This window comes from Nipponia nippon, unplaced genomic scaffold, assembly GCF_047370975.1.
Source record: "Nipponia nippon isolate SJK-2023a ecotype South Korea unplaced genomic scaffold, ASM4737097v1 scaffold_7, whole genome shotgun sequence".
NCBI lineage: Eukaryota > Metazoa > Chordata > Aves > Pelecaniformes > Threskiornithidae > Nipponia > Nipponia nippon.
This window is the reverse complement of record NW_028262391.1, coordinates 8,567,868-8,687,277: the sequence shown is the minus strand read 5'-3', so window position 1 is coordinate 8,687,277 and position 119,410 is coordinate 8,567,868. Positions and strand designations below refer to the sequence as shown.

At 43.5% G+C, this 119,410-nt stretch overlaps 2 protein-coding genes across 18 annotated transcripts; one reads left to right on the top strand and one right to left on the bottom strand.

Annotated features, from left to right (window-relative positions):
- Positions 1-17,807: 17,807 nt before the first annotated feature.
- VEPH1 (ventricular zone expressed PH domain containing 1) lies at positions 17,808-116,243 on the bottom strand. 17 transcript variants are annotated; one of them, XM_087739902.1, is made up of 21 exons: positions 115,932-116,243; positions 113,311-113,381; positions 110,312-110,533; positions 109,689-109,873; positions 107,635-107,731; positions 107,032-107,323; positions 104,779-104,994; positions 100,718-100,892; positions 86,565-86,731; positions 84,798-85,007; positions 76,157-76,377; positions 69,245-69,454; positions 67,930-68,324; positions 52,105-52,244; positions 47,992-48,126; positions 42,505-42,622; positions 30,501-30,637; positions 24,316-25,726; positions 21,960-22,496; positions 20,114-21,442; positions 17,808-19,587 (listed from the first exon to the last, which is right to left on the bottom strand). In XM_087739902.1, the coding sequence occupies exons 6-18, from the start codon at positions 107,167-107,169 to the stop codon at positions 25,490-25,492; spliced, it is 2,499 nt and encodes an 832-aa protein (XP_087596028.1). In that variant the 5' UTR covers positions 107,170-107,323; positions 107,635-107,731; positions 109,689-109,873; positions 110,312-110,533; positions 113,311-113,381; positions 115,932-116,243; the 3' UTR covers positions 17,808-19,587; positions 20,114-21,442; positions 21,960-22,496; positions 24,316-25,489. The 17 variants fall into 17 exon arrangements, with proteins under 17 accessions (XP_087596028.1, XP_087596031.1, XP_087596027.1 ...); XM_087739905.1 differs by having other exon boundaries at positions 107,592-107,731; positions 110,312-110,479; XM_087739901.1 differs by having other exon boundaries at positions 110,312-110,479.
- PTX3 (pentraxin 3) lies at positions 90,843-97,187 on the top strand. The gene is made up of 3 exons (XM_009463826.2): positions 90,843-91,624; positions 92,030-92,563; positions 95,643-97,187. The coding sequence occupies exons 1-3, from the start codon at positions 91,477-91,479 to the stop codon at positions 96,254-96,256; spliced, it is 1,296 nt and encodes a 431-aa protein (XP_009462101.1). The 5' UTR covers positions 90,843-91,476; the 3' UTR covers positions 96,257-97,187.
- Positions 116,244-119,410: the final 3,167 nt, after the last annotated feature.

Sequence of the window (119,410 nt, the reverse complement as noted above, 5' to 3'; positions counted from 1 at the left end):
CAGTGTAATAATTAACTGAGCAAAAGGTCAGAGTAGTTCGCTGCTGCCAGTGTTTGTTGTGCGGAGAGAGCCCAAGATAAAAGCACTTGTAGAGAGATACAAACCCAAGATTTTCAATCAGGGACAAGAAAAATCAGTGCAGGAGCCCAGTCTGCCAGGCTTTCACAGGAGTAGCCTTGCTGAAGGAGGCTGAGGTGCGCGTGGCCTGGTCTGCTCTTCCTCAGAGCAGCCAGCACGGGATGCGGAGCGGAGCAGGGTGCGGCACCTTATTTTGCGTCACGGTTACGACGATTAGTCAAACTTGCCTAGTTTTACAAGCAAGTCTTTTAGAAAGATCACCCAGTCCGCAGTACACAATGTTTGCTTTTTCGCCTTCCTTTCTGTTTATAGTTTGGGGTTTGAGAGCCAGTCTGTAACTTTCACTGAAATAGTGCTTTTTATAGAAATAGAGCATTTAATTGGGAGGTGCTGTACTGGCAGGTTCATGACTCAGCAGGGATTGTAGTTCATTGGAAGGGTTTAGTGCTCACCCTATCTGCCTGGTCCTTTCACAAGCTCCCTCCCTTGAGCCGTGTACTGTACAGCCACTGAGATTTGAAAAACAATTTTACGTAGATTAAAAAAATCCCACCACCAACCCGGAACGTCACTGGCCTTTTAGAAACCTGCAACGGTTTTCTGTGTTGCGTTAACACAGCCAAGAAAAGTCTAGTGAACCCCCAGCGCGAGCGCTAAGCATCTCTGCAATGGCAAAAGCAATTTACAGTCCATGGAACGTACTGAAGATTAAAGAAATAGTAATAAAAAGGGGAGCTGGGAAAAAATTGCCATGGTTGGCGCAGTTCTCTAACCCTCAAATTGTTCTGAAGGTGAAAATATCAGGTTCCTTGGTATTTGCAGAAGGCAAACAGCTCTTTCCGTTTCCATAGCAGTTAGCAATGTGTGCCAAACGGGCTGGTAAGAAGGGAAAACAAGAGTCATACAAGCAGCAGGTGTCACTCATGGCAGTGGAATTTGCCCACCTTTTTTTTTTTTTTTTCCATGCACACACCCATCATGTATTAGTTTTAATTTGCTCCGGTTCTCCAGGTTACACTTTGATGTTTTAAAAACCCAGAGAGAGGCTATTTGCTCCCCTTAGGTGGCTCAACCCGCCCGTACCGTTCTTACCAATTCTTGATGTTTTTCATGTGTGTATTTTTGAATTCAATAAAGTTGAGCAATGCGTCGTCCCCTCAGCTGTTACACTGTTTGCCGTAGAATGTTTAAAAATAAAGAGTGCAAATAGCCTGCAAGTAGCCGGTGAGCCGGTACCCGATGTCTCCAAACTGGTAAACACAGAGTTACATTAATCTTTTATTTTGCAAGATCAGTCCCCGGGAGGCCGTGCCCACCATTGTGGTCCCCTTGCTGTAGAAGCGTACCCAGGTGTAGTACAACTTAAACCTGTTAACAAAGCGACTTAAGCCTGCTAACGAAGCGGCATAGTAAATTCATGCTTTGTTGCCAGGACACTGTACGCTGCTGGAAAACAACGGTGGGCCGTAATTGCTGGTTGATTCATGAATGTGATTGCATTAACGAGCCTAATTCTCTTGTGCCCTTTGGCCTGGAACTGTACAGTTCACAGAAGCTCTTGAAGCCGACTGTACGCAGATTGCTACTGGCGTTGAACTGGGCACTAAGACACGTGTGTTAGGTGACATGGAATCATAGAATCATGGAATCATAGAATCATAGAATCGTTAAGGTTGGAAAAGACCCTTAAGATCATCGAGTCCAACCGTTAACCCAGCACTGCCAATTCCACCACTAAACTGTGTCCCTAAGCACCACATCTACCTGTCTTTTAAATACCCCCAGGGATGGGGACTCAACCACTTCCCTGGGCAGCCTGTGCCAGTGCCTGACAGCCCTTTCGGTGAAGAAGTTTTTCCTAATATCCAACCTAAACCTCCCCTGGCGCAGCTTGAGGCCGCTTCCTCTCATCCTAAATGTGTTCCCACATAACAGCCTACGGTCACGTACAGCACTTGCAACGTCGGTGTCCAAGTAGATCTGGCACCAGTGCCGTCTTCCATCCAGCCTTTCACAATCGTTCTTCCTCACCCTCTGTAGCACCTGCAGCTGCTACAACTCCCACACCGGGCAGCGCGGGGCTGGGAGCATGGGCCCTGCCGCGGGCCCTTCGGGAGGGAACGGTTCCCCAGCTCGCCCAAGCAGGCGAATACACTTGGGGCTGGGATATGGCTGCGTATCGCATCTCCCGAACCTGCGGTGCCTGTCCTGCTCCCCTTCAGTGTCCGCACCTTTGCGCATTTCTGCATCATCTGGTGACACTGTTTCATTCTTCCAGGCTTCTTGATGGCAGTTACAGGCTCCAAAGCTGAGCGATAAACTGCATCGGCAGAGGATGGCTGAGCTGAAGAGAAGGTAGCAGCAGCTTCTGAGTGAGCCTCGTGGGAAGGGCGTTTTAGGATATCCCCTGAGGATTTTACAGGTTTGTCAGCAAATGTTTCACAAAAGATAATACAAGAACAGGTTCTTAGCAAAAAAACTGCAAACTGCTATGTGCAATTACCTTGACAAGAATAGAAAGGATTTGTTTGGAAAAATAAGAATCTGTGGTGACAGAAAAAAATCTAATTTCCTTAAACAATGATAGATGTCAGTATGTAAGAAAACAACACGATAGGAAGTTAGGCGGTAAAATATTTTTACATGAGCTGTTAGCTGAAAATTTCTGCTGTCATACCAGATAGACCAGACTAAGAGAACGGAGACTATTGTTAGATCAATTTACTCATTGCATTCAACTAATTTTTTACTTTGGAGATTTTAGAAAGTTGATTTTTTTTTTTTTTTCAATCAAATCATTTAGGAGATTGACTTCAATTCTTCGTGCTGAATCTGATAAATTAACCAAAACTCTAGAATTATCTGCCATCTCGGTGATAAAAATATGTGTTATCAGCTCTAATAGGACTTCTGATCGCAAGTACAGTTCCCGTATGGGTCGAATACTGGGTCTGCATTGATACAAACGAGTTTGGCACCAGAAGACTTGGCAATGAAACTTACTCAGGCTGGAGAAATGGTGTTTTATTCTATCAAATCATGACTTGAAGAGAAATTAGTTAGGTAATTCTAGAAAAGATTTATAGAGACTTCAATTCTGGACTCTAAATTAACAGCTCAGAGAAACAGTGAAGACTTTTTTGCCAAGAAAGGCTGGACCAGGTGATCCTTGAGGTCCCTTCCAGCCTGGTATTCCGGTTTTCTGTGATTGTCTGAAATCGTTCCCAGAGAGTGGTTTCTCTAAACTCTTACTCACTGGTTTTGAAAGAGAAAAGAGGAATTCGGTAGCGTAAGTTGTATCCTGCAGTTTTTACCATGAATAACTTGGTGTGAAACCAGAAGTGTAATTATGAATACAGCCTTTTATGTAAGTGTTTCTCTGTTTCACGTTAACTGATTCTTTACCTTCCACTCCCCAGATCTCTCACTCTGTTGGTTTCAGTGGCATTCCTCCGCATTCCTCCTGGCATTACTCATTTCTTGCTTACTCCAGTGAAGCTACAGCTGGTGACTGGCTTTATGTCTTTATCAAGAAATGATTAAAACATCGTTCCCATGTGAAAACAAACTTTTTTTTTTCAAGGATGCTGTCATCTAGAATGTAAAAATATACCGCTGAACTGGAATATTTGTGTTCTTCAAATCTCCCATGCAAGATTTGTTGCCTTTTGCTTTCTCAGTAAAGCTGTGTTTCTGTAAAAGTGTTTTGTAGGTTTTTCAGAAGGCTCTAGTGCAGGCTCTGCAGCATTTGGATGCTAATTGAAGCCTGTCTCTCTCATTTTTTGAGTTTATGGACTTGGGGCTTCACGTTTCCCATCACAATACACACCAGTTGCTTAGCATTCAATCAAAAGAAGTATAAGGCATTTGGAAAATAAGTCTAAATAAGAAATGCTCACTGTATATTAAATCAGTAAGCTTTTGCTACGGACTGATGTTCACCAGCTCAACTATTTGCAAGCAGTAGTTTGATGCATTTGCAAATTGAACATCATGTTTAAAGTCATTTTCGTTCAAACCTATTTTCCAGCACATTTAAAACTCAAGCCTGTTTTTCTCATTAAGATGCATTGGTATTCAAGAAAACACGTGTGGAATTTGATTTATCAGACCTTATCATGGTCAGAAAATGAGACGGCAGCAGAAGTCATATTCAGATGCAGATCAGCAAGAGCCCATTTCATCTGCACACAGGTTATGTGCCGTAAATAAGCTGGTTTGACAAACAGAAAATGATAAATGTGTCCAGCTACAACTGACACTTGAAGTTCATGCACCGGCTTTTTAACTGCAGTAGGCCAACTTCTGAGAAAGGGCAGGGCTGGCAGCAGCAGTACCATCACCGCGAGGACAGCCCAGTCCTTCCTCCCCCACAGCAAGGTTGCTGTTCCTGTAAGCAGGAGGCCGATGAGCCCTAACCTGTTCAATAGCACCTCGAGGTGGAAAAGGTTACGAACGTTTGGTCCAACAGCTCCGATGGCGGGAGTGCCAAACCCTGTCAGGGGGTTGGGGGCAGCAGCTGACTGGACAGTGATGCCTTAAACCATGGCAACTTTATGCCTTAACACATGCCTGTCTGTGGCTCTAAATGTCCCAGTGGCCAAAATGTGAAGACAATGACCTTCAAGGCTAGACCCCTGTGCTTCAGCATCTTGTGAGGCTGGATGCAAGAAGCTGAGCAGGCTTACGTCTTCCATGGGTCATGTTTGTCTACGCCACGGACCTTGTGTGGTCACGAGCAGCTGGAGTTAGGTGTAAAATGCAGGCAGACAGATCTGAGAGGGTATAACGATTGCTTTGCACTAGTGCAGATAATTACCCAAAATGTGTGACAGCGGTACGATGGTGTCTCTGCTGCCATGTCATTCTGAGAAGCAGGCGGTTTCTGCTATATCTCAGGTTTGACTCGGCACTACTAGGTCATACCCATAAACATGGAGGGGTATTACATGAAAAAACAGGCTATTTCATGTCCCTGAGGTGTGCTGCAGCTAACAGTCCACTGCTCCAGGCAGAGCTGACACTGCAGGAGCAGGCTTGATGTTATCCCCACCAGGTGGTCACCACGCACTTTAAAGAATAGATGCACTCTGCGTGCATGCTTATACAAACCTCTGCCTCAGATCCGTCCTGGGGAAGTTACTGTGGGTCTGATAGTATTTCCATCTGGAGATAAGAAAACTGGGAAAATAGCAAATGGGAGAGCATGACATTGAGCACAGGACAGATTCCCCAAACTCATTGTACAGCCCCTTCCTTCAGCGAGACGCTCTTGCACCCTGCGTTCTCATTAAAAGACCTGAACTAGGAATGTGCCCGAGTTTGTCCTTCGTGTGCAGTCCTCCAGAGCTGACCCTCCCAGTGTGCAGGTGTGGTTCTGACAAATATATCACAGCTGAACAGGCTGGTAGCTGTAGGCTTATGAACAAGGAGGTACAGGGTCAAGGTGTTAACCTGGAATGAGTCACAGAGGGCCTCTAGCACAGAGCGTGAACAGAAGCAACCACGGACAGGATGGAAAAGAACAGGCTGTATCCTGAAGGGCACACATCAGAGAGACAGATTTAGCTCTGGTTCATGCAGGAGGATATTTGTCATTACCAGGAGAGGCCTAAATTATTTTTAGGGGTTGCATCATGAGTCTGCACCTTTAAAGGACAGAGGAAGAAAGATGAGGCTAGCTCGTCTGCTGAAGGCTTACCCCGCTCTCGCGGAGCGATGCACATGCAGCCCTGGGAAGCTGAGGAGTGCGTGTCGGTACATACGAGCCACCACGTGCTGCTGCAAGTCCAGTGTCTGGTTTTATTGTTGCTGCTGCGACGCTCATAGTCTGCAAACCCCAGCACCACACGTCCTGTCCTCATCCTGGGCCGTGCAAGCAGCAGCGTAACTAGCAGGCTGAGCCCATTAGATTGCATTAGCAGCTCTGGTCCAGCCGCAGCGAGACGCTCCAGTCTGGCAGCCACCTTGTTCCGCAGCAGGAGGGAGAGGTGACTTTCCCAGTCCGACTGCAGCATGGCTGTCAGCCTGGCCGTGCTCCTCGGGCACGGTGAGGCTGTCAAGCTTGTTTGTGAGCCCGAGAGAGGCTCCGTGCTACGGCAGCGAGTGCACGGAGGCCACGGGACCACATCCTGCTGCGGGGGACGGGGCTGGGGGGTGGCCATCGCCCAAAACATTATCTGATAGACTGCAGGAGCAGCTGCACAGTCTAGAAAACATCAAGCTGCAATCAGCCAGCAGTTTCACCAGGTGGTTCCCCTACAGACAAAGATATAGTCAGTACAGGAATGCTTCATCTCATGTAAATATCAAGCAAATCTTTCACTGCTTTATCCATTTGCATATTTGTATTTACTGAACTGTGGATGAGAGCAAAATGAGTAGGTTAGTGACAGCAGCACTATCTGCACGCCTGGCCTCGGGTGCACGCAGGAGTTACCAGAAAGGGCTCTCGGGCTGTTCAAAACTTCTCTGAAAGGGGTGTGAGGGTTTACCCGAGAGGCTGCACGCCCTCTCCTGCTCTGCAGCTGTTTTTTTGCAGCAAGAACTTCCACTGCTCCGTTAGCCTGAGGAGGAGGCCTTTGTGTATATAATATAAAAAGCTGATTTTAATATTGAACATATTGTTATTACTGCTAGCATCCAAGTATTAAAATAGCAGTTGGCGAACAGAGGAGGGCATAGAGCAGAGAGGCGGTAGTGCTGGGGGCAAGTTAAACATGTCAGCTGGACTTCTTTCACTGTAGGAATTGCTGTAATGGCCTGTGAGCTATTCAAGCATTTCTTCATGGTTTTGCAAGCTTTTTCTGCCTTTAAAACATTTTCAAGTATCTTATTAACCTCAAGAGGTCTTTTATTCTATTTTTTCCTCCCCAGAGAGTGATTCAAAGCAGAAAGATCAGGTTCATCAGGTCCTTGCCTCTTCATCTCTGCTCCTCTGTCAGGGACATTATTTCTCCTACAGCATCTAAGTGAAATCTCTACTGAGCTCTGAGTCAGTGGCAATTTTCCCACTGATTGCAGTAAAGTGTGAAATTTTGTCCTTATGGACAGAGTCAGGCAGCTTAGACTGGAGAAGAGCATAGCCTCTTAGAGTTTATACATCACGTTGCCAAAAGTAACTCGCTGGGTAAAGTGGAAACGTATTAGAAAGACACCTTTAGCGCTCCTGACAGAAGATGGTGCTAAATATGCTGCTGTTCATGGGAGCTCGCATCTGAGCTATGTGAAAGCTCATATCGTAGCTCATGATCTGAGTACGTGAAAGAGGTATTAGTAATATAGCTTGCTAGTGGTTATTGGACAAACTTCGCTATACTCTGTGAGGTTAACTATAAGCAGAAATTTAATTCCTTTAGCTATTTACCAGTGGTGAATTTGATGTGGCTATGTTTATAGAAGACAACTGTATCTGTGGGCTTTTGTAAGTGGTTGTTTGCCATCTAGTGGGTTGATGCGATTTTGCAGAAAAGCATTTGGTTATTTCTGTATCATCCCCGATCACACAGGGCAGGACGGGCAGAGAAGGGATGCTGAGATACGAAGAGCCTCACTAGCAAAGGGAGAGGAAATTAAATTGCTAATAGATGAGCAAGATTTTCTTTACTGATAGAACTAACAGCAATATTAAACACACACAGATATTGCCACTGGGAGACCACAAGTAATTTGCAAATAAAAGAAACTAGTAGCTTGAAATAATTAGTTATAGCTCTCTGTCCCCATAGTGCCGAGAGAAAACTGGCATATAAATATAGACAGTGTACATATTTGGGATACCAATATCCCAGAATATTTTCAGTATCAGTTAATTAGAAACAAGGGAAGACTTGAAAATTCAGGTTAGCAGGTCATTTGTGAGTGTAGGTGGACACATCTTGTTCAACGATTGACATAAACAGGGATTGCTATTGTTACAATCTGAGCTCCATCATACTGTACAGCACCATAAATTAGTCAGGGTTATGTTTAATATAATGCTCCTTTTAGTCAACATAAATGAATAATTCTGTCACTTGTTTTTGTAGCAGATCACAGTCTGAACTTGGAGATTCAGTAAAATGCTCTAAACCTTATCCAGGTGCATGAAGACCCACAATATCATTTGCTGGTATTTCCCTAAATTAATTAAAAAAAAGGTTTTGGCAAGTATATGTAACTTGATACTCGGTTAAACCTCTTCATCCCTCCCCCCTTTTATTTATTTATTTTTTTTAAATACAGGCAAGTTTTGACACAGCGGCAAGAATTCTGTGTGTGTTGCAAGGATTGCTGTGCAAGAGAGCCTGGAAAGGCCTCGGTTGCTGGTCTGGGAGACTGGCACGCTCCAAGGGGACTGCAGCCCAGTGCCAGTCCCCAGAGCACCCCATGCAGAGCACGGGAAGGGGCAGTCAGGCACCCCAGAGCCAGGGCCAGCGGGCACCCCCACCGAGGGACCTCAGCAGCCAGGACGCAGTACCCTGCAGCTTGCCAGCAAGAAGCCCTGGGCATACAGGTAAGCCCCAGGTCCCCTTCCTTTTTGCAACTTACTCATACCTGCTGTCAAGCACCCTCTCAGCCCTGACCCCTCTGACAACCCTACATAGCCTTTCTTCCCCCATAGCAAGCAGGGCTTGCTCTCCAGCAGTCACGCACCCAGAGGAGGTTTGGGTGCCCCTCTGGGATCCACCGCTAGAGAAGGTGCTCAGGACAGGCTCCATCCTCACCTTCATTCCTCTCGGATGCAGCTGCACCAGAGGCAGTGCTCCAAGAGCCCGCTGTCATGGCAGAAGGCATTCATCCCAGCCAACTGCCTAGAGTAGGTCCGGAGTACCCCCTCAGCAGGTGTACTGAGAACATCTGTCCGCAGCACCCGCTCCCCGTTACGAGCATTACATGCTCACTAATACAGACCCAGGCAGAGGTATACAGGATCACCAGTCCAGAAAGGCTAAAGAAGGGTGCAGGAGTGGGGGAGGACCCTGAACTTGCTCCAAAGCACATCTTGTACGTTCTCCAGCGACCACCTCAGCCTCAGAAGCAGCTTGACATTGAGCGCTGCAGCAGAAGCTCGCATTCCCCATTCCTTCCCCAAGGGATTCACCTTTCCACTTGCACCAAACTGGGCACAAGCAAAGAGGTTTGGCCTGAACCACAGCTGTTTGTTATAACGAGGGTAAGGCAGAAAAGCAGCTGCCTGGCCTCCTACCCCTGTGTAGGTGGCCCACTGACAGCATCCCTCTGCATTCAGAGGGATAAACACACTGCCTTGAAATATCAGGCTATTTTCTTGTGCAGCCCTCGTGTCCACAGGCAGTTTGTTTTCTTCTGTGCTAGACAGTTTGGCAATGGAATGGGATCCATATTGCAATGAGCAATCTCTGCAAAGCCCTTTCCTAGACTTCAGGCAAAAGAAATGTCTTACAGTAAATTAAATAAATACAGTAAATTAAATACAGTAAATTAAATAAAGCCTGAAGAAAGGCTTTATTATAGGGCCTTTTACCCAGCAGGAGGCAGCACTTTACTACAAAACCAACCAAAACTTAGGAACATTTGTGTTTGACCTTCAGTAAAATTAGATTTTGAAGTGAATTGAACTGAAAAATCAAAGTAACACCCATCATCTTATGCCTGTCTCCAGTAGCTTTGATAGAGGTTTGTACAGAAGTTACCAGTGGATCCTGCAGTACTCATACTCCACCTAGGCAGGGGACAGCAGCAGAAGGTGCTGAGCCAGCTACATGGGAAGGGTGGGAAGTTCAGAGATCTTTAGAAAGGAAATTCCACATTTATCCTGCATTAGTTGCAAATAGGACCGTATTAATAATGGATTACATCAGGTTCAAAATTTGCTAGTTTTGATTTTCGTGGCTCTTTTGTCCCTGGGGATACACTGTGGAGAGAAGGGGGCTTGATCACCCATGCAGAAATGCTGTTGTGGGGTGACATCTCTAAAGCAAGGACTTTGCGATGCAAATGCTACTTCAGGACAACATTATGCTGCAAGAATCATGACAGGAAAACACTGTTTTACACATTGCAGAGCCTGTCAGGAACTATGGAAAGCATGTGTACTTTTAGGTTCAAGTATGCAAGTATTACCAGCAGAGTTGGAAGAAAGACTTTTTGACTTTATTTTGAAGCAGAACAAGACTCATGCTGACTCTACACTCACTTGAAAAATGCCAGACATCTGCTTTGGTGTTACAGTGTAACCCACAGAAGTGGTCAGCGTAACTCAGTTGTTCCCTTTTAAGCCTATTTGCATGTCATTATTAAAAGAAAATTCACAGTTTACTGTAATTATAATTCTTACCGCACTGGAGCTTAATTAGAAGACCTAAATAATTCAATCAGCTGAAAGCATCAGAATCTCAACCACTTACCTGGACAGTTCTGATTCTCCCATGTCCACACCACATCAAGATAATCAATACACAATTTCAGATGAGATATTTTACAGGCTGTGCTCCCCCAAATATTTGTTTCTTCCCTCCAGTGACTCTGGAGCAGAATGAGGCCTCCCCTAAAGGTCTTTGCTCCTTTGAAATAACCCCCTGTGCATTCAAAGCTCAATACATGGTATGGCTAAAAAACAGCTGCTACACACTCTCCTGCTTCCCTTGTGCAGCCAGAGCAACACCTACCGCTGCTTAGAGCGTCTGCAAAGGCAGCCCCGTGAGGAGATGGGGGCAGCTGTGGTATCACCTCTGTAACTCCAGAATGGCCGTACCAGATCAGAGCAAACATCCATGCTGCTCAGCATCCTGCTCCCAGCAGCAGCAGGACTCTTTCCGACAAGTCTAAGACCAAAGCAGGCCACACGATGGCTTTCTTCAAGCGATCGTCCAGCTTCCAACAAGTTCAGGACCTTCATGGACTAGAGCTGATAACCTTGTACTTTCAGGTGGACTTTTCCTGCTGAACATTTTTGGTCTGTGAGCCTGCATGAAATTTCACAATCCAGCACACCACATGTTGCAGAAGCCCTGAGCCACTGCCACCTCACTCTTGACACCAGCAAACCCTGCTCACACTCCCCATAGCCCCAGCTGCCCATTTTATAGCTCTCTGACACCTGCAGCTTATTACCTAAACCCCAGCAGCTGGTTCTCTAAGCTCTGTAAGCCCAGGCACTCACCTCTATATACCCACCTCAAGGTCAATTGCTCCTTTGAAGGTGAGAAAACCTGGTTTGCTCGATCATTAATGGGAACTTTCCAGACAGCTTTGACAAAGTCCAGCTGACTGCTTTGCAATGCTGTTTTTTCCAAGTCACATTTTGAGATGCAGCTATGATTAATGGAGAGCGTGCTGCATAAGCTCACGCATCAGGCCAAATAAATGAATGGTGACTCCAATGGGCCGTCTCTGGGCCTGTCAGATTTTAGCCTGCCTAAACAATCTGTTAACATTTAACAAGCTGCTGAAATCCACTGGTGGACAAGAGGCATTTCTGGCATTTTTGGACTTCACGTGAAGCTGTATTTGTTAACCCAAAATGCAATCATCAAAACAATATGCATATTTCTAGACCTTTCCTAAAATTACCAGGCCTGGTGGGAAATGCAGGGAATCCATAGTGTTTGTTGACATTCTCTGCAGGAGGCAACTTGCTACGCCAGCAGCCTCGGGTGTGTAGTAAAGAACTTAGCGGTGCTTATGCCTCCTCGATGATTTACGATGTACACAGAGACACACTCCAACTAGTCACATCCCGCTGAGACATCATTTTCTTATTCGAAATTACATGAAGGTCCATGAAACTTCTTCCTTCCTCCTTTTCTCTCTCTGTTATCTCACTTACTTTCTACTGCTTCATACCTGTCACAGTGCTGTTCTGGGACACCTGAGATAACTTGGGTCCTAGAAGCAAGGAACCTCTACTATGGGGACCCGTTATCCCATGCAGACTGTAAAGTTGGTAGAAAGGAGCTGGAAAATTCAAACCACTGTTATAGTGGGAACTCCTCGCAGGCTGGTGGATCACAAAGTGCCATCAACACTTCAGATGAAGATGCCACACTGGACGAGTGTAAACTTTGCTTACTGCCAGTGCCCTTGCAGTCATCTCCTGCTTGGTGGTACCTTGGTGAAAAGCTACATGGCAGAAGCTTCTTTAAGATCTGTCCTAAAGAGCCTCCCTACCAAATAAACAGGCAGTGTCTGCATATAAATAGGCATCTCTGCCAATGGATTTGCTCTGGCAAGCCTGATCTTTCCTGAAACAAATAGGTGACCGCTATGTCGCACTTTAATCCCACACGTTCAGGTGCTCACTTTCCTGTTGCCTCCATTAATCACAATCCAATCTTTTAGATGGAAAGAACAGAGATGAACTTTTTCGAAGAAAAATGAAAAGAGGAGTGGACTAGAGAAAGTGACTGATATAGATGCAGAAGTGGAAAGAAAGGTCTCGCTATACCGATATTAGAGGCATAGATTTAAAGAAAGATTGAAAGGAAGAGGCAAAATGTAGTATGCCCAAAGCCCTCAAATGCCACTCACTGCTGTTCATCCAGTTGAGGATCTTGGGTAAGGGCAGGTTTACAGGACTGCAGCTGACAATATTTTAACTGAGATGGATGTACATGGCGAATTCTTCAGGAGCTGTGACAGTTTAGAAGGCCCATTAGCTGCCTTGAGGGGAAAAAAGACCTATTTTCCTTGTATTTTAATAGACTTGTGGTCTAGTTTGCTATTACACTGGATGGTATGAGATTCTGCTGTTCCTTCTTATGGAAAGGGTCAGAAGAAGTAAACACTGGAAACATCCTGAAGACCCTGTTGTATTTAAGTGCTTAGATACAACTTCAGATTTCAGATAAGCCTAATGATCTTGAGTCGTCTTCCCTTTGACTCTTCTGCAGTGAGTCAAGGAGCTCACATACCAGCTCCCATTTGCCTGCCCTGTGCATGCCTCAAAAAGCTTTCATAGTGCCTGCTGGGCTCGTGTGTAAGGAAAAGGAGGCAGAAAACCTCAGTACCAGGCAACTGAATTACTTAGGTGCTTTCCAGTGCCTTCATGCTGCCATTAGAAGATTTGCAGATGAGGACATTGAAAAGATCAAGCTACACACAATTAAACAGTAGGACTCGTAGCCACAGGATGTTATGGAGGCCAAGAGTACGGATGGCTTTAACAAGGACTGGGCAAAATCTCGTTATTAAAAGTAGTGTTCGGGAAGAAGCATCTGGTGTTAGAGGTCCCTGAGGCATCTACTGGTGATAGTAAAGAGGATGGTGCAGAGAGGGATTTACTCAATATTTGTCTCCTGCGTTCTTCTTAAACATCTGCTACTGGTTGCTGTCAGAGGCAAGATGCTGGGCAGCTGGCATTTGTCTGAGACCATTGATCCACCCCATCACAGCCTTCCCTACAGTTAACTGGCTTATGGGCCTTATAGTTTGGTACCAATACTGATATTTTACACATGGGTTTTATTTCTCATTCCATAATAGTATGTACAGGCTGTTGATAAAATCATAATGTTTTCCATCATCCTTCCCCACCCCCATTGCATTGCCCTTGTCAAAGACAATCAGAGCAGCAGGAGGCTGCGAGTGAGAAAGTGAGCTGCTGTGAAAACGGAGAACTAATAGATAGCAGAAAGGGAAGCCCCAAACCAGAAAGAAGCTTCTTGAAGAGGGCAACTGCTTTTCACATGCATTCCCCTTAGTGATTAAATGGACTGGGATACAGCCAGATGTGAAGCACACAACAGAGCTGAAACAGTCTGCAAAAAATAGTTTTGAATACTCAGCTTCTATTCAATTTACGGCTTTTTGTTCATCCACAAAAGTATCTGGAGGGCTGCAAGGTGTTTACCAAGCTATTGATGAATTCTGGCTGGAATAACTTTGCACAGGACAAATGTTTCTCCCTAGCCAACATTTAATATTTTTTTTCCTGTCTGTCAGCATCAGCCATTCTGTCAGGAAGCAGAAGCAACAGCAAGTAGCCAGTAGTATGTTCAGCAAAGTGAAGAGTGTCAAGTAATTTGTCCCCTAAAATTATCAGACACATTCAAGGTAGTTGCAGGTTCCCTGCACTGGGCTATAAACAGTTCTGCCACCCACGGATGCTCGTAGCATCCGAATGATTTTCGCTGATGCAATGAGATGAAGGCGGCTCCTGTGGCCCCTTCTTTCTAACCTTTTGCCATCGCCCCATGAAGCATCGCAGGGCTCAGACAGCTCTAACCTTAGTATAAACCCAGCAGGACACCTCGGTGGTGCATCAGTGAGCTCTGCTGGGGCTCAGGACTCAGACCTGTTTTGGGGGTGTAGTCTCGGTGATGTGGAAGACAGGATAGTCAGAGATTCGCAAGTAAGCCAGTGCTTAGGTTTTGGACATGCCTCTTTCAAAGTACCCAAGCTCCAGGCCTTGGGGGTAGATTTTTTAGTTTTTTCAGAGGTCTTGTGATATGTTAGACAAACAATTTACCTCTTTTATTAACGTAAGGCATCTGCCTGGTGCAGTGCCACCAGCACTAGTCTCTGGTCCCCCCAGCCGTGGAGCAGGAGGACTGTGGAGCTCCTCTGAAGTCCTGTTTGTCCTACTGATGGAAATCTCGCGCTGGCTGGGCCCAATTATCCTGGAGACATATCGTGCTGGATGCAGATCTGCAAGGCATGTGGTAAAGACACGGTGAACCCGATACTGTACAACCTCTGGCAGAGAGCCAGTGTAGCAGTCACAGTCCTGTACGCACATGGGATGTGTTTAGAAACCGCCTTTGATTCTTTGTAGTAGTAGTTTGTAGTTTGGATTGTAGTCAATGTTTTAAAGACATACCTTGTAGATGTTAGTGGACAATGTGCTTCCACCATTCTCTGATGCTGGTGTTGGTCCTGATCGCTTGCTGGTTGGGCAGTGGGATGCAGAGGGACTTCATCGAACCAGTGGCCATGGCAGGTTAGCCAAAGCATGGCCAGAGTGAAAAGGACCCTGTTTTTTTGTTTCCTTCTGAATTCCTGATGTGTTTTAGATTCACTTCTTCCCTTCAAAAGAGAAGAGCAGCCGTACTGGACTGCTCACGGGCAGCATGAGAGCAGGATGCTCACACAGCCCTGCCCGTCCCTGCTGCGTGTGTAACTGAACGTCAGTAGCACCAACATTCGGGGAGCACTGCGGGTCTTAATGAAACTTAACGAGTCAAGGAAAATAAAACAGGTGGATTCCTACACATTAAACCCAACACAGAACTGTGAATGTTTTAGCAACAGGAATGAGACACCACTGAAGTCTAACAAAGGTAAGAGAGCAGAATCGAGACCATGTAGAGGGGAAGACGTTCCTGATCCATCAAATGGGAAAGCAGAGCCTGGCAGGCTGTCTGAGTGCATGGCCAGGATTCAGCACTGCCCTCGGTGTGGCGCTGGGACCTCTGAAACCTGGCGGTGGCTTCTCCATGTCAGAACTGAGGCACAGTCATGGACAGCTGGAAAAACATACTCTGCTGTTGCTTAAACACCACCTGCATTGAAGCAAAGGATCTTCACACTTGTGTTCTTCAAAGGAAAAACAACACCACTTGCCATGAACCTTTTCCCTTGGGCTGGAAGCCCCAGACCACAACCAGGCAGAGACCTTTGGTTGCAGATCTGTTTTGCACCTTGTAACACATGGCCTTCTGCTGTTGTTTGCTCTTAAATGGAGTCATTCCACTGAATACAGGTTTGTAGCTATTGACGAGAGTGTTACGTGGTAAAGCAAAGTTATTTTTTATAAAAAAATAAGTAAAAACAAAGGACCTTCTTACAGGCACACATATTTTCCATGAAAACTGCCAGTAACTAGAAAACTTTTTTGCTCCTAACCTGGAGGCGTTGCCGTCCCTTCTGTGATCATGTTTGTTTGTTTGATCTTTAACCACCCACTGCACAGTGAAATCAGGGAAGGAGCAGCCGCTCAGCACCGCCCCGGGGGTGACCGTGGGCTGCAATGCCACCAGCCTCAAGGAGTGATCTTCTCTGAGGCTTACTGCCAGCAAAAGCATTGCCTGGTTTGTAAGGACCCCCTCAGATTCCGGTTTCCCCATGCTTTATCTGCAAGGCGGACAGAAATCGCATGTCCAGGTTGATTTCCCTCTTGAGGAGGAGCCAGAAGAAGTAAAGGGCAGGAGCAGAGGGCAGAGATCAGCGGGCAAAAATTGGCTCTTAAACAATAGCTATTGCTTAAACATATTGCTGCTTCTGTCCTAAAAAAGCCAAGTGATTTCATTGTGTACTAAAAGTTGCAGTTAATTGTGTAGTTAAAAGTTGCCAGGATTACCTTTTGAATGCCTTATATCCACAGAAGATGGACAGGGCAGTTATGTTATAGTATCTGCATTTATAGAAGCAAATAAATCTAAATCTTTTGATGTCCTGAGGTTGTGTGAAACCTGTCAGGGCTCCCTGGGGCCAGGGGGATCCCAGCAGGGCCAGGACAGGCTCCTACAGCATCGCTGGGGCAGTACGGAGGCCCCAGGCTGGGCTGGGGTCCTGGGCAGGGGCAGGGGTCGGGGTCCCAGGTGGGGCTGGCCAGGAACATCCAGGTCCTGACATGACCAACCCCAACACAAACAATTTAAAAAGCTCCAAGTCATTTCAGTGAAGCAGTCAAATGAATCAAGTCTAATTTTGCTTCTTTCTTCACCTAATTAGACAAGGGGGAGATTTATGGTATAATTGAGCCAACTCAATGTTGCTGTAATTTGACATCTAATTGATCAATGTCCAGTTCCTTCACAGGTGCAATATAAATACTTCCTAACCAGTGCAGGCATGTTTCTATGAAAAAAACCCAAACTAACAAAACCCATAAAATTTGCTTATTTCCTCCTTCCTCCTACCATTTCAGCATGAAAAGCTGGCTGGAGTACCGTCACTGCCCCAAAGCACGAGAAGCAATGTTGCAAGGTGGCCACATCCCATGGGTCCCACGGGGTGGCCACCGCATGAGGCAGCCCCGGTGCATGTTATTCAAGCCATGGGCGATGCTCGAAGCTGGTAGGAGTGAGAGAAGCAGCTTTTCTCACCAAAATACTCCTCGCTGCAAACCTGGTGCCTGAGGTTTGTCAGTGGGGAGGGAAGGGTTTGTGTTTGTGCAGCTGGACAAGTCCAGGGATCGTAGGAAGCTGTTAAGGTAACACCACAACAGGCAATGATCGGAGTAAAATTCTGGCCCTATTAGAGTTAATAGGAGTTTTGCGTTTGCCCTCAGTAGGGCCAAGGATTTTACCCAAGGAGTATTAGTCATCGGTATCAAGATGAATTAGACGACTTGTCAACAAGAAGCAGGCAAGCTTATTCCCATGGGCTGCTGAGCTCGGAATCAGAAAAGCTGGAAAAATAATGTCCAGCTTATTCCATTTATATCCACAATGCATGCAATGCTTGTATGCAATACCTAGGCATTTATTGCCTGTTTTATTCTGTTCCTGTCAAACCTGCTGGGGAACTCTTTGTTCAGGGAGGTGGGAGGGAATTGTAGGGTAAAATTTCCTTGGAAAACTTCCCAGAACTGGGCTCAGCTCTCATAAACAAGCTCTGGGAAGGCAGTTTCGATGTACAACCTATGGTTCATATTTCTAGGAAATACTGTCAAGCAGAGCTACTAACAGCCCCATGGAAGCGCACATGGCTCGGAGAACTTACAGCCCAGCCAGCCCTGCCGGCACGCTCCCGCAGCTCTTCCTTGGAAATCGTCGCTTGGTTGGTTTTGAGAATGTGATCCACTTGAGACTTAGTAAACACAGCAAAAATGTCCAAAATTTTAATTCAAATTTTCAAGCACAGGCACTTTAGCACTGGGGAGGAAACAACAATTTAATAAAGAGGTTTGTGGGAGACCACCGTTGTTTGTTATCTGACTCCAGAAGGTACGATCCTGCGGTCCAGGCACAGAAACATCCGTCTGGGCAGTAAAAACTGACCAGCGCAGCGTAGGTGTCAAGTGATCAGAAAGAGCCATTTGCAAAAGCTTCACAACAAGGAATACAAGAATTTTTCAGGGAATAATAGAATGAATATGTTTGAAACAAAGAATGATTTGCTTGTGAGCAACAGAAAAATAGATGAAGTAATTACATTTGTAAGAGAAACCAATGATTACGTATCATTTGCCTGGCTAAATATCACTAATCTTCATATTTGTCTTGCAAACCTTTTACCACGGAACTACCTTGTTCTTCGTGTTCCCCTGAGCTGTTGAAAACAGTGGTGTTAGTAGTGATGCAACTCAGCCTGGGTGGCAGCCGGAACCACCAGTGTGAGCTGCTCTTGTTTTACCCACTGTGCTAAAACCAGGGCTGGATGCAGCAGGGATGAGCCAGGAGAAACCGGTCTTCACTGCTTCTCTCCCTGCAGCCATGGACAGTCAAACCATGCAAGACACGAGTGGGAAATTGGAAGGTAAGAAATCTATAATATCTATATTCTGTGGAGAAGAGAAGAAGAAGAAGGGAGCCAGCAGCAGAAGGGGCCGCACTTTGCACACCTCAGGTGCCACTGCTGCCCCGAGCCCTGCGCGGCTGGCAAATGGGTGCTTGCGGGTCCCTGCTCTGACCCAGGCAGGGCACGGGTCAGCCCTCACGATCAGATGGATGTCTCGATAACAGGAGTCCGCACAGCGGCATGGGTCTGCACAGGAGAAACTCATCCCAGGCTTACAGAGATGCAAACAGCCATAACCAAAACAAGCACAGGAAGGAAGACGGTCACGACAGCACAGCTTTGAAGGAAGGAGGGAGATTTTCCCCATGAGAAAGTTTTTCACAGCAGCTCATCACTAGCCACTCTGCTTACGGAGAAGTCTACTCTTTGTTTGCTCTTCTTTTAGCAGTCATCACAAGAGGAATGCAGCTGCACCCATACAGCGCAGCGAGGCTGCAGGGGCTACGCAGTGCCACAGCAGTGCTTTCCAGTTTGTTTTAGAAGAAGTGATGGTAGCTGCTGATACATTTTTGGCAATCCTCTTGCCTCGCTATAGATCATAGAATAATTTATGCTGGCAGGGACCTCGGGAGGTCATCCAGTCCAACTCCCATTCACAGCAGGGCTTTGGTCCAGTAGATCCCCTGTGGGTTACATCGGTCAATGCTTCAAGCAACTGCAGACCGTTGCCATTGCACAGAGCTGGAAGCAAGCTCATCCCACCGCTGGACACCCCACTCTGCTCTGCGGGCGTTGGGTTAGCCTGCAGATGGGGCTCACGTTCCTGTCCTCTCCCCAGAAGTGCTACGTGACGAGGCTGGGCTATAGCCCACGAGGTGTGAGCCAGCCCTTCTGTGCCAAAACCCTCAGCTTGTTCCCCTTTGTTGTCGTATTGTCAGACGGGCGAAGAAGTGATGCTGAAGTACCAGTTGTTCTTGAGTGTAATGTGAGGCCACACACTCGCCCAGACTTGGATTCCTCAAAGATACATGTGGTGTAGCACAGAAATCACGGTGGACATCAACTCTTCCAGGAAAAAGTGGATTATTTTCCTTACATAAAAATGTTCATAGAAGCTGGAGCAAATATTTTGAAGAATTATGTTTCCTAGAGAAATTATGCTGATCTGTAAAACTTGGTTTAGGTTTGGAAATTGCTCGCATGCAGGAGGGTTCAGGTCCAGATTTTGGTCTGGTTTTCTAGCTGTGGGCTCAGGTTTAGATCCTAAACCTCAGTCTGTCCCCCCAAAGAGGACAGCTGTCCCTCCAGCAAAGAGGGCTGGAGGGTGTCGGTTTGGGCTGGGAGCTCTCCCCGTTGGCAGCCTGGGCTGCGGGCCACCTTGTGCCACGGCTCTGGGAGGTGATGCCTCGCCGTAACGTGGGGACCGGCTGGCTGAGCCCCAGCATCACAGCCAGGACCCCCCCAAAGCTTCCCTGCTTTCATGGACCCTGTGGAACTGGCATTGTTGCTGCCCCTGGGGAGCAGGAGGGAGCTCAGTACCTGATACACCAGGTGGGTTTAGTGTCCCATATGGCCAGGGTTGGGATTTGTCCCTCTCTTTACAGGAGAGAGGCTCCTTTCCTCCGCCAAACACTGGCTGAATAACAGGCTTCTTCAGCAAAGGTGAACTCACCCCTCTGCAGAGAGACGATGACATCTTTTGTACCGCAAGTTGTGCAGGACAGATTGTTTCCTGGCAGGGAGGAGCGGACAGAGTCCCGGCGCTGCAGCCGAGGAGGGCGTTTGCATCCCCTTTTCCGAGCGTGCTGCCACACACTTGCGTGCCCAGGGACCCTCCACCGTGGCTGCGGGGAGCTCTCGCGTCGTCCTCGCAGAGGGCTGGGATGGCTCCTGCAAGGGACGAGTGAACAGACCAAGAAAACGCAGCACAGCAGGAACTACCAACATGTTCCCTGTTCGGCAGGCAGCAGCTATTTAAATTTAGAATGTTTTGATACATGTTATTTTAAAAAGAACCAATAAAAACTATTTATATATTCGCTTGAGAAGAAAATCTGCAACAGTGGGATTTTTTTGTTTATTTATTTTTTAATCTCCCTGCTCTCATCATAACTAGATGGATAATTTCTCTGTTTCTCCTTTTAGGAGAATGACTAGAATAAGTTGCCAGCCGAATTGCTCTTTTATTTTATTCCAAGTTTTAATTTAAGACAGGAGAAGTGTGGCTAAGCTTCTTATTTTATGCAATTATTTTTTGGCACAGAACCCAGGGTCTCTCTAACTACATAGCTATGCATTCCATATTGTTTCAATCATGTTGAGATTGCAAGGAAGGACGTAAGCGACTGGTGACAGCCAAGTGCTGATGACAAAGCCTTGAGGCAGCAGGTGAAGCAGAGCCGCGTTTGCCCCACACACGAGTTTCACACTCAGACCTGGAACTCACTTGATGGTGAAGTGGATGCTCAGCCCCGATTTGCACATCCCGGTACTCTGTCAGATAGGTGACAATATGCCCTTGTACATACGCACACACGGATAATCAGGTGCATTAAATTGATGATGTCATGCATAGGTGGCAGACTGAAACTTGGCATCAAGCTTAAGAAATACAGACTATTTTGTCTGTAAAAAATGTTTGTAATGGCCAACTAACTGTATCACTGAACTCCAGTGACATGCCTCTCTGGGTGAATTCAGTGTTTAGTACAGGATGTAATTCTGGAACTTGAGTCCATAAATCCACAAGTTCACACCTATGAATTAACTTCATTCCCATTAGACTCAATGGCATGTCCTGTGGGTAAAGTAAGGATTTATTGGTCCAGGTATGGAAAATTAAATGGCTGAAATCTCCTTTCCTCATCTGCCAGAGAGGCCATGGAAATTTCCCATCGTATGTCTTCTTACCTTTGCACTGCTGCCTTTAAATCAAGGTTTGGCTCCACGGCTTCATTTACATCCAGAGGCAGCAGAGGAGGCGGCAGTCTGGTCTGCAGACCTGCATTATTTGTATGGACATAATATGCAATTTATTGTAGACTTCTTCCCTGCTCCTTACATGCTGTATAATATCGTGGAGCATAGGCTGTCTGCATCCAGCCTGCTTCATACTCTGAAGCAACTCATGAGCAACCCCAAACAAACTATCCTGTATCACTGAGGTAACAGTAAATAAAGGGTCACAGACAAAAAGGGTGCACCTTCCCCAAAACAAACTGCTTTTGGTCTCCAGCATCAGGCTTGAATGAATTTGAGAGGCATGAAGTCTAACAGAAGTTGTAAGTTTTATAATATTGTATTATTGGCACAAAGCACACTTTGCTTGATTCTGTGTAAACGACAGGGACCGGGAGGGAGCTCTGTACCAGGGAGCCCTGCCCGGCTGGGCGACCTACACAGATGCCTATAGGCTTGCCTGGATAGATTGGTCCCAGATGGGCTTTCCATATTTTCTGTAACTAAATTTATCTTTAACAAAGTTGTTCTGATCACTTTTTCTATGATCTAATACTCACCTCCACATTTTAGTTGTTGGAAGAATTTTCAGGAATATGAACATTTCAACATCTCTCCGGAGCACCGAGAGCATTGGAAGGCCTGGAGCTGGTTAAGGCATTGCATGGGCCATTGGCAGAGGTCTTCTCTTTCCCTTCTGACATTGTTAGCGTCAATGCAAATTTATCTTTTAGATCTACAAACGTACGGCCGGCTTTAAAGCCCTCCCTGATTTTCCATCATCCAGGAATGCTTCAGCAACCACTTTGTTCTCAGCTGCTGGCCACGTGGTGTGATCTATCGGCACTTCCTTCTCCAGTCAACATGGGAATGCTGGAAATAAAGTATTGTCGTTTCAGACCAGGGCTTGCTGACTTTCCAGGGCACGGGTGCCAGCTCAGTTGTTCGACGCGTGTTAGGAGCTCGGGCTGGAGCACTGGCTGAGACATGCTGCAGAGGTCCTTGGGGCAGGAGGTCCCCTGGGCAGGAGGTCCCCGGGGCTGGGCTCCAGCCCATCAGCGTTGGGAGGAACCAGGTCGCAGGAAATACTGGAGATCCTTGAGCAAAGCAAAACAAACAGACGTGAACTCCCACAGGAGTCAGGGAAGGAGCACGAGAGCATAAGGAAGGAATTACCAGTTTTGTTTCTCTGTCTCAAAGAGGATTTGGGGAAAACGTGGAGAGTTGGAAAAGAAATGATTTGGGGTTGGTCCAGCTGGTGCTCGTGGCCGAGGAGGAGGAGAGCTGGGCGGCACAGATGGGGGGACCTCTCCGTGCTGGAGGGATGGTTTGGAAAGTTGGTATCAGGGCTATGGGTGGGCAGCGTGGTGGCACCCTGCCTTGCTGACATCATCCCTGCCACCAGAAGGTCACCGTCAGGGCCTGCTCACCTTGGATTAATCCTGCCCCCAACCAATTTTGAGCTTATTTGCTTTTATTTCCCACCCTGTGCTCACTGCACCCTGCCCATGGGTGAGTACAGCAGAGCCGCAGCGCACAAGGTCTCGGCCTCTTTCTGCCAGTTCCCTGGTGCACCGCTGTGCCCTGGGGCCTCCATAAACATCATTGTCAGGTCTGGGAAATGATTAAAAATAATGAAAAAAGAGACCAGGAAAGAAACAGAGACATCCCCACGAGCGCAGGCAACTAAAAAGGGGGACACAGAAATAGCAAACAGCCTGTAAAAGTTTAGCCTAATTTTTATTTCACTGTAAATGGAAACTCATTGCACTGGTACTGGCCCAAGGTCCACGGTGTTTCTCTCCAAAAGGTTTGATGGTGCTTTGATGGATCAGGTTGAGGAATATCTCTCTGGAGCTGTTGGCTCCGGCTGCTGTGAGGGACCGGGCAGCCCTTAGCTCTGACCTGGCAGCAGAGCTCAGGAGCTCCTGTGGTACCACAAAGAAACTAATTTTTTCTCATTCTAGGTCAAGTAAATGCTCATTACCAAATGTTAGCATCTTACCTGTCAACATAACAAATTACAGAGCTCTGGCAGCCGGAGAGACAAACACCAGCAACACTCAGTGCTTGCAACTTATCAGACTCCAAAGATAAATATTCATATGGCATGCTACAAGACTCCAAGCTTTAGGCCATAAACCTTGCCGAACAACTGCATCAAGGAAGCGGGCACCAAACCATCAAGTTAAATCACTCAGGTCCCACTCCCTCCACAGCTCTTGCAGCCCTTGCTCAGCTTCGTGCCCGTCTCCTCCTCCCCGCGCACACCGCAGCAAGGACGGGGTAAGGGAAGGGAGATGGCCTGCCCCTGGCTGGGCTTCCCGGAGGCAGCCGAGCGTCCCCGCTCCAGCCCCGCGGTGCCAGCCCTGCCACAGCCGCTGTCGTGGCCCTGTTTTCCCAAAGCGAGAGAGGTTCAACGCAGGCAGAATAACATTTCTGAGCTGTCCTGGGCCCCATTTTCAGAGCCGCTGACCAGCAGCAGCCCCAGTGAAATCAAGAGAGTTGGGAACATTTAGGATGGTGGAAAAATCAGGCTGTAAATTCAGAGGTATGCAGTCATTCAGCCTCACCCTGACGGAGAACTGTGTCTGATATGAGACTTAGACCTCATGATGACAGCTGAGAACAGGCTTGACTCAGCAGTGCTAGTGCTAGTTTTACTCGATAGACTTTAATCTGAATTTATTTCCCAGGTCATTCCTCTTGCTCCCTGTTCCCCAAGCGCTTTTGATGACACAAAGCGTTGCTCATGTTTCTGATGGCTCTTCAGTTTTCTTGGTAATTCATTAAACTCTTCGAGCAGACCCCTGGCAGGTCCCTGCCATCACAGCCACCGAGCAGCACTGCTGCCCTCACCAGCCCCTGCTGCCCTCCTGCAGAGCCTGCAAAGTCAAAGGCGACAGCCAAACTCACCCAGCAACCACCACAGAAAGTCGACACGAGAACATTTCAGAAAGCAGATTATATTGCTGACTTTTTAATGTGCCATGCTCTTCAAGGAACTTGCAGAAATGCTGTGGGCTCCCTCTGCTACTGAATGGAAGATGCGTATTACAGTAAAAAGCACTACCCCTGCCCTTAACTCTCCCTTTTTAGTAACAACTTTTTGCAAAAGATGCATTTTTCTAGATTGGAAAATTGCAAATTTTATTTCTTCTCAGTCTTGAATGATCTCCAAGTTAATTTCTTCACCTGCAGACTTCTCATTAATTTTTTTTCCCTCTTTTCCTTTTTTGCTTTCAGTCTTTTCTACGGTACTTCCTCCACTTTGGAATCATTTGAGAGCGACAAAGAAAATCAAACAAACTGGGAATTTTCCAGTTTTGGAGAAATTTTGAAAAGATACAGAACAGAGAAGACAGTTTAAAAAAGAAAGGCAAAAAAAATTTAAAAATTACATTCAGTTATGAAGCGGTGAAAAAGCAGGAAAAAGACGGAAAAATCAAAATAGTTAAACATTTAAAATTATTTTTCAGCAGTATTCAATCTTTAAAATTGCTCAATTTCAAACCTGAAAGAAGCAGGAAATTTGATTTTTTCCGCAGACACATATAAGCAGTAAAAGGATAAAGTACACTGAGATTAAATAAGAAGGAAAATTATCTTTTTACAGACAGAAAGTGATTGAGGAAAGCAGAAAGCCCTTATGCACTTGAATGCTCTCGGCAATGTCTGCAGCCACCGAGACCTTGTACATCTCAGAAGGAAAGGCTGAGGACTTGGGGTCCAGGTTTGTTTCCAACCATGTCTCCTGGCTTGCAGGCCATTAGGCTGAAGAAAAAAACTGCATTTCACACGTGGACATGGAAGCTGCTTCCACACCAGCAATGTCCCAGTGCCAGGGAACGCTCCTGCATGGTGGCACTCCATCACCTGGTAGTCTCATCAAGGCATTAGACCTCTCGTGCTGCACAAAGCTCTCCTGGGCCCATGCAAACACATGGTCTTCCCCACAGTTTCCCACGGTCCAGGAGCTGGTGGGGCTTTTGGAGGTAAGAGGTCCACAGCATGGCAGCAGGATGCTCTGCGCTGGCATGGTCCCAGGCACGTTTGGTTTGCTGGCACGGCCACAGAGGTGCCAGCAGCTCTACAAGTAGGTGGTGGCCTCTCGGCTCTCCCGCTCTCTAGCCTGCGCGACGGCGACGTTGATGCACTGAAGCCACTCCTCGGCGTTCTTCTCATCTTTGGCCTTGAAAACATAGGTCTTGCTGTCGGTGAAGATCTCAAAGGCCCGGGGCAGGCTGCGGTCCCTGCGCTTCTTTGCCACCACTTTAACGCTCTGCACCTTGCTGAGCTCAATGGGGCAGTCGTCAGGGTCGTCCTTCTGAAACACAGGGAAGACAAACAGAACCAAGTTCATCTGGTAGAGCTTCCACTGTCTTAATAAACAGTTGATGTCTCTAGAGCTGGGCTTGTAAACATTGCCCATGCAGGCAAATGCACTGATTGAGACTTTCCAAAAGAGCCTTATGGGAGTTAGAAACCCCCGTCCCACGCAGTGCCACACTCACCTACTGAACACCATTGGGTTTCACAGGGTGTCATGGGCTACTGCACCCAATGGCCAAGGGTCCACAGCGATGCCCACAGGCTCTCCCCTGCCAGCATCTGCACTTTTTAGTTCCAGCTTCAGCTATTAACCTGGGCTTGGATTCTCCTTTCTCTGGCTTTTAATAAAGATGATCTTTGTTAACGGAGCCACGCACAACTTGTGCCGATGGCAAATGCTTCCTGGGTACAAAAATCAGCCAGTCCTTGAGGACTGAAGAAAGCTCTCTTATCTTAAGCAGTGATAAGTTGTTACCCTTCTCAGAGTCTCCACCCAAAAACAGAAGCAGCGGCTCCTTTTTGTGTTGAAAACAGAACAGATACCTTGAGTCTGACCCAGGAATGTGAGGGAAATCATACCATTTCTCAGTGGGGAATGGAGAATATGGGATAGCTCAGTTGCAATTTTGTTTGAAAACATATAAAGTAGGTATGTCTACGAAATCTTAGTGTCATTGTGCGAAATATGACACAGGGAGCGTAAGAGAGAGTTGTACAAAGTCATGGAAGTTTCCTGTGGGAGAAGAGATTTGTAAGCTCATAAAAAATGTACAAATTAGGTCTCCAGGGGAGAATTTTAAGCTCAAGGCCCTGATTCCTCAAGAATATTTGTTTCTCCTGTTGGTCTTCTTATACTTTTTACCAAGAGGAGCAAGGCAGATTTTCCAAAAGCTTTCTGCTCCTATCATACAGGAAAGCTCTGGACTGCTCTGAGTGAGAATTAGTGGTTAGTTATCTTGCAGGAGCTGAGCATGACTTGGGAGAGGCTGCGGTGTGGGAACTCCTGTCTCCAGAGCTGCTCTGCCTGTCCTAGCTTCATCTGCTCTCCCAGCAGGCCAGGTCTGAAAGGCAGGACCAGAACTGGGCAGGGAGACTTCTGCAATAATATCTCAGTCCTGGGAAAGAACCAGGAACATTTTACTGTTCTAAGGAAAAGCTTATATGAAAAGACCACCCAAAAGAAGTCCCAAGCCCAATGGCTGTGATTCCTCTCTGGGACTGGATAGTCCCTTACCCTTACTACTGATCTGCCATTTTTCCACATCCATAATGAATACCCAGGATGAGTTTCCCAACTTTTGGAGCTCTTCCATGTTGCCTACATACGTATTATTTGCAGTCAAGGTCTCCTGCATTCCTGAAGTGCCATAATCCCTGGACAATCCCCTCCTTTCTGACTCAAATCAGCATTGAAGTCCATCCCTTGACTTGAGCAGCTCTCCAGCAAGAGAGGCTGGCACGAACCCCTCGGCAGGGCCAGCAGCTGGGTGAGCAGACAGACCCCTCCGGGACATGGGAGGTCCCTGGGCTGTGAATGGCAGTGACAGCGCAGAGCCATCATCTTCCCAGCACATCTCCATCTTCTGGTGTTGCTGTGGCTTGTTCTAGGACATTTATTTGTCTGTCTCATTCCTTTTTTATCAGGGACCCAATTCCAGACTTCTGAGAGAAGTTTTCTTTCTTTCTGAGAAAACTTCCAGAGAAGTTTTCTTTAAATGGATAATTTCCCACTAAAATGTTCAGTTCTGACCAGACGACTTTCCACGAACAATCAAGTTCATCTCCAACTTCACATGGGAACAAATGTTTCCAGAGCCATCATTGATTCCCCGTGCATGACTACAGAACCACAGCAGTGGCCCACCCTCCCCTGCTTCCACAGACGCTGATTAAGGCTTTGTCAACAGTATTAAGCCGGCTCTGCACCGAAATCTCACCTGGGATAAACATTATGAAAATTTTATCACAGAAAATGCAGAGCAACGATAGACGCAAGAACCAAAACTTTGTATCCCATGAGCCAGACCCTTAGACTTAGAAGCCTATCTAGCAAAAATGATATATTCCCTTCATTACCACACAGTGTTTGACCTCAAGTTGCTAAAGAAAGTTGATTGTACCCTAGGCACATTTCTGTGAAGGCATTTACCACAATTTTCCAGGAGTTTAGGATGTGGCTTGCTTTCAGATGTCTTATAGCTTGGCTTTCTCCTGCCTCCCCTTTACCCACTGGCCATACAGTTGCTTACACAGAGTGAATATTGTCCACATGGTTGCTCTAACAAAGGGAAGGTTCATGGTGGGGCTCCAGGAATAAGCAGGCACAGCCAGCTGGCCATCTCACAATGCCTCCTCTGTGTTAGGTTTGTATTTTTAAGTGAGCAGCATGTGAAGTCCAAACACCCACGCAGCACCCAGCCCTGCTCCACAATGCCAGAGATGACGGGGCAGAGCTGTCACGCTCAGCCAGACAAGCACTGTCTGGCCTCGAAGAAAACAAGCACCAAGATGCAGCTGGGCAAGAGCCTCTACCACCGCTTTAGCCCACCACAGCCTGTAGCCCTGCATCTTGCAATGCTTTCGGCACCGGTACCTGGCCAGCGAGCTGCAGGGCTGGTCCTCCCGCTGGGTGCCAGAGGTGCGCAGGAGCAGACCTCCTGTGGGATCTGAAAGTCACACTTTTATTGTCCAAACGACTTCTGTGAGGCTTCATACCTCCAGCCCTGCTTAAAGGGCTTAAAATTGCCTGTTTGGTGCCTGCAATAGTCAGCCCAGGGCACGTGTGCAACCTAAACTGGTGGGGTCAGGGTTGCCCCAGGCTGCAACCCAAGCAATGGTTAATGGCAAATGACTCTCAAATTTAGGCCAAAAATGTAGAAGTAACAGGATATAACGCACCAGCTTGAAAGACTGATTACCCAGGCACAATAACCCCGCTGCTGTCCCTGGGGGGCTGGACGCCAGCCTGCTACGCTGACAAACCAGTCCAGGTATTTGTGTTCAACTTTAAAAAAAAGCAAAGAAGCCTTGAGTCTGCCAATTAGAAAAGGAAAGTTAATCTATATGAATTACACTGTTGAGCAAAATTTGCTGTTCAACAAGCTAATCTGCCAGCTTCACCCACCTGCCACGCGTTGCGCATTCCCCACGTGAACGCGGGGAGCGCCGAGAACGCAAATCCAAGGAGGGGATTTCTGCGTGCTAATTGCATCCCAGGAGTAATCAAGGTATTCTGATGTGCCTTATGCCTGGCTTGTTTGGAGAGCTAATTAAAGCCATTCCGTTAAATATGTTTCTATAAACCAATCGACTTGCTAAAAAATTACAAAAAAATTACTGGCACTCTTTCAAAAGGGAACATCAGCCAGTACCGAGCTGGAGCTATGGTACACCTATGGATTAAATTGTCTTCAGAATCTCAACCAAAACACCAGAAAAAGTCACTAGAAAGTAAGGAAAAGGCCGTTTCATGAACTACTTGCATTCAAGAGAATTGTATTGTCCCACAAAAGGCACATGTTTCTCCTAGACAGGACACCCTGTTGTATTTCTTATAGGAAGGGGCTCAGGAAGCCATTTAAGCAGCTTAAAGAGCTTTCCTAGGTTTCTATAACAATAAAGATTATTTACCAGAAATATTAAGGTTTGGCTATGTTTAGAAGATGCTGCTATTTTTGGATTATCTAAGAGAGAGGTCTTGCAACAAAAATAAATAGACTATTTGGCACAATATTTGATAATTCTTATTGCGAAAAGATGAAGAAAATTAATTTCTTATTTGTGTTGTTCAGAGACTGAGAAGTAATAACTAATGAGGCCTGGATTCAATTACCTGCTCTTCCATGCCCTGGGACACACTTGTCTCTGAGCCCTATCGGTACAAATTTCAATTTCACAGGAATTTCAGCAGAATTTCTCCCCATTTAGATGAGGGTAGAATTGAAAGCAAAAAAACCTCTGTTCCTTTGGGGGAAAAGCACTTTAGCATCACCTTGCATTAAACACACTTGTATTTCTTGCACAAATAACACTAATTATAATGCCATCATCTCAAGAACAGTTATTAATGTACAAAAGCAAGCAAGACTTTCAAAAAAGGTGAACGGTTGCTTGATTTTGGAGACTGCCCTGAGATGTCCAGAAGGGCCTGACTTTCCAGATATGCTGAACGTAACCATCTCCCCCCAGACACTGCTGGTCCCGTGAAAACTGGGGACCCAGAAATGACAGCTCACTTGCAGCACGTCGGTTGTGGCTGCTACGTACCTCGCTGTCCCATGCCATGCACTTTGCAAGTGGAAAAAATATGTTTACCTGAGCAGAATTTATTGAATTTGTGTTTTTTCAAGGAAACAAAGAATCACTGGTAAAGAGTGGAAACTATTTTTTAACCCACTGTAATTCCTTCAGGAACAGAAGCTTTTGCAATATTTGAGAAGTGACCCTGGGATGCCTCGAGGCAGAGGGGACGATGCTCAGGCACAGGTCACCAGCTAGTAGGTTATAAATTACTGAGACATAGAAGTCGCAGTGCTGAGCCTTGGGCATTTGTTGCCTGAACAAGAGCAGCACCAATCTAACACTCTTGAAAATCTCACGTTCTTGATCCAGAGAGAAAAATATAACTAAAGCCAGTGAGTAACCCCTTGGCTGAAGTTAGCCATGTGGCGTACAGAGACCAAGGGCAAAGCTGAGCAGTAAAAAACTCTGGGAAATGGTGTTGCGGAGTGGAGAAAGAGAGAAATCAAACTGACGGGCTTCTGACTTACGGATTTTCCTTTCCGAAAAAGCAGCTGGTTGCCAGCCAGAGTGAAGTAGCGAGTTTTCCACCTTTTGATAAACTTCCACCGGACTTGCTTCTCTTTAAGCTTGCCTTCAATCAGAGGTTGACCATCCTGATTTATAACTGGGGAGGTGAACACACAACGAGGGGGTTATTTTTGTCCTCCCTTTGCCCCAGCCAAAAGCCAGGCTTTTGCTGCGAAGCAGAAAAGTTTTTTTGCAGTTTAGCTGTGTCAGCTCCAAGACCACATTCCTCCCGACCTCAAGCATTCAGCTGTCACTTCAGAAAGACATTTCAGCCCTTAGTCATGTTTTGCTTGGGAGGCCTAACAGATGGAGCTGACAGCTCGGACTTTTCTGTCCATCACTTTTTCTATTCCCTTAGCCATCACGTACTTATCCCCACCATTACACCTCCCAATTGTTCCTCAGCCCTGCAATAATAATTTATATTTTCATGGAATTAAAAGTAGGCATTTATGTTGTCTCTGAGGCCTTAATCCACGCTACAGAGTTCAATACAGTTATATTCCTGCTGTGCAGTGTTTTGGACAGGACTATTTTGAGGATATCGCTCTCCATTAACTGCAATAGCTTGCTTCATTGCAGCAGCAGCCCTATGAAGAAGGAATTAAGAGCCAGAAGTGGGATGTCCATGTGGGGCTGCGAGATTTGGCACCATCCCACTGGAACGAGTGCCAACCTCTCATAGGTAATTCAAGCCCAGAAACATGACTTTTTGTTGAGAAAGGGGTTGGTGAGTCCCAGGGCTTTGTCTCCCAGGCATGACCCTTCCCTTCCTCACCCTCCCAAGACACTTCTTCCCTTGGGAAAGGGATGCGTTTATTATCAGCCCTCCCTTAGCCAGTGTTTGAGCAATAATCTAGCCTTGCATTTTGTACAGGTCACTCCCTGTTACAGCTTTATTATCTTTTCTAGTTCTCTCTTCAGGAATGTTTCAAAAGTCACTTAACATTAGCAATCCCTTTTGTAAAAAATAATCCTTACAACAAACCCAGAGTTACGTCCTGTAAATCTCATAGCACTGACCGGTTGGGAATGTGATGTTTTCTATCACTTTTGCATTTTTAAAATAACACAATTTATTTTGACATCTGGACTGCCAAAGGCCAGAGCAACTCACAGCTCAGCCCCCAGGGACCCAGTGTCTGTCCTGCTCCCTCAGGAACAGTCAGGGTCTTTTCATCATGTTGCCCACTGAGAACATCGGTGTTTTTACCATCTTGTGGCAAAATTAACTCATAAACTATTAGTGTGTCATTGGCCAATAACACTGCCTCGCCTGTACCCTGGGTGGTAAGAGCTAAACCGGCATTTCTGCCATGCGTGCATCTAAATGCCGTCCTTACTGAGCCTACTTTAAATACAAGATGGGTAACTCTGTCCAAGCCAAAGACAAGGAAGGAGAAGAATGAGAGACACAAAATCTTCTGTCCCCCCCGATGACCTGTGCTACAGCGTGCTACCCAAGAATAATCTAAAATGTAATTAAAAATACATAGTGTACAGTATGGAGTTCAATAACCCCAATGACTGTAATCCACATGGAAGCAGCAACACAGGCACGCTCAGCTACCTTACTTTCAACTCAGCCACTTTCCAGTCCGTTCATCTTCTATAGTGGTCTGAAAAGTGGCTTCAATTTGTCTTAGAAAAATAACTTATGTTTGTCACTATAGATTTTCCTTCAATTAATTCCCTTAAAAATAAAACCCAACTAAAGTCTCTAGGAAAGGGAAAGAAACCCTTTTTTTCTCTTATTGCAAAATTATTGCTATATTTAAAATTATTTTCAGAATTCAAAGCACTGCGTAAATATTGGGAAGCCTTGCACATTCATTTACAGTGTATCTATAAGGCCATGGCCACCTCTACCGCCAGCCCTGTGATCATGGTGCGCACCTGTGGTCAGTATTCACTGGCATTTACCTTGGCTGGAAGCACGTGAGGTTTGGGGAGCTGGAAGAGCATTCCTAAACCTTGCATGCAAAAAGGAATTTTCCAGCACAAGAAAAGCCCAGCAATCAAGGGGATCACCACGGGCTTTAAACCATGACTGCAGAGCAATCTTGAGCCACTGCCCTTCACGTATAGAGCAAACAATTTAAAAATTCTCTAATACCACAGCTGGGTTTCTTTTTCCTTTCTCTTCTATTTTTACACTGATAGACAGGACATGATGGATCAGATAGACTGGAGAGCAGTCCAAGGCATAAGCAGTCTGAGAATGGATGTTTTTTGATGTGATGTTTGATTTGGAGCCCTTCCCAGCATCTGTCAGATGGTCAGTTATCCTCTGGCTGGCCGTACTTGCATACCTTAGCATAAAAGTTTATCCAGTAATGTTTTTGCTTGAAAGTGTTTACTATTGTCTGTGCATGAGCCTTTCAGAGCCCGAAACGCAGTAGGTTGGTGTGATGCTGAGGACGCGAGGTGAGCAGGGTGGCCAGGCGCAGCCACCAAAGGTAGCACCTAGCGTTTCAAAGGCTTTGTAGCTTTTTGGACACATATCTCTCTTCACTACCTCCTGTCTGGTAGAGGAAAAACAAACAACGCAAATACAATGCATCAGATTTAGATAAAGAATGTATTTTTTCCTCAGCGTTGTTTATATTGGCAGAGAGGCAGGCTTTGGAGGTCTTCAGTGTGTACTATTTCAATTTCCTCAAGAAAGACTATAAATATTTCTGTCTCTGTAGATAGGGAGTTTTTGGAAGGAGATGGACTGAATGAAAAGGGGGGTGGCTAAGTTTCAGCTTTGATGGGGAACTGCAGCTGTGATTTCCACGATAAAAACTGGTCACACTCTACTCCCTCACAGCCTGCTGCATCCCTAACTTGATGCAGCAGCTCTTTTCTGTATATTTTCATGCCAGCGCCGATGCGATACACCACCCAACCTGGTGTGGGACAAAGTAAAAAAGAGGTTTGCTTTCTCCCTGCATAATTTTTGTCAATACAAAATGGCACAAATTTACAGGGAAGCTGGTTCGGGCCCGCACCCGTTTCACAACATGCCCTTTAGCCGGGACAGAACTACATTTTACAGCGTGCCCCTTAATAAAAACTTTGCAGTTGTGTTAAATATTGTTCTCAGAACTACTACGGGTACATGTTTTCACTTGTTTTAGAGATTTCCTCAACTGACAATCTTTTCTCCCCAGCCCTTCTGAGAAGCGTGGCCAGGGTGGGGACTGTTTTCAAATAAATATTCAGTTTATTTGAAAATCCTGGAAATAAGATGAAGAAAATGCAAAGTTGAGGGGATTTAAAGTCTTCCTTGGCCATGAGGACATTATGACGTGCAGTGACGTGGTACTCCTGCGATAGCTCTTTGCTGAGGGCGGCTGCGGGCAGCCTCTGTCCTGCCTCCTCACCCTGGTCTGCTGCTGGGGTCGTGCACAGGAATGACACTCAAAATGATGGATCTGGGGCTGGATACTACAGCTGGGGTGGGGTTTTTTAAACCCTCTGCTGAACAGGTTGTGCAGAGGGGGATGGAAAAGGCCACGGGGAATCTCCCTGCTCTATGGCAGGGAAAACCAACACAGGGCAGACCAAAACACCCAAACTCCATACATCCCTCCCTGACGTGGGTTTCTGAAGCACTGGGCCAGGGCAGATGTCTTTGTGAAGAAGCCTCATGCCATGCAGCCTACACTGAATTTACACTAATATAGCATGTAGAATTAACTGCCAATGAATCGATGGCAAAAAAATCCTGCATGGGTACACTCCCCATTTTCTAGACAAGAGAAACAACATCCTGTAGCAAAGCTTCCTAATAACAACTAACCCTGCTCACACAGAGCAGAAAGCAGATGAAATCCGGCTCACACAGGTAACAAGATGCACACAAGATGTCATCAAAAGCCACTGAACAAAAAAGTACTGGAGAAAATAAGAATCCATTTTGAGCAAGGAAAAAGCTGGGGTTTTTTTCAGCTAAATTTGTTTCTGCAAAAAAAATGGGTCCATCAGACTTGAGAGGAGCCTTGGCTTTTTCACCCGAGCATGACCGCGTGGTCATTTCTGCCTGTGGCTGCGCTGATGTCCTCTTAGAGGGGACACCATCTGCCAACAGCAGCTTCATGGGGGAAACATACTGGGAACAGAAGGGCTGGTTTTCTTCCTAAACAGCTTTCTAAGGCTGTATCAGGTGTTGTCTGCCGTTTCTGCAGCTGAGATTTGCTGGGATAACCACGATGGTTGTCCTTAAGAGTCATTCCTCTTTGGGAGCTCAGCAAAAGGGCAGTCCCATAGGGCCGGCAGCTGTCTGGCAGGTCTGAGAACAAGTCCTCGTGCTCTTGTACCAGCCAATTCGTCTTCTAGTGACTTTGTTCCCCATTTATAAAATCAGCATTATAATTTGTCAGATTCATGAGAACTGATAAAAAGTTTTACATTTTTATAATTATTTTTAAACAGCATCTAAGCTGACATTTTGCTTATTGTGCAAATGCCTCATCAAATTTCTAACTTAACGATGTACAGGGTAATATTGCTGTCATTCCCATAATTTGCCATTCACTGTGTACTCTCTTGGTGAAGGATGTTTTCTCACCATGAGAATATACAATTTGGTGTCAGGAAATTACCGTCTCAGTAGCATGTGGGTGATAATAACAGGGCATGGCTCCATATCGTCGCCCAAGATGAAGTGTCAGAACCGCTATGATAAAGTCTACCCAGTGAGAGACAGAGAGCAAAAAGCTGTGAATCTGAGAAACTCAAACCAGCAGCACCAAGAAGCAAGCTTTCCTGGAGCGTGCATAAAAGAAAGAGGAGAGAACTTCAGTTTAATAAAAAATGACAAAGATAGGACAGGGAAAGAATTTTTACTCCTACATGATAACAATAAAGAATTCATAATGTGCACAGTGACTTTCAGAGAATGATGACAGCTGTATAAACATCTAGATACAGCAAAAGAAGGACTTGATATGAAAAGACAATTGCTCAGTGGTTGGGTCTTGTGCATCTGCCTGGCTCCTGGTCCCATGGGAATGGCTTCGATACTGATTCCAGTGCAGTAGGAACACGGTTTAACCCAAACTAAGAAGGTGTAAAGCACAAAAAGTTTGGGGACCAGAAGATCGGGGAACAGAAGATACAAGATGATGGTTGGTGGTCAGGAATGCAACATGAGAAAGGAAGTGAATATGCAATTTTGGCCTAAAGTGGATTTTTATGGCCAAAATCTTTCAAAACCAGGATTTACTAAAGAAATGCTGATCTCTCTCTAAGCACCCGGTGGCTGGAAGCAATGCTAACAGAGCACTTCTCATGTACATCCACAAAGAAGCCCATGGGGAATTCTGATGTCAGCTTCCAAAGTCGTCATAATGAATCTGATGCCAGTATGTCTGAGGGTCTGATTAGGAGAAAAAGATTCATGGAAGATAAGAATGAAGCTCTTTTCCAATATTTTTGTAAGTCCTTTTGCTTATTTTCATTGTGGTTAACTTCACAGAATAACAGAATAATTCAGCTGGAAGGGAGCTCAAGGGGTCTTTCGTCCAACCTCCTGCTGAAAGCAAGGTCACCTATGGAGTCAGGCTAGGTTGCTTATGAATTTATCCATCCAGGACTTGAAAATCTCAACAATATCTCTAGGCAAGCTGTTCCAGTTCTTGATCATCCTCATGGTGGGAAAGCTTTCCTGTGTAGCCAGCCTGAACCTCTCTTGTTCCCATTTATGCCTGCTGTCTCTTGCCCTCCCACCACACACTACTGAAAAGAGCGTGGCTCTATCTTCTTGGTGACCTCCTTGAGTTACAGACAGACTGCTGTGAAGTCTCCCTTGAGCTCTGCCTGCACCAGCCCTTGTCCCTCAGGCCCTCCTCACAGGGCAAGAGCTTCAGCCCCCAAACATCTTGGTGGAGCCTGTCCCAATCCTTACTGGGACTTCACTCAGTCACCACTGTAGCCATTGAATGCCTGCTGTGTGCAAAGTAGGAGTAAGTGCACGGAGCTCTGTTAGCAAGGGGCATCATGAGTAAATCCGTACTGCCTTAGAAATGCAGAGCTTTACTCTTCTGTCTGAACTCTTCCCAAAACCAAATTCAGTAGCTGGTGACCCGCACTGCTTTCCACAGCAGAGCACGGTTCTATGAATGAAGCATCTGTACTTCTAATACAGTTAGAAGATTTTTTAAAAATGCAATCAACTGCCCACTGGGGTTTGCACATTCCTTATACACATATTAATTATTGGAAAATTATGTCTAGTTTTGATTTCTTCACCTTGCATGAATAAGGACAAATTAAAAGACTTCAGAGAAGTGATACAAGAATGATTTAAGACTGATCTTTCATATGATTATTCATATCACGAGAAACTAATACTGTGTGTATTCTCCTTAATTTGCCCAAGCCAAGATCAAGATGTGACATGATGAAGTCTACAAATAGAGATTTTCTGCATAGCAGGGAAGGGCATAATGTGATGCCGTGTTTGGAGATAAACACACACACATTTTAACAGTATGGTTAAATTACCTGAGCAACAACTTAGGCACATCATGGGTTCTCCTTCAATTGACTTTTAAAAATTAGGTTTAGACATCTTTAGAAAAATATGCAAAAGCAATACATTTCTTTGATATAAGCATTATTGGACTGGATTATTTGACTATTGTTTTATAGAAGGTCAAACTAGGTGATCACCATCATCTCTGGGTTTGAAATCACTCTGTGTGGTGGTATGCTGACATGTATGATGAGATCTTTATCTTGAAAAAAAGAGTTAAAGGATTCAAAAGGTTGTATTTACTATATATTTGTCATTACTTTTTTTTTCCTGCAGAACACACAATAAAGCTAAAAATATTATCCAAACTCAAAATGAAGAATTATTTACTATAATATCTATTGCTTCTTAAACCATGTCAATATAGAGACACTAACTCCAAAATCAATTCAACCCTGAATAGTACCCATTGATGTAAGTGTCCATTGGAATTATTTTCTATTAACTGCATCTTGCTTTCTTGGCAGAACTACAATTCCTCAAGGTTGAAGTAGTTTGGGTACTGAATAAAAAGCAAAAAACCCTCCAAACTCTTCCAAGATGAACTCAAGACAGATAAAAAACAAAGCATTAAATCTTCCATTTGACGAAACATAAAATCATCCACAAAAATTCAGTCCAATCATGAATGATCTCAATGATAATAAACTGCTCTTAACTTGAAAGAATGGAATGTGTGGGTGGCAAGCAGATGAAGATAAATGCAATTAACCTAAGGGAATATGGATTCACTCTCTCTCATTAATCATCACATTTGGTTTTGTTGAAAACCTGGAAAGGACACATTACTGAATGCCACTTTTTATAATTTTCAAGCAAGCATTATAGCTGGGATATTTCAGTTCACTCGGTAATCACCACTGCTAGCAAAAGATAAATGTATTCAGAAGTTAATATGGTGTAGGCTGAGTGAATTGCTTTCTTAGAGAGGAATTCATAAAAAAACCCCTCAGTTTTACCCAAATCATTGCCCATGGGCACAATGTCTCTTCTGCAGACCACGGGGATTACTGCAAATTCTTTGTAAGCTTCCAGAATAAGGAATGTACTGCAATTCCCTCTCCAACTATCAAGTGGTTCTACTGATTTTTTTTGTGCAAGAGCTTGTGAAGCCAGCTGTCAATACAGGAGGTTATGTTGAAATGAGGCTCTTAAAGGCCAGCTTTTCCTAACACGAGGCACACACTGCATTTACCAAAATTTCAAATGCCTTGTATCTGTGCTTGAATGGTTGTCATTTAAAAAAAAAAAAGAAAAAGGTAGCCTGGTTTTCCTAGCTCTGAGACCAGCTACACAGTCAGGGCACATACGTGTATCTGAGCAGATGAGTAGGATTTGTGGGAATGCTCTTCCTGGGTGGGAGGAAAAAACAATTTGGGATGATTTAACAGCACTTCTGGAAAAGTGTGGTTGTATAAGAAATGCTTTGCAATCAGAAGAATGCATGAGAAATATTCAAACTTTCTCTGGGTTAATTGCCACTTTGAGTACATCCACCACATTGCTTAAGCATAACTGCCTCTCTCCTCACAAACTCAGCCTCCAAGAGTAGTCCGGCTCCAAAAATCCTCCCAGCTACATCCCAAAAAAAACCATCATTGATCTGGCATCCTAAGGCAAGATTGAGGCTTTAAGGCATAATGCTTTCTTAAGTTTGGAGAATAAATGGCATCTTGCAACATGGCATCCAAAAAATGCAACAAAAGCCAACATTAACCAAAACCAAAAGACAATAATAGAAAAAGAATTTGCCTCTGAATTCCTTCTTAAAGAACAATTTGGTTGCTAAACAGCATTGCTGAGAGCGAAAAATTACTTTCTTGTCTTTCAAAAGTATTTGAGATCTCAAAGGGGCTGCCCCAGAGTGGAATGAAAATAAAACATGTTTTACAGCCTTTACATTTCTTACCAGTTCAAGGAGACCTCTGAATCTTCTTTCTTGTCTCAGATCTTATAAACCCAAAAAGACCCTGGAGCGTCTCCCACTCTGGTACGACTTTTCCCATCTGCCACAGGTCTACATCACCAATACTAAGGTGAATTTGTCATTCACCTGCAGATTTTTATTCCACTGAGCACCATCTTCCACGTTCTTTCCTACACCTGAGCTTTTTTATGACCCATACAATGTTTTATTTTCTTGGGCTTCTAAAGGCTTGTAGAGCTGAGAAGAAAATTATGGTATTCGTAATGAGCCTTTTGTAAAAAATTTTCTTTAAACTGAGACAAAGAGAGTAATTGCTCATAAAAAGGACAGTTGCAGTCCAAAAATATCGTGTGCCTAGTTCCTCCTGTTCCTGACCACATAATCATAGAATCCTTTAGGTTGGAAAAGACCTTTAAGATCACCAACCGTTAACCCAGCACTGCCAAGTCCACCACTAAACCATGTCCCTAAGCACCACATCTGCCCGTCTTTTAAATACCTCCAGGGATGGGGACTCAACCGCTTCCCTGGGCAGCCTGTGCCAGTGCCTGACAGCCCTTTCGGTGAAGAAGTTTTTTCTAATATCCAACCTAAACCTCCCCTAGTGCAATTTGAGGCCATTTCCTCTCATCCTATCACTTGTTACCTGGGAGAAGAGACCGACCGCCACCTCGCTACAGCCTCCTTTCAGGTAGTTGCAGAGAGCGATAAGGTCTCCCCTCAGCCTCCTCTTCTCCAGGCTAAACAACCCCAGCTCCCTCAGCTGCTCCTCACAAGACTTGTGCTCCAGACCCTTCACCAGCTTTGTTACCATCCTCAAAGTCATCCCTGAACTCTCAATCCTGGCTCTAAAATAAAGGGTAAATGGTGATTTTGTAGGTGCTGACATTTATTAAAAGCTTCTCCCTCCTCTCCTGGGCTATGGCAGCAGAGACAGCACGGTGGCTGGGCAGGGAGGAGGACAGGCTGGAAACCTTTCTAAACAGGGGAGAGGCAGGCAGCGATAACCCTGCAAACGCCAGGCACCACCCTTGGTGCCTTCAGTGCTTGAGGAGGGAAAACCTTCTTCCAAGCATCCAGGCAACCTCCATGCTCTTGAGTACCGGTGGTACTCGAGAAAAAGAAAGCAAAGTCTCAAGTTATTGCATCTGCTGAGAAGGTAGCATTTCACTTAACACCTTAGGACTGTAGTTGCATTTTTTCCATTGGGCTTTAGTTGACATCATACAGATACAAGCTAGAAAAAAGGTAAACCTAAAAAAAAAAAAAAAAAATTGTTTTTCCACTCCTAGAAGAGGCAGTATAATTTACAAGGGTCTATATAAGTACCAGCATATAGGAATGAAAGTCTGATTTGTACCTGGACCTGCTGGGCAAGCTTGATGAGGGCAGACCCTCCTCGCCCAGCTGGCCAAGTGCTCCTGCACTTGCACATCTCCATGCAGAGCAGATTTTGGCACTTCTTGGGAAGGACAGAACAGCTGCACTGCCGGGTGGACACTGCTCAGGCTGGAGGGCAGAGCTTTGAATGTATTAATCCCTTCTGTTGACCCCAGTGTGTAAATGGAGGACATGCATTTCATTGCAGCCTTTTCACAGCAGCTAGGGGAAATGGTGAACCCTTGGGAGCAACATGACCTTCTCCCTCATCTCTGTGGGATATTGCAACACCAAATCTACAACCTACAACACTGTGACGTGATTTTTCACCAGCCTGAAACAACGATGAATGAGCGAGAGGCGGCGTGCCAAACCCCCCCCCCCCCCCCCCCGCCACAGGCACTCCACGGCAGGCGTTACGCTCCCACTTCCCGAAGACCATTAGTGTCAGGCAAAGTATACAGTTTACCCTACTTGAGATGTCAGCTCAAGTGCTCTGCAAACAGACTCAAGAGCCTCTTGCCAGTGGTACAGAGATGGTCCCTGCTTTCGTAAGCTCTTGTATTAACCAAAGAGCACTGAAGAGCTCACTGGGAATTGCTGCCTGCTGTCACACTCTTTTATTGCTGTTTGCGTTGAGTTCAGACCCGTTTGAAAATGCCAGCTCTATACTGGTCATACCAGTGGGGTCTGGGTCCCAGTCCCTACACTGTGCTCCTGGCAGCAGAGCCACAGTGCTGTGTTGCAAGGACCTCCCCGCACCACGTCCTGCTTCCAGCCCTTCTTAGACCTCTCCTTGGAGGACACGGTGCTTTGGCAGGAGAGCACCAGGGAAGCAAGGTGTCAGCTGTCCTTTGATGTCTCCAGACTGGCATCGTCAGCAAAACCCATCATGATGATGATGCCATCATCAATAAAGAAATAGTGCCTTTGCCACCTTCATCTGGTCTGTTGGCTCTAATACAGCTGTCCTACCAGCATAATCAATAGCTTGCTATAAACACTCCCCTTTTTGGACTAGTTAAATGTCTTTGAAAAAGCTATTTCATTAAGCTTTGAAATTTTAAGCAAGACAGACTCCTTTTCCCCGTAGCTTGACATACGTCTATCACTGATGAGATGGACAAACTACAGCAAGACCACGGCACTGAGATGAAATTTCAGCTCAAAGCATGATTTCTTTTATGGTTGCTCATTCCCACGAGAGTTGTGGAAGGAAGAAGATGGTCAAACCCATGAAATGAGCACGGGCAGCCCAGCCTGCAGCAGAGGCTGTGCCACTCTTGCAAGACTTACTAAATTCAGGGTTGATGAAATATAAAGAGATGCTAGCTGTTAAAATAAATAGCTGAAACACCCAATTATTGAAAGGCTTGGCCAAAATATTCAAAATTCTTGGCCAGAATTGTGCAGGCTTTTACAGAGTGGCAAAAAACATCTAAGAAAAGGGCTGTTCCTCCAAATTTCAGTACACTGATCTAAAGCACATGGTCATCAGAAGGCTTCAAAAAAAAGGTCACTAGAATCTTTTACCTGGGAAAAAGTGTATTTTCCACTCACCCTGTTTGCTAATACAGTTGAAGTATTATGGCTGTTCTTAAGCATTGACTTGTTCCTATGAAGATGCGTACTATGGATTCAATTATTTTAAAGCAAATAATTCTGAGAACAAAGACGACATGAATCGGGTGTAGTATCTAGGCCAATGTCCCCTGACATGTGGCACCTATGCAGTCTCCAGAGAGCCTGGGACATGGTCCAGCAGATGCAGCTCCTTTATCTGGACACTGCAAGATGGGTGCAGACCCCCCCCACTCCCCAGGGGTTAGTAGTCATGCAGATTTGTGAGTCTACATTAATTTTGGATTATATCCCTCTAAGCATACACTGAATAAGGTTTGTGCTTGACATTATATCTCACCAGAGATGTTGAGACAAGAGGAGTTTAATGAAGAATTCCAGCTAAAATAGACAATGGCAGTGCTATGGTGGAAGGTTTGCTTTCTCTTTTCCCCAACCTCTGCCACCATCACCAGAGACACAGAGTTATCTGTGAGCTTCACTCCATCTTCCGCCCACCACAGCTCCAGCACCACACACAGCCCACCAGCAATGAAGGCAGACCACTTACCTGTTGCCTTTTCAGGGTTATTGCACATGAAGCACTGCCAAGTTCCCGTTTCCTCGCTGTAGCCAAATAAATCAAAGAACCTCACTTCTTCCAGGTGCATCTGCACATGGTCCAGGTCCTAGGCCAATAATGAGAAAAACCAAACTCACTCACCAGGTGAACTGCTGCATGGTTAACAGCTTGTAACCTGAAATCACAGAGGGGTGCACAGCAGGCGCTGATGAGTGTCCTCTTCCATGTGTCTCCTGTGGGCAAAAACCTGCCAGGGCAAATGTGCTAAGCAGGACATTCTCTCTCTCTCTCTCATCAGTAGCAGCTTATATATAGATAGATAGATATAAAATAACTCTGTAGGAGGCACAGGAATGCTCTGGGTTTTTTTTCTTCTTCAACACTGCTGTCAGCAGTGCACTCAGCAGTCCTGTCCAGCACGTTTCCCACCAGCTGAACCGCCTTGATTACCTCCAGCCCTCTCTCAGGATTTTTTTCAATGACCCACAAGGTAGTGGTCTCTGCTAACATGCTACAGTGCTGGGGACTTCCTCCTGTCCAACCGGATCACCCATCAGAGCAAGAGTTAGTGGCTGGGGACTACTTTATTTTCCTTTTTTTTTTTTTTTAAAGAAAGAATAGAGGCTCTGAACCCAGCTGCCTGTGAGAAACACTAACACAAATGTTTAATGTGAATGTTAATATGAACATTTCCAAAAACCCAGCAACAACAAGGCTGATTTCTCTCACGCAAAACACACCCAAGTAAATGTGACATTATATTGCCAGTGACAAGACAGGAAAGTAAGGATTATGCATCTGCAAAGTAAACTGAATGTCTAACTTGATCAAAGTAACCTACAGAAAGTATACTTGCAGCTTTGAGTATGAGAAAAGCCAGACGGTACTGGTTTTGAGGCAATTAATAACACTGTATAATTCTGTGGATTTAAAACCCTGTTATTTAATTTTAAAACAGATTGCGATCTCCCACTTAAACAGACGTTGGCATTAAATAACAGCAACCAAGTTACCAATAACAGCAAACAGAAAGGGAATTGCCAGGACCGCTCAGAAAACATTCCTATTTATTTGTGTGGGTTCTTCACAGATCCGCAACACCACACACAGCAGCCCAAAGAAAACACGGATTTACACAGTCAGCGCAGAAAATACCATCCCTTGCCAAGGGACATTAGTTCAACGCACTAAACAAGGCTGTGCAAAGGACGGAGTTGTTCAATTCGGGTCTTTTCAGGCAAGCTTTAGCGAAGAAGAGGGAGCAGGAGACTGGCTGGCTCAGGGAGACCCAGCAGCATGGTGTCTCTCCTCCCCGGCCTCTTTCAACCTGGGAAATGGCCAGGAAATGGCTGTTTTCCCAAGAATCAAAATGCCCAAGACCACGTCAGACCTCTGGCCATCGCCCCGGATAACAAGCTCAGCTGAGCCAAACGTCAAGTGGGGGCTCTCGGGTGCCCCCACCCTCTGCACGCCAGAGACCATCTCCTGATGGATTTTAGGCTGTCTGAAAGAAGGATAGCAAGGCAGAATGGGGAGCACGACTCACATCACCTTAGAAGCTCCAAACGACTAAGGTTTTCTTCCCTTTCCAGCAGGAACATGCAGAGAAATGGGCTTCACAACACACAGGAAGACAATGAAGACAAAGGTCCCGGACACACGTTGGCTTTGTTTGCAAGAGGGTGCTGCAGGGCAGCAGCCCCACAGCCCAGCTCTTCTGTCCATCCTTGCATGGGAGATAAACAGCCAGGCTGCAGCAGAGAGGTCCCCTGCACTCCCTGGCTGCCTTGGGCGGGCTCCCTCGTAACGCCTGGCTGTTCAATTCCTTATGCCTCCTGTGCCTGTTCGCTGGGGTCAGGGCTGCATCCGTACCTCTGCGCGGTCGGCTGCTGGGCTGCCCTGCCCCAGCACACTCGAACTGGCTTATACTGGGGATTGCAGGTAAAACTTGATTATTTTGTGCTGTAACTGCTCTTTATACATTGCTGAAGTTCTTATTTTCCTCCAAAGAGGAATGCTATACGTTCAAGGAGTTTAGCTGACTGCTGTGCTGTGTAGCAGGAGCACTGTGCAGCTTCTCTTCATATTTCTCCTGCCAGTTGGTGGCTCTGACAGTCTGAGGCTCCCTGCCTCCCTTCAGATACTTCGTGTGTGGTGTGGGATCCCGAGCAGACACCTCCCTGGGCAGGAGAGCCGAGCCCTCCGGAGGGACAGACTACACCAGCCCCCCAGGGTATCTTCTCCACTGCGGGCTCCCGATGGAGGGACAGATGTCCCAGGAAGCAGGGGACAGCAGAGCAGAGCATGGGCAGCAAGGCGCCCTGCCCCGATGCGCCTGATCCTCCTCCCGCTGTGGCATCTGGGAGGATACAAGATGGACAAAATAATGATGGTGCTGCTCTCAGTGGGTCTGTGCAGGACTTCATATGGGCACGCGGATTATGCTGAGCAAAAAGCCTAGGAGCTTCGCCATCCTGTGAAAAATCTTTTACTGGCTGCAATGAGCCAACTCTAGACTGAAAGAGAACAAATATCACTAAAATATCAATGCAGCAATCTTTCTTTTCCACTCTGTACTCTGGTACACTTGAAATAATCTGCAATAAGCCACTTATTTCAGGAGGAGAAGCACAGGGAAAAAGCCTAATTGGAGAGGAGAGATTTGTCTCATCCACATGCTCCATCACCTTGAAAACTTCAGTGACTCCATTGTGAAAATGCACTGCGTAAACTGAGATAGCAAAGAAAGGGAAGAACAGAACTAACAATGGCTTAAAAATGTTAATTATTCTCTTGCAAGGCTGCTCAACAAAAGACTCTCTTAAGGCATCACATGGGGCTCGTAAAGTAGTCACCATCTCACTGTTCTGACACAGCGTGAGTCAACACAAAGAATTCAGCAACGAGCTCAAAACCGGCTTAGTTTTTGTAATGTGGCCTGTGTGTACTTTGATAAAGAACTATGAAGCAACCGAACGGAAATCTGTAAGGATGTACATCTGGAAATGCTTTACTTCTGGCACATCTTAAGCCATGCTGTATAAATATTTTTTGTGGCACGAACAGGCTGCCCAGTGAAACACGACATGCTTTCTGTAAGCCAGGTATTTGCTGCAATTCCTTGCACACACATCCTGGGCCAAATTCAGAAATAGCTTACAGCGATGTAAATCTGAAACTATTTCTCAGAATTTACTCTGGAACAAATCATTGATGTAATAGATTTTTCTTCAGGTTTGCAAAATGCTTCTAAAGTCATGTACTCTGGATTAGCCACAGGGTCACAGGGCGAAAGCGGAGCAATTGCAGAGCAGTGTCGCAGCACTGACTCCACTGTGGCTCCTGTTGGCTGCTGGGGTCCGACCGTCCCCACATGCTCGCAGCCCAGAAATTCCTCGGTTCCGATAAAGCATTCAGACATTGCTGTCACACAACACATAAAACTTCATACAATACAGGATGCTGACACTGCATTTATATCAACAGATTTCAAAATACTTTTAATTAAAAGTGCTCTGCTTACTGAAAGAACCACACACCCATAATTTTGCTTCCTGCACTACTGGCAGAGGAATAATATTAACAACTACAACCATTTTGTCAAATGATTCACAATATTTGAAATTCTATTAGCAATGGGAAGAACTTCAGAAACGAAAATTTCAAATTACTGCAGAAGCTTAGTCTGTCAAGCAAAGTAAAGACTAGGTCATGCCAGGAACGTTCTGGCTGGATTTTTTGGGAACATAAAAGCTACAGGAAACACTCCTTATGGCAGGCCTAGGTCTCACTCCCAGAAAATTCAATGGGACTTTTCTCAGTAAACTGAATGCAAATTGCACTAGAAACAAACTCACGTTTTATATTAATAAGCAAAACCAAAACTGAGAAAGTAAATCCAGCAGCATACTGTGGAGACAAAGACTGAATATTAAAATCTTTTACCATTTCAGATGCATTACATCTGCCTGACTGTCTTCACCCTCCGAAGGCTGTTAGGTAATCTGCAGCTCCTGGAGTTTCCGAACTTCAACTCACTGCTTAATTCATTATATCAGTGAAGGTCAGTATCTCATTTTCCAGCTCTGCTATTTTGGGAACTCAAAAGATACTCTAATTGTCATGGAGTGACGAAAGTTCCCAAAATAGGCCAAATATTAGTATCTGAGCAATAGCAGGATTATGCAACCAATGCACTGGAGACTAATCACGTTTCTAGGGTGTTGGGCATGTTTTGTAGGCTTTGTGTGCACGATGCACTACGTCTAATCCTACCCATGAAGGCATGCTCTTCTCTAAGCTCTTTATTCCCCCCAAACTCTTTTACACTCCACCGGCTCCAACTTTTGACTAGTAGATCTTGGCACGGACTCAAGTTAAGCCAGTATTGAACAGAAAAGCAGTTCTAATGCCTTTGGATGAGTCAAGCTAGGATTTCAATAGCAGCTAAAATACTTAGTGCAAGCTCCACTGTGTGTCTAAGTAAAACTGGCCCATAAGATATGGGGATCCCCTACTCCTCTTATAAGCTGCAGCAGGAATTCCCACTTCAATGCAACATTATCTTGGGGGTTCAGAAGGTGTTTCTAACAAAACTCCTGCTTTTAAATCAGCCATAACCTTAGTAAATTAATCTTATTCAGTCAGACATCTTCATGCATACCATATTCTGAGACAGAGCATTTAAAAGTCATGTTTGACAGTTCATTTCATCCAATTGAGCTGGATGGAGATGTTCAGAAATAAACAGATATTTGTTTTACAATCCTACAGCATCCTTTTCCAAGAAGCCTGATTAATAGCTTTGAAATAGCATTTGCTGAAATCCCGGAGACAGTAAACAGCTTTGAAAGAGTAATCTTTTAAACTGATGGGGGTAACTAATGGTGCATGTACAAATGATCGTTTCCGTAAAATCCAAGTCTGTGTTTAACTAGGTGAATTTCCAAGTGGCTGCCAAACAGTCCATAGCGGCAGCTAATCTGAATCTAGAGTGAAACTGAGAGCAGGAAAAAATCCATATGTAGCACCACTAGTTTTCATCATGTCAGGAACAATCCACGTGAAGCGTGTAGGAGGGGATGAAGAACAAGCTTGGAGACCTTTCAAAGCACAGTACAAAACAACACTGTGGACCCTCTGCAGAGGTTGAAAATATAATGGCTGGTGAACGTTTTTCAACATCCCCACAAGCTGAGTGCTTCATAGAAAAGAGAGGTCAGAGGCACGCGCTATGGATCACCATATGGTCATCCAGGAGAAGAGGACTTGGCATGGCAGTAAGTGCAAATGCCCGGAAGACGACAGAGCTAAGGCAAAGAAGGGGAAGGGGCAGGGAAAGGGGTTTTGTTTTCCACGATTTGAGCACAGCAAAGACTTGCTGTAGCTATTGTAAAGGTCATTGTACAGCTGTTCTAAAAGTCAGGGCAAAGTTCTTCTACTATTTTTTTTTTCCTGAGAAAAAAAATAGCTTACCTTTTGGTGTGGAAACGTAGACTGGATCATGGCAGTTTCAAAACTGTGCATCCCCTTGAGCTGTGTCTTCTCCCACAGGGCCTTAAGGACTTGCACAGAATTACTCTGTATGGACAAAGGTTCTGCAAACAAGCTCTGAAGAAAATGTTGAAAACAGGATTTCAAGCATTTTTTACTTGGCCATTAACAAAGAACATCTTGTTCTTACAGTGGGACAGCCATGTGAATAACCAGGGATTAGTTCATTTTTTGTAAGGAGTTACAATGGATCAATATGCACACGGTTAGATAAATCCTCAAATATTTAATGTCCTCTGGGGCTTTTTTTATTGTACATTACATGTCTTCAAGGTCTGTGGCTCACCAAAGATTATCTGTCAACTACCACTATGCATAGCAAGTTGTATGTCGTTTTTGTATTGAAATGCTAGTTTATCAAAATGTTAGCAGCACAGGCCTCTGTGAACCAGGTGTATATCTCAGTGACGTGCATCTTCTTAGAGAAAGACATGTCGTTTACCAGTTAATGCGAAGAGATGCTTAGCACCATTGCACGTTTGTGTATGTTTATTTGGACCTGACTGCAGCTCTTGGTCCTTGTGCAGGGAAGAGTAACAGGGCAGTGTTTGCGACTGCACTGAACACACAGTGGGATGAAACGCAAGACAAAAAACTCCGCAGAGCACATTCAACACAGATTTTGGTGGCAGAGTACAGGAATTTTCATCCCCTGAACATTCATAAGACAAGATGAAACCTGGGCTGGGCTGGGTGCTCTCACCTCCAAAGCTCCCTATTTCAAAGGACAGCAAGGGTACAACCTTACGCTGCCTTGAATTTTTCTAGTATTTGAACAGTGTTAAGTACCTCGTTGTATAAACTGCGCACAAAATCAACGTTACAAGAACACTACTGCGTCTGAGAGAGCTTAGCGTTTCTGCCTCTACTATATCTGCTACATGATCTTGTAATTAAAAAATGCATTTGCATGCAGGAGCCAAGTTAAGAGTGCACAAACAAATCTGATTTTCCATATTTCAAGTATTTGATTTCGCAATGTGAACAAAGTCCTTTTAACGTAAGTTTCCTGGATGGATGTTCCTTCTTTTCTTTCTAAGCAGAAACCCAACAACCCTAATCCCACTGTCTGGCATCCAGCTGACACAGACACACTTCAGTAGGACACAACCAGGAATTTTTATCGTGGCTGAAGCAATGCGTTTTTTCCAGCTAAGCTGTCAGAAACAGCCGGATCATTTTGTCCAAATTAAAAGGGAGAAGCAGTCAGCTCCAGGCAGCCACCTGGCACAAGAAAATGGCAGCCCAAGTAGTTAGTGTTTGGCAAATTTATGAGCGGCTTTAGGGAAGGTGTTAGAAAGGGACGCGTCAGACAGCCCCTTACTCGCTGGTGCTACCACAGCGGCGTGACACTGTCCCACCTGAACAGGGAAATTAAGCCATAAATCGTATAGCATTAGAGGGTTATTTCAATGAATGAATCTGTGAAACTAAGCATCCTGTCTATTGAATAGCCTAACATCACCCCTTATTCTAATTTTGTTCCTTTCGTTAATCATCATTTAAATGTAAGACAATTTCTCAGATCTGCACTGACATACGCTTCTCTTCCTACTGCCCTGCACTAATAATTTGCCATTTCACAACTTCCATCCAAGGGTTTCGAAACATGACATAATTATTCACTAATATTTTAAAAATTCAATAGAAAGCAGGGTCATGAAATTAAGGATCTGTTCTGGAGACCTGAGAGAAAAAGTCTTTCTTCTCGCTTTTCCTTTTGCAGAATGCAATGTCAAACAGAATACAGAGCAACTGGCAAAAAAGGAATAAAGATACAGTAACTGGTATTGAAACCTTCAGAAACCGTATATTAGTCATCTGTCTGTGAATCTATGACAGATCTGCTGAAAACTACATTTTTATCACCAGTCTTTCATTTAATTCATTATTAACACACTATAAATATATTTTATATCAAATTTATCTCTTGTACAATTTCACAGGCTTAAATAACATCATCCCAGGGCTGAATTTAGTGCCCTGTATTTAATTTAATATTAGTTATATATCCAGTACTTAAAAGCTTTAGGATTTTCAACAAAAGAAAACCATAAATTATCTGACATTAAACACCATCCTGATGCACAGCAGGCTCAAACGCTTGGTGCAACACAGGAGGAACCTTTTTTTTTTCCCCATAAAAAAGCGTATTAAGTGCTGTGTTTACAGCATCTTTGCAAAGACACAAACTAAACCACGTTGCTTCGAGCCTGGCCCCAGCAGCATGGCGGGATTCTGCTGGGGGCTCCTTGGTGCAGAAGCCCGGGGCCGGGGTAGCACTAGCACAGCTGGAGCAAACTAGCAAGACTGTAGGGAATAAAAGCAAAGCTTTGGAAGGAGTAGCTGCAGTAGATAAATGCAGTTACCCAGCCTGGGGCAGGGAAAGCCAGGGAAACAGGGGGACCAGTGTTTGGGGGCAGCATCTGAAGGAAGCAGGACCCAGCAGGGGCATGTGGGGATGGGGAAGGGGGGCAATGGGCACCTGGGTGCAGAGGAATGGGGAAGGAAAGTAATATTGCCCCTGTGAGCTGGGAACTGTGCAAAACTCAATAGTCCTGGTGAAAGATGGAAATGGCAGAGCCAAATTCAGGGTAATCTGGGAAGGGGTTAAAGGGAGAGGTTTTTCAATGAAAAATGTATCACAAAAAGGCTAGGCACCAGGGGTTAAAGGTGGATCAGTGATTAAATTGTTGGTGCAACTGATTCAAACCATGAACCACAGACAGAGCAGAGGTCATTTAGTTAAAATCCAGCAGCAAGGGAGGCAAAGGCTGCGCAGCAGGGAGCGAGGTGTGCCAGCTCTGCCACCCGTCTCCTCTGCTTCTACTCCTCCTTTCTCGTTTTTGTGCATTTTAGTACTTTTGTCCATATTTTTCAACATCTGTTTTCCTCTTGCCAGGAATAAAATGATAAATTGGTAACATAATTCACTTATCCTCTCTAAGTCCTGTTAAAAGTTAACCTCTTTCTTCAGGTTTTCACTTACAGAGTAATTCAACTCCATTTTCAACCTTTCATGTTGTCTTCTCACCCCTGTCCCTGCATCTACTTTTCTTTGCTTTCTACGCTCTGCTCTGTCACTGTCCTCTCCTTCCCTGACCATCCTCATTCCTCATCCACAGCAAAGTCCAGGTCCCCAGAAACAGCTCACACAGGCACCGCTGGAGCCATGGCAATCACTTCTTGCACTGAAGCACCCAAATACTCCTACTGACCTCCATTTTTTAAAACCATTTTTTGTATTTGTTTCTAGGAGCAAACACAGGGAAGAGTGATTTGAGCTGTTAAATTCACAGCATAATTCACCATGCATGTTCTAAATTTCAGATAAACGCTTTTTATTTCTAAGGTTGCACTAGGGCGGGATGAACTGTGGTGAACAGCTCTGCGCAGGTTAAGAAACTGAACCTTACTATTTTAACACAAAAGCTATCTGCTTCATCTTGAAGTGTAAATGTAGGGTTTTCTCTTACAATTTCATACTATTTGTAACCTATTAGGAAATCCCACGTATGTCCAAATACTGGGCTGTATTTGGATACAGTATTAAACACGAGAAAATAGCTTTAGGGTTGGTAGGAGAACAGCACTGATCAGATTTGCAAATCCTGCTCAGTCAGAACTTCTACAGTAAAAATATCCCAGTGGGTGCTGCACCCTCTAACCTCCACCTGCAGCCTTGGCGTTGATTCTGGTCCCCTAAAATCCACTGCAATGCTCCTGCTCATTTGCAAGGCACCTGGGACTTACTGGAAGTTTTGCCTGAATAAGGACAATAAGTTTTGGTGCCACTTTTTTATTCCCAGACTTTGTAATCTCTCCAGAAAGTTTGAATTTGTTGTATTTAATAGAAATATAAAAACTTATAAACTGCAAAATCACTTCAACCTACTGTAATGACTTTCTGAGAAATCACAAGGGTCGCAAAGCACTGTGGATTAGAAGCGTGTTTAAAGAGATTAACCATTAAGACATTTTTTCTAATTACAAAGTTAACAATAGAGAAGTGCCACTAATTTGTATTGCACACACCTGCTGAAAGAGGAACATGATGTGGATCCACAGCGGAGGCTGCCGGCTGATGAGGGTAAAACTGGATTTACTGTACAGGCAGTAATGGCCCTTCAGGGGACAGCTGAAGAACAGCTTTGCTACACAACTTCTAACAGTATCTAGAAATAAATATACAGAATGTTAAAATCAACTACATAAAAGACAGAAACCTAACTGTCCATTACCAGTGTATGTGCAATCAAGCAGTGTGTAGGCACATATTTCCACTACGGGGGTATCTCAGTCTGGGTCAACTCCTGCAGCGTTCAGAAGAGCATTGCTGTGTCTGTGCCCTTAAATTAAACACAAGCCATCTGACGGTACTGGAGGAATTTAGTCTCCAGTGCTTTAAATCTTGCGTAGTAATCATTTACTCCCAAATGCAAAAGGTGCAAGACAGTGCACAGTCAGGCTGTTCATCTTCTTTGTGCTTTCTCCTGCATTCAGTACCATTGTTTAGTTTATTGAACCAGACAGATGTCAAAACTGTGCATCGCTTATTCTTATTTAAAGAGTTTGTTGGAAAAAAACATCCCATATTAGGAAACAACCATATGGGGGCCTGACATCTGTGGGATCCTTGCCGAGACTTTGCGCAGCTGAAAGCTGGTGTCTGTAGGGATGGAGGAGTGCAGCACACAGCTCCCAGCCAGGAATGGGCTCGTGCAGCTGCTGGTAAAAGCCCTGGTACTTTTCCTCTTTGCAATAGATCCTCCAGGAGCCAAAAGATGCATAAATCGATTTACAGCACTACTACACACACATCACGTTTGCTGTACAGGGCATCTTATAAATTCACCATCAGAAACACCGCAGTTTCAAAGAGCGCTACTGAGTATTCACTGAGCCCTGCAACACGGCGGGGAGCTGATGTGCCAGGTCCTGCCCCACACCACGAGAGCTCCCAGTTGCAGCCCCTCTCCCTGTCCACCCAGGAGCCCCAGCCCAAGCTCAGGTCTGCCTGAACCTGCCTGTGCAGAGATGCTCTGGCTACAGCCTGGCTTCTAGGGGCTCCAGGTTCTACAAACCCTGCTTCTCATCAAGCACATATGCTCCAGGTCTGCTTGTCACACCCAATTCCTTTACACGCTAAGCCAGGACGCTGGAACTTATGCATCCATTCGCCGAGAGGCACAACACACAAGGGAGAGGAATCACTGCTGCTGCCATACTGCAAGGGGCAACGCGACACAGTGACTTGCTCAAATCGGCAAGCCAGTACGAGGGCAGCCGCTGGCAGAACCTGCAGGCCACGACTGCTGGTGCAGCCACAGACTTCACGGCAAAAAAACACATAGAGAAAGAAAAGGCATGGAGCTCCAGGTCCAACAGGACAAGGGACTGCAAACGCGCATACAGTTACACAGCAGGAAAGGTGGGATATGTCTATTCACAGCTGTGACTCAGTGTCACGCACAGTCCCAGCTCCAGTGCACTACAGACAAAGCATCCCCAATTCTCACTGCTCTGTCAAACACCAACCATTTATGCCATCTGCAATCATGTCATCTGTTGATAAAAATCCCGTGGAGGTTACATGCACTCTGAAGGTGTCCTTTGGGATCAACAAGGCAGTTCAAAAGCTCTATGCTACGTAATGTTACCTAACTCTGAACTTCCCATGCTGGTTTTAACTGGAAATGAAGCCCTTGAGATGCATGATTCTGCTTTTGCAAAATATTGACCTTGAACCCTCGTTTTCTGTCTTTGGATGACTATTCATAATGATAACAGCATGTTAGGCATAACCTAATCAGACTTCTTTATTAACTTAAAATAGCGGTATTTCATTTTATAGCCCCTTTAAACGGGACCAAGTGGCTATCCAAGGTAAAAAGGCATGGAAAACAAAAGACAGAGATCCTTAGATGATGACCTTGATGCAAACACAGGGGAGAGCTGCACCCTCTTCACCCAGCTGGAGAGTTGAACTTGGAAGGGGAGGGGAACAACTGGCCCCACCAGCTGCTGCTGCCGCATTTGTTTCCTACCTAAAGACAGAAATGACACACAGACAGACAAAGTGCCCTGCGCTTGCAGATCAGCCTGCTAGACTGATGCATGCACAAAGCCACCGATGTTCACCTCTCCCGTGGCCCCGTCCTGCCAGAACCTGCAGAGTCAAAGCCAAAGCATTTTCAAGGAGAGCAGAGAGCAGCGTAGGCTCCTGCGGAGTTGGCCAGCCAGGTCTCACCGCGCAGCATCCACAAAATGAATCACGCAGTTGAGAAGGCTGACACGGGCCAGCTGTGCAGGGAACATTACTCAGAGTCTCGTGCTGTCCTGGTGAGTCACCGTGCAGTGAAGGTGTAGGAATAAAATGCTGTAATGAAATATCCTAACTGGAAAAATGAGTTGTAACGTTTTAGAAAATGTGGCTAACGGAAGACAGTTTAAATAGCACAGCCTTTTGAAGCTACTGACAATGAGAGCCAGCAACAAGGCAGACTAATATCAGAAGGCAGCCTTTCTGTCCAACAATAGACCATCTTGAAATACTTGTTTTTAACATTTTTCATCTAATCAAGATGTGAAAGCATAGGAGAGAAATGTACTAAATTCTGTATTTCACATAAAAACACCACATGCGAGGAATCAGTTTACCAGGGGTACAAAAGGATAGGTCCCTTGAGGAAAAGTATCAATGGATGAGATTGTCACTAAAAACACAGAAAATTCAAAACCGGGATGTTGGAACCTGCTGAAGATGCTACAGAGAGGCCAGATGGCTGTTAGGCTGGGGGAGAAAAACTTCAGAAGCTGGCAAGTGGTAACCACTTTATTATCCTTTGACAAAGCTGTTTGAATTTGCCAAGAAAAGGAAGTCACCAGTGTCAAGCTGGGACTGCAGAGCTCATTGAGACTCTACTGTAGCCCAAGAGAAGAGATCTGAGATGTAAAGGCACGGGAAGATTAAAGTTAGATTCCACAAAAAACAGTAGAGTCACTATGCATACTGTGGGGAAACACACAGGCCAAGACAATGCATAACATTTGGAAGTGAACACGAGGACCCAACCAGATTGTACAGACTGTAGAGAAAAGGATGATAACAGCACTCCTTCCTCAGAGGATCACTTACATGGTATAATCAGCAACGTTACAGCAGATGGAGCTTGGGTCATCTGGAAACCAATGGGGTGTTCATTAGTCTTTAATCATAGGCAGATGCATAAGCCAACATGGGGCCAGAAGGAAAGAGCAGAAGAAAAGCCACAGGCACTAGGAGGTCAGAGGGTCAGACCAGGCGGTGAGCTTTCCCCCCAGACAGGGAGTTTGTGAACCAAGTCAAAATGATGTTGAGCTGAACAGGACCTCAAACGTCATCCAGATCACTCCCCTCCAAAGACACAGGAGGAAGGACCTAGGCCAGCCCCAGCTCTCCTAAACCATGGGTGAGCCAACAAGAAAACCCATCCGTATTTGTCTCTAGAGAGTGCATTTAGCAGAGGACAACTTAGAAGATATTTCCTTTGCTCTGAGACAGCAATGGAAAGAGGAGCTTAACTGGGGCCACTGCTCTTCGCTTCACTGAATATACCAAAAAAAGAGGCACACTCATTGGTGTAAGGAAATATGGCACTCTTTCCTCTTACGTAGGCCTGAAAATGTGAATATATTACAGGAGAATGTTGCCTTGAGGAAGGGAAGAATCCGCATGAAGTGGTGGCTTGATGCCAAGCATTGGGCATCTGTAGGCTGCTCTTTGAAGATGACAATATTGATTTGTGCACATTGACTAAATCCCGTGGAATGTGGAAGTGCTGTTTGGGTCATGTCAATTGCCCGAGCACAAACATACTCCAAGATCTACAGCGGGACAATATTAGAAGCGTACGACCGTAAGCTTTCGGCAGTAGAAAGCCAGGGCTTAACATTAAGCCAACAAAGATGCAAATGCTGCTAAACTGAGATAACAGTTCTGAAAAGAAAACTAACTTAGCTGCAGATCACAGATACATCATGCCCATAAGCAACATACTCACCTTAGCATGAAAAAGATGGGGCATAAAATCCACAGCTCTTGGATTAGTGGCTATGGGGAAAATCTGAGTTTAACCTAATTACCCAAACCTACTGATTAATATCCAAACCTGCCAGTGTTCATGTTCAATATAAAGAAGGAGTTTCAGAAACTGAAGGGGTTAATTAGAGCAACCCTAAGTCCTGGGACATATTAAAGCACAAAACTAAATGATGTCTCCAAGGAGGCTGTTGACAGAATGCTCTTCCAACAGCACGGTCCAAAGTAAAGACCCCTCATTTATGCATCACAGATGCTAACAAAACTTTAACTTTATTGCACTCAACCAGAAGTAGAGGCTTGGCCTTGGTCCATGTGTGTGAAAAGTTTAATGCTTCATTATGGGAAATCACTCTTAGCTAAAAGTGACCGTAAGCCACGCACTGCCACTGTGAAAAGGAGCTGGCAGTCAATGCCTTCCTCTTCAGTGAGTACGGTGGTTACTTTTTCAGTTACAAATGTATGAATTGAAAAGAAACCTGGGAGGCATTTAAAGGCTGCAGGCAGACATTGGAGTGCATTGAACAACCATGCCAGGCAGCAGAGTCCAGAGCTAGATTTCTTGTCTCCCACAGTAGGTCCACATCAAGCTATTTAAATCCCATCTGGGCAGTCTCCCACAGAAGTCATTCTGGCTGTGAGCAGGGGGTGGCAGAGCTTCAGGACACCAGCCCCTGGTTAGCAATTAAGAAAGGGTGCTCAGTGCTGGGTGGGATTGCGTTTGATGGGACTGTGAAGGAGGTTCCTAAATGCTGCAGAACAAAAATTGCAAAGGATATATCAAGAGACACAAAACCCTAACAAATTGCTTAGCAGGACATTGTGGATGACAGGGAGAAAAATGCTGAGGCTGATAATACACACCAAAATAAATGTCAGCTAAAGCACTGGAGTCCATGCTGGCTGAGCAAAAAGGTAGTTCCTGGAAAGAAGCAGCATTCATTTGTCAATACCGACTGAAAAAAAGCCTCCTATTCAGACAATCTTCAAACCTCTGGTATGAGATGAGCGATTACTCATAGCTATTTCTGCTACATTTGAAATGCTGAATCTGGCAATGTCTGATAATGACCTAAAGTTTACTACGTGTGTTTTTCAATGGTTTGCAATGAACTAACAGTTTCAACGTATAACAGCTAATCTCAGTTATCCCAAAGTCAGTGGAAAGTGGTATTTAAATAATAAACCCATTCTGATGAGGACTAGGATGAGCCTGATCCATATAGCACTGTTACATTGTATTTCACTCAAGTGCAAACCAACACACCAGTACCATGGGAATTCATTTTTATGGTCACAGGAGACCTGTAAATAGATAGGCAAGGCAAAATTAGTTTCTTGTCATCATCTGGGCATGTGAAGCTGCCCAGGATGAAGCTGGGCACTTTTTCAGGAAAATTATATGTCAGAAAAATATCTACATTGTGCCATTTCACAAAATGTTTATAATGGAAAAATCCTGATCATTTTAATTAATGGCATCACCAGAGACTGACCCACAGCATGTGAGATTGGCACGCTGGATGTACACACATTGCAGAAAACCAGTGGCCCGTTGTATTACCAACTCCCGCACAGAGACAGACCTCTAGCTAAAAATACAAATTGTAATAGTCGCATAGGTTGAGTCACAGCTTTCCAAAATTCGGCAGCATCCACTGAAGGTGAAGGAGCAGGATTGGAAGCGCTGCCTTCCTGCAGTGCTGCCCACCAAAGCACTTCCCACCCGGGAAGGTACACGTCTTCTGCTCGCAAGTAACCAAGGGCTCAAGTGTCTGGCCAAAGTTTTGGGAGATCTTTAACCACTGCAGCTTTCTCTTACTAACGTTATGAATAATAACATAGGTTTAAACTTTTATTCAAATAAAACCATGGTAGCAGAGTTCTCTTGTACTACACGCCATAAAAAAACATTGCAGAAGTTGTAAATATTATTCAACAGGTTATCAGTCTCTATTGTGCTCAAAATATCCTCCAAAATGTCTATTATATATGGCAAGTGTTATCCTACCACCCAGCTGTTGTTAGACACTAACTTTTGTATGCTACGTTTTCATTTTTAAGAAGCCAAACAAAAGCATTAGGTGTTTCTAGAAGTGGCAATATTACGCTTCACAAATATTTCCCCACTCATGTAGCAATTTCGATTCAGAGTCTCTGCACTGTATCCCACTGTAGCAGAGTAATAACATTCACCATGGGTTTTGATATTTCTCGTATAATATTGCACTTTTATAATATCTTATTTGAGGACCCCAGAGAACCATTACTTAAACTTCAAAACGTCCATCACAGGAGGTCATTTTTGCTGTACCTTGTGGATAAGTCAGAAGCGTGGCAGGATCATTTAGGAGCAAAGCATGCGTGTAACACATTTGTGTTCATACTTGTGCTCAGACACACTCTAACCGAGAATGAAAAAGGTGCTTTTTGTAGTATTTATGAATTGCGTGTACTTATTATGTACTCAGTATGATATGCAGCTTAAGAAGATACATTTTGGGCTTTCCTAACACACACGTACAAAAATTGGCTGAGCTTTAGGTAAGTTCTTGCATACTTTTCCCAGTCCATCATTGCAATGTTATATAAAAAACTATGAACCAAATATCAACTTTGTGCAATCTCAACGGATTTCAGAGGAGTTAAAGCAGAGATAATAAAACATAGCAAGACCTATTGACACCTGTGAAACTTGAAGGCAGTCATTTCTAGGGAAAACAACTCTGCATTTGCACTTGGCAATGCACAGCAGCTGACAGAGGAGAATCTGATGAGTGAGCAGGGATCAGGTCTGCAGGTTTAGCTAGGAAAGGGGAGCATACAAAAATTTTTGCTAGGAAGAACAAAAATAAATCACTTGCAGGCTTGAGTTAGCAAAAAAGCTTTGAAGGTGAAAAGAAACCAGTCTCAGCCTACAAAGGTGGAGACAACTCAGTTCCCTAAATCTCTGTGTAATTCCCCATGTGGAAACACAGAAACACTCACTCTGACTTTGCCTGGTAAGAAAAGATGAATTTAGCCCCAAAGAAACTTTCTGGGTATCAGTACGGTACAACACACAGGAGATTCCTGTCAACAAAACCTACTTGCTCTGCAACAGCTCCCCCAGCACATGGCACATCTTGGTGAATGCTTGTAATCCAATGTTGACTAAAGGTCCTTTTGATGTGATTTAAAGCAATGAAGTCCAAATTATGGCAAAGATGGATCTGCAACTCTTTAAAATAATTGGTCAAAAGTATGTAAGGGGGAGAGGAAGGAAAAAATTAACTAATTTCCCTGAGGACATTAAGCCTATTACATTGGTCACATTTAAGCTACATATTTACAGACTCTAGAACTAGTTTTGTACTTTAAAAACTACTGTCACTTCTAAATGTGGAAAGCAAATTTGAAGCAGGGTGTTTATGCTAACTTCTATTTCACTGAGTAACCTGTCCCATCTGACCTAAATTAGGATTTATGGAAGCACCATTTCAATCACTAGATCTGCGACTCTAATAGCACTTCTATACTGCACGGGCTCATAGAGGCTTTGACTGTGAAAAAAGAAAAAGAAAAGAAAAAACCCAGAGACAGACTTGTCTTATGACTATTTAAGAGTGCTAGCTCTTGGAACTGGATGATGGATACGATCATTTTGCTTGGGCCAGGAAAATCCCTTGTACATGTCAACACGTCAAAAGATACTGCACGAGGAGGAAAGGGACAGTTCAGGGACAAGATGATAGGACACGAGGTATGTCTTCATTGGGGCACTGACTTAGGATAGGCAGTCACTAGTAAATGCACACACCGCCTTGGTCTGAACGCCAGTCAGCCCCATAGCTGTGCTGCTGCGGTATTACTTGTGTGAAAAATGAGCTTCTCATGCACCCGTGAGCTGCTGTCGGCTGGGCCACACTCTGACTTTCTCAGGGAGAATTACAGCACGTTTTGTACGTCTTGTCAGCGCTCCCTTTGGTAACAGCAGAGAAACCAATTTCTCAGCACTTGGGGTCTCAGCCTGTGCTCCCACATCCAGGTGGAAAGGTGGCCAGCCTGCATCTACCCCATACTCAGGGAGAGGCCAGCAAGCTCTGGTGCAAAGCAGGTTTATTAGGTGAGAAGTCTGTGTATGTTGATGAGAGTTTTGTTTGGGCTAAGCACCAGCTCAGTTAACTCAGCAAAGGAGAAAAGTTCATAGCTCCGCTTCATCTCATTAGCAGCAAAGAAATACCTACTGCTGCCGAGTGTCTGGGGTAACACACCGACCAGACAGAACAACTGCTTGTTTTATCCAGTTACTAGGAATTATCCCTATTGGCGAGCACCTGAGAGCAAAGCTAAGCCAAGACATTTTAAAGCTCTGTGCATCCCTCCACTCAAGCAGCTCCTCATCTCAGCCTCCCCCGGGCACCGTCCCCAGCTGCGCCCGCGTCCTGCTCTCCCGCATCGCAGGCAGCAGCAGCTGGTGACGCTTGGGCACATCTTTTCCATAAAGAAGGATGAGTTCTCCCCCTTCCTCAGCCTGGATTTGGCGTGGCTTGGAAGAAGAGTCCGAGTAACACAAGGAAAGGATTTTAAAACATGAAGAACCCGTGAAAGGCAATGCAAGGCACAAAACAACCCCACATAGTCACCAAATGCCCCAGATGGCAGAGATTGATCAAGATCCCAAGGAAACTCTCCTCTAGTCAAGAAATATTTCTCATCACATCTGTTGGCAAGTCTCAAACTTCTAGCAAGAGAATAAGCAACAACTTGTTTTTCCTACAGGAAACAAGAGAATATATGTTGCAATTTTAAAGTTCACTACTAAGTGGTTGTGCCTGGGGAAAAAGAACAAAATATAAACAGAAGAATGTCAGTAGAGTTAGTTGTTGTTTATTCCAGCTAAACATGCTGGGCTAAACCAGGAGGGACATAGGTAAGTAGGTACAGAGTCACCGGTTCTGGGAACAATTAATACATTATTTGATTTATTTTGGTAATCCTTTACTATTAAATAAAATCTGTTAATAGGAGTAAAAGTATGCTTATAAATTTCCCAGATAGAATCAAACCCACAAACATGAAACCAGAGAATAAGAAATATACAGAACTTTTAAAATTTCAGTTTTAAGCCCTTCTCAGCTTCCCCAGTTTCCTTTTCCTGATCTCTCAAGTTTGGTTTACAAGTAATAAGTTTATAAAACCCTTTACCATCAGCATAATGAAAAGTGTATGCCATTTGAGAAGGTACAACAGTAAAACATCTCTGCTACATTGTCCCATCTTCAGAAGCAAAAATGCATTTACCTTTCCGCTGCCTGTATCGATGACTGAAGTGCACAGAGCCCATAAGGTGTGCACAGGAAAGCAGGGTCCTGGGAAAACATCCCACTGCTGCCGCTACCTGGCTCCTCTGCATCCCAGCTGCATCCCTCAGCCGCCTCTGCCCAGCACCCCCAGGCTGGCAGAGGGCTGCTGCCTCACCCTGCCTGCACAGCAGGCACAGGCAGCTCCTGGAGGAACCGTTAGGTCTGTCCTTGTTGAACCCAGAAGCTCAGAAGTCAAAGTCCTCTGGTTTGGCTTTCCCCCCGGGAAAGTGATAACACCACCCCACCAGGAATCTCCCAGCTACCAGGTAAAGCACATCTGGAGACCAGCCTGTTTAAACTGATGCTTCCAGATGAGGTGTAAAGCACACATCATTTGCTATTATCACGTATGTGAGGGCAGCAAGTTATGAGCGTGTTCATGTTCCTATTACGCTCCCTGTTGCGCTGGGAGTTTCTCCATGGTCTGGCAACGCAGATGACCACAAGTGCGATGGCCATCCTGTGAGTTAGCGCTTCCATTCTCACTGCCAGCCCTCGCATTTGGGATGCATTTGAAATACCAGTCCTGTAGAATAAAATGCCAACTAATTTTTTTTTGTTTTCGCCTAGCAGCAGCAGAGTTCATCTCTGGAAATGCTGGCCTGAGCCTATGCAACTTTGTGGTCCCACTGAAGGAGCAGAGGTCCATCTGTTCCAAATCAACATTTGGCTTATGGAATGCTGGAATTTATCAGACCGGTGCAGGGGCGAGCACTGCAGGGGAGCAATGAGCTTTTCCATCTATGCCGTCATATGGTACCGATTATCTCTCAGTACAGCATAAAACATAATAAACAACCAGATTTAGGACCAGCGTACTGCAACCTGTTTCCCCTGCCACCTCCTCTTCTTTCAGCATTCTGTCATTAATCCTACAAAATGTTTGCTGTTTGTATTTCCTCCTGTAGGGCACCGAGGAGCCAGGAGTGACTTACTGCTATAAAATGGTTATAGTATTTTTCATTGGATAGCATTGCATTTTGAATGTGGCCTCAGTGACCAAGGATTGAATGATGCACTAGATCTCCCTGGGCTCTGTCCTCTTAAAAAGGAGGCTAGGCAGGCTGGAAATGTGCAAAGCCTTCAGTATCCTCTACACACATATATTATCAAATGCTTTCTTTCCAACAGCTCACTTGACACTCAGTGCTCTGAGCTGTAGGCATTAATGGTGGCATTTTTATCCCAATTATCTAAAGAGCAAGTAGAACTAGAGTGGAAAACGAGGACCTGCCCTCAAGTTATAACCAAATCCAGCAGCTGTACAGGCTTGTGTCTGGGAAGCATCTGACACCAGCCACTCCCAGAGGCAGGATACACAATTGCCATGCATTTGATCCACTATCCCTATGTGTCTGGGAAACAAGAAAAATAAGGCAAAAATCATCCAACGTGCAGGGTTCAAGGTGAGACCCAGCAAGGCTAGAGCAGGTGGAGCTCGCCAGCTGCTCAAGAGCCCTGTACTGCATGCAGGGGTAATTGGGGCTACACCATGTAAAACAGAGTGGACTCAGGTCTCAGCTGGATGTTGTGGCACTCCTGCAGCCAACTCTGGCAGGTCATAACACCAATAACGCCTAATACAGGAATGCCATCTTTCACCTAAGTCTTTCAAAGCAACCTATGCAAACCTTTGCCAGCCCTATCTCACCAGAAGGGTACACGAGACCTAGAAAAGCAGAAAGGCTGAAGGACCTTTCAGAGAGCACCTACTGCAGCCAGTAGAGAAACTACAAATACAATGTGGGGATCTTGAACACGGGCTCTTGTTCTCAATCACTGGGACCCCAGCCACACCAAGGCAGCGGAAATCCTGCCCAGCGTATGCTGAAAAGCAATAACCGAACTCGGGAGCATTCAGGAAATTATAGATGCACAAGTCTGGGCCACTGCCATCTGCAAGATCCTGGAGGTACAGATAAGATATAAGATCACAAACCATCTGGAAAAATATGGGCTGATGAAAACTACTTTGCTTAGCTCCATGAAAGCTAAGGCGCCTGACAAATATGGTGGTGCTCTTTTTTTTTTTTTTTTTTTTTTGAGGAAAAGATCCACAGGATTAAGAGGATTAAAGTGATGAACATGACATAAAAGAATTCCTCAAATTGCTTAAAATACAGCAGAGATGCGAATCTGGGCAACGTGGTTCAAACTAAGCAGGAACTGAACAAAACCATTAGCCCTAAACTGAAACAAGTGAAAATAAATGGATTTTTGTGGTTTTGGATGCCTTCTTTCTGCCCCAGTTTAAATCCCCTCTCTGACTGCAGCGTTAGTTCCAAAAGATTCACTTACGCACATACACACATGCATCTGGTAAGCTGTTGTAGCTTGTCTGTTCTTCAGAACACCTTCAACTTGACTGTTTTCTTAGTATAAGACATTCTGGCCAACAGCCCAGTCTTAACTGTGCTTCTGCTGTAGGATCATCACCCAGTTCACAACTCTCCTCTGCCTGAAGCACATGCAGCCAAAAATAGTAAATACGAAATGAGATAACAGAGCTGAGGACATGTCAATTTTTCAATGTGTACAGGAGGCATCTTCAAACTGTCACAGAGAGATCATGGATCCACCCTTACAGTTCTTAACCTGTATCCCTTCACAGATGTAAAATCTAAGACTTAAGTTAATATTACATAAATTTTGACATATAGTATAATTTGAATGAGCTTGTAAGTCAACAAGGAGACTGAAAAAACACACCCTGTAAAGCAAAAATATTTTGTGAGGACTAAGACCTACACAGCAAATGTCTGACTCAACAGCAAAAAAGAAAATTTGCAAATCACAGACAATGTTACAGAGCAGAGGATGCAATCAAAGACACGCCGGGGACCTGGAGTGGTGATCAGATCTGGCCCCTTACCCACACTCAGAGTCGAGTGCCTACGACATTGGGAGTTGTAGTAGCAGTACAACTGGCCGATGGTGTAAGGCAAGCTTCAGAAGAAATAAAATCTTATATTAAATCAACTGATATGTGTAGAAAAAACAGAAATATTTTAGGGAGCACCAACCCTTCTTCAGATCTGCCAGACCTCGCAGACTTGCCTTGCCTAGGCCGGCTTTCCAGGTTTCTTTAACGTGCTTTTGACCTCCACAACCTCCTCTGCCAGCACAAGCTAGAGAGCTTTTTCTACTGTTTAAGCTGAATCTTTTTTATTGGTATTTAAGCTCATTATTTCTTGCCTTGTCCAGCATGGACTGTTCCCTTAACTGTCTTGCACATAGCTGAAAATTGTTATCAAGTCATCCTTCAGTTTTCTCCTACTTTGGTTAAGAAACCAAATTTTCTCAATTTTTGTCCTTTTGAGGGATGTTGGAATGGCAATTCTGATTCGAGTCAAAGTCCCACCAGTACCTTATCCTGGTATTAGCTCGCAAAGGGCGAGTAAAAGAGCTGTAAGTGAGGAGTGCTAGAACAGAACAACCACGCAGCAGTAATTTCCTTCCTGCTCTCCTGGTACCTCCATCTGTGGCTCCGACGTTTCCAGAGTCAGGGTAGTATTTTGATAACCTTGAATGGCTCTAATTAACTTACCTAATCACTTTTGAAACCAACTACCCTTTCAGCATGCTTAATGTACTGTAGCAATCAGTTCTGCCATTTAATTGCAAGTATGTAATTACATGTTAAGAGGTGCCTATCTTGTGCATTTTGAATTTGCTTCCTGACAACTTCATTACGTGTTCTATAGTACCTGTATTAGAATAGACAGTGAGCCACCACTCCCAAATGATCTCCTCAGTCATTCATGATATTGCAAATCTCTATCAGCTGTCTCTTTTCTGGACCGTGGAGTCCCAGTCCATTTTTCTTAATATGGAGGTCTCTGATTATCTTCATACTCCTGCTACCTGTCTCCTTTGTCCTTCAAGATTCAGGCTCCAATTAATGCAGACAATGACATAATGATGTCATTTGATGTATCTGTTTTTCTTAATAATTCTTCTCTTGTCCATTTCCTTTTTTATCAGCTGCTGAGCACTGAACTGAATGTCCTCTATCATTCTGCAAGGCAGTGACTCTGTATTGGGAAAACCTCAGCAGCCCCCTGCTTTCATTCCTACTGCTCTTGGTATTAGTGCCCCAGATCTGGCAGGGGCCGTGCATGCTAATTCTGGATGTATCCAAAGGCACACAAGCTGCTTCTGTCCTCACCAGTACATCATCACAGCATCCTTTTGGGGATGCCACACAGTCTCAGTTTTAAGCAATAAGGAATTCACCATGTTCACAGTCTGCCCAAAGGTTAGACATCACCATCATTAGAAATGCAAGCAGGGGTTTGAATTCTGTTTAAGTGAAGTGAACAGAATTTAGCCCATCATTACTTAGAACTTCTTAAAACTGACGTTAACACTCTGTTGACCTGTGTGTGAGCTGCCACTTGAAAGCCCAGGAAAGGCATGACTCTAATGAAGAGGTTAAAGTATGAAATTTGCACTCTCCATTATTAGCAAACTGCAGTGCTATTCTACAACACATTTTGCCACTATTTCCTTCAAGTACTCTGTTTCATGGGAGATTGCCCTGAAGTGCCTATCTTTTCATATTTTCCCTGGTTTGCACATTAAATTTCCAGTTCAACAAACTCCTACATAACCGACATAAGATTACCCAACTATGTATATTAATATTTTCCAACATTTTCTTACTATTTTCTAAACATCTTACTTGAAATGTAGAACAGATACATTTTGAATGGGCAGGAATCACAGAAGTCCAATAACTGCAAGGTTTTTGGTGGAGTTGTTTATGTAATATCTGAGATATTAACAAAGCTGTCCTCTGCGTAATGAGCCAGGCTGCATTTCTTCAACATATTTAGAATGAGTCACATAAATCTCCTGTTCTGCACATGTGTCCCTACTCAAAGAATTTCCCTAAGAATGCTAGTCGAGGATTTTCAGGAAATTACAATAGTTTGAATGAATTTAGAAATAATCACATGCTTAGAACATATCATAATAGGTACTTCAGGAAGGAAACCGAGCAATACATTTAAAAATATTCAACATATTGTATTTGATTAATGCAAGGTCAAAGCATTCGGCGCTTCAAGCCAGATCGTTCGCTCTTTTGTTTCCGCTGTACTTTTAGGAAACAAAAGGTTTATCATTAATTCCACCAAATAACTATTTCAAATAGTAAAACTGGAAATTAAGATTTGTAGGAAATTCTTCAGAAACATAAGCTTTTAAAATATATATATATATAGTCATATCCCTTTGATGAGTGGAAACTGCTTTTCAACTTCTTGACCACTGAAAAAGTAAACAAATACTTTATCAACAAAAGTTGATATTTGATGGACCTGAAGTTATGTAGTATTAGAAGATGACATTTCAAGTGACTGCAAATTAATTAAATTTATTCAGTCAGCTACTTTTTGAAATCAACGCGGCCCATGAAGTGTTGAGCTGTAAATTGCTCACGACCACTAGCAAGTGGTTAGATGCACACAAATTCACATTAAAGGGAGCGACTGCTGCTCAGTGTAAGCAAAAGGCTCACAACCCAACCTAAAGAATACTTCAAAGAGGAGTATCAAAGACCCGTCTTGCAGTGTATTGCCAATCTCCTCCACAGTCTCACCAAACCAGCTTTCTCGCACTTGAAAACAAATATCCAGCCTTGATGAAAGCAGAAAACATTAAACAACCCCAGGGAAGTGGTGAGATAGGATCCAACCCAACCCAAAGCACTGGGGATCTCATTCTGTTGTGCCTTCAAGGAGCTTTGTGTCTGGGCTGGAATGTGCTGACCTGCTTCGTTTCTGGTGTATCTTATAAGTCAACTGATTTAATATTATCATGTTAATGAGGAAGGATACCCAGATTTGCAACCCCGCAAGCCAAGAAGGAGGCTTAAGTATTAGCATGTGCTTACCCATGTGCCTGTGTGGCCGAGTCCGACCCATGGCACGTGCACTCTGTTGCACTCAACTCTCCATGACCGTTAACACGGCTCCGTAACTTACAGCCTAGAGCTAGGTGACAGTCAGGAGGAGAAAGGCAGAAAGCCACATTCCCCTTGCGTGCCTGCCCTGCAGACGTGCCCAGAGGTATCGCCAGCTCTAGCCAACAGCCATGGCTCTTCAGCTCAGTCTGATGGGTCATGCCCTTTTCCAGAGAGCTCTGGGTTTGTTCCCTATGACAGTCAAAAGGCAATCCTCGCGTTAACCTTCATGGAAGTCTGGGGTAGGCAAGGGTTGCACTATATCCCTGAAGGAAAAGGACAACAGTCCTGGAAGATTTCAAAACGCACACTGCAATTTGTGAATGACATCACTTTATAAAACTAATGTTCCTCCCCATCCATGAGCTCTGCGCTGGAAGATCTCTGCTGCCCATCTGCCTGAACCCCGTGATGGCTTTCAGTGTAGTGGTAGAGTTCTCATAATCAGAAAGGCTCAGACCTCTTACCTTCAATTACACACTGATCAGGGATAGGAATTTTCCTCCCCATCTCCGTGACATATGCTTTCACTTTACCCAGGTTTTCCTTCAAGTGCAAGTAGAGCTTGTCCTGGTATTCCATGGGGCTTGTCACGGCCTCTGCACTTCCTTTGTGGGACTTTTCTTTAGCAGATTCTGGCAAATTTGCTGATTCCATGTAATCAATGCTTTGGTGTGAAACCAAAGAATTTCCCAGTTGCATTGCTTCAGTATCAGCACTAAAAGGCAATTTGTCATTTTCTTGGCTAATGTAGATCTCGGTGAAGGAGATAACTGCTGGTATCTCTCCGTTCTCCTCATCCTGTCCGCTCTCTGAGTTTACCCCCTTCATGCGGACTGCATGCAAAGCGAGGCTTTTGGACCTGGAAGGCGATTAAGGAAAAGGAAAAGTGTTTTGGAACAGAGGTAAGACACAAAAATCACCCGAACACATGATCTTCTGAATTACCTCTGTGCAGCTGGTTCAGACAGCTGAGCGTGGGGCTCACTTAGCCAGAGGCAAGTATCTTTTGGTAAATCTGCGTTTCAAAAGCAAAACTCAAGCCACATATTTAATAAGCAAATGAAACTAAATAATATCCATATATCACAACATCTGCATGCCATGGAGGGAGCTAGTTAACCTATCTGCAAGAAACTTATAACCCCAGCACTGGAGTATATGCTTTATTGATCACATCATAAAAATGCCATCCAGCAGCCATTTAACTGAACCAAGATTCCGCCTCCAGTTCTTCATTGCCCCATGCCGATATACTGAGGATGAAGTTCAGCTTCCATAAGAGTAAGAAGGGTAGAAGTGAAGTGACTGAAAGGGCAAATATTGGACCAGCAAAAGAAAACCTCTGCTGTGAAGCTGCGGTTCACAGGCAGCCTAAGGACACCATGGGTGCACATTGCTGTCTGAGCCCTTATCTCACCCAGGGTCCCGGGAGGGTCGTGCTCATCTCACACAGTGCACAGGCAAAATTTGATTCAAACATCTGATACTTATTGTTAGCAATAATACCCAAGAAAGGTCTCTGTATCTTCCTTTCTAGTAGTATCTGTATGCAAATATTTTCCTATCCCTTGTGCTGTTTTGGGGCACAGGAGAGATTAAATAAATAATTTAGAAATATTTTATCCAGCCTTTGAATTCATGGATATGAGACTTGGTTAAAATTAGACATATGATGCCCATAGGTATCATGCAAGCAGACCAAATTCTCAATGCTTAGATAAAGTTTTATTACAAAACTGATATTCATGAAAACCACTCACACGTTTTACAGAGCCATACCTGTTAAATCTCATATCCTTCCTTTCTTCTTTAGAAACCTGGCCTAAACTGTATCTCCTCACTGAGCCAGGAGTACTGTTGTCAACATTTATTTTCTCTTCAAAAGCCTGTATTTTAACTTGAAGCTTTTCATCATCTTCATTTCCATTCATAACAGATTTTAAATCATCCAGTGGTACAGGAGATTCTGTTTCGGTATCATTTTCCGTCCTAAGGAAGTAGAAAGCAGAGATTTAACTCTAGCACACCATGTTCATCGTGATGTTGATGCTGTGTTTCTGCCCGTGACCTGTATTATGTATCTGATAAATAGTTATGTTTCAGCAGAGATCCTCTTAGAGGTTGATTAATCATTTTCAGAAACATCTTCTAGATCAATGTCTCTATCAGGTGGATCAGAAACATTGAACATCTCTGACAACACTGGATTAGAAACTGCATGTGCTGTATCTGCATAAGCAAAACGCAGCTCTTTCCCTGATAGTCCCATAGCAAAAAGTTTTTCAACTCAACTCAAACCATTCTCTCAAGCTTGCTAAACAGCGATTTATTACAGTATTTTCATAAACCAAAAGTGGAGCTAATTGCAGAGTTTATAGAAGTCTGCGGTTTAAAGATTTGATGAAAGTACATGCAGTTCCTACTGAATTATTGTACTCTGAATAAGAAAAATATCTTTTAAAAGTCAGCACATGGATGGAAAAATTCTAAGCAATGTGACTGAAGTTCAGCAAAAGAAAAAGGGAAAATGAAAAGTTAAAATGAACTTGTAGGACTGCAGGACAAGCTGTTTTATTTTACATTTTATTGTTATGTTAGCCTTAGAATATGTAAACTTTTAATGCAAAATTTGAAGATAACTTTAAAATAAATTGAAGGGAAGCTGTTAAAGGACAAAAAGAAATCTGCTGTCAAATACACTGCTGGTAAGAATTTGCTTTCTAGTGAACAAAATATCCTCTGACCAGTGAAAAATGTTGTCTTTGTTGGAGGCCCAGCAGTGCTGCTGCAGAGGCAGTAGTCCCTACCAGCCAAAGCCCTAGGGCACAGAAACCCTCCGCAGAAGGGTCCTAGGATGAAAGATCCACCACCCCAAGCCAGGGCGAGGGGAGGCACGCCGATATCACACCCTACTCCAAGTGCAGCTGTTTCCATGCCCAAAACCACATTTCCTACACTAAGGTTTTCGGTCTGAGTGCTGGATTCCCCAAAACAGGGCTTCTGAAAACAGAGTTTGCTGGGTTCCTACAGAGCTCACAGTCCACGGTGAGACTCAGCTCCTCCAAATATTGGGCCATTCGCCAGAAACCTAAACCTTGGGTATCCACACTCTCCCGTGAAGAGGCTGCTTGGCCTTTATGCAGCCGCAGGACTGAATTTCCCAGGGCACCAACAGCATACTGTGGCAAAAGCACTGCTGCTCCTTCCCCTCTTCTTCAGCGAGGTGCCTTCTGCTGGGGATTTATACGTCCCCATCTTAGTCCTGCAACTATGGAGTAACAGGACCAAAAAATCATGAAGGCCGTACAAAGACGATCAGAAATCTCTTAGAGAATTAAAGGGTATTTGACAGTATTTACTTTTTAAACTCTACCCACAGCTCTAAAACAAGCTCATTTTTCTTCTGACCATTTCTTTGCCTTTTTTTTTCCTAACAAGGAATAGCTAAATCTGTAAAGTATGGATACGGAAAGCCACAAATGAGAGTTTTAACATAGCACTTTCAAAGCAGCAGAGTCTCAACAAGTCATGCTCACAGTCAGAAAACCTATTAAAAACTCCCAAATGCTGCAAATTACCAATTGTGGAAACAAAGCGTACTTAAAAAAAACAACCACAAATATTGCATCACAAAATGCACCTTTTCATTTGTTTCGATAAAGGCAGTTCAGGATACTTCTCAGGAGAGTTGGCAAGTTTTGTCTTGTTTTGCTCTTAATTTAGGCAAGATCTCCTATTAACAATGCAGAACACTTCGGGGAAAAAAAATATTCTTCTGTAATAAAGAACCTTTATGGTATGACCTTTGCTAACAAATCTTTCTGGGGATGTGGGATAAGAATTAATTTATTAGAAAGCTGTCACTCCAACACAACTCTCAACACTGCTCCCATTGTGGGAGCTAAGCACCGACAAAAACGTCTGTTACGTACGTATGTACATATAAAGCCCTCTGGCTACAGACTGGGGATTGATGGACTGATGGCGTTTATGAATGGGAGACCCAAACCAGCAAGCCTCGATGATGTTTGGAGATAAAAACAGCCTTTTATAACAGCACCTTTTTGTCCAGCATTCTCCCGTTGAGCTCTGATGGCTTTGTGAAGGAAATACAAGAAAATGCTTCTGCTAAAGAAACACATTAATGAATCCTATTTACCATACGTAAAGCAGCAGTAAGTTAGTGCATACAGGGCTCATTGCTGCCTACTGCTCCTCAAACCACCACCTCGGTTTTGGCCCTGTCGGTGCCTGGGATTTCAGCGCAACTGCAAGCGCTGTAGGAGGGAGGCAGAGCGCGCAGCCCTGGGCATGCCCCCAGGGGACCACTCGCTCTCACGTGTACCCGCTTTGCGCTCTCATCAACTCCCATGAAGCCAAAAGCACATACCCTAAGTGAAACGTTCAATGAAGCCTGCACCCCACGCCCAACGGGATGCCTGGCAGGCCTTCCTGCCGGCCTCCCCTTCCAGCAACAGTAAAATAAACTATTGTTTGAAATCTTGGCAAGAGACATTCGGTACATTGCTGAGGTTTCTGGAGCAGGATCAGCTTACACCAAAGCTCAGGCTGTTTTCGAGAGGAAAAAGGATGCGCAAACTTATTGAGAAATCATAAAGACCTGGCTTGCAAAGATAGTGCTATGCTGCTCATCGTTTTGCTGCTTTTAAATTCTCTGTAGAAAGAGATCTAAATATACAGGTCAGCAAGTCAAGAGTGATACATTAATTTGAAGAGCATTTCTCCAGACCACCAGCACCATTATCAACATTACCAGTCAGGTGCTTAAAATGGGAAAGAGAGCGTACACAAATAGAAATTGCTAAAAATACACTTGAGATGGGATTGCTTCCAGGGCTTCAACTCCATGTGGGTAGAGGCAACACGAATGGATCAAGCGTGGGTCCTTGTGGTTCGTCAATGTACAGACATAATTATCTCCTCAAATACGATGGAAGCACAGATTTGAGGAAGGCAAGTGGTGGATAGAGATCTCAACCTCCAGCTCATAGTTGGGAAGCCCATCAAGAGCTTCCAAATATTGCCAGGAACTGATTAGGGAAACATCATCAGCTAGATAATGTTCAAGGCCGAGGTGCCACGGGGAGCTGGAGGCTGCATCCCCCGGCACTTCACACGCAGTGCTGCTCCCAGCCCCTGCGCTCACAGGTACTGATGGGGGAGGCCAGAACGTTCTGGTAAATGCTGCTGCTGCTGGACACAGGCAGCAGCATGCGCTGCCTGGCCTGCCTGCAGGGCTGCTGCTCCCAGGGGCCAGGCAGGACGCACAGCGGCAAGGGGAGTGCACGCTTCATGCAGGCAGGCTTCTTGGTACCTGCACCGAATTAAATCACACCATCGTCCCTTACCAACACAGGGAAGTCTTAGATGCTGCTACAGATCTCTTCACCATTTCAAATGTTGATTTAAAGAAGGACCAATATGGTAGAAAATAAAAGGCAAATGAATGGTAAATGAATGGTAAATGAATGCTCAATGATGCCATGTGCTAGACTTATCCTCTCCTTTAAAGAGAAAGGATAATTTCATCCGGCCACTACAGTAAAATGAGTAGCACTGGTATAGCCTGTTATCCTCAGTTCTTGCCCAGAATGAGGGCTTGGAAGCATCATTAAATTTCCTTTCTTTCTTTCCTTTCTTGCCTTCTTTTAATTGACTGTGCTATACTTCTAGGTTGGATCAGTCCATTAAAACTCAGTATGTGTTCTTAAAAAGCACCTCTGAGACTGAATAACTTGCAATTTTGTGACAGTAAGGGGCAACAGAGCATCGCATGGTTTTAATTATACTCTTCACTAACTGCATGTAAAATTCCCTGTGTCAAACAACTCCAAGCCAGACATCGCTCTGAAGAAATCAGTTTCTTCTTATGTAAACACATGATTCTGGAAGGAATGGTTATAATCCAGGCACACATTTTAAAATCCCGTTTTTCTTTCACAGCAGAAATACTCTGGATTGCTGCTCTTTAAAAAACACTGCAGTTCACTAACTGCAGCAGCTCTGGAGCTAGGAGGGTATTTCCATTTTGACATCTGGACTGGTCCCACTTAGGCTAGTACAAGTCAGAAGAAACTCCACTTAAATCAGTGAAGAAGTCTCATTTTAGCCTTAACTGCTGCTTCATACTTGTTCTTGTCCAGTCTAGCTGATACTATGCTTGATTCAGGCCTGAAACGTAAACCCAAAGAATACCTAAAAATTGTAATTGTGAAAAATCAGTGTTTCACTCTGATCTCTCATGGCCGCTTTGCGATAATAAGACGATGGCAGCTGCAAGTGTACAGGGAACCGGGGTCACAAAGGATTAGGCAGATGAAGCAGGAAAAAATAAGATTTAAAAGAAAAAATAAAAAAATCAAGTAGCAGGTAGAGAATAAGGAATAATTTTGGAAAGGTTTGTTTGAAAGGGTCCAGGCCCTGCCACTGGCCCGAGACAGCTGTGCGCGGGGCAGACCCCGCTGCAGCAGACACATCCCGGGACACCCTTCCTTACCCAGAGGGGCATCAGGAACAGGTTTTCCTTCCCATCGCTTCTGGCTACGCTCACACCCCCCTCGTGGCGAGCGTGGCGGCATCACAGGGACTGTCCTGTCTCATAAAAGCAGCAATTTATCCACAGAAAAGTTAAAAACTGCTAACAACAAAACAGTGTGGAGGAATGTCTGTTTTAAGTTCCTTCCACTGCAGACATAAGGCCAAATTCTGCCCTTCCTTAAATCAGAATAAACTCTGAGCAGCTCCACTGCAGCCCTGGGATAAGGTGGGTGCATTTTCGTCATCTGCCCCTACATATTACCCTCCAGAGTCTGGCCTCCTGGCAACTTTCATACTCCAAAGACAGGAGTTACATTTTCATTCACTTATATGGATGGCTGCGTTCAAACTTGTCACTCGGCACAAGTTGAACGAGCAAACAACCAAAGCCTTTTCCTTTCATGCTCAGTACAATCAATAGATTTTTTTTTCCCTGAAGGAAAATAAGGATATTTTCTGAAAAATCCGCTGAAAAACATAGTTTCCTCCCTTCTCCTCCCCCAGACTCTCCACCCAAACAGTATTTTTGCATCTGTAACCACACATACACAGAAGAAGAAGCTTAACAAAGGGGAATTTTTGAGAGAAATAGAGAAACAGAGCAACAATGCTTTAATGAAAACCTTTTCTTTTTTTTTACCGGCTCTAGTAATAAATGTTAGGTGCACAAGGTAAGGAACAGGAATATCACAACTTTTTAGCAAATAAAGTAATTTTTCTACTGTAAATGAAGGCACATGGTGGGCTGCATGAATAATTATTATGCTTTGTTACTGAAGCCTCAACTCCTGCACTACTTCATTGCAGTTCCCAGAACATGACATCCTTCTGGTCCCCTTCCCTAAGTGACATCTGGCATACTCTTCTTCACAGTTGAACTTGACTAGTTTGGAAAACGCATATGTCATTTCATGCTCACTTTGCTATCTCCACTTTGGCTTTTTCACTATCTTCAATGAAACTTCTCATAAAATGAGTGCCAAGGGCTCGATTTCAGCAGAGGTTTCTGCCACGAGGTGAAGTTCAGATGTTTCTTACAGCCCTGTTGTAAAACGAGGGACTATATCAGAGTTCCTCTCCTTTTTCATTTTTAACTCTCTCCAGGATACCAATTAATTGTTTCTCAAATGACCTCAATGTTTTGGCTCCAACTCCATGAGTCTGTCTCCAAGGCTAGCCTTCATGGTTATGAGTTTTCTGACATCTGTGTTAAATTTTATCACAGAATTACTACTCCTTTGTGCCCTCTTGACCTATTTCAGTATACACAATGCTAATTATATGTCTCTTCCTAATTAAAAGTGACTACCACTATATATTTAAATAACACTTATATTCTTACTATGATGAACGCAGCAGTGCTCCCAATGCTTTAACCTTAGGATACACATTTAAAAGAAGCTGAGTGAGCAGAACATCTTTTTATACAAGCTTGAAAAATTTTTTTCAGACTTTTTTAGCAAAACTTTATCAGGGAGCTATGCCAGTCATTGTTCTCATCAGCTTCACTGGTTATCTTGTAGAATAAACTCAATGATAATTATGTAGCCTGACTTCACTGATTTATTTTTAACTGAAGCTTTTTAGATTGCCTGAGTCTACTTATCTAAGACATGGCTTTCTTCCTGTTCTTTAAGTGCTAAAACTTGAACAGCTTATTTATTCTTCAGTGCCAAATGACGCAATTTCTGTTGTATGATGTTCAGCAGTCATTCTGCCTGGTAGCATGAAGCTGGTGTCTGCAGTGCACCTACAGCTCTTACTGCCACCCTTTAATTACAGATTTCTGCTTTACTGTCAATCATCCCTACGCTTGCATTTGAAATGCATACCTCAGGTTACTTCTACAAGTAGGGATGTTGCCCATTGGGTGTCTGTAAACTATTTTGTATGCTTACCTGACCCTATGAATTGCACAGTCCAATGGTTGAGTGAGTATATATTGGGACGATACAAGAGGGATATTAATATTGATTTGAAAATGGCAATGTAGCAACTTATAGGAACTGCAGTACATCTTACTTGCAGCTGATTGTTCATTCGTTACAACTCAAATATATTTAATATAAATTTATAGTGCCTCCCACAGCCATGGAGATGGCTGTGGCTTTATCATACAAAAACTAGCTTTACCTGGCTGCAGATGTGTTGTCGTTCTCTAGCTGTCGGACAAGGAGCTTGGCTATGGCAGTGAAACTGTTGCTCATGCGGTAGATATCTCTGCTCTGGGTGCCCAAGATGCTCGAGAAGGTGTCAGTGAGACTTTTAATTTCCAGCAAAAGAATATGGTGAAATGAGTGCTCCATGTTGGCCAGCTCGTTCACCAAATACATCAGGCATATTCTGGCTCGCTCCTAGACAACACGAGGAGATAAAAACAATTTTAAACAAATTCATTGTTTGCTTGTGGAAGGGAGGTTTGTGTGCATGCTGCTGATTAAAACATTGTCATTGGGGAATAGTTGCTACCCCACGATAACTAACAAAAAGGTAACTGCATCAAACACAGAGTTTATTTTGGGGTACTACTGACATTACATTTATTCCTCTTGGTATTACCTAACCTGGCCTAACTTCAGTACACCTTGTCTCCTCCTCCTAACCTAGCGACAGAGTCCTTAAAGCCTCTTTGAAGGGCCCTGCATTGCTCTAGGGTGGTAGATCAGCCTGGCTCAGTGGTCAGAGCACCAGCAGCAGACCTAGCTCCCCTTTCATCTTTGATGAACCTTATGAGCCTGGCCAAGCTACTTCACCTCCCTATACCCAGTTTCTGTGCCCTGTTTTTGCTGTATTCTGTGCTGTCTGTGGCAGCCAAACTCTTTTGTAAGGGGCCAAGTGCTCACACATGCTGCTCCAGTTCACAGGGTCTTCTCCCGAAGGGTCTTTTTCCTCATGTCTGTACCCAACCTGTTGCACATTGAGCTTGTGGAGGCATTAGCACAGACACAAACACGTTATAACCTGTTGGGAGACCTCAGCTCAACAGACCCTGCAGCTCAGGCCTGCGCTGGTTTGTGGCACTGCATGACCCATGACCAACTGCGGTTTTGTGTCTTCGCTACAGCCTCATTGTATTAATGGGCTAACGTCCAGATTTTTGCTTTGTCCATGTTACTCTCCACTCCAAAACTGCAAATAATCAAGGGTCACTAAGCAATTACAGTGAAGCCTGTGTATGCCATTAGCTGTTAACAAATGCTTTGCCAGGAATGAAGACCTATTTTTCAGACCATAAAACGTTTCCCAATCATGAGTTCCTTTCTGGACATGCTGGGTGTTGCTGATTTGCTATATTTAGCAGTGTCACCTAAGAGCCTATCGTCACCAGTACTACCCAGAACAAGCAGGACTCCTCCGGCACAGTGTCAGCAGAAGAGCGAGGTGCAGCAGGCAGGAGCAGAGGGACTATCAGCATCTCTTCTTGCTAACGGTGAGAGGTTAAAGTACCTCGTAAATCACAGGGGTTCTCTCCTTTCATAGCTATTCATTTAGGAGCAACACTCAGATTAGACCCGTGACTAATACTGCAACAAAGAGAAGTTTAAAATGAGATTTTGTTTTAAGATCTCATCGCACATGATAAGGCGCTGTCTGGCAGCTATATCAATCACTGCCAATGCACTGAAGTCTGATATGCCCTCTGTAGCCAAAGTTTCGCTAGCCAATTTTTCAGGGGTATATGATCTCGCCAATTTATCAGTGAGATCACATCCCCCACAAATTAGGATTAAAGGGGCTGTTTCAGATTGTAATATTAAACATGCAAATATTTTCTAGCAAAGATACTTTATCATCTCTGCTTGGCAAGGGCACACAATTCCAGTTCCAACTATTTCTGTATGTACATGTACAAATTCACATACTAAACCAGAAACCCTGAAGGTGAAGAAATGCATTAGGGTTCTTCTATTTTGTTATAATTGTCCTAAGTGTATTAGGTTCCACAATCCTAAAAAATATCTAAGTGGGAAAAGCATCAGAGAAAGAAGCAGTTAACTCAGGAGCTCATATCAGATCCCCCCACTGGGGCAACCGGGTATGCCTGCACTCAGTAGAACTCACTTGGTACTCAGCAGATTTGTTACAGAAATTGGGAGATATTTTGCTTTTGGAGCCTGTGCTGAAATGCAAGCAAAGGCACTTTATCTAAATAAAAAATTCTCTTCTTCCCAAGGGTTAGCAGAAAAGGAGGGGAAACCGTGTGCCATAACACATCCTCAAACTGTGGGGCAATACCATTATTACCTCTTCTCTTCTGGGACCGTGTAACAGGAGAGAAAAAATTGCTGAAAGTTTGATTCCAAGTACAGCTGGGCCAAAAAAATACATGGGGGACTTTGGCAGAATACGGCCCGAGCACCAGCAGCAAGACATTTTTTGAAGAAAAAGTCAACTTATTTCAAACAAAAGAGGATCTTCTGCTACACCGTGCCATGACAGAGATAAATGAGAAAAGCGTATCAGACAAATTGCTTCCGTTCAGCCATATGGGGAAAAACTACAGCTACATCCTTGGATGGGCTGGGATGGTGTGACGGAATGAGTTTTTTTCTCAATGGCTTGAAAGAAGTTGACTTTTGGGCACATATTCACTAGTTTATTTGGAAGACAATCCTCCCTCCACCAGATAAACACAGGCTCAATTAACATTTAAAACACGTTCTTGTTTCCTAAACAAACTGTGCAGCAGACATAACTGGAAGAGAAGTTTTGACCATTTTCATGTCGCTTTGATCCAGCTGGAGTGTCTCCAGCCATGCTGAAATGCTGCTACTCGCCTGGAGTGAGGCAAAAGAACAATAAACTCTACTGAGTAACATAATATGTAATGTTATACAAAACAAAATTACAGCAAAATAGCTCAACATGAAAGCAGTCGTTATCCCTGCCACAATTTTTATCCAAAAATTTTCAGAAAGCCTATTTGGATATACATAACCCATTGTTATTTTAACAATGCTTATTTTATGTATTCATGTGCTTTTTCATAAGCATCCCTTGCATTTTATGGCATTACATGTGCCAGTAGGTGAAGAACTAAAATACAAGCAATGATATGTGGCAAAGTATTTTTCTTTATCTTAAAATCAGGCTCAGGAGACTACAAAAAGAGATCACAAGGCTTTCAGTAGTAACTCCTATTTCCAGTTGGTTCAAAACATGCAGTTATTGGAGAAAAAAAGTTATTAAAATATTCGATTGACCTATGCCCCAAGATGGTGTTTTGCTTTGCACAAATTTATGGTTAAGGGACAAGTTCTGATTTTAACTTCACCCATGAGACTGTCACTGACATCAACAGAAGTGGTTTGTATAAACAAGGGGGCAACCTTTAAAATAAAGGGATCTCTCTTCAGCCAAACCTCTCATCTCTCCAGGGGTCTCTGTCTGAGCTGCCAAGGTGGAGAGCGCAGTTCAGTGAAAGCACAAGGAGGTTGCTTCGAGAAGCCAGCAGAAAGGATTTTCTGCTCATATCTGCAATCTATACCATAAAGCCAAGCCTCAGTCCTTGACACCTCTTTTCCCCAAGTAAACCGCCCAGTGAAATAAAATGTCAACGAATAGAATTCCAACACTACCATTGTCGTTTCATTTCCCACTTGTTTTAAGTAAGAGCCAGCAGCATATCTGTAACATGGCGCCGTTACAGGAAAAGGAAGAGGGGGAGAAGTGACAACAGAGGTTTTCAGGAAGGCATTGCCACGGTGGGCTGCGAGGCGAGACCATCAGCAGTGCCCGCGCCTGCAGGGACCATTTTGCTGCTTGCACATTTCTACTTGGACCTGATCTAAATAAATTAACTGGTTTCAGTAATGCTTGTAACTCAGCAGTTACGCTTAGATCAGAGTATTATTTTAATTCTTTTTTGTGGGTGCAGTCATTGTTATATACTGAACCTTTAAGATCTGTCCAGCTTTTACAACGCCAGATGTGTTTCTGCTTATTTTATCGTGGGCTGATTGTCTGCATTGCAGTGAGTAACGCTCCATACATCAGTGAAATCCATGGCATTTTTTTTTCCTTTCAAGAAGCCTGATCTGCATGGGAACATCCAGAGACATGACCCGTCTCTTGGCTCTCGAAGGGTGGGGCAAAATCTGCACAAGGAACTGCCAAAGTAAAGCAAACAAAACCTTTACAAGGGAAAAGGACTATGAGAGACCCACCGTGTTACTAAACACACAAGAGCCACAAGGACCCTTCGGTCACCATGTCTGGTCTGATGCAACCCCAGGCAATTGTGGACCAACGAACGTCCCGCCAAAGTATCTCCTCATACCCCGACAAAACTGTGGGCCACAAAGCTCTCAAGGTCCCTAAAATAAAATAAAAAACCCTTAGGTTTTTTGTCTCTCCCCTCCTGAGACAAAACTCACAAGTAGAAGATGAGAGAAAGACCATCAGTTATAAGGTCTGAAGGAAGAGGGAACTTGTTATGTGAAAACGCCAAGGTGATGCGGGGAGCAGACCACATCCCACACCACAGAAGAGGCAAAAACCCCATGAAGCAAAAGTATTTGACAAGGAGAAAATGGGAAACCTTAAGCCCTGCGACTCCAGCATAAATTTTGCACCCAAAACAGTGACTAGCCTTGGCTCCAGCATGCAACACCCAGCCATCACCCAAGCACCTTTTAAGGCTCTTTCTGCACCATTTATACCAGAGGGAATAACTGAACTGGCAGTGCAGCACTGCCAGAAGTGCATCCAAACCCTTTGAGAGCACCAGTGACACAGAGGTACTGCTCCTCACCTGGAGGAAAGGCAGGAGGCACCACGTCTTCCAGCAGCAAGCAGCGGTGCTGGCAGAGGCAGCTGCCAGACTGCTCACGGGCAGGGCTGGGGCAGCCGTGGCGATGCAGACAGTGCCTGAGACCTACTTGCTCCTCAGGATACCCCACAGCTCCTGTATGTTGTGCTAGGACCTCTCCTCACCTGGAGAGCTTGCCTTTGTTTTCACACCAAGATGTTCTCCCTGTCTTGAGCCACAGCATTAAGACCCTCTTTCTGCCACCCCAGCTCATCTGCCCAGCGCAGAGGAGACAGGACAGAGTGGGGACAACCTCCAGAGAAGATCCAGTGGTGAGGTTTCAATGTGTCTAACCTATGTCCAAGTGACAGCCTTGTGCAAGCCTGGCACTGATGTCGGGAGCCTCACGGACTGATATGGCTCAAAGGTGATTGCAGAAACAAAATCAAGGGCACTGGTAACTACTTACACATTTCAATCAGGACAGACCTTCCATAATTCAGATATTTTTTAGAAAACAAGAGAGGAGAGGAGCCATTCGTCTCATGTTGGAAAGTTCACCTCTGCCACCCTTTGCATGTTGCTTTTATTAATGTCTTTGAGTACCTAGTGAAAGGTCTCCTGGATGCCACTAAAATAGAGCCCACTACAAACAAATGGAAAGCGTGCCATCCCTCCAAACACGCAGCAGTGGTGGCAGCAGAGCAAGCTGGAATGCAGCCTGCTGCTAAGTCAGCAGCTTGCTGCTCCCTAGAAAAATATGACATACGACACGGGACATAATGCCAGTTACTCGACACTTCCAAGAGAGAGATTGGAGATTAGTCAATGCAAGCTTGCCCAGGCTGCGTGTGTAACACTCGGTAGCTGCGTGTATCCACACAAACCAACAGATTAAAAAATACAAGGAGAAAATGTTCTGCAAATCATTTCTTTGTAAACTTCACTGTAGTCTATAATTTCCAAGAATATATGAAATATAACATGCCCAGTCAGTTCCTTGCTTATTCTTGGTATTGGTATAAAACAATAACAACAACAACAGGCAAAATAAATTAAATCCCTTTTAAGTAGCAGAACACAGCAGAAAAGGGGCCTCAGGGACACGCACATGGGAATAGCTGGTTCAACACGCTAAAATACAGAACCTGAATTAAATCCTCAAATTCTGATCCCAGCTGTGCTCATTTGAGGATTAGCTAGTTATAAGCTGTAAAGCTTCTAGGAGATGTTGACTCTTAAGCACTAAACACAGAACTAAATGTGGTCAGCTGCAGTCCTTATAAAGCTAAATTTTGCTGGGGTGATGTACGTAAACAAGGAGAGAACAACAAACTTCATTTGGCTCACAGTCTTTAATGTGATTTTGGTTTCTCCCCATACCCCCTGCAACAGAAATAAGATTTACAAAGCCAAACCAAATCTGTTTTTGATTCTTACAAGATAAATTGCATTTTAAATGAATATAAAGCTGAAGATCAGCAGAAACAGCAAGTGTAGCGTCTTCCTGTGCTCTACCCACAGCAATCAGACACTCGTTGCTCAGTCAATGCATGCTCAAAACTAAGTGCCAAAGGAGAAAGGATTGGCCTTGTTGCAACAAGTGAAATAAGACTTGCACGACATCCATCCATGCCAGTGAATGGGAGTGCAGAGGCACTGCCCCCTGACCCTCCTCCCTGCCTCCCACCAGGCTCCCCTGCTCCACAATATCCATTTAAATTAGTGCAACTGTCTCATCCAAGAGTATTACTGAGACAATTCTGAATTATTAAAAAGGTTGTGCAAAGGAAAATTTGCCCTTAAACTTCCCTGCATTTCTCATGTGTCTTGTTTTACCTTCAGCAACACGGAACAGGGCATAACGCACACTGATGCCCTATGACAGGTTTGCCTGATGTGCCTACACCAGGGTAGGTAATGTGCTTCAAGTTGCACTGCTGATCCTTTATCGTCAAGCAAAGCTGCTGCCCAAATGCACTGACAGCTCCCAGCGAGCTGTGGTACAGGGTGCAGAGCTTGCCCCCCCAACAACGCCCGCTCCCAAGATTTAAGGGACTAACTTTGGTTAGGTGCCAAAAGAAACTATTTTCTCTGGAGACAAAAGCCTCTCTGGAGATTCTCCAATGACCACTGTCATTGACAAGAGCATGTCGTTATCTGTATCTGAACAAGTAAATAGAAGAACTGTCATCTTAAAGGCAAAAGATGAATATATGGAGTATTTTACCCCACACAGCAAAACAATGCAACTTTTCTCCCCTCCTCCCTCAAAACTGGCATCCAGCAAAGTCAAAGGAAGGACAACCAAAAAGTCCAATTCAGAAACGCAAAGCCTACAGTGAAATCTCTAGCCTTTATGCAGACAAACTCCAGTTGACTCAGTGCGAGTTGTGCCTCAAGGATCACTGAAAGGACACAGAAGCTACGGGATTCAGCTCTTTGCTGAAATAAATTACCCAGGTTACTGTATGGCAGGCATCAGTGCCACACTTCAGCAAATGGTTAGATTTATTACATACCATCCATTTTCTGCTATATAATCAAGTTTTGTCACAGCCATAAAAATTTGAATTATTTACCAGAAACTCTTTGAGTTCAGCAGAAGATTATTTTTTGCCTTTACACAACCGTGATTTGAGGTGGAAGGAAAATGTCTATTAACAGTGGTGAAAGACACATAAGCTCATACCTGGGAATGAAAATAAAATCTCATTAAAGATCATGATGTGTCATAAATCAGTCTAACCGGTTTGGTGTCCTCAGGACACCCAAGGTCTCGAGCAATCAGGTAGTTTACAAACTCGTGGTGGCAATCTCCTCCAGGCTGTATTTTTAGGAGCTGAGGATAGCAGCAGGGTTAGACAAGTCTCATTGGGGTCTAAGGCATTTCCCAGTCCCAGTGGGACAGGGCTAACATCGGATCTTCATGAGCAGCATCCCTCGCTGCTGGGGACGCAGGGATCTTTGGGCTGCTGGTATTTTGGGGAGGGCAGAGGGCTCTGGGACCTGAGAGCTGCCTGACAGTTTCTGTACACACAGCGTGTTTGAGTCTGTTCGTGGCACCTGGATTAGATGAACATCACTCCCACATCCAGATTGCACAGTTAGCAAAAACTTCAGTGCAAATTCATTATGCTGCCATGAAACTCCCATAATTTTTTAGGAGTTTGTCACTGTAAATCCTTTTTAGGCAGAATGTTCCCATTGGGTCAGATCCCAAACCAAGATGTTCCTGTGATGAGGCTTGAGCCCAGCACCACCACTGAACATTTTCATTACAAAGACATTTGTCTGAAGTATCCAATTAACGATGGCTACAAAGCCAAAATATCTGGATCACACGATATGAGGAAGTTCACGTTTCAACGCATAATTGCAACATTTCTCTATGATATCACACAAAAGGGTGTGCAAAATATGTTTTTCTTTTTTCTGCCTTTCATTTCACATATAGGTACACTGCAACCTAACTTAGCTAACCCCTTGGAATAATGACAAGGATGTGCTTTTATCAAATAGGAGTTTTAGCCATTCCATGAAAAGATAATTCATATAAACAGAACATACATGTGCACAGACCAGATACACAGTAAATCATCATCATAATAATTTATATATTTATCCTTTTAAAGATGTTATGAGAATTTAAATATTTATCTTTTTCATGCTCATTAATCTCTTCTAGAACGTTTCTTTCTTTCCCACTAACCTAAACCCCATTTCTGCAGAGACCCTTTACTACGTGACTGTTCCTTGGTTAGAAGATCGAAGGACAGTCTCAGTCACTAAAATACCACATCTGATTTTTGTGGTACTTGCTTTCCTAGTCATACTGGTATTACAGTCTAAACCTATTGTGGTCTTATGACCAGGAATATGTTCCGGTAGGGCAGTCTGGTTACTTGCGAAGAACGGAATACTTAGATGTATTGCTTTATACAAGATTTAGAAAAACAAATAAACAAACAAACAAACAACCCAACCCCAAAACCAGCCAACTTCTTTTGTTTTTAAACTTACCTCATCAATATGTCCAACAGCTCCAAAGATCTTTGCCGTTTGCCCAATTAAACTTGGAAAACTCTCACCAATTTCTTTCAGCATTGGAAGAAAAGTGGCTAAAGCTGATGGTTCATAGGTGGATATTTCTATAAGTATGTTTAGAATAATGTCACTATGGTTAGGGTCTCTCAAGTGTCCAAATAGAAATGGGATGCACTCTTTCAGCGCCTGTTAAAAAATCAGACAGAAACAAGTTGTGAATGTATTTTTTAATCATGAATACATATAACCAAAAGAAGTACCGTATATTGGAGTGATAAAAATAAACCACTAGACTTTGATTTAATAAAGTAGTTTTCCACCCTTGCTGACCTTTGCACAGAACTATCTCTGAGGTCAATTGAAGTTCAGCTCAACATATGGAATAAGGGTAAGCTGTAGCCTCGAAATATTGCAGTTATGCATATATAAGTAAGGAAATGCCCAATTGTTAAAAAAGAAAAAAAAAAAACCAAACCAACAAACTCACCAAATATTTCCCGTGCTCTGGGCCAATCCTATACTTTTTTGATTAAAACAACATGGGACTTGGCCTTTCCCAATGATACCATAAATTAAAGTACTAGTAGAAATTTTTCATTTCCACCGGAAACTAAATAAAGTGACAAGGTTAATAGCTGGAGCAGAGGAAAAAGTAAGAGGCAAGATCCTCATTGCACAAAAAAATGCTGTAGGCAAGTTGTCATTTCTTGTAACAGCACATTTTGAGAGGCTGAGGGTGTAGTCCTTAAAATCATCTTACAAACAGGATACAGTGTATACAACTATCTACTGAATGATTATTTTTCATATAAACACACATGTACACTAACAAAACCTCTGATTCAGTGAAACTGTTGCATCTGTGTAAAAGACATTTCAACACAGAAATGGGGCATAAAGTAACCCATTCTTCTGTTATTTTTTGATGATTATCAGATTTAGCAAGTCGATACATATTGCTCTGGCAAAATACTGCAGGTGCACAGCTGAATAAATTGTTAGTAGTAATAAATTATAATAATAGTAATACTGATAATACAAAGCAACTTCAGACATGTCGGCGCCAGCATGGAGCCCCGCAATGGCCAGCGGTGCACCCCAGCCCCTTCCAGCTGACGAGTCTCTTGCTTCCGAAAGGAGCTCTATGTCATCTGGGACTGTGTATTGTGATAACGTTTCCTTGGCTACCTGGGGAAAGATATTAACTATTGTTGATTCTTCTTTTCCAAAGATTTTATGAATTTCATAAATTCACAAAGGAGGTAGCTTTGTGCCTTGTTCTAATGTGCTGGATGCTGTCGATGACGTGCAATTTCCAAAGCATGATATATTTTGCCTTAGTTAATTAATCTCCACCTCACTCCTAATCAATTCCTAACTCATTTTAATTTTCTTGATATGTAATTTAATACAGTTCATATATTCTAACGGAAACATAGTTATGGGAATTCATACTCAGCTGACAGAGGAAGAGCCAAAAAAGTAGAAAACCAGTTCAACACAAATGTTTTGGTCCAGCAGAGTCATTGTTATGTTCTCTTTATGATTAGATGGATAATTTGGAATGAAATTAAAGGATTCATGGGGAATTAGTGTAGAAAAGCGCTGTCATGCATGCCATGGGGCTCCTCACTGCTCGGAGAGGAGCTAGCAGACAGACCTTGCCAAGCCATCTGAAACAAATGAACTCCTCCAAAAGGAGGTGCAGCATTTAGCAGTAAGATCTTCCAAACATGGTTTTACCCCCAGTTCTTTTTTCCTAGCCACGATCTGGAAGAGCCTGAGGAGGTGGTGTTGTTCAGCTTGATCCAGCTGAGCCATCAGTGCCACCAGCTCCCTCAGACGGAGGTTTATCGGCTGCGGTTGCTTCTCGTACAGAGCAGGCAGGACGCGCAGCAGCATCGAGTTCCCTGAGAACAGAGCAAATGAGAGGCCAGTGACTTACCGTCAGTCAATACCCTGAAGCTGGAGAGAGCCCTAGAAAATCAGCACACACCTGGAGACACCAGTTCATCAGTACAAAACCAGGGAGGCATAAAACACACTGTAGAAAAATATGTACTGGGCCAAGAAGACAAATAAATAACCTAAATAGAATGAATCATTGCAGGTACAACAATGTAGGTGTAAAAAAAAAAAAAGAAAAACCTATTAATTATAATTTTCATTCTCAAGTACAATATCATGAGAAGGCTGCTTAATGAGCTTTGCAATTTGGATGGTACTCTGCTGAGTCCTAGACCAAACTAAGCGTGATTTAAATTAAACAAAAAAAAGAAAGAAAAAAAGAAAGAAAAAAGAAGGCTAGAAAGCACATAAAAGCTATATTTCTCCTTTGTTGAGATTCAGACTTTCAAATTAAATAAGCAGCATATGGAAAGAATAGCTGGTTGTTAAGAGAACTAAGTATGTATGACAGTAAATTTGAACATAAATAGTTAAGGATGCCATCTCCATGAATAGAAAGGAGCCAGAAAGAGTCAACTGCAGACAGACAAAGATATGCAAAACCCTCTCTCACACATTTTCTTAAGATGTCTGTGCATAATTCAGTTTGAAGCCCAGGCTCATACCGAAATATATAACTTCACGTTGCTGTACATGCCTGCCTCAATATATTTAAGTTTCACTTGAACAACATATGGAAAACATCTGCCTATTGCCATGTATTATGGCTCCTTTTTGTAAACCCTTGAAAGTCCTTAAGGTCTCTTTGGATTTGGTTTCCAATAGGAACTAGCAGTCTGGCCTGCTGCTTTTTCTCCCATTTAAATCTGAGCCTTAAAATTTTGGAAGAAAAGCAGGTCACTTCATGGATGGTAGAAAAAGGCTATATGGGTCAGACTGGACCACATTGCGCTCTTGCCAGACACAGAACACACACCCCGAGACACTGTTAGGTCTTGCAACATCACCTCTGAGCCAAGTAACTAACATATAATTCATCACAGGTTTAGACAACTTCGAGTGGAACAGCTTGTAATGATCCCTAAGGGGTCCTTATGCTTCAGAGGAGTGCCTCCCCACTCTTCAGCCAGCCACACTCCTGCATCCCATCCTGAAGCATTCGTTCTGCTTGAAGAAGCGTTGGCTTCTCCTTGAAAGCAGGTCTGAGCCCTCCATACAACCACTGCAGTCCTAAAGGCAAGGCTCAGACCCCACCTCTAGCCCCACAGGCACGGCGAATTTGTCTTGTTTTGTTCTATATATAAAGCACAAAGGCCAGTTGCAAAGGCAAGATATTTTGCTGATTAATTACCCTAAACGGATTAGCAAGCTGTTCAGTTCTGACCATTTTCTAGCTACATTCTTCGTGTAAATCTCTTCCTGACACTACAAGTGAGTCTGTAACAAAAAGTGTCACTTTTTTTACAAGTGTCACTAACGTACCGTGGGATTCACGCAAAGCACCAGTTCACCCAAAGTTAGAACTAAAGTGGTGAGAGGATGTATTTACTTGGACTTTTCTAGACTCACATCTGAGCTTGAAATGGAACAATTTTGTAACTGAATACACTAAAAATTTTCTTCTCGATAATTCAGTGCTTACAGGAATGAGTCCTTTCTTTGCACTTGCACATGTTTAGTTTCCACTGGAAGTTTTCTGCCCATATGGAGCAGATCCTTTAAGCTCCAGTCCAATTTCAGCAACGGTAACAATTACAAAAGATGAAATTCCCATGTTCCTGGCAAAATTCATCTCAGCTGTAGAAGTGTGGAGGGGAGGAATTCAGCAGAGATGAACCAAAACTAGCAACTTTAAACACAGAAAGACACCCACTAACCTGAGACATGCTGTTGCCTAAGCTGGGATGTCACAGGTAGGAAGGTATGTGGAAAGTAAGACTAATTATTCAATCTGAGAAAACACACATTTTAAGTATTGGATGTATGAGAGAAGTGATGCAATTTGACATGACACAACATGATGGATTGCAGCCATGAAGTTCTCTGAACAAAAATACTTTGTACAAATGCTAATTTGGGCAATATCTTCCAGTTGTCATACAGCAAACATACCGGGTTTATATTCACTAACCAAGATAAATGAAAAGCAAAGGCAAATTAGAAGCAACCCTATCAGTTTGGAGTGATATTTAAATGAACTCACTGACGTGGAATTGCTTTTAATTGAATAACCTGTTTCTACAAACTTGTAAACAATCCAGTCAGACATCACAGTTTGTGTCTGTTCTTTGTATAACTTAAGAAAGGTCACGAAGCACAACCCAATCACTATTTTCTTGTATTTTCATGTTTCAAGGTAGTTCTTGCCATTGATTTGTCACACCTTTTCAGTTTCTAAGGGATTTACGTACATGCAGCTCACCAACCTTTCAATTCTCAGAGCTCAGGCCAACAGAAACAATATTGTGCCCATTCCCAGGTAATTAACTTTTTTCTATCTTGCTTCGTCTGTCTTAGTCTAAACTAAGAGCCTGAAAAGTATGTTTGTTGTCTGAGAACAGAAAAACATTATACTCAACTCCTTAATTACCTTCTTTCCCTCTTCCTTCCCCTACCACCCTTAGCCCCAACACTTTCCAGATTGGATTTTCTCAGACTTTCCAAGCAGACCACACACCGGGAATTATGCAATTCAGGCAGAAACTAACGTACGGTTGGGGACACTCGATGGCTTTGCACCGCTGGCTGCACGTCAGGCAGGGAAGAGGCACGTACAGCAGGAGCAACCACAACTACATGCTGCGACAGTGCCAGCCCGCCCCGGCTGCCCCAGGACCATGCCCCGGGCACGCTTTGGCTGCGCTCCCTGCACACATGAATTGCAAAGGTTGCCTTGTGCTCAGTCTCTGCTCTGCCCTACCCAGCAGCATAGAGAGCTTATTAAAAAACGAGCCTGGTAGCACACTGCAAAAGCAACATGGACAGAAGGAGCTCTTGAAGCTATACAGCAGTGTTTCAACATTCACTCCGAACTGAGTATTCAAAGATAAAAGCCCATACGCCAAGACTAATTTTTTTTCCCCGGGATAACTCAAGTTAGGCACATACCTCCCCGAAAACGTTCACCTCTACTTTACCAAACTTTTGAGGTTTCTAACACATTGCTTCAACGTTACTATTTATTATTTGCATTTACAGGAGAGCAGCTGGAGGCCCCACTGTGGCAGGAACCTTGTATACGCATAGGGTGCAACAGTGAGGCAGTTTGGCACGTAGGAATAGCACAGTGCCGTGGCCAGCAGCCCAACGTGCAGATAGCCCAGGATTGCACAAGCAAGGCTGGGTAATGGGAGGCATCTGGTGCAGCAGCACCAGGCTCTCAGCAGCCTTCAGCATCCCCCGGAGCAGCGGGCTGCCCTGGGGTGCGTGGAGCAAGGCTGGAGGAGCTGGGGAGCAGGCAGCGGGCTGGGGAGCAGGCAGCTCCAGCCTTACCTGCCTCCTCAGCAAAAGGCAACACCTGCAAAGCACCTCCTGGTCCCCGCTGCAGGAGGGGGCGATGGTTGAGGCCACGCACACAGTCTCTGCTGCCTTGTGCAGCCACACCTCCCACTCGCGGCCCAGGTGTCGGAGGCAGAATGAGCAAGAACAGAAGCACAGGGCCCTCTTTACACACTCCTGTGTACAGTGGTAAGGAGTTAAACCAAAGACCCAAATGGAAAGAGAACACAGATTGCAAATTAGATGCAATTATGCGGGGCTTTTTTTTGCTATTCTCTTAATATTTCATAGCCAATACATAATTTGTAACATATTACCCCTAATCTTACCTAAGCAATGCATCTCTGAAATAATTGATGGCCCATTGAACTGATAAGCTTTCCAGAATTTAAAACAGATTAACACCAATAACAATAATACTTAGCACTAGATTAATGTCTAATCCGAGTGCCTTGTTTTGTTTTTCAAAGTTAACAGAAACAACTCTAATCACGCAGCTGCCAATCTACATGCTCCCAAAACAAGATACTGCCAGTAACGTATTATCCACATAGTTATGAAGTTGTTATTGGTAATTAGGGCTAGAAAAGCAAGACTCTTAATAAGCTGTTTTTACGAGTTCTCTTTTATTGCTTAAAGCAGTAAACTGTCAGTATATAATAGAAGTTTTTATACATACGGATCAAAAAAAGGTACAATATTTAGATTAAACCACACACGTGTACCCAAACCAACTCCAGGTACGTTTATTTTTCTACCAATCTGCTCCAGAGCCCTGGCACATACCAACTACAAAATGAGTTTGCAGAGAACACTTTCCTTTCCACAAATAACGCAAAGTAACAGAACCGATGCAGCCAGTGCCTGTAAGCAGCGACCTCCAAGTGATTTCATCCCCCGCTCTCACCCTCGCACTGCTGCACGTTACAGCAATCTGCTCTCAGAGGGGAAGCGGCAGCTCGCAAGAGCAGCGTTCCCCATTTCTTCCCCTCCGTGAGTCAGTACATCCCCCAGTGCAAACCTGGAAGGCTGGAATTGAGCAAGCTGCACGCCCCCTTCTCCTCTCGGCCAAAACCAACAGCCAGAAGTGCTCTTATTACAACACTAGCACTACTCATTCATTCAAGCTGAGGCGCTCGGAGCATTTATTAGGGGCTCGCTGCATCTCGCTCACAGTCTTGTCTCTGCTGAAGTCTGACTTCGGCTTTAGCTCCAGACAGCCCAGCTATTTTCAGGAAGCAGCTAGAGAATGCTGCCCCAAGAAATACTTTCTCTGCTTATGCTGTTCTGTGTTTTCAGGGCTTCTGTTTCTGTTCCGGATGAAGATGATGACTATGATCTCATGTACGTGAATCTGGATAACGAAATTGAAGGTCCAGTTCTTGGTACTGAGGAAAGTAAGTAGATTTAAACTAAATTTGTGTTATGTGCAGAATTGCATTCTTTGTTGCCTAGCTCTTGTAACAGTTATTATTACAAATTTTTTTTTTTCCAGAGGAAGAAGCATATGCTTGTACCAGTATATTATTATGGACAGCAAATGCTGTAACACTTGGACAATGTGCCTTGGAATTTGCTTTATACTCTGTATTTTTCAGTTTTCCTCCCAAAGACTGCCAATGACACTTAGTTTTAGAATTGCTATAATACACACTACTTTACTTTTCTGTTTTTATATTGAGGGAAGCACACTGACAGTCTGGAGCACGTAAGCCTTGCACAGAGCCAGATTTTGTCAAATACTTCTTCTGTTTAAAAATGTAAGTACAAAGGAATAGGAACATCTGTATCTTCCATTCCAGCTGTTTCATGTGACTGCCAGCGAGAGCACACCGAGTGGGACAAGCTCTTCATCATGCTCGAGAACTCGCAGATGAAAGAGAACATGATGCTGCAGGCGATGGATGAGACCCTGAAGGTGGACCTGCAGACCCTGAAAGCAGAGCTGAGCCAGCTGACCACCAACCTTGCGGCCACCTTCGCCGCTGCGGTCGAGAAAGTTACCTCCCACATCGTGTCACAGGTAGAGCACGCGCTTGTGAGGAACAGTGATCAAGCTGAAGAAGTCAAGAGGCTTCATGAGTCTGAGCAAGGAAAGGTTCTTGAGCACGTTCTGCTGCTGAGCCACAACGTGTCCAGCAGGCTCGGCCAGCTGGAGAGCGCTTGGCTGAGGAGGTCCGAGGTGGAGGCTCAGGAGACAGCTTTTCAGCAGGATAAATTCAGTCCCGCCAGAGGAGACAATCTCATTTTGAACTCCCTGTGGAAAGAGCTACAGCAAACCAGAGCTGAACTGAAGGCATCGCAGAAATGGGCGGCTCAGCACTTACTGCCAGCGGGTAAGTCCACGTGCGCTATGCTTTACTGGAGAGCTCTCTTTGGTGGGCCTGTCCAAACAGACATCCTATAAACACCCCTCTTAAGCACCTTTCTCTGCATGTGATTCCAAAGCAACCTTATGAATAGCACAGCAGCTTTGAGTAGTCTGTACATACAGGGAGGAAATCCATTAACTGTTCTTGAAAAAGAGGCACCGAGCTTTTCAAACATGGGATCAAAGAAGGGTTTAACCAAACTCCTTACACACGGCAAAGCCAGCTAGGATCCCACCTCCTGCAGGCTCTCCCAGATCAAAACAGTTACCAGAGAGCAGCAAACACATTTTAAACATACAAATTACGTTCTCTCACCTTTTACCTTCCCAGCTGGTAACTCTTATGCATACGCACCAGTCGCTGAGCTCTCCTGTTCTCATTGTGCATGTATACCCACTCCTTCCTCTTCCTAAACTAAATATCTCCTCACCAACTCCAACTGCCCAAGAGCAGAGCTAGATCCGAGGACACGCTGCTGATGTCAACGCTTCCCACAGCAGGGAGGGCACATTCACTGCATGCAACTGTCAGGACAGAATATTGCCTCAAGCGTGGAAAAATTAGTAACACTGTGGTATTGTTGGGTTGTTTTTTCCCTTCCAAAATGTTTGCATTGGTCAGCAAGTGAGGTGGCCATGGGAAGATGAGCTCTTATCTCAAATTTCATGTCAGTTTTTCTGTGCACTGTAATATGACACCCAAAAAGCATCTACAGCAACTTGGGTATGGCAGAACAGACCTTCATCTGTTTAAAGTATGGGTGCAAAATTGCTACATGCACAATATAACTATGTTGAATATAACTCTGCCTACCAGACAGCTGTAACTGCGTGTCTCCTAAATGTTGACATGTCTTTGATGACCGTATTTTCCACAAATGTAAGTTACCACAGCTTAAAAACCTCAAGAAATCTACACTCGCAGAATCCCACGGATGCGTGTGAATAGGACGTTAGGGGTGCAGTTACACCAGCCTTGCCAGCAACCCTTAGCAACACCATCAGCGTGAGCTCTTACACAGGTGAGCAAGAAGGAGCACTTCTTGTAACTGCTAAAGCAAAGGCAACAACTTACACAAGCCTGTTACAATACAAACACAGTATAACAACAGTTTACATCAAAGCGTTTTACAGTCTAACATGAAACTATCCCTTTCAGGTAGGACGTGGATTCAGCTTTATAAGTAAACTGCTTTTACTCCTTTATTTATCACAACACTTTAGCAATCTTTGCGTACTGGGACTAGATCTTACAGCATATTTCTTTTTTTCCCAAACACATGAATCTTGCCTTCCAGAAAAGAATGATCTCATTCTTTATCTCTCTCCTGTAACACGGCCAGCCTTGCAGTCAGTCACTCTGCACTAGGCGAGAGTAAAAAAACTTGATCAGCATTAAGGATCTCAGTCCCATTAGTGGAAATCCAGATTATTTCCACTGGTTCCTACATGGTTTTATATTAGATGTTCTTATTTTTTTTAATTTAAAAGATACAGTTTAAGTACTTCCAGAGTGTCTCTCTGGAAATTTTTTTTTCAAGGGACTTCTTAGCAACTGACTTTAATTTCTCACATCTTGAATTACTGCCAGCCATACTCTTGAGGGATTTTCTAATCGCACTTTTTGTTCTTCAGTGAGGCTGGTTTTAATTTTGTTTAGGCCTTGATAATAAAGCCTGAAAGCTTGCTAATTAAAAGCTTTTTCACAATAGTGTTCCTAAGTAGCATTTGAAGGAGTATCCCCAGCAGTTGCTCACTGCTCCTGCCCCTCCTCAAAAGGGCCAATGAAGAAACGTAAAATCTACTCAAAGTTGAAAGGAAGCAGCCTATGAAATAACACGGCAGCGCAGTCCTGGAGGACACAAAGAGTCCTTCATTCACTGAAGCAGAAATTTCCACACACATTTTGGACATTTTAGATCCTCTAGCTTGTTTAAACAGGAAATGAAGCAGCTTAATTCAAGAAGGGGACTGCTTTTTCCCCTATGTTACTTAGAATATTAAGTTATATATGACTAGGGAACAGTACGTAGAATACCAAAAATGCCTTGGGTTTGGTGATCATCAGTTACTTTTCTAAGTTTCATAAGCTTCTGTTAGTGCTTTTAACCAATCTGCATATTGATTAATTGGAGATGAGAGATGAACTGTTTTAAAAATATCAGTTGTCTTACACGTTTCCTGTGCTTAACCAGTGCACATGAAAGTTACCGACCAATGGCCCTAAAGGCAGGGTCAGAAAAGGGAGTCATTATACTAAACAAACACATCTCAGCATGCTTTTGCCATCACTCCCCGCGCCTGCTTTTCAGTAGCCCCTGTCCCCTTCTCCTCTGCTGCCCAGTTATCCACGGTACAACTACAGGACACTACACAACTGCTCGTGATACAACCACCCAGCAGCTCCGTTTCTCCAGCTGCAACAGCAGTCTCACACTGCTAACCCAGGAATGGCACGGTACCTAAACCTGCTGTTTGATAGGTCACTGAACCCATCCCCTCACCATAATGTTGCCGTTTTCATCACTCCATACTAAAAAAGAACACGTAGGCTAAAACAAGACCTAAATGAAACAGAGAGAGGACTACCCGACATAATTACCTATTGTAAAGTGCTAATTTCTCTAGGTGACCCAGCAAAAGAGAAGCTCTCCTAGGAGGCATGTCAGAGCAGAAGGCACCTGCCCTGCACAGACCCTCAGGGAAGCCCAACTTCCCAAGGCAAGCACCAGGGCAGACAGGCAGCATTAAACCTCAATGTCACTTTGCATGGCACAGGCCTATACAACACTACTTTTGCAGCGAGGGAAGAGCCAAGCCTTGTTCCTGCAGCCTGATTAGGCTCTAGACCCATTACCATAGTGTTTGGCAAATCCATCCATCAGATCTGACGGCTTTTTCAAAGCATCCTACATCCCACTGGATGAGCTGAGCTCTCAGCTCCCCTTGGGAAGCCCAGGAGTGAGCATATGTCAAGGGTCCTAACTGTGCATGTACAAACAGACCAGGTTTTATTCACCTAACAATCTTTCTAACTTTTTCAGGGTGTGAAACAGCAATTCTATTCCCCATGCGTTCGAAAAAGATATTTGGGAGCGTTCACCCAACTGCTGGAATGACCCTTCACTCCTTCACTGCTTGTATCTGGATCAAGGTGACGGAGGCTTTGGAGAAAACTATTGTCTTCTCCTATGGAACCAAGTTAAATCCATATGAAATCCAGCTTTATCTCAGCCGGGACTCTGCAGTGCTTATTGTTGGCGGTGACCAGCACAAGTTAGCTGTCAAGAATGTAGTTGTTCCTGGGAAGTGGATCCATCTCTGCGGTGCCTGGAGCTCGGAGAACGGATCCGCATCTCTGTGGGTGAAGGGAGAGCTCGCAGCCACCGCCTTGGACATTGCCGATGCTCACACCATTCCAGATGGAGGGATTTTGCAGATTGGTCAAGAAAAGAATGGCTGCTGCGTTGGAGGTGGATTTGACGAAGCTTTAGCCTTCTCTGGAAAATTAACTGGCTTTAACATGTGGGACAGAGTGCTCAGTGCCAAAGAGATAGCAGTGCAGAGCGGAGAAGATGCGTGCAGTATCAGGGGCAACATCATCGGGTGGGGAGTCACAGAAGTTTTGCCATACGGAGGAGCCCAGTACGTTTCTTAAATTCTGGCAAGGCAGTTTCTGAAGGAGAAAACATATTTCATGAAGAGCTGAACGCCAATACGTACAAGTAAACAGAGCCGTAGAATCCCACGTCTCTCGAATTCCCAAGGAAGATTAGCATTGCAAGTTTACAAAATGAGGTACTGTGGAGATGGGATTTGATCTCTGCCTGCTGTTTTGGCAAAACACTGAAAAAACCCACATCAAGGCGTGACATTGGAAAAGCTGTTCCTGAGGTCAGACGACCACTCTCTCTCTAGCATAGCGTTTTCTGAGGTATAAAACTGCCACTGTGGACGTTTCGGAGCTGAACGGTACTCCTGGCATCCCTGCTGAAGCAAACGCATTGGGTATCCAGCTGACCAGTCCCTGCGTAACAGACATAAGGCTGCGCATCTTCCCAGCTCCTCCAGTCATCGGTTTTTGTAGTGAATTGTACAGAGGAACCACATAAGCCAAGAAACGTGTTGTTTATTAATTGTTGTTAGTAATTTGTAGACTATAACACAACTAGCTCCTTGTTTAAAGCATTATTTATGCCACAGATTGACCTAACATATAAAAGTAATATTCCCCATCATAATCTGATGTTACATTTTGAGAAAATGCAGCTGTATTATATTGTAAATTGACTTTGTAATAATTTTATTGAAATTATTTTTGTAAAGTTGTTCTATAAATAAAGATACTTTACTAAACTAAAACTTGCCATGCTTCTCATGAACTGAAACTCTGAAAGTAAGTACCAATTTGGAATTTTTCCATGTTTTGAACCACATATTTCTCGCTGCTAATAGAAAAAGAACATAAATATCAACATCTCAGAGACACTCAGACTGAAATCCAAGCATTAGTGAGAGACAGCTTTAAAGGCCTGTCATGATAACAATCCCTCTTGTGAATGCTGCCATGTGCAAGGATCTGCCACTCTAGGAGTTCTCCCATGTGGACGTGGTCACTTGGTACAGAAGAGATGCTTTGACATAGTGACACACGTGCGTTTGACCTGAGGCTGTGCTAGCACGGCACTTGGAGGCTGAAGGAAGGATTGGTTTTGAGATATCCCCAAATAGTTCTCCATGTATAATGCTGGCCATCTGAGAAGGACACGCTTGGTTTTAAGATACATTTAGGGATCCAAGGTACCAACTTGTTTGATGCTAACAGGAGGTTCATACAAGGTGGTACTGATGGCAGCAGCTTTCTTCTCTCACATTTACAAGCTTATCTAAAATCCAATAAAAACATAGGGCTGGATACAGAGCATAAGAAGCAGATGCAGAGAGCCAAGACACTGGCGGTGATTTGTGTGTAGAAAGCAGAGCAGAAGTAGAAAATGATGAATAGTTATTCACTGGATATATAACCATTTATGACAAGAACGATTATTCACTACCTGTTGAAGCCTCTGAACAAGTTATCGCGGAGAACGTCTTACTCAAAGCAATTCTTATTTCCACTGAAAGCAGCCCACCCTTCTGCTCTATTCACACGTTTCTCTCTCTCATTCTCTACAGATGACCTAAGAACGCACTTTGAAAAGTTTCTTGACATGTTGCTGCTATGCTTATTCCTGAATATGATGCAGCTACCAGATCCTTCCTTCCACGATACAAAAGTAGTAAGAAAAAGCTACGACAAGGTAATTTCCACTTTACTATGCCATTCAAAGGGGTTGTCCTTCATAGCTAAAGTTACATGATCTGCTCCAAAGTTTTGGCAACACTGTTTATTTAAGGTAAAAATAACTGCTCCAATTGCTGGAATTTCTCCTATTACCGTCCAATAACAATGTATCTAGATTTTAAATGCTTAGTAGGAAGCATGACAAAAATACCTTACTAAATATTATCTGCAAGTAACCTTAACTAAAGAACAATGAAAGATTACCTCCGTTCATCTGCTGTCAGCCAGGAAACAGATCTTCAGAATTAAGAAAAACACTTGAGGTCCCACTATTGTGCAAGGGCAAAACCGCTCTCAAATCCTCTTTCCATACAGTGCCCTCCATTAAATGAAAACAAATGTCCATGAAACGCAGCAGAAAAAGCAAAATCCTCTAAAAGATTACCAGAAGTCCTTCCTGGCTACTTTTCTTACTGTACCTCATACCTGAAATGCTTTGTCTTGGAAGTAACCTTTTCTTATCTCTGTTCTGGTTTGGCAGATGACCAAATGGAAAGCCAGTCCTTTCATTCTCACTGACTCAGCTGGAAAACTCTCCTCTTTCCAATTGCTTTGCTCTTCCTTTATCACCTCTGTGGACTAGCAAAGCTTTCCCAGTCCAGTCCCCTCCCGCCCAGCGCCACAAGTCACCTCCATCAACATGCTTCTCTCTTTCCTTCCTAGCTTAATTATATTTTTCTTTGTCAACAGTTACTTTGCCTGTTTGGAAAACACCAAGCAAATAGTATTTTGGGGGAGTTGGGGCTCCAAATATGGAAAAGCCGCTGCGATCCTGCTCTCGCACTGCAAACGTAGAAATGAAGGAGCAAGAACAAGACACGCATGCTTGGAGTACGTTGCTGAGCCCAGTTCTGCTCTCTAACAAGCCTCTGCTGAACGCAACATCCACATCCCTTGCCTGAGCTCTTCTGGAAGGTGGAGCAGCTGTGGGACTCTCAGATTACAGCAACGGCTGCAGGGCAGTTTTGCTGTTGTCCCCTGGAAACAGGAATATGTCTGCCTGGTGCCTTATGGTGATGGAAGGTGTCAGCACAGGGTCTGTCAGCCTCGCAGGCACGGTACAGACATTTGCATGTTTAGAAGCTGAGTTCACACTAACTGGAACAGAGCAGTTAAACACTCTTTCTAAAGAGCTCTTTTTTAGCTAATAAGATAAGAAACTGATTATGCAGCCAAACAGTTGCCCCAAGTAATCAAAAAATCCAGTTAGCTCAAACACTCACAGGCAACGGGCCAAAGTCTACTATCAGTCTCACTGGTGCCATTAGGCTGAGCCCCCCATCTGTGCAGCACCAGAACAAGGCCCTTTGTCTCCGCACTGCTTTGTAAATCCATCCTTAGCAGCTTATCCTCTTGCTTCCCTTCTCCCTTCAGCACTCAGTCTTTAAGCGCAGTTCTTAGCCTGCTGCAAACCAACCTTTTCATGCCTGAAATACAAATTATGTACAGTGCAATTAAGCCAGTATACAAAACAGAGCACTTTGCCTATTCAGAGTGCCCTCTTCCAGTCTGGAATTTCCAAATATGATGGACACAGCAACATCTGCTGGTAGAATAACATAAATACACAAAAATGAGCAGGAACAGTCATGATGAAACCTTCAGTTTATGGGTGTTAATCACCTTTCCTAAACCTATGACTACACCATAAAACCTGTTTCACTTTATTTCTTTCTGTTAATAGCACTGCATTACAAGGGGTAATACACAATGTTAACACATAAATACTAACGTCACAAGTCTTAAAAGAATTATCCACGTGGCTTTGTAAGTTGTTAGCAATATTCTGTTCTTGGACTCTACTCAATTAGTATTACCACATAGCTCATACATGTTTGTAATTTATTATATTTATCACACATTTGTCCTTAAACAAAGCAGACAGAAATATGCAAACTCTTACCATAATGTCTTAACAACATTACTTTCCAGATTAGCTATCCATCCATAAAACGTGTAAAAATAACTACACTCCATTTATAATTTTTAATAAATACAGAATGCACACATTTAATTTGAGGGCTTAACATCTTCATAACAATGTTCTTGGAAAAATTAGACAGCTATTGCTACTTATTGCTGTTACCCCTACTTGAAGAAAAGCAAATAGCGATTTTACTACTGCAGTAGCACTATATTGCAACAAATGCTGTGAACTTGACTACTTCAACTAAATCAGACTTCCTTTTGTAGAGGTAGGAATATTTTTGGCTTTTTAAAACCACAAAAGTAAAATGCACAGAGTTTAGCAACAATATTCTATGTAAAGCTAATAATGTAGACAAAATTAAAGAACCACTACAAAGCTTTCATATCTTACATCTGACTATTTTGCCACAGAATGGGATTCATTTCATCCCCATTTATATTTTGGAGTATTGCCAATGACACTAATAGAAAGGATAAAAGCCCAGTAACTAGCGTCTCATATCATGGCTTATAATTTGAAGTCCATCAGTACGGTATACTAACAAGTACAGATGTATTTCCTGCCCTATGGGTCATCCAATCTATAATGAAACTTCCATAATCAACAAAGCTCAGTAAATGCACATATTCTTGAAAGGTCCTCCTTGATATAGTCTGTTATTAGACTGTGTCTAACATGTTTTATCACATGCTTTTAGATATGTCTATATGTATGCTTTATACATACATGCCTCATACATGTTTTTACATATAATGTGTTTGTTTGTATATATGCCTAATACAGCCTAACTAATCTAATGGTGGGCACGCTGCAGGATTAAATCCAAAATCTCAGTGAGACCCTACCTTGAAGGACACTTTTGACAATGGTGTCTGTGTGATCAGCCAGCAGATCTGCTTTAGCGATTGCAGCCAAGGATAGATAACTTGACATGTTTCTGCACAGCTCCTTATTGCCCCTCTGAAGAAATTTCACTGCCACTGGGACAGCTAAGGCCATTACTGGAGGTCGATTGTAATTCTGTAAAAACATGAAAAGCCACTGAAAATAAGCAGCTGAAAACAATGATTAAAATGAAGTCTCATGTTGATCAGATTAGAAAAACAAAAATGAAAACAACAGGGGAAAAAAAGGCAAAAAAACATTTCAAGAAAGGTTATGTTTTGGTAACACCATGGAAGGCAGACTTCAAAGAAAGAGCAAGTAAGGAAATTTAAGAAGTGCTGCACCAGGAGATGCTAATAATGCACCTATTTCTGTCTTCTGCAAGAGGAGAAAACATGATATCAAGTGCACTAGTTAAACATTAACTGCTGTAACATTTCTAAGATATTTTGCTTGGTGCTCTCAGAGAAGACAGCAGAAGCTGTATCCATCATCCACACAGAGTAGGTAATTTTCATCCCAAAGCATAGAAAACACCTCAGAGCAGTCACCCGTGCTGTTGACGGGTAAATATTGTGCCCTGCAGTAAGAGACACATTGCTGCCTGTCATTCCTGCGTCGCCGTGACCTGCCCCACTCCGATGTCCAGCTCCAAGCAGGGCAGCCCAATGTGTAGGCACAGAGTCAAGGCTCAGGGAAGCTTAATTTCAAGCACAGGTAAATCTTCCCCAGCACAAGACACAGCTTCCCTCATGTAAACCGAAGTGTGTTACTACTCTGCATTTTGGCCTCTCTCTGTGCTGGCAGAGACCATGTGAAGAAAGGACTCCTCTATTCCCAGAACAGGATCTCATGCTAAGCCACTGGGACTAAATCAAAGGCAAACTGGTCAAATGAGGAAAAGAGTATGCATGAGTAAGTGTACTGGGAGACTTGCTCACAGGCTTTAGTATTGATCATCAATTTTCCTCCAATAATAATTTAGATTTCCTTTCCTAAACTCCAGTCAATTTCTCTGAACATCAGGGTCAACTGAAATTTTTCAAGACAGCTAATTTCTGTCCTCCAAATGGCATCAAGCTTCAGTGATCTCAGGAGTATCTGCATATACACTTAAGTTTTGACAGAAAAGGTCAGAAAAGGTTTTCTGTGACTATTTGTATACATGAAATTGTGTGCACAGACTGTACACATCTATTGCCCATTAAGTTCCCATATGTAACTACCTTTGAAACTGGTAGGATATGTTTACATATAACTGAGGACCTACATTCTTTCTGGAGCCTCCTTAATCAGTGCTTTTCTCTCACCTTCACTCAGTTTTGAACATCTCTTTGAAACTGGAGTACATAATTGTTTTTGAAAACAATCCTGCAATATGATTGTATTTAATTAGCATCTGAAATCACAGGCAACCACTGGAACCCAGATGTTTCAGAGAGCAACAAAATAGTGCAAAGAAAGGCGCTCCAGACTTAACACATGCTTATTCTGGAGCAGCACTGAAAAAAATAGATTTAGACCTGACAAAAACCAAATCTGCTGTTCCATATACCCTGCTACGTTGCCTCCTAGGCCAGCTCTGACTCCATCAGCAGTAACTGCCTTTGCCATTAGCCTCACGGAGAGCAGGACTGACCCTGATTAAGGCTGCATTGTACTACTCAACCAATGCAAAAGATCCAAGTTTAACGGGCTATGAGGATTTTTCCTTGCAACAGAGACCTGCCAGGCAGGTTGCTCCAGCGGCTGCAGCCACTCCAGGACAGTCCCTTTTTGCCAGCCCCGAAGGAAGAAAGGGCTGCAGCATCTCCTAGGTGTCAAGACAGCTCATCATGGCAACAGCCATATGACCAAAACCTGCGTCTTTAATGAGAAAAGCCTTTAAAATGAATAGAGCTTTATGCAGCAGCATGTTTAAATCAACATAATGCCTCATTATATTTGGCTCCTACTGAGTAGGAGCCAAATTTGGCCTCCAAATTATGCTCTAGGATTCCACGCAGAAAGAACAAGAAGGTAAGGTTTGGCCCTCTGACTATGATTTAAAAGATCTAAGAAAATTCCAAAGAACATTTTTTTTTCCCTACAATAAAGATAAATACTTGGTTAAGAAAATGTTTTAATTCAGATGGAAGGAGACAAGGTTTCATTTGTTCCATTATAAATATCAGGGCATGAATGCACACTTATGAAAACATGAAGGTGACAATGAAAAACAGATTTCAATAATATGATATAGTGATGTTTGCAAACATAGGGGACCTCCCTGCTGCTTATATCAACAGAAACATGCTGTGAGATTCAACCCAGCTGCCAGATATTCATTACTACTTCAACTATCTCTCACATATTGCATAAAAACTCATTTTATGCCTTCTTTCTTTTTTTATGCAGAGGAACTTGCTGATAATAGCTCTGTTTCAGGTAGCGGTAAATGTACTTCCATAACTTTCTCATGTCATTTCAATGAACACCTTTCTTGAAGTAATCTGCAACACAGTGCCATCCCTAAAACATTTGGATATGAGCTAGCTTGATTTAGGCACACAGTTGCCAACAGCACAAACTGAAAGCTTAGACAAGCCATTACATACTTTAGTATTCTCATGAAATACGATTTCTAGAGTACCTCAAAGACAAAATATGATTTTACGATGTACAGTCTCTCATCTGGAAAGTTTAAGCTGTGCTGCTACCAGTATCCAAATCCGACAGTGGCACAAGGCTTGAATTTTCGTAATGAAAGAACAAAAAAAAAAAAAAAAACACATCTGATTTACGAGGCAGAGGTAAAGAAAGCAACTATGAAGCAGCAGACGTACTGCAAACATCGCCCCAGAGTAGTCTGTATGTAGAGGCACTTCATAGCAACTGTTTCTCCGTCTGACACAGAGCTGGTCCCCATGAATTGTACCCACAGTTGAAACTCTGGAAAAAACCCAGATTTCTGCTTTCAGTTAGATAACTGTGCACCTAGGCTTCTCTGCTTGTCTCTCCAGTGTATTATATTGCTTTCCCAACAAGGAATAATATTGCCTGCAGTCCTGGCTAAAAACAAACAAAACCAACCAAAACCAAACAAACAAAACCCAAAGCCCACAAACAAAACAAACAAACAAAAAACCCAAACTCACCCTGATTTAACACCATATTCCCCCCTTCCCCTGCCTTTAAATGGCTTTTCACTGTCAGCTTACTTTCTTAGAAAGCCTTGGAATAGCCCTTTCCTATCTCCAAAAGGCTGCTATATACCACAATGTCTTCTTTTTAGTCTTGCATTCACAGGTAGTGATAGTTCATAGACTGTTGAGTTCAAATAGGACCCAATTTCAGCTGTTCTTCTAGCAAATGTTTTTGGGACCAGTCATCTTGTTGTTGCCCCTAACATTTAGTAAAATATTCTAAGAAATTATTCCAACACTCCTGGCCAGAGCATAACTTCTTTCTAGTCCTCTGTTTAGAGTAGGAGCAATCAAATTTTAGTTCAGAAGTCAGTTTTCTGTGTTGTATCTGGACTCAGCTTTTACAATCAAAATGCTAAGGGAGCTCCTCCTTAATGACAGCATATCTAATCACCTATATTTCATGTCATTAAACTCTCTTTGCTATTTTGCTGCCTTCCAGAATGATTTGAAACAATAACCTCTTCCCTGATACTAAATGCTTTCAAATGATTCTTTCTGTAACCACAGAAAATGATAGTTCTATGTCTCCCACTTTAACACTGACATGAAACGCAAATACTTAGAATTAATGGAGCATTAAGATAATGAAATCTGGCACTAAACAGTCAAGACACTTCTAAAGATAAGGAAGATGCCAAAACTTCTGATTCACTGCAACAGACGCCATATGCATGTAACGATATACCTTAACAATTGGGGTCATATTCTCAGTTTTAAACAAATGCAACCACTCCCATACACCCTCAGAAAACAAAGTACAACAGCATTTTAAAAGATAAAGCCAAATAACCAATGAACGCATTATACTCCCTTTTTTTCCAGCTCACTCTTACCTGCAAGATACAGCTCATGATATCGGATGCAATTTTTGCATGTGGTGTGTCCTCATCTTTTCCAGAAGGCTTCAGGTTGTGTTCTAGACACGACTCCCAGAGAGCCACGAGGGCTTTCCCATGCTTTTCAATGGATGCCGTCTCCCTGATGGCAGTGGTGATGCGAGTGATGCAGATTTCCACCACGGCCTGGTCATTGTCATTGGTCTGGTAGTCCTGGTTCAAATGAAAAGACATTTGCCAATGAATGCCCATCCTTTTCAAGGCCCCCACAGCCTGAAGAGATGAAGTTTTCGTAACTGTCCAGTGTCCATTTTCTCACTTCCACTTTTACAACTAACATTTAGTGTGATTAAACTCAGACGTTAGTCATCCCGTAGACAATTCACTGTTTTAGGTCTTAATTCTCATTATTGTAAAGGTACAGATTATGTTATCAAATGATTTTTAGTAGTCTGTCTTGAAGCATGGCCTCCTTGACCAGGGACTGCAGCCACACACCTTGGAACCACTTGCACAGGCCTCTTCTCCCATAACCATCCTAAAACTGAAACTGGAATTGTTATATCCACAATATATATAGCCAAATGCAGGGTCCCAAATATTTCACATCATGTCACGTCCCTGATGTAAACAGTTAGTTTCAATTAGTATCAATGTAACATGAATAAAAGTTACTTAAATAGGCTTTATCACAAAATCCTGTAATCCCCCGCGATCACTGACACAGATGGCACGTGGGTACGAAACAGCAGTGCTTTGCCATAACTTAAAAGACCCAGAGTACACAATCACCATCCCCTGGTCTAACCTATGCTGTTCCACCCTAAAAAGTAATGAAGGTAAAAGACAGTTTGAAGTATTAATCAAAAGTCATTGGTTTTGCTAGATAAAGCATGGCTTTTTTTTAAAGGGCTGGAGCCAAATTCAGCGCTAGCTTGCAGAAGCGCAGCTCCAGAGTTAGCTCCGGGGGCTCTGCGCTGCAGCCTGGTATGACAGCGTATCATTTCTCTGCCTTTATTCAAAGCTAGCCCTCTCCAAACTTTGCTTGGTGTGACAGAAAAACCCATGCACTTATTTAAAAAGAGAAAACACTTACACTTTTTCTTTTGCATAAGATTACCTATTGGTAAGGAGGTGAACCAGTTAACAGCCACTGGCTGGGACAGCACAAGAGCAAACCCCTGGCGAGAGTCACGGTCACTGGCTGTGCGTGGACAGGGAAAGCGGAGCGGTCCTGTCCGCACTGCTGTGAAACTCCTCACGTTTGGGGGAAAAAACATCTGTCTGAGCAGTCTGGGTTTGACATCAGGAACAGGGCAGCGCTGGAGCATCTCCCCGATCTCCAGAGCCCTCTGGTGGGAATCGCTGCTCAGCAGCTCGGAGGCAGGGGATGGCTCGCAGGATGCTTTAGCGGCTTAACGCAGACCGCTGGGTTTGTAAAAACATTTTGTAGCAAATTCAGGCATTTTCTCTCAAAAAAGTATATTGGAGGGAATTTGTGTAAAACTCCTGATAATCTGCAGTTAGGCGAGTCAAAGTACATCACAAACAGCAGAGGCAATGGCTAAAATAACTTGATTAATGTTCTGAAAGACTGTGCTGTATTTGCTGTCAAAGAAATGACCAAAGAGAAGAGCCAGTGTACGGTGGCCGTCCTGATGGATGAGTCGGTTCTTGTTGCAACCACCAATGCCGTGATCAATGCTCTGAGAGTCAGAGATTTGCACGTTGCCAAAACTGATTTCTAGCATCACATGCTATACAAAGTGCCAGAAAAGTGCAGTTGGGAGAACATGTATGTGTTGCTAATTGAGTATCCTAAGGCTCAAAAAAAGATTTTCCCTTCTCTTCAGCAGACTGGAAGGAGGAAGGATAAAGAGCTTTTTTTTTTTTTTTATAACACTTTTAAAGAGTTTACCAAAATCCTTGAGCCTGCCATCATTCAGAACGCTTTCTGCTGCAAACAGAATACACACTTATATATACAGTGTACCTGTAACCTCCTGTTAATCTGTAATATGCCTTAAATAACTATTTAATAAAAATTATTGTAAAGATGAACTTGAAATATCTTTAAAAGAAATCCAGCTAGTGGGAACTGGATTTGGTTACCACATTTTTAAATCTTACACTTTGCTCAGAATTCTTGAGTTTTTTAGAAACATAAATTGTGTATGTCCCTGTCTTTAGTATTTTATTTATACAATACCTTTAATCTCATGAAAAATTATTAGACAGTGTTTCACTTACCGCAGATGAACTAATTATTCTTATTTGTTCAAGAGCTTCCGAGAGGCTTCCTTCGATTTCGGCATCCTCTAAGGAGAAGAGATCCCCTGCACGTGAAAGGTCCTTTTGTGCCAAAACCAGCCCAAACAGATGATGCATGGCTGCGTTCGCTGCCACTCAGCCAGACCGCTGCATGCACCATGTGCATGAATGACTCAGATGAGGACAGAATGGAAACAATCCTGTGGACTGGCGATCAACTTAATATGAAGAATAAATCTGGGGCATCTTTCAAGACTTCCTTGGCCCCAATCTAAAAGGAGGAAAAAAACAAACCAAACAAAACGGGGAAAAATTAGCAAATGCATTGAGTGTCATATTCCAATTTAGCAGAGATTTTTTCAATAGTGTATGTAAGCAGCACACAGGATCCCCCGATCCAGGGACATCCTTAAGCACATACCACGAACCACATGTTGAAGGACCTTTTGCCCTCAAACACTAAACAGCTTACAATTAGCTAAACGATACATAACTTTTAATAAATAAAACCAAGTTTTTTTCATTTCAATGCGTATCACCTGAGCAGGATGGTGACTGCACTAACAGATAAGGATTACAAACCGCCTTTCTGTGGTCAGTAGCAGAGCGGAGCTAGAGGAGGCAGGTGGAGCTGCTTCGTTTGTTTTCTGCGTTCTTGTGTCTTGACTCCAGAAACACACTATTAGCAAGATTGAGAAGATAATGATTTTTGTTTAGAAAAACAGTGAGCTCTGTTGCCAAAATGATCCCTACAGTCTTTTCAACTCATGTAAAACAAACACCTGGCTGAGCTGAAACTATGCACTTCTCCTTGGCTGGGGAATTTAACAGAAACCGAGCCAAGTGGGGCGAGGCTCGGCACCATGCACACACTCGTGAAAGAGGACAGTCCTGTACTTGTGCCCCAAAACTTTGGTGTTTAAAGCATCCGCAGAGGAGACATTCACCTTAATTATAGAAGTTTGGTTTTTTCCACATTTCAGAAGTGTTATTTGTTATTCCAAGACTGCCAGGACTTGCCTTGTGCTGATGAGTCCCCTCTGCTCATACACCTTTGAAGCGAGGCTCTTCATGGCCAGCCTCAGTGTACACGAGAAAGGGACAAACAGCACAGGGTCCTTCAAGCCCAGAACATCCCACAAAAATGTCTATCCTTGAGTCTTCCAAAGGTCCCCATGATGACCCAACCAGTAGGAAAAGGACAAGGGCAGTCCCTCCTCCCTCAGCTCCCGATTGTACTGCACTTCTTCCATACTTTCTCACCAACACTATTCACAATGACAGAGAAACGCAGCAAGCCACAATTTCTCAGCCCCAACGAGCACCTCTAAGTGCGGGACCCTCCATGGGCTGCTAGCACCTCAGGCAGAGCTGCGAGGGAAGCGGGGCAGTGGAAGAGCCTGCTGTTTGAGAGCCTGCCGAGAAAGGGGTGAACCACACAGAGGACATTCGCAGGCACTTGGAGCAGCCATGGTGCCCAGAAGCACAGTGAGCTTCTGCCCGCCAAAGGGGACATAAAGACACATAGCACCATGGCTCTGCGTAAGCTCAGATGCACACGAAAGGAGAGGTTACAAATGGGAATGCCTCTGTGCCCCGGGAAGCTGCTGCATAGCTGAAGGACCTCAGCCCAAACAAGCTCTGCTCGACGGTCACCTCAAGCTCCCTTTAGCTTTAACTGCACCTGTGCTGGCCATCTTTTAGTACACAAGGGATCATTCTCACTCCTTCAACACCATCTTTCACATCATCAAGATTTTCTCCATAATGAAGCGTGTGGAGATAAACACAGCATAATTCAGAGAAACCGCGAAGTAGGCTGTTGTTAGTTGCTGTTTTGTGAATCAAAATGTCTTTCTGAATTGAAGTAAACATACCTAAATGTGAAGGACATACATATAATACACGTGTATATATGTATGTCCTTTACATTTAGGTATGCAACAGTCTAAACAAAGTTTCAGCTTAGCTACTTGTGGCTATCTTTACAGGAATACAGCAGATACATGACTATCTAGCTGACAAAATTATGATGTTAAGGTAGGCATACACTAAATATGATACTCATTAATTCAAGAGTTAGAGTTAGCTTCAAATATTACGCACTGGAAAAGCAGTTGCTAGAACTGGATCAGTCTGCCTTTGTTTGTGCACATTGCTTAAATGACCTAGTCTGTGTTTCCAATGAGTAAAATTTCCCTGTAGCTTTACATAGAGGAAAGAGAAATGTCCGAGATTTGACATACATTAGCTGAAGTAAAATATCAGAGAAAAGGGAATCTTATGAAAAACAGGCTATTCGTAATCTGGACAGAGCGATGAAGAGGCTGGGTAAGTGTGACAAATTAAGGACTCAAACATCACCACATTTTCTACGCAGGTTTGCATTAGATGAGCCTGCTATAGCAGCGTACAGCCACGGTCACCCCGATGGCACGTGCCCAGCGGGGCAGGCAGAGAGCCCCTGCCTGCTGCTGCCTGCCGGGGCACGGGGCAGCTCGCAGGAAGCTCTGCGCGGATGCGTATCTCACCCAGGCGTAGCCTGACACGAGAACATGTATTAAAATGCAAACATCATGTCACAAAGGAAAACTTTCCCTCTGTCTTCACTTATCCACCTACTGCAGAATATTTACCGATTTTGAGGCTAGGAAGGGATCTCCCAAGCCCGTCTTCCAGATGGCCCATGTGGATTCACAGCCAGCTCCTCTAGGGTCTTTCTTCAGTTGACGTACAAAGTATTACATTGTTGCAAACTAGATCGCTTGTAATTGTTATGTGAGATACAAAGTATCCTTAATCCCCGTTAGTCTACTTTATGCTATTTTTCAGGAAAAAAAAATGCAAAATGCCAAGTAAGTGGCAAAGCCAGTGCAAAACACTGAAAACCTGCTGGAAATAACTCAATGAAACAATCTCTATTTTAAGAGTGCAGACCACCCCTTACACTTGATCAGGCCATAAGCCTGATTGTAAGGCTTTTTTTAATTTTCCCAAATCTATCAATATCATTACGCAGGACTTTCAGTTTGGTTACTTGCAACAAGACAGAAGCAGAAAAGAGCTAATAAGATCGCAAACCCCAGCGCACAACAGGCCAGATCCTCCTGACAATCGCTATGGCATAAATCCCCAGGCACAGAACTGAAGGGCATGCTGTAAGCACGGAGGAGATTGGGCCCGTTGTAGTCATGCTCAGCAATTTTCAAATTCAAAAATAAAAGTTCAAAAAGCCGCAGACACAAACTGATTTTTTTACCTGTTCACAATTCCACGATGACATCCTCAATGGTGGTTGCAGGTGCAAAGCTTGTGTTCTTGGAACAAAGCCTGACCGTTTGCTTTGCTCTCCTCCTACCCCCGGCAGCATCCGAGGGCACGGCAAGCGGAAAGCTGGGGAACCGGGTGGCAAGCAGTGAACCTGAAGCTGTTAATTGCAGTGCCAGGAGTAAGGCATTTCAGGAATGCAGACGAAAGCAGCCTAAAAGTTACCAATGGCTCCGTCAGGTGACTAAAGGAACCTAAATGCAAAGAGGCCTTATCTCTGAATGGAACTCTGTTTCCAGGGCAAAATACAAAGCCTACTCCACTTGAGGGCAGTTGTTTTTGATAAAGAAAACAGAACTCTCTGTGTTAGTGGAAAGCTATCCTTCCCTGGGAAGAAGGTAAAAAAAACCCACTCAGTAAGCTCATGCTGTTTGACAGAAAAAGAACAAGTGAACAGACTTGCTACAGAAGAGATTTTCTGTCCAAAGGAATAAATGCTATCATTCTGTAACACTTCACATGAATACAAAAGAGTCTGAAGTTTGCTTTGGCTTTTAATGTTGCACTCCTAAGTAGCACAACAAAATCTGCACACATAATTTAGAAAAATGCTCCAGGAATGAAGATCCATTTGAACCTTCCCTTTGATCAGCTGCACTGAAACCCAGCAGCCCCTTCTTGGCCTTTTGCAAATGATACTCTACTCGATGTGCTTCTGCAGAAGAAGAGTTTCTCGGAAAGGCCCTGTGCTCTACCTGATGAACAGATGCTTTTTATGTAAGTTTTATAGACAATGCTAAGGACAATACAGAAAAACATTTACTTACTATAAGCTCTTTGAAATGGAATTATAGCAAATCTTCTTAATACTTACATTATGTAACAGTGCTGAAAATGCTTATCTTGCATAGGTCTTAAAAGGAGAGAATTGTCCCTTAAACATCTCCTTGCTCACTACAAGATTGTACTGTTTCCTACTAATAGGTAGCTGGCACTGAGTAAAAGGAAAAACATAACACATATGTCTTCCAAAATGTCATCTTTTAAAATTTTTTAATTTTTTTTTAATGATTTTTTAAAAAAGGTCAGGTTGGACGATAAAATTGCCTCAGAGTACGTTTCCCAAGATGTCTCATCACCTTGACTCCACATCACCTATCAGTATCTTCTGATTCAGATAGGACAGAGATTACCGTATCTGTCAGATCAGCGTCTGAGACGGATCAGACTTAGATTTTTGTCCCATTTGTTGTACACAAGCAATGGAAAAGAGGCAAAGGGTCTTGCCGACGCGTGGCTCCCCATCGGCACAGCATCTGGGGGGGTTCGCAGCAGGGATCCTTGGTCAAAATGTGGGAAACAAAGCAGTGACTCCAGCTCTTGTAGCTAACTTCCAGTCATCGTTATGCAGGGGAAAAAAAGACTCAGCTTATAACACAGGCCATTTCCGCTGGTTCGTGGTGCAGTCCCACATCTAATTCAAAGTTTTGATTCTGATTTTCAACACCTAGTTTCCCTTTTCATGACAAGCTGAAAGAGCCATATGTTCCCTGGGACCTTGAAGCTGTTCCCCTCCGAGGTGAGTCTCTCAACTTGCTAGAGGCACAGCATTCTTACCAAAGCTCCTTATCAGAAGCAATCAGAATAAAAGCTAGCCTGACAGGTTTCAGAGCTTGAAGGAATTGAATTGGTCTGTTTGCAAAATAATTCCCCCAATAATAGAAGATTAACAATAAAAATTCCATGTAAAAGGGCAGTTGGACCTAAGGGCATCCAAAAACCAATTGAACTTTGAGCTAAAAGACTGAGTCTTACAGTTCTGTCAGGAACTCAGATTCTGCAGAATGACATTAGAAGGACAAAAAAACCAAAAAAAAATATTTAAAATCAAAGAGGAAGGAGAGAGGATAAAAATTTTTAAGTTTACAGTGAAAGAAATTCTACAAGAAATTAGAAAAATTTCCTTAACTTTCAAAAGACTTGAAATGAAAGTATGGTTACTTGATTTTACCAGAGGGTGCTATCCCACTGAAAACTAAAGTGCAACCTTCAAAGAACTGTGCAACGATATTGTTAATCTAGTTCCATGCTAAGCAACATAAATTGAGAAAACCCTCGCTACATTTAAGGCATTTTATGAAACGGAGGCCACCTAGAGGTCATGTTAAGTGGACCACACAGTATCTTCTAGTTTGCCAACTGCAAAGCAAGAGGCAATTAAAACCTTACTATACTGTTGAACCAATCTTGTATGTGAATTTACATAATATTGCACTTCAGAAGGAGGTTAAGCATGCACAGTACTAAGTCTTGAGCTAACCTAACTCTGCAGCAAAATCCATAACCCACCGCCATTGGGGATAGTCCCTGCAAGCTTCCAAAGCCGCTGGCCAGTTGCAGTTGAGTACATCAAGAGACAATAGGCTGTGAGTACAAACCATCATCTTGCTGGAGCTGCGCCAAGGACAGATGATACTCCAAACCCAGCACACAGCCAGGGCTCCCAAGTGGGACCTGGTCGCATTACTTGATTCATTCAGCACTTCCCAAACCCCATTCTCCTCTGTAACACTCAGTTTGCCATGGGCACCATGTATGGTTCTCCTCAAATGCTGCAGCACAGCTCCCAACCAGGGCACTTCCAGCTGATGTTTCTTGTTCTGTACTGAGGGACCAAGCTACCACAGACACCAAAGCTCTTTGATAAACAAAAGGTAATGTTCATTTTCTGAAATATTAAAGAAATCTAAAAGGTACAAACTGAGCACCTTGTTCAAAAAAAATAACTTAGATTTAAATGTCAAGTAAATTACACAGGGGAGGAAGGTGATCTGATAATTCCCCTTAAGTGAAGAGACTTGTGTTAAAGGACTGGGAGGCCAGAGGTCTTGCTTTGCCATGGCAATCTTGGGCAAATCACAGCCCAATGCTTTGACTACTCTATCTATAAAAAGGAAAACAAACAAACAAAAAAAAAATCAATTTCCTTACCTCGCAGACATGTTGCCATGCTTAATACACTGGATTGTATGAAGTGCTTTGGATGCCTTGGATGAAAGACACTATAGGAAAGTAAAAGCAAAATAGTATTAGTAACTCTTTGCCTTTTCAGCACTCTGTGTGCAGGCTATAAAACATATGCCACATGATACTTCCAGGAATACAACTGTGTATTTCACCAAACAGGGTTTAATATTTAGGACATGGTCCCATAAAAAACAAACAGAACAGCAGCTCTACTAAACCCTGTGGGAGTTTGTGATGTTATTCACACATGCATGGATTGAACAAAGCAAGGTTTAGATTTCTATTCTCTCTGGGGGTGGGGAGAAACGTTTTCAACAACTGCATATTTAGTTTTATTTTACTTTTCCATGAATAGGAGAAAGATTAGAATCATCTTCAAAGCAAACTTTTGTTCTGTGCATATGATAAGATTCTCTTCTCTTGAAATCCTTCTCCCGGGAAAAATCTGTTTTGGGGCATTAGAAAAAGTATGTCTCCAACAGTTACAGAAGTTTGTAATATCTCCAAGACTGCTGGATACTTCCTTCCCCACATGCGCCCATCCAGGACAAAAAGAAAGCCTGGATACATTTCCTGGTTATTTTCAGCCTGAAACTTTCCCAAGAACATTCACATATGCAATTTATGGACAGAATATTGCGAGATATTTCAGAGTACTTCTCCCCTCCGTGTTACACTAATAATTTGATTTATTTTTATGTTTGAAAAGCATTTACTCACTAAAATAGAACACTCTTTCAAAACTTTTAAATAAAGTTCTCACATTTTTCAGTGAAAGAAAAGGATTAAAGATTATATTGAAAGAGCATCATTTTCACACAGGGTGAATAGACTACAGCAGTTCCCATGGGATCAGCTGCATATATTTAAACTCTTCCCACAAGACAACCATTGTTTCCTACAAGCCTCTCTGTTTTTTTTCTGTCATGACAGGTTTCCACACTTCATGTCCTCTAGAAATCCCATGGATGCTGAGCTGGACCAGATGATGAAACAATAAATTACGAAGTCTACTAATTAGACTAGGGTTAAAAATGTTTTTTTTGCTAATGAAACACCTTGCTGCAGTCCTGGGAGCTGTGAACTGACTTGCTCTCAACATCCAGTTCTTATATACAAGGAAGCAGTATTCTTATTGGAGGCAACCACAAAATAATCAGAGGAATTATACAACCTCTTTTAAGACTGATCTCTTCTACCAGAATTGCAGGGCTATCCTACTATCCTCAGTTTGAAGTAAGTTCAGTGTTCCTGCTCGATGTGTAAACCAGCGTGTAAATATTCTCCCCTGCGATAAACTGGCTTAATCAGTAGGTTTTATAGGTCAGATGCTGCTTTAAGTGAACCAGATTTCACAGATCTCCGAGGCAATTTTGGCTGCACAATCCATGCAGAGCCCAGCTGATGCAGAGTGGTAAGAACATACTTACAAACTTGCTAAGTGCTACTTTTGCAAACAGTTTATAACTTGACCAAAATTTTTTTATAGATTATCAAGTAGATATATAGGTGCTGTCAAGAGAGTTTCCTATAATTTTCCGTGTATAAGAAATCACAAAGGTTTATACTGCCGTTTCAGAACACACCAATGCTATATATAACACTTCATAAGACTTAGCATTTTTTAACATCAGTAAGACAGATATGTAAGAATTCCGTTTCTAATACCTTCATGGTATTAAAATATTATGCTGAAATAAACAACACACTGCTAACATGGAATAAATTTCTTCATATAACAAATACCAATACACTCATTGTCATGGTGATGCTGTCAAAAGCTGGTCATTTTCAAGTGTTACTTAACGAGCTTTCGTATCTGGGACAAATTTTCAAGACTGTAGCGATGTTACAGAAAAAGAACTTGTTATAAAATTTTACAAAATGTATAAATATGTATTTGTCTAAAGAGAGTGAAAGACTAAATGGAACAGAGCATGAGGGACTACAGGATAGGGTCTCTAAGAATGCCACTCTGGAAGTGAAAATTGGACTAGAACAATAAATAAATTAAAAGTCAGCGTCTCTCGAAGTCTCCTGAAATAGCAGTCACCGAACAATCATTGAACGTCCTAAGGTTCCTCTCAGGTACCTGGCAATCCACTCCAGTTTCTCTTCAGCACACATTTTAATAGGGCCAACAGCTTCCCTAGCCTGCACTTTCAAAGTTCCCCTAACGTAAGGCAATAATTCCGCAGCACCGGGCGCAAAGTGCCTCCTGAGCACGGGGAGGAAAGTTAAACACATTGGAGCCCCAGGATGAGTCAAGAGCACTACAGGATTAATGTACCTGCTGTCACACACCACCATACACAGGCACTGCTTTTTCTTTCTTTGGCACTTCAAGCTAACTTACAACATTTTTCACAAACATCATTGTAATACATTTATACATATAATAACCACAGTTCCTGCATTCACAGAAAAACCAGTAACAGTCACACTATTAAAGACTACATTTCCTACACTCAAAAACCTCTTCCATTATTTAATATTTGGATCTGCTACTCAACTTCTTTCCATGCAGTAATTTATTCATTATTGAAAACGTTATACAAACGCATATTTAAGTTAGTTATTCATACCTCTCAGAAAAGAAACCTCTGAAAAACATCAATAATTGAAGGCAAATTGTCGCTCTTTAGAGAAATTGTGATAAAATCCATTACAGTTGTCAGTCCCCCTTCCATCCCCCTGTCTCTGGTATGCGAGGCTGCTGGCTCAGTGCACAGCCTTGTCAAACCAACCGTACAGTCTATTCAGTTACCCTGGAGTTGTCATGTGGAATCAAGCAAACAAATATCTTCTCTTCATTTTCCCCAGCTCCGGCACTCAAAAACAGATCAGAACTAATTCTTCACAAAGCTTAACTTCAGCAGTAGCTTGAGTGAAAATGCTCCAAGCTTGATAAGGAATTTGAATTAGTTAAAAGGATTTATCAACAGCCAGTGGTTACATTCAGTTAATTAATAACTTGCTTAAGAGAAAGGAGGAAATTGCAGTAGTTAATATTACTTATGGGGCCTCTTCTCAGAAGTTGGTGAGAAGGCTCAACCCTTTCAGTGTCTTTGGAGGAACATTAGCCAGAAGAAAATTCAGGAAAGAGTAGGACACTGGAGGAAATGCATCCTTTCAGTTGACACCCATTGCATCTCATCAAATTGCAGAACTTCAGCCAGCCCTTAGAAAGCGTAATTACCCAGGTAGAACCAGTGCCCAGGACCTACCTGAACACCTCCAAAGCCTGGCAGTCGTAGCGGAGAAATGATTTCTGAATCATTCCAGTGGCATTCTGCATGCAAGCTGAACATGCTTTCCTTCCACGTTGAGCATGTCTGTATACTTTTCCCCTTAACTTTTCTTTGATAAATAAATTCCAGATTCCCAACAAATCAAGCGTAACCAAAGCCTGCCCTACACACAGGCCCAAAGGATCTTCACAGAACTGATACTGGCTATGTCCTCCTTCACTGGGAGAGCCTAGGAGCAAACCCTGACTGGGAGTGTCCCAGCACTGACATTTTTCTAATAATGGCCAAAGTAACATCAAATGAACCAACTCTCAGAACAGCGAAGTGTAAGGTCAAGCGCTCTTAGCCAGCTGCTAGAAGAAAAGAAAAACTGTTTGCCCAAAGATAACAAGGAGGCATGTTTGTACCATTCTTGTTAGGGCTTTTGTCCTTTTACAGTACAGAAAGGATTTATAAATTATACAGTTTTAAAAAAATCTGCTCCACAGAATACACATTCAGTCACGAGTCCTCAATTTTGATGGCAAATCCTCCAAATAGCCTTTTTGCTCCTGTTCATTCCACCATGGCCTCTACAACCAAATACAAAATTAAGGGTGAATGCATACCTTTAATGATGTTAAGAAAGTCATTGTTGCTGTTGTTTTTCTAAATAAAATGCAATTGTGTGTTCTCTACATCTTCCTTTTAACTTAGTATGTGTATGAAGAACACAGCTTGCTTCTCTCCTACTTCTATGAGACTGTAAAAAAAACTTGCAAGCTGATAGCAGAACATAAATATTCTCACTCTAAAAACCATTTTCTAAACAAGAGATTTTAAAAATAAGAAGTTTCAAAAGGCAGCATGGTCTAACTAAGAGAGCGTAAACAAGGGTCTTGGATTTTACTTCTGCATCTAATAACTACTTAATTCATTGTACAGCAGGAATTAGGAGGTTGATTCCTTCACTCACTGTGAGCCAACTTTTGACTTCTAATAGCAACCAAAGTAACATTTCCCCCCAGCGTCTGACAATCTTAATTTTTCATGTGGAAGGAAAAGTAGAACCACAAGCTGGTTTTGTACTTACTCAAACACAGCTACAGTTGTAGCTAATGACATTCCTCAGAAAATTTACACAGAAAAGCTTTTCTGATAACTCTGCTGAAAGGATAAGACCAGTGTTGACTGTCTTCTCAGACGACCCATTCTCTTAATGTCACGAGGTGGCCAGTAGAGAGGGGTCCCTACACAGAATCTCTCTTACTCTGAAGTGAATGTGCTTTGCTCCCAGAATAATCTGTACAGTCAGAAAGAAAACCAAGACAGACAGCAGGCTGGGGAATCTAAGGCAGCAAAGTAAGATCAGGTGAGAGATACCCAAACAAGCAAGGAGAATTTACTTTATGAAAATAGTTGTTCCCATCCTAGAAAAAACTTGGTTTTAAATTTTATTATAACAGCCACAGTGAATTTATGTCCCTTTTGAACAAAGCCTTGAAAATATTTATTTTGTTAGACTTTTTAAAATAAACATCTTGTTAGGAAAGAGACATGCTATTGTTTTCTCTCCAACTAATTGGTGAAGAGAAACAGAATATTCCATATTCATTGCATTTAGCCTAAATGAGTCATGTTATCTTCTACCGAGACAAAGCATTTTAATTTTAATAACAACAATGCTGACAGCTACAATACTGTTCTTGCAGAAGTTTGCTTGTAAATAATTAACAATTGTTGTATAATGACAGTGGGTTTTTTGATAGCTCTATTAATTTCACAGTCAGGCTGGAGTCTCTTTAATTTAGGGTATTCATAAAAATCCAACCCCCTCCCAACCTTCTAACATAAAAGGCTAATGGAAAAAACAGGTTTACGTCCCTGCAGTCTGTCTCGATGCCAAAAATCTGCTGTACAACAAGAGTCAGCCATGGAAAACCAAGGAGAATAGTATAGAAATCATAGATCATACATCCAAATGGTTTACATGTTTGACTAATAATTATCTGATTTTGAATTTAAAGTCTGTGTTGCAGTAAATAAATAACAAGTTCATAGCAAAATTCTGTTCTGTGTTGTAGGACCTGGTGGTCAGTCACTGCTGGTGGCATTATCAGAGGACAGATTCAGCACGGCATGGGGCACCACCTATTTACTGTCGTTTAAATAGGTGCACTCAGACCTCTCAAAATCTTGCCAAGCAAGGCACTGATGAATGTTCCCCTAATCCACTCATTTTTAAAACCAGGCAACATTCCTCTGATTCTGATGGAATCAGCAAGGATACAAATACCTTGAAGACCATGAAAATGTTTCCCGTGTAAGCAAGTTCTTTATCTATCACGTGCCATATAATTCGCTAATTCAGAGCTACATCTTTTACATACACATCAGGAATTTTGTCGAAGAATTGTAGAACTGGATGCAATGTTTCCTTTACCATAATAGGAGATACTCAATTTGGGTTTTTTTCCCCCCCTTCAGATAACACATCCTGGTGTTTTTATTCCTGTGAGTACAAAATATTTCACTCCAGAAATAACAGCCTCTCAAAAGCCCACTGAAGTTAATGGAGAGACTCTTATTGTCATTACAAGGATCTATAGTCTTTTGTTCTCCCAGTAGGTATTTCCTGAAGTTACCTTATGCCCATTTGCTGTCCCAGACAAAGAGGTGGATAATGACACAGACATTTATGAAGTAATCTTTGGTTTCTATATGGACCAGGTAACAAGAAGCATTTCTGGGCCATGCATTTGACTGGCAGCAGCCCAATATTTAGTGTACTTGCATAGTTTCATACACATTCATAAGTGGATTACTCAGGATTG

What these genes read in the sequence shown, in the direction of transcription:
- PTX3 (XM_009463826.2), top strand. Translation starts at nt 91,477, where the DNA reads ATGCTGCCCCAAGAAATACTTTCTCTGCTTATGCTGTTCTGTGTTTTC. An exon ending in AGTTCTTGGTACTGAGGAAA is followed by an intron (nt 91,625 to 92,029) that starts GTAAGTAGATTT and finishes CTTCCATTCCAG; the next exon opens with CTGTTTCATGTGACTGCCAG. An exon ending in TCAGCACTTACTGCCAGCGG is followed by an intron (nt 92,564 to 95,642) that starts GTAAGTCCACGT and finishes TAACTTTTTCAG; the next exon opens with GGTGTGAAACAGCAATTCTA.
- VEPH1 (XM_087739902.1), bottom strand. Translation starts at nt 107,169, where the DNA reads ATGCATCATCTGTTTGGGCTGGTTTTGGCACAAAAGGACCTTTCACGT. An exon ending in AAGGATATGAGATTTAACAG is followed by an intron (nt 68,325 to 69,244) that starts GTATGGCTCTGT and finishes ATCGCCTTCCAG; the next exon opens with GTCCAAAAGCCTCGCTTTGC. An exon ending in TGATCAGTGTGTAATTGAAG is followed by an intron (nt 52,245 to 67,929) that starts GTAAGAGGTCTG and finishes ATTTATTTCTAG; the next exon opens with ATACTGTTAGAAGTTGTGTA.